At 47.5% G+C, this 140,274-nt stretch overlaps 9 protein-coding genes across 21 annotated transcripts in view; 1 reads left to right on the top strand and 8 right to left on the bottom strand.

Annotated features, from left to right (window-relative positions):
- The window catches only part of LOC136713580 (tumor necrosis factor receptor superfamily member 4), a 7,958-nt gene extending 1,882 nt beyond the window's left edge, over positions 1 to 6,076 (bottom strand). Inside the window, exons 1-6 of the mRNA XM_066690710.1 lie at positions 5,911 to 6,076; positions 3,604 to 3,714; positions 2,872 to 3,006; positions 1,673 to 1,739; positions 1,301 to 1,509; positions 660 to 776 (exon numbers count right to left, since the gene is read on the bottom strand). Of these exons, the coding sequence (XP_066546807.1) occupies positions 660 to 776; positions 1,301 to 1,509; positions 1,673 to 1,739; positions 2,872 to 3,006; positions 3,604 to 3,714; positions 5,911 to 6,010 (739 nt within the window). The 5' untranslated portion in view covers positions 6,011 to 6,076. The remainder of the gene's footprint in view (positions 1 to 659; positions 777 to 1,300; positions 1,510 to 1,672; positions 1,740 to 2,871; positions 3,007 to 3,603; positions 3,715 to 5,910) is intronic.
- Positions 6,077 to 24,309: 18,233 nt separating this feature from the next.
- arhgef19 (Rho guanine nucleotide exchange factor (GEF) 19) lies at positions 24,310 to 46,306 on the bottom strand. 2 transcript variants are annotated; one of them, XM_066690550.1, is made up of 16 exons: positions 45,799 to 46,306; positions 32,915 to 33,535; positions 31,998 to 32,450; positions 31,656 to 31,788; positions 31,330 to 31,418; positions 30,266 to 30,540; positions 29,890 to 30,050; positions 29,411 to 29,563; positions 28,785 to 28,914; positions 28,380 to 28,454; positions 27,778 to 27,867; positions 27,347 to 27,510; positions 26,730 to 26,951; positions 26,464 to 26,543; positions 26,105 to 26,209; positions 24,310 to 25,270 (listed from the first exon to the last, which is right to left on the bottom strand). In XM_066690550.1, exons 2-16 carry the CDS (start codon positions 33,528 to 33,530, stop codon positions 25,113 to 25,115), a joined length of 2,904 nt encoding a protein of 967 aa, XP_066546647.1. In that variant the 5' UTR covers positions 33,531 to 33,535; positions 45,799 to 46,306; the 3' UTR covers positions 24,310 to 25,112. The 2 variants fall into 2 exon arrangements, with proteins under 2 accessions (XP_066546647.1, XP_066546648.1); XM_066690551.1 differs by lacking the exon at positions 45,799 to 46,306 and adding an exon at positions 45,686 to 45,791.
- A 4,278-nt stretch (positions 46,307 to 50,584) lies between these two features.
- Positions 50,585 to 65,937, bottom strand: ano11 (anoctamin 11). Of its 2 annotated transcripts, none has more exons than XM_066690698.1 (23): positions 65,255 to 65,937; positions 64,476 to 64,584; positions 63,816 to 64,024; positions 63,537 to 63,644; positions 63,109 to 63,245; positions 62,939 to 62,996; positions 62,615 to 62,725; positions 62,359 to 62,524; positions 62,086 to 62,176; positions 61,080 to 61,176; positions 60,755 to 60,898; positions 60,416 to 60,553; positions 60,055 to 60,153; positions 59,621 to 59,723; positions 59,297 to 59,408; positions 58,911 to 58,965; positions 58,406 to 58,503; positions 54,539 to 54,675; positions 54,197 to 54,402; positions 53,775 to 53,917; positions 53,447 to 53,537; positions 52,966 to 53,128; positions 50,585 to 51,892 (listed from the first exon to the last, which is right to left on the bottom strand). In XM_066690698.1, exons 1-23 carry the CDS (start codon positions 65,387 to 65,389, stop codon positions 51,852 to 51,854), a joined length of 2,751 nt encoding a protein of 916 aa, XP_066546795.1. In that variant the 5' UTR covers positions 65,390 to 65,937; the 3' UTR covers positions 50,585 to 51,851. The 2 variants fall into 2 exon arrangements, with proteins under 2 accessions (XP_066546795.1, XP_066546796.1); XM_066690699.1 differs by having other exon boundaries at positions 52,994 to 53,128.
- A 726-nt stretch (positions 65,938 to 66,663) lies between these two features.
- On the bottom strand, positions 66,664 to 71,119 carry cplane2 (ciliogenesis and planar polarity effector 2). The gene is made up of 6 exons (XM_066690697.1): positions 71,041 to 71,119; positions 70,149 to 70,353; positions 69,853 to 70,005; positions 69,222 to 69,346; positions 68,823 to 68,959; positions 66,664 to 68,122 (listed from the first exon to the last, which is right to left on the bottom strand). Exons 2-6 carry the CDS (start codon positions 70,246 to 70,248, stop codon positions 67,903 to 67,905), a joined length of 735 nt encoding a protein of 244 aa, XP_066546794.1. The 5' UTR covers positions 70,249 to 70,353; positions 71,041 to 71,119; the 3' UTR covers positions 66,664 to 67,902.
- Positions 71,120 to 71,688: 569 nt separating this feature from the next.
- LOC136713459 (rho guanine nucleotide exchange factor 19) lies at positions 71,689 to 77,943 on the bottom strand. Of its 7 annotated transcripts, none has more exons than XM_066690544.1 (13): positions 77,868 to 77,943; positions 75,500 to 75,734; positions 75,175 to 75,295; positions 74,969 to 75,069; positions 74,549 to 74,838; positions 74,239 to 74,399; positions 73,998 to 74,150; positions 73,765 to 73,894; positions 73,447 to 73,521; positions 73,268 to 73,360; positions 72,981 to 73,141; positions 72,520 to 72,675; positions 71,689 to 71,994 (listed from the first exon to the last, which is right to left on the bottom strand). In XM_066690544.1, the coding sequence occupies exons 2-13, from the start codon at positions 75,726 to 75,728 to the stop codon at positions 71,724 to 71,726; spliced, it is 1,941 nt and encodes a 646-aa protein (XP_066546641.1). In that variant the 5' UTR covers positions 75,729 to 75,734; positions 77,868 to 77,943; the 3' UTR covers positions 71,689 to 71,723. The 7 variants fall into 7 exon arrangements, with proteins under 7 accessions (XP_066546641.1, XP_066546643.1, XP_066546640.1 ...); XM_066690546.1 differs by lacking the exon at positions 77,868 to 77,943 and adding an exon at positions 75,762 to 75,830 and having other exon boundaries at positions 75,500 to 75,681; XM_066690549.1 differs by lacking the exon at positions 77,868 to 77,943 and adding an exon at positions 72,249 to 72,327 and having other exon boundaries at positions 71,839 to 71,972; positions 75,500 to 75,755.
- A 2,610-nt stretch (positions 77,944 to 80,553) lies between these two features.
- plekhm2 (pleckstrin homology domain containing, family M (with RUN domain) member 2) lies at positions 80,554 to 93,863 on the bottom strand. Of its 3 annotated transcripts, none has more exons than XM_066690622.1 (21): positions 93,275 to 93,863; positions 92,628 to 92,948; positions 90,958 to 91,064; positions 90,692 to 90,801; positions 90,162 to 90,261; positions 89,651 to 89,738; positions 89,057 to 89,231; positions 88,209 to 88,268; positions 86,420 to 86,642; positions 85,321 to 86,202; positions 85,147 to 85,216; positions 84,891 to 84,981; positions 84,623 to 84,687; positions 84,266 to 84,354; positions 84,036 to 84,168; positions 83,762 to 83,952; positions 83,438 to 83,503; positions 82,982 to 83,141; positions 82,652 to 82,831; positions 82,433 to 82,549; positions 80,554 to 82,287 (listed from the first exon to the last, which is right to left on the bottom strand). In XM_066690622.1, the coding sequence occupies exons 2-21, from the start codon at positions 92,685 to 92,687 to the stop codon at positions 82,150 to 82,152; spliced, it is 3,105 nt and encodes a 1,034-aa protein (XP_066546719.1). In that variant the 5' UTR covers positions 92,688 to 92,948; positions 93,275 to 93,863; the 3' UTR covers positions 80,554 to 82,149. The 3 variants fall into 3 exon arrangements, with proteins under 3 accessions (XP_066546719.1, XP_066546718.1, XP_066546720.1); XM_066690621.1 differs by having other exon boundaries at positions 93,344 to 93,863; XM_066690623.1 differs by lacking the exon at positions 88,209 to 88,268 and having other exon boundaries at positions 93,344 to 93,863.
- Positions 93,864 to 96,690: 2,827 nt separating this feature from the next.
- On the bottom strand, positions 96,691 to 107,439 carry ddi2 (DNA-damage inducible protein 2). 2 transcript variants are annotated; one of them, XM_066690555.1, is made up of 10 exons: positions 107,003 to 107,435; positions 105,090 to 105,216; positions 104,390 to 104,656; positions 104,121 to 104,247; positions 103,792 to 103,919; positions 103,493 to 103,621; positions 102,482 to 102,585; positions 102,188 to 102,377; positions 101,490 to 101,552; positions 100,442 to 100,568 (listed from the first exon to the last, which is right to left on the bottom strand). In XM_066690555.1, exons 1-9 carry the CDS (start codon positions 107,138 to 107,140, stop codon positions 101,533 to 101,535), a joined length of 1,230 nt encoding a protein of 409 aa, XP_066546652.1. In that variant the 5' UTR covers positions 107,141 to 107,435; the 3' UTR covers positions 100,442 to 100,568; positions 101,490 to 101,532. The 2 variants fall into 2 exon arrangements, with proteins under 2 accessions (XP_066546651.1, XP_066546652.1); XM_066690554.1 differs by lacking the exon at positions 101,490 to 101,552 and having other exon boundaries at positions 96,691 to 100,568; positions 107,003 to 107,439.
- Positions 107,440 to 108,125: 686 nt separating this feature from the next.
- On the bottom strand, positions 108,126 to 112,348 carry ddost (dolichyl-diphosphooligosaccharide--protein glycosyltransferase subunit (non-catalytic)). Its single transcript, XM_066690758.1, has 11 exons — positions 112,130 to 112,348; positions 111,322 to 111,432; positions 111,088 to 111,174; positions 110,878 to 110,981; positions 110,630 to 110,724; positions 110,349 to 110,442; positions 109,977 to 110,125; positions 109,623 to 109,770; positions 109,305 to 109,425; positions 109,035 to 109,141; positions 108,126 to 108,702 (listed from the first exon to the last, which is right to left on the bottom strand). The coding sequence occupies exons 1-11, from the start codon at positions 112,311 to 112,313 to the stop codon at positions 108,553 to 108,555; spliced, it is 1,350 nt and encodes a 449-aa protein (XP_066546855.1). The 5' UTR covers positions 112,314 to 112,348; the 3' UTR covers positions 108,126 to 108,552.
- A 16,702-nt stretch (positions 112,349 to 129,050) lies between these two features.
- Positions 129,051 to 140,274, top strand: part of epha2b (eph receptor A2 b) — a 25,939-nt gene continuing 14,715 nt past the window's right edge. For both annotated transcript variants that reach the window (XM_066690433.1, XM_066690432.1), the window contains exons 1-4: positions 129,051 to 129,235; positions 132,023 to 132,090; positions 135,841 to 136,110; positions 136,602 to 136,977. In XM_066690433.1, coding sequence (XP_066546530.1) covers positions 129,154 to 129,235; positions 132,023 to 132,090; positions 135,841 to 136,110; positions 136,602 to 136,977 — 796 coding nt within the window. In that variant the 5' untranslated portion in view covers positions 129,051 to 129,153. The remainder of the gene's footprint in view (positions 129,236 to 132,022; positions 132,091 to 135,840; positions 136,111 to 136,601; positions 136,978 to 140,274) is intronic.

Raw genomic sequence — 140,274 nt, 5'->3', positions numbered from 1 at the left:
TAGAGATGTTTCACCATAGGATAAAGGTGATCACTCAGAATAACTTTGTAATGATTTGCAGTGACCCTTCATCTAAGGGGACAAGTGGAACAAACCATACCGGGAAAATGCCCCCCACAGCATAACAGAGCCTCCGGACCCCCTCACTGTAGGGGTCCAGCAGTCAGGCCTGTACTGTACTCTTGGTGTCCCACACATGCACTTGCCCACTTGTCCAGAACACAAGCCAGTTGAGTGTCTGTGTGACTGAAGCTCCTGCCATTCGTGCCCCAATAATGACCCCTCTTTCAAAGTCACTTAGATCCTTTCCTCTTGCCATCTCAATCCAAAATCGAGGTCAACTGGGCCTGCTCAGCATTTGTATACATGCCACAGAGCATGATAGGATGTTAATTGCTTAATTGTATAATACAGCACACCTATTTGGAGGCATCTGCATTCGTTATATTCTTCCACTCATTTATTCACGTTTTTCCTTTAATTTGCCACCTATCTGTATATATATATATATATATAATATATCAAAATGTAATTCACTGTTAACTCTCAGATGACCCACACTGACCGATGGATGTGAGTCTTGACTTGCTTATCTGTTTTTTGGTGAAACATGACATTAACTTAAGTTCTCTGAATGTGTGCTGTGGCAGGTGCAGTACCTTTTTTCCCAATGCTCGTCCTCTTCCGCAAGCATGGCCAGATGAAAAGTTTGCAAGAGGAGGCCATCATGATGATCAGCAGGACGATGCAGCCCACGAAGAGGGCGACGGTCATATCTTTGGAAAGCAAAACCGAGATAAAATGAAAACGACAAGGCCCTGTAACTCTGCAGACCTGAACACACCAGAGGAGTTTTGAGGGGGAGCCCATCACAGCAGTGGTTTGCCGCCCTGGTCCTGATGGCCTCCCTGTGTCAGGTGGCTGGTTTTCATTTCAGCACCAGTTGTTGTCATCAGCTATTTACCTAATCGATCTCTACCTGTTAAAGAGCCAAGAAGCACTGACCCAGTTTGGAAAAGGGATGCAAATTAGTTCAATTAAGGGTTCGACAGCATGGTCATTCAGGACCAGGGTTGGGAACTACTGCATTACACAGTGGACCAATGATCCCCTCCTGGGGGTCTTGGCTCTATTACCTCTGAATAAATAAATAAATAAAACAACTAGCATGAGTGTGTGGTAGTGCTGCCCTGCGATGGGCTAGCATCCCATCCACAGTGCGCCTCGTACCCGTTGAGTCAGACTGCAGCTCACTGTGACAGTGGGTATTGAAAACAGATGAATGGTTAAAACAACTTACCTAATTTGTAGGCTGCAGGGGCTTCTGTGCTGTGGGCCCTGGCAGGTGTAGTGCTGGTGGCGCTGGTTGGGCCAGGGGCTGGCATGGAGGTGCTGTTTCTGGGTGGAGAGAGCGAGGCTGTGCTGGACGAGGGCGGCTGTACCCAATCATCATGGCAAATAGCGTCCGCAGTGCCAGACCCCGGCGTCTTCACACCTCTCTCCCCGCAGCTCAAAGGGAAAATGAAGACGGCAGTTAAGTATTTGTTTCCCAGCCTGGGAGAAGCCCCAGCTCTTCGGAGGCATGCAGAAGAGATAAAGTCCCCTCAGGAAGTTGCGTGGACTCTGATGAGTGATTTATGACAGGTATGATTATGTTGGAGAAGGTACATACTTAGTCCATTTTACACACTCTCCAGCCGAGGTGAAATGCCCATCTGGACACCGCTTGCATGTGTTCCCTGAGAGAAAAAACAAACGTTTATCACTGGAACTGCGCTGCTGCCCCTGGGATACATACAAACAGTTACATATACTCACATCTATTCTCCACTGGGATTATACAGTTATACACAGATCAGCCATAACATTATGACCACTGACAGGTGAAGTGAATAACACTGATAATCTCGTTATCATGGCACCTGTCAGTGGGTGGGATATATTAGGCAGCAAGTGAACATTCTGTCCTCAAAGTTGATGTGTTAGAAGCAGGAAAAATGGGCAAGTGTGAGGATCTGAGCGACTTTGACAAGGGCCAAATTGTGATGGCTAGACTGGGTCAAAGCATCTCCAAAACTGCAGCTCTTGTGGGGTGTTCACGGTCTGCAGTGGTCAGTACCTATCAAAAGTGGACCAAGGAAGGAAAAGCGGTGAACCAGCGACAGGGTCATGGGCGGCCAAGGCTCATTGATGCACGTGGGGAGCAAAGGCTGGCCCGTGTGGTCCGATCCAACAGACGAGCTACTGTAGCACAAATTGCTGAAAAAGTGAATGCTGGTTCTAATAGAAAGGTGTCAGGACACACAGTGCATCGCAGTTTGTTGCGTATGGGGCTGCGTAGCCGCAGACCAGTCAGGGTGCCCATGCTGACCCCTGTCCACTGCCGAAAGCGCCTACAATGGGCACGTGAGCATCAGAACTGGACCACGGAGCAATGGAAGAAGGTGGCCTGGTCTGATGAATCACGAGTTCAAGGTTTTGACTTGGCCTCCAAATTCCCCAGATCTCAATCGAGCATCTGTGGGATGTGCTGGACACACAAGTCCGATCCATGGAGGCCCCACCTCGCAACTTACAGGACTTAAAGGATCTGCTGTTAACATCTTGGTGCCAAATACCACAGCACACCTTCAGAGGTCTAGTGGAGTCCATGCCTTGATGGGTCAGGGCTGTTTTGACAGTAAAAGGGGGACCTACACAATATTAGGCAGGTGGTCATAATGTTATGGCTGATCGGTGTATACGATTCAGGGCAAGATAGGTTCAGCAGCAGACTGTGAGATTCTGTACTGGATCAACCAACACTGAAGACTGAGAGTGTGTGTGTGTATGTGTGTGTCTCTTGGTCTGCTCTCCAGTCAGAGGTCTTACCTTCCTTGTTCAGAACATGTCCAGCTTCACACTTGCAGGTTTCCTTCATTGGGTCATCAGAGACGAAGCCCTCATGGCACTCACACTTTGCATCAGCTTTGTCTGTGCATTGTGACACCTCCCTGCTTCCGCTCTCTGTAAAAGAGAAACACGTATTGGACAAGCCTCACTAGGGTGCAGTTGCACCAGTCAGAGAACCATGAACCACAAGTCACTAAACACAAACATAACAGAGTAACTGGAAACAACACAGAGAAGCAGGAAGAGATGCATGCTGGAAATAGCATGAAGAAACAGGATATCAAAGAAATGGATCTGAGGACAAACAAGTGTGTGACATTGAAAAGAGTGAAAATGTTAAATTGCCAATGGGCCGCACCCATTGCAAGAAGAACAGACCAAAGAGGCTGCAGAATGTATTACGAGAGATTAAAAAAGGCATAGAAGAAAACCAGATAAAAGATGGGAAGATGGAATCAGTAGGTTTCCTGGCATGACCTGGAGAAAAGACACTGTACATTGAGATAATTGGAAACTTGGGGAGGCCTTCATCCAGCAGTGGATCGATATAGAATGATGATGATAAATATATATATAGGTTATGTGACAGTCACAAAAATAGATACACAGAGAGACAGACAGTGGACAGATGATGGGACAGTCAGGCACAAACGGAGTGAGACGGACAGTAGAGAAGAGCTCAGGCTACAGAGACAGATAGATTACACTTACTTATGTTGCACACTGAGCATGTGATACAGTTGTAAGATGTAGTGTGATTTGGTTGGTACTGGCCTTTGGGACACTTCTCACAGTTATCTTTCGTGTACACCTTCCTGTAACCTGGAAAGATATATCCTTTATCAATGCCTGCTGGGCCACCTCTCTGAGGTCAAGAGAGGCCCAACCGCCATTCGATAGAAATCAGAAACTATTTCAACAGAATCAAAAGGGAAATTGTCTACATGTCCATGTGTGTTGTAATGGCGTACACTGGCAGAGCGTCTCTTGGGCACAGAAGCACCCCTGTTCATAGTGCAACCCCCTCAAACTCTGCCATTTGTGACTTTTCTCAGCCTCTGACTGGGACCATTCGTATGTGCTGGACTAGTTGAAAGGAATTTGTGAACAGGGGTGTTTGATTGGATGGGTTACAATCTTTAAAGTATTTGAAGAGGCATTTGCAAATGCTTCTGAAACCAAGACTGATCAACCCCCGCCCGCCCCACCTTCCTACAGTAAGTGGACTAGTCTATCATTTTTGGAATATTAGTAAAGTTTCTTGGAAGGTGTGAGAAGCTGCAACTGTGTAACTGAGAGCAGTGAGTGAGCTGCAACATTGTAGTCAGCCTTTGCTGCTGTCCTGAACCAAAATACCTGGGGTTCATCCAAGACTGCTGTCTGCATCCCTCTGAGTACTTTGTAGTGTCTGCATCAGACTTATCATCACTTCTTACACATTTCCCGTTCAAAAATAGAAACACACACTCTCACACACACACACACACACACACACACTCGCACACAATAAGAGCAAGCTTTGAGTGTCATGACAGCCTGACCCACTTTTCATAGTAGTGAATTGAGTCAGGTGGTCGATGACATCATGCACATGGCACCTGGGGCTGCTGTGCTCTGAGCTGTTTGATCTCGGTCATTCCTGAAAGTGCAGCAAACAAAGTGCCTGGGAAATGCTCAGGTTTCACCTAGAGACACTCAGGGGGGCCCTGTGTGCAGTGTGATGATGCCCTGCTGTGACATTAAGGCATTGCCCCAAAATTTGTTCTGTACTGTGGAGTACAACCTATACATCAAAAAACTCCCAAACTCACTGTAATGTGCGCCCCTGTAGCAACAGCTGCTGACGGATTGCAGTGAGTAACCGCATTACAGGAATCATGCACAGCTTATACTTGGACCCCCCCCCCAGCCTCCTCCACTACAAGTGTTCATTGACAGTGACATGCTTTGGTTTGCTTGTTTTTGCCGTAATCACACAAACGTTCCTGTATATATAATATAGGAATAATTATTCTCCAGTTCCTGGAGGGTTCTAATGAGTAAAGTGAAGAGGTCATGTTGATTAAAGCCACTGTAACTCCCTTTCAGCTTATCTCCTCACTCAGAATGGTTACCAGAAGACCACATCAATGATATCATCTTGATCTGAACAAAACAGAAATTGTAATGAAGTCAGAAAGTGCTGGTCTTACTCATGAGTGAATCACGTACCAGCTTTGGAAACCCAGGTCAATGATGAGGCAGAGTGTGATAGGAAAGAGAGACAGAGGGACATTGTAATGGAAGATAAAGACAGGGGGCATGCTTGGCTAATGCACTGCAGCCACAAGCTTGTGCCAGTCCTGGAGCTGCCCAGTGCCTACTTCTGGCCCTTCCAACTGAGCAATCAGGTGCTTAATACAAACTTTAATGCAGTCAATACTCAATCTAAATTTCACAGCTTAAAACATTCATCTTTTCATTAACTGTTTTATGAATGGTGCAACAGGTAAAACAGGTAAAACAAATTATTATTATTATTATTATTATTATTATTATTATTATTATTATTATTATTATTAATAATAATAATAATAATAATAATATTAAGAATAAATATAGTTAATTAGTTATGGTTTGACTAAAAGGCATGGTGCAGTTACTGTGTGATCTCCTGATTTAAATATCAGAATTCAATCCTACCAGTACTGGATAGACACCAGATTGCCATGATTTTCATGAGTTTCCCAGGGACTGTTTCAATTTCAGACGGATCCTATAGCACAGAAGCGGAGGTGCATCACACCTCCCTACCTTCCCTCCAACCATACACACAATCCGTTGACAGTTGACCAGCAGAAGGACCTCAGGCAAACAGCACCCAGAGAATGGAATTGAACCAAGATTAAACAATAATCACAATCACCATGCTGGAACCCAATGTGCAGAAGCGTGGCTAACCTGAACCAGTTCCCTGAAGGAGAGATGCCAACATCGCTTTTAGAGCCACAATGGATATCGTGAAAAAGAAAAGCCTACCAGGAGAGCACGTCCTTGATGCTGTAATCCCGTGAAAGAGGCCAATGAAGAGCAAGCAGCAGACAGGGAGGAGAGCAGGTCTGTGCCTTGAGGTGTGCATGGCTTCTGTCTTCAGGTCTGGTGCTGCTCCTGCTGTGAGTGCAAACTACTTCTGGGTGCTGGTTGCGCTACAGAAAGAAAAAAAAAAACAGAGGAAAAAGGCACGCGTCATTCTGGCTGCTGCTAATCATTTTGATATTTGCTTGTGGTTTGCTTGCTTGATGGTAGCAGCACATCAGTGGGGAGAGGAAGTGCGGTTCCTCCTACATGGAAAGCACTTTGGGATCATATGGGTTTAAAAGTCACTATATAACGACAAAAGTTTTATGTTATATTATTATTATTATTATTATTATTATATACATAAAGGTGGTACTGTATCTGATCCCTTTTTAAGTGGCCAGTTTCTTCTTCTTCTTCTTCTTCTTCTTCTTCTTCTTCTTCTTCTTCTTCTTCTTCTTCTTCTTCTTCTATGTGTTTCTCTTCTTTTCATTGTGTAATCTGCAGAGTTTACACTATGATAGAATCCACATCTCTCAGCAAGTTTTAGTAGCTGATCAGATAATGGGGGGTATTTTGTCACCCCCCAGTAAAAACCAACCATCAAACAAAAAACAATAATGCTATTCAATTTAATCATCTACCAAAGCTTAGATGAGTTAGTGGGTTCCCAGGAAAATCAAGACTGACAATCAGGGCAAAACATTCCTAATCCTTAAAATATCAATTTAAGTGCATACTTTTTAGAAAGGAAAAGGGCTCAAAACTGAATGCGTCCACCACTTTCCATCCATCCATCTTTCTGCTTTGTTTTTAAAGAGACAGACTTTCTAAGGCTTACAAGAATGAAAAACGCTTACTTGCCAGAGGAGGCAGAAAGAGCCACAGACGTTCAGTGCCGCCGTGGCGCTGTCTGCAAAACGTCTCGCTGCTCTGCTGCAGTGCCGCACTCTCCTGCCTTGTCTGCACCCGTGAGGTGATGTTCAATTAGGGAGCAGGAACAGATAGGAGGCACTAATGAAGCATGTCACATCGCAAGAGAAAGGTCAGCAAACTTTGTAGGTTGTGGGCAAAGATCCTATATCTAAACTCCCCCTTCTCGTCCGTTTTTCACACGCGATGCCTTATGTGATCGAAAGGAGTTCCAGCTGCATTTTTCTCCAATCTATATAATGGAAAACCTGACTCATTTCATATTCCAAGTCTTCTCTTTTAAAATCAATTGCATTTGTTAACACAATGCACCTGGGTTGGTTTAGAGACACCCCCACGTTATTATTTCAACAATGTTTTCACATGGCAAGAACGCTTTATCTTCAAAGTGCTGTCTCTAGTTGCCGGCGTCCAGAATACTGAGACTGTTCATAATCCTCATTCGCCTCACCTACTGGGCCATAAGAGACAAGCTAACGAGTGGAAAGAGAGTCCATAAGTCTTCCTCCTCGTAAAGTCTTGAAGATCCTTACAACGCCCCTATTCTTACAAAATCTATTTTAAGATTTATAGGATTTATTCTTCAGTCGCCACCAAGATACAGCAATGCACCCAGTTAAGAAACAAAATGATGAACAGAATGTGCAGACACTTACCTCCGTAACAATGGAGGTGGGGGAAAAAACACATGCACACACTCACGCACACATGCAAAGGGCAGAGAGACCAAACTTTGCTCGATGTACCCTTTTCTAAGTGCTCTCAATGAACCTGAAACCCTCTGAATAAAAACCCCTTTGTTCTCTGTGCGCTGTTATTTTTTCCAGTTTGCATCGAGAAAAGACGTGTCTTCTGCTCTTTAACGCCTCTCTGAACTATAGCTCAGCAAAAGGCCTAGCACATTCCAGCCCCCAATAAAAGAACAATCAGAAATAAAAAATAAATTTAAAAACAGAGTTGGGGCAGCCCGACACAGACTGCACCGCAAACCCACAGCACACAGGACAACACCTAGAAACGTGATGTTATTGTGAAGAAGAAGAAAAGAGCTGAAAGAATAAAAAAAGGAGGAGATGTGAAGAGCTCTGTGGTGTTTCTGAACTGAGCGTTTCCCTTTTTTTAACTCTTGTTTGAAATTGCAGATTTAAGGGGAGTCCTACTTCCAGAGCAAGAGTGGAGGCAGAGACAGGAACAGGGACAGGAGCAGGGGCAGCAGCAGGGACAGGAGCAGGGACAGGAGCAGGGTCATGGGAAAAAGCTCAAACTCAAAGCCAGACACCAACCTTTTCACATATCTCCTGTCTGCACCACAGGGCCTTACTGTTCCATTAGCAACACATATACACATTCACACTGATACACACAAACACACACACACACACACACATACACACACACACACACACACACACACACACACACACACACACACATACACATACACATACACATACACATACACATACACATACACATACACATACACATACACATACACATACACATACACACTCTATGGATCCTATAGTAGCCTGATAAGACCCCTAAGTGTAGTCCTGGATATTGCGTGTGCTGCTCTCACTCTATACACTCACCTAAAGGATTATTAGGAACACCTGTTCAATTTCTCATTAATGCAATTATCTAACCAACCAATCACATGGCAGTTGCTTCAATGCATTTAGGGGTGTGGTCCTGGTCAAGACAATCTCCTGAACTCCAAACTGAATGTCTGAATGGGAAAGAAAGGTGATTTAAGCAATTTTGAGCGTGGCATGGTTGTTGGTGCCAGACGGGCCGGTCTGAGTATTTCACAATCTGCTCAGTTACTGGGATTTTCACGCACAACCATTTCTAGGGTTTACAAAGAATGGTGTGAAAAGGGACAAACATCCAGTATGCGGCAGTCCTGTGGGCGAAAATGCCTTGTTGATGCTAGAGGTCAGAGGAGAATGGGCCGACTGATTCAAGCTGATAGAAGAGCAACTTTGACTGAAATAACCACTCGTTACAACCGAGGTATGCAGCAAAGCATTTGTGAAGCCACAACACGTACAACCTTGAGGCGGATGGGCTACAACAGCAGAAGACCCCACCGGGTACCACTCATCTCCACTACAAATAGGAAAAAGAGGCTACAATTTGCACAAGCTCACCAAAATTGGACAGTTGAAGACTGGAAAAATGTTGCCTGGTCTGATGAGTCTCGATTTCTGTTAACACATTCAGATGGTAGAGTCAGAATTTGGCGTAAACAGAATGAGAACATGGATCCATCATGCCTTGTTACCACTGTGCAGGCTGGTGGTGGTGGTGTAATGGTGTGGGGGATGTTTTCTTGGCACACTTTAGGCCCCTTAGTGCCAACTGGGCATCGTTTAAATGCCACGGCCTACCTGAGCATTGTTTCTGACCATGTCCATCCCTTTATGACCACCATGTACCCATCCTCTGATGGCTACTTCCAGCAGGATAATGCACCATGTCACAAAGGTCGAATCATTTCAAATTGGTTTCTTGAACATGACAATGAGTTCACTGTACTAAACTGGCCCCCACAGTCACCAGATCTCAACCCAATAGAGCATCTTTGGGATGTGGTGGAACGGGAGCTTCGTGCCCTGGATGTGCATCCCACAAATCTCCATCAACTGCAAGATGCTATCCTATCAATATGGGCCAACATTTCTAAAGAATGCTTTCAGCACCTTGTTGAATCAATGCCACGTAGAATTAAGGCAGTTCTGAAGGCGAAAGGGGGTCAAACACAGTATTAGTATGGTGTTCCTAATAATCCTTTAGGTGAGTGTATATGTCTGTATCGAGTGACAAACCACGCTGACCGAACAGCCCAGCTTCAAATTCAAACCCAAACACCCTCTTTGTGTTTGTATTTTTTGATTTTCATTTTCCACTCACAGGAATGTTGTGTTTTTTAAGGGCTTTATGATCACCTGGCTGATACTGTGTGGCTTTCTGCTCCAAATCAGCAAGACACTGGCTCGATGTCCCTCGAACACCCTGGCCAAGGGTGAGGAAACATCAACTCAACTTCTGGTCACATGTTTTAATTGCATGTGTGTTTTTCACAGCAATGCATATTACGTTTTTTCAATCAATGTGCAGTGAGATTGGAGACATGCTTATAGAAATTATGACTAAGACTTATTGTTGAGAAGGACAAGGAGAAGGAGGTGGAGAAGGAGAAAAAGGCTGAGAAGGAGGAGGAGGAGGAAGATGAGAAGGTTGATAAGGATAAGGAGGAGTATAATTGTAATAAAGTGTGAGTGGAGCACGTGCATCCTGTAGGGCAGGTGTGGGCAATAATTTTCATAAGTGGGCCACTTGAATGTCAGTATGGCATTGCTGGCCACATATCTGTTTTGTCATGAATTATTATTATTATTATTATTATTATTATTATTAACATATTTTAGCAACCTTGCCTTTTGATGGTCGCTGTTAAAATAAAAAGCAAAAGAAACAGAAGTCTTCCAAAACAAACTGGTGTTTATTAACCGTTTCAAAGAGATACATCGACTTTCCCCTTTTTCCTTCAGGTTCCAATAAACCGCACTTCACTTTCCCATTAACTAACTCCTACACAACTCCCAGTGCGGCGTGTCACCTTGCCCTTATATATCCCACTATCAGGTGACTCCCACCCGCCCAATCACCGGTCTCTGGCTGTACCACCCGGAGACGGGGGGAGCCACACAAAAACAATTAACCCACGAACATCCCTAACTTAATACTTTCACAATAGAGAGACAAATTGCCTGTGGTTTAATGCTCTTGCTCGAATAAAGTTCACTAGTTGTGTAACTATCTCCACAACATGGCTCAGTTTTTTCTGCTCTGGGTTAGTTTCTGTCACTTAGTCTTGTATCCTTTTTAATAACCCAACATTTTTGCCTGTCAAGTTTGGATCAGTGGTCACACCAGCCAATTTCTGCCAACTCAGTCCAAGTTTTGAGACACACTCATTGACTTTGCCCAATAAATCCTTGTCTGTAGTTGTGTTTCTCATTGACTGCACTGACACAAGTTCTTCAGTCAAAGTAAAATCTGTAGTAATGCCTCGTATGAAAATCAACAGCTGGGCTCTGTCTCTAACGTCGCAGCTCTCGTCAAGGGCCAGAGAAAAATAGGAAAGATGGTTTACCCTACCTTTCAACTGTTGTTCCAAGTTCTCAGAGATTTCTTCAACACGTTGCGTCACAGTACGCCTTGACAGTGAAAGTTTTTCAAAAAGCACTTTCTTGTCAGGGCACAATATTGCAGCAGATTCAACTAAACATTCCTTGATGAATTCTCCCTCTGAGAATGGCTTGCTGTTTTTTGCGATTTTGTGAGCAACCACATATCTTGTTCTGGTAATTCCATCTTGAGCTGAATAAAGTCTCGTGAAAAAGCTTTGCTCCTTTTGCATTTGTGAAACCATGTTGTGTGATTGTCTACCTTTCTCCGAAGACATGTTCTCATATTTGCCTGCATGTATCGTCTCGAAGTGACGTTTCAAGTTGTACTCTTTGAACTCTTTCTTTGCAGACTAAGCACATGGCTTTTCCTGCGACATCAGTAAAGACGTATTTTGATGTCCATTCTTTTTTAAACCGCCCCCTCCCCACAACACAGTTACATAGTTCTTTTTCAAGTTGCCCACGAACGGTCAAGAGTGAGAAACCACAAAATGCAAGAGTGGTTCTGCACCTGGTTCTGCACCTCAATGCACCATCACTGTGAAGTGGTCTGCAACAGGATGAGTCACTGAGGGACAGTCCTACACACTCTGCCACACCAGTCACACACACACACACACACACACACACACAGACTTATGTACAGCAGACACCCTCAGTGAATCACTCCTTTTCGTGTCTTCCCTGCAATGCTATCTTCAATGAATGAGAAAAGATGACACACAGCTTGTCTGCTAATACAGTCACAAGGAAAACATGTGCAGCGATGTCCCTCAACATTGTGTCTCTCCTTGCAAATTAGACTAGTACAAAATGTTCATTTAGCCCATAGTCATTTCTGTTGCCCCCTTGCCAAGGTCATCTTGCCGCCAGGCCTGGCCAGGCTAGACCAGCCCTCGGACCAATCGGGTAATCAAGTAAGGTTGTGAGGATCGCCAGGCAAAAGATCTCGTTTGACAGTTTTTTTCTTTTTTCAAACACTGAAAAATATGCTGATAACTGAGTAGACTAAACGAAATAACTAACTGTAAAATTACAACACTGTATAAAATAACATAATATAATATTTCTCTCACAAGCAGATTATTTGTTAGGCTAAGCATAGTTTTTTCATGGAATTAGACATCTTAATTAAATACGAAACACAGCCTTCAACATGTCTGCATACTGGCGAAAACGTATTCTATTAATCTATCTTTCATGTAATGTAATTGTAATCAACAAATGTTTATTGTATCTGTATTTTGTTTATAGTGATCTTTTAAATACACATAAGCATAGTTATTATCACATCTCTTGGTTACACTTGTTCCGGGTGTGTTTATTGCTGCGAGGGTAGAAAAAACAAACCAAAAAAGCTAATTCTATAGGTCGCCTGAAAACAACTCCCTCTCACTGACTCAAAGAAACTACTAAACTGACTTGATTCTCTAGATCATGACGACGTGAGACCCATTTGACAGAAGTACCAAATGTAACAAAAATTCCCATTTAGTTTCTTTGGTATACTGTGCAACGCTACTGTATAATGTAGCCCGTAGCATCTAATAAGCATATGCAGGCTCTTAGCCCTGGGCTTAACACTTGCTTAGTATTTTGCTGTTTAATCCATGAGGGTAACATGTAAGAAACCTGTTCTATGTCAGGGTGTTGTACACTTTTGCAACCCCACACTGCTCGGTCATGTTTCCTTCCTGGAGATGCTTATCTCATTGAAGATTCGTGATTCGTTTTTTTTCATCACACATACAAGTAAGCAGGCGAAAGCAGGCCTGGGTGTGATCTGTGTACCCAAAGAACAAACAGCGAGACAGAGGCTCTGTAACCGCAGTGCTGAAGATCAGTGAACAGTCTCCCGTTACCGTAACTGGTAAGACAATTACTTCTTGGCAACAGTGTGTGTGTGGTCATGTGTTTCTCAGTGTCACCTTTCAACTTCCAGTCACAAAGGCCCATGGTACGTCTCATACAAATATACAGGAACTGTCACCCCACTCTTGAGATGCACTCCTAGAAAAAAATTGGAGCGGGGGTGGTTTTCAAGAGCTCGGGCTCTGCTGAAAAGATGCATGGGTGACCCTCAACAAAAACTGAATCACATGAATAAATAAATTCATAAAGAAGGAATGTGGCAAGTGATCTGAGTTTCAACAATTTCAACACACACATTTCACAGATGAATAAATCCAGAGAGCACAGGCCACCATCTGAGAAATACCTAAGAACGAAATGAAGTCTAAGAACAAGACACAAAAGAGAACATTTTTAAGAAAGGCAACCAAAATGAACAAGCTATGGCAATGGGTGGCAAGAACGCAACCATGCAGATCTGAGCTCAGAAGAACCCTTCTTTAGCAAAATACAAGGGAAACATTTTTCAAAGTGGGGAGTCCAGCATATGATTCCCCCCCCCTTCCCCACACACTACACACACACACACACATTTTTTAAGGGGTCATGACATTTTGTCAGGGCCCAGTAAAGGTGGGGACGGGCAAATTATCAGGACAAAATATTTTCACCTGTAATATGCACAACCCACCCCGCCCCCACCCTGGTCAACACCACAATGCACAACCACCCCCCCCACCACCCCCTGGAGGCTCTGGAAGCACTGTGGCACAATTACAGTGAAAGTTGTTTAATGGGCTTTCATATACATTGAGTACAAAAAACATTAGGAACACCTTCCTAATATTGAGTTGCACCCCCTTTGCCCTCAGAACAGCCTGCATTTGTCAGGGCATGGATTCTACAAGGTGTTGAATGCGTTCCACAGGGATGCTGACCCATGTTAACTCCAATACTTCCCACAGTTATGTCAAGTTGGTAGTGGATAGTGGATCTGTACTCCAAATAGCTTGTCTCATCTCATCCCACAGATGCTCAAATGGACTGAGATCTGTTTGACTGGGCAGGCCACTGCAGTAAGCTGAATTCACTACCATGTTCGTGGAAGCATTCCTAGTCAATCTTATCCTTATGGCATGGGGCATTATCCAGCTGAAAATGTCCATTAGCAGATGGACAGCAGGAACCAGGATTCATCAAACCAGGCAATGTTTTTCCAATCCTCCAGTGTCCAGAGTTTTTGTTCCTTGGCCCACTGCAACCTCAGTTACTTGTGTTTTGCTGAAAATAGTGGAAATCCGTTAGGTCGTTAAGAGCCATACCCCATTTGTGTCTAGGTGTGACGAGTTCAGCATTTATTTATGTGTCTTTTGGTGCCAATGTTGTACTGGACTGTCAGTTGACTAACTGTAGCCCATCTGTTGCTCTGCACAATTCATGTCAGCCTCCTTTGAACTGTTTCATCACTGAGCCATTGTTGTCCACTTGCCTGCTGTTGGCTGGATGTCCTTTGAGTGGTGGACATTCAATGATACACACAGGAAACTGTTGAGTGTGAAAAACCCAGAAACGTTGTGGCTCTTGATATATCGGCACACCTGGCACCTACTACCATACCCCATCAAAATGCACTTAAATCTTTTGTCTTGTCCAGTTACCCTCTGAATGGCACACATACACAATCGATGTCTCAATTGTGTCAAGGCTTAAAAATCCATTTTTAACTTCTCCTCCCCTTCATCTACACTGATTGAAGTGGATTTAAGAGGATACATTGGTAAGGGATCAGAGCTTTCCTCTGGATTCACCTCGTCAGGTCATTTCATGGAAAGAGCAGGTGCTCCTAATTTTTGGATACTCAGTGTAGAACATAAGAAGATCATAAGAAAGTTTACAAATGAGAGGAGGGAGGCCATTCGACCCATCGTGCTCGTTTGGTGTCCATTAATAACTGAGTGATCCAAGGATCCCATCCAGTCTATTTTTAAATGTTCCCAAACTTTCAGCATCTACCACATCGCTGGGGAGTTTGTTCCAGATCGTGACAACTCTCTGTGTGAAGAAGTGTCTCCTGTTTTCCGTTTTGAATGCCTTGAAGCCCAATTTCCATTTGTGTCCTCGGGTGCGTGTGTCCCTGCTGATCTGGAAAAGCTCCTCTGGTTTGATGTGGTCGATGCCTTTCATGATTTTGAAGACTTGGATCAAGTCCCCACGTAGTCTCCTCTGTTCCAGGGTGAAAAGGTTCAGTTCCTCAGTCTCTCAGTAGGACATTCCCTTCAGACCTGGAATAAGTCTGGTTGCTCTCCTCTGAACTGCCTCTAGAGCAGCGATATCTTTCTTGAAGTGTGGAGCCCAGAACTGTACACAGTATCCAGATGAGCTCTAACTAGTGCATTGTACAGTCTGAACATTACTGCCCTTGTTCTCAATTCTACACATTTGACAATATGCCCTAACACTGTTTGCCTTTTTTATTGCTTCCCCACATTGTTTGGATGGAGAAAGTGAGGAGTCCACATAGACTCCTAGGTCTTTCTCATGCGTTACTTCATCTAGTTCTATTCCTCCAATAGTGTAATTATAGTGGATATTTTTGTTACCTACATGTATTACCTTGCACTTGTCCACATCGAATTTCATCTGCCAGGTGTCAGCCCACAACTGAATATTATCTAAGTCCCTTTGAATAGCCTGTGCTGCCAAGATTGTATCTGCTGAGCCACCTATTTTAGTATCATCTGCAAATTTGACAAGTTTGCTAACTAACCCAGCATCCAGCTCATTAATATAGATTAGAAACAGCAAAGGCCCTAATACTGATCCCTGTGGAACTCCACTAACAACCTCACTCCAGTTAGAAGTGACTCCTCTAATCGACACCCTCTGTTTCCTAGACATCAACCAGTTCATAATCCATCTACTTACATTACACTGAATACCTACAGCTTCCAATCTGAGGATCAGTCTTTGGTGTGGAACCTTATCAAAAGCTTTTTGAAAATCTAAGTATATCATATCATATGCTTTCACGTGATCTACAGCTGCAGTTGCATGTTCAAAAAATTCTAATAAATTAGTAAGACATGATCTGCCTCATCTAAACCCACATTGACTATCACCAAGAATATGGTTTTCATTAAGATGCTCCTCTATTTTCTGTCTAATCATTTTTTCCAACATTTTACAGGTGATGCAGGTGAGACTGATTGGTCTGTAATTTCCTGGCTCAGTTTTGTCCCCTTTCTTGTGGATTGGTTTGACATTTGCTGTCTTCCAGTAAGTTGGCACATCCCCTGTTCTAAGTGTCATTTGGAATATTTGAGTTAGCGGCCTATAAATAATTTCCCTCATTTCTTTAAATACTGCTGGAAATATACCATCTGTCCCAGGTGATTTGTTGGTTTTTAATTCTGCTAGTCCCTTTAGTACCTCATCCTCATTTATCCTGACCTCTCTTAGGGTTTGACTGGACTGATTGTCAACCTGTGGCATGTTATCTGATTTTTCTTTTGTAAAAACCTCTGTGAAATACTCATTTAGAACATTTGCCACATCTTGTCCATTTTCCAAGATACTTCCGTTTTTGCCCTTTATCCGTTTCACTTCCTCCTGTATTGTCCTCTTGCTGTTGTAATATTGAAAAAAGCTCTTAGCATTAGCTTTAGCTCCAAGAGCTTTGTTTCATTATATTTCCCTCTTTGCTTTCCTGATCCCTTTCTTTAGATCTCTTTGCAGTTCAACATATTCTTTGTATTTTGTTTAGTCTCCATCCCTTTTGTATGCGCCATACAACATTTTCTTCCTCTTGATTTTTTTTGCATACCTCTATTAAAACATTTTGGCCAGTGTTTTTTGGTCCTCAATTTGCTAAGTTTTGGTACAAATTGCTCCTGAGCCTCAAGTAGTATATTCTTAAAATATAACCATCCATTTTCAACTGAATCTGTATCCAATGGGCTCCAGTCTAACTCTTCTAAGTGCCGCCTCATACCTTCAAGGTTTGCTTTTCTGAAATTGTAGACCATTGTTTTCGACTTGGTCCTTGTTTTTTTTAAAGAATGCCTCAAAGCTGAACATATTGTGATCACAGTTTGCCATTGCTTCTCTAACTAGTGTCCCTCTGACTCTATCTTGGTCATTTGAAAATATCAAGTCAATACATGGTTGGTTCCCTGACAAATTGAGTTAGAAAGCAGTCATTTACCATCTCAGCCATTTCTACTTCTGCTTCTGTAGTCCCAACCAGACTTTCCCAGTCTATGTTTGGGAAATTGAAATCCCCCATTATTACAGCCACATCCTTGCTACATACAGTCCTGATTACATTGTACAATGCAACATCTTGCTGAATATCTGAGTTGGGTGGTCTGTAACACACTCCTACCACTAATCCTCCACATCTGTTGTTCAATTTGACCCACAATGATTCTGTTCCGTTACTGGGATCTAACTTGAGTTCTTCTGCCTCAATGTCATTTTTCACATATAATGCTACCCCACCCCCTCTTTGATTTTGCCTGTCCCTCCTAAACTGTGTGTATCCTTTCAACTTGTATTCATCCCCATCATTTTCTGTAAGCCATGTTTCTGTCACTCCTACGACATCATAGTCACACGCCAGCACTGTGGCTTCTAGGTCTAACATCTTGTTCCTTATACTCCTGGCATTGAGGTACAAACATTTCAGGACTTTCCTACTAGCAGTTTCCCTTTGTTTTCTTTCCTTATTGGAACATCTCCCATTGTCAGAACTCCCTGCCCCCCTGGTCCCTAGTTTAGTGTATACTGTAGTGTTCAGAGGAGTGGTAATTGTGATAACTTTGCCAAACTAATAATTGTGATGGACAATAATTTGTTTAGCAATTACACAGTGTTATTTCCAGGACACAAACCTAGAACTGAGCTACTAAAATATTTGTTTGAATATTTATTTTTTTGCAATACAGATCCGTATAAATAAAAAATAAGAAAGGCATTGTCTTCTGTCGTGTTTTCATAATGTGTGCAACAGAGGGTTAAATCAATATATACCTATATATATATATACCTTGGGATCTCTGGGACTGCTCTCACCTGGTTCTCCTCCTACCTCAGTGACCGGTCCTACCAAGTGACATGGCGAGGCTCCTCATCCACCCCCCAACCTCTCCTCACAGGCGTTCCCCAAGGCTCCGTCCTGGGCCCACTCCTGTTCTCTCTCTACACTCGCTGATGATGCCCTGTCTTTTCTCATCCAGAACTCTGCGGCTCGTCTGGTGTCTCTCTGCCCCGATTCGCACACGCTACTCCACTGCTCCGCTCCCTCCACTGGCTCCCGATACCGGCACGCATTCAGTTCAAGACTTTGACCCTCACCTACCGCTGTCTCGACCACACTGCACCAAGCTACCTTCAGTCACTCATCTGTCCATACATCCCCTCCAGACCACTGCGTTCCTCTAGTGCCAGAAGACTAACTCTGCCTCCTCTCCACTCTCCTCCTCCAGAGCCGCTCCTTCTCATCCCTGAACCCTAAGTGGTGGAACGACCTGCCCCCCGAAGTCAAAACAGCAGAGTCCTTGACCTCATTCCGGCGCTTACTCAAGACGCATCTCTTCCGACAGCACTTGTAATATTAGTCCTCTATCCCTGCTAGATACCACTTCACAGTTTTATTATGCTCCTCGTGTTCTTGATTGTTTTCCTCCTTGCTCCCTTTCCTGTAGCCCTTGTCTGTGACCCTACATCTTGACAGCACTTAGCTTTCACCGTCCAGGATGTAGGACCTCACCTCACACTGTACTTGTGTAAATTGTAAATTGGAATTTGTAAAATGTATTATTTTGAATTGCTATATTTTAGCTAAATTAAATTTGTAATGATTGATGCCTTGTACTTAACTGTATTTTTGCACTTTGTTTGCACTTATAATGTAAGTCGCCCTGGATAAGGGCGTCTGCCAAGAAATCAAAATAATAATAATAATAATAATATATATATATACTTTCCAAAAACTCTTAAGATGCTCAGACACTCCCACTGAGTGACAACGGATGACGATTGTCCGGAGCTTAGATGGGAAATTAACATTAACGAATCTCCAAAACTTTGCAAAGACGTTTAGTTGCATTGTGTTTTTTTGTTAAGAATCAAGATATCGCCTTCAGGGGAACCCCACATTTGCCTCCACATTGTTTCCGAATCGACCTGGTGTTTCAGCCCTCTATATTCTCTACAATATATTTTGCTGCATGATTGTTATGCAGTCTTTCCAGAGCTGCACAGGACAGGGGCTGACTGTCGTGCTGTAACTCTTACTGTAGAAACAACACCAAACAGGTATGCAGTCACAACATTACCACACATAATTCAAAACTTTTTTTTATAAATAAATAATAATAATTTAAAAAGAGGGAGAAAAGCTTGGGAATCTTAGCTGCAGTTTGATTTCAGCTCTCGTGGGGACAGCTGGTGTTGGCATGTGCTTAGTTCAAGGAGACACACAGACACAGAGAGGAAAATCTCAATCATGTCAAAACAGAGAAAGAAGACAGGACTGTAGTGAATGAGCAGGGAGTAAAAATCCCCTACTCCACGCACAGCACTCAAAAACAAATAACTTTCATTCGTAAAGAATGCTTCCTTCATCAAAACTGGATTCATTCACAAAAACACATTGTTTTCCACTGCTTCACACCAGTTTCAGTGAAACCTGCAGTTACTGAGATGACTAAAAACAACATCGGCGAAAGTATCATGAGTAACCTTGGGGCACATATCTAAATAATTCATTACTGACTTAGCTTAGCAACACCAACACACACATGCTTCTGCATAAGGCTTAGGTAGAGAGTTGCACACCTGATTCCCAAACACATCACAAGTCATCCTTTGAAACACAGCTTTAAAGCTATTACCTACAATGTAGTTTGGCTGCATCTGCATTCACTCTGTTTGTTGTTGTCCCCCAATCTCACGGGTGTCTGTGCTTTTTAAAAAGGAACCAGTGGCAAATAACTTATAACACACCTGAAATGGGCGTAACAGAGAGGTTTCAGATGGTTCAGGTACCAGATAGATCTTTTTCAGATCCCCCCTCCCCCAAAGAAAGGTCAAAGAACAAAATATCTGCTCAAATCAAGCGTCACATCCTGCCTCCTGCTGTACATGATAGTTTACACTTTACACGTTAGTGATTCTTGCACTGTTTCCACTGAAAGCCCAGCTCTGTGTCAGAACAACATTTATTCTGCAGACCTTTGCACTACACCCATTACTGCTGCATTTGGAGTTTGCGGTTTGACAGTTCATGTCTCTGTGCACCACTGTGGGTGGATGGGGTAACCTGATTTACAAAAGGTAAATTCCTGCCTTTTTCAAAGCGGCAGGTTTACCCTTTAGCTTTTTATTCTAGATATATTTATACGCATACCTGCCTGACAGGGCTGAGACACAAAGATGAAGCAAGAAAGAAAAAACTGCATAAGATGTGGTATCTCACTACACCGGATGCTCACAACTGCTTCATGATGTGTGGCTTCCCAGCACTTCCATTCAGGTTACAGAGTTTGTTTAGACCATCTCGTCTTGTCATATTAACACTTCATAACAACTGAACAGATGCAGGAATTCAGATCAAATAGGAAAACTAAATTTGACATTTTTGCATTTTATTTTTTCTGTTGCTGTGGTGTCGGGGAACACTTTTTCAATTTATTTAATGCTTGTAAGTATTTATTTCCCTTCGATATGATTCTTGCTCACAGTTACAACCAGCTGTGTCTGCGCTTTAGCTAAACCTGACCTGTAGCTCCCAGACTGGTGACCAACTATTGTCGCCACTTCCTCAGTGAAAAACATTTGTTTTAAAAGGAAAAGAATGGGCAGCGATGCACTGGTTCAGGTCGTGCCAGCAGCCAACACCTTCACTCTTTGCACTGCTGCAGTCAGTATTAACTTATTTTGTATTCCCTTTTGCACAGACCAGACCACCGTCGTTATCACCCAGACAAGCCTCCAAACCCCAGACATAAACAGCCAATCTAAACTGCAACTTAGCATGACGTCTTTCAGCTTGTGTGTGCTGTGGTGTCCTGGACAGTGGAGGTGTAATGCCTCGGCTCAATAGAACCATGGAGGCTTGTATATTATATGTTATGTCTTATATATAGAACACATCGTTATGTCTGATTAAATTAAGGGCACAATGTTGGAATTCCAGGACAGCAAGAAGAAAAGCCCCACTGGTATCATGTCTATTTATGTGGGGAGGCTATTGATATCGGCATTAATTCATACATTTTTATTTTAGTTAATTATTACAAATTATTTTCAGACCAAAAAAATAAAAAAACGACATGGATTTCTCATGGGTTGCCTCTGAACCACCACAGCTAGTGCAAGTGGAAAGTGCAAGAGCAGCGAGTGCACAGAGCTCCTCCTGTTTCCAGGGCTGAAATGACTCTCTGACTTATTTGGTAAAATTGGTGAAGATTACCCTCACTTGAAATCCCCAATTATTCCTTTAAATGTTCAGACCGCAGAGAAACAAGATGGTATCTGTGGAACAAAGTGGGTTCTGGACATGATGTAATACACTATTAGCACTTTCATATCTATTTTAATTTTAATATATTTGACTTTGAGCATTCTCGTTTCCTAGTATCAACTGAATTATTCAAATCACCATCTTAGTAATTTTTTTTGTGTATGTACCACCACTGGTTTGATACTTTCACAAATTAAATTATTATAACAATTGGTTCAATTGTGTTGTTGTTTGCCTTAGAGGAACAACAGGCTGAAGAGGTGTAGCTTACAGTTTTGTCAGGGGCAGGAGTCTGTCTATGTCAAGGAAGCTGGTGATCAAAGGAGATGACCGTTTTACACAGATTCAGCACAGGCCAATTCTATGAAATTTACCTTGTAAGATTCTTTGTGATTGAATCATTTTTCTTCTTAGAAAAAAAACAACAACAAAAAACGAATATCCTGTCAGCACAGATACTGCCGTGCCATATCCCTGCATAACCCAGATCTCAAAATTTGCAGGTTAATCCCTTCTCGTCCAAACGACCCTACTGTCCTCTCTCCACTGTCCTCTTTTAATTAAACGTGATTTTGTGATCTGAAACATTAAAATGTTGCCGAAAGTCACTAACCTCCAACTCCTTCTCTCTGTCCTGCATGGCTTTTTCATCAGACTGAAGAAATGAAGTTGACTGGCTGAGCTCACTTTTTCTTTTGGGCAGTGAGCCAGGAGTCTGTGTTTCACCACCACCACAGATTTCTCATGCAAGCCCCTTGTGAAAGACAGTCAGGAAGGAAGCTTGTACCAGAGTTGCTAACCACAAAGTAATTAGTAGTAAACAACAGAAACACAATATAGCTTGTCACCCATTCAGCAAGCTCTTCGTTTCAATACACCAATTGGCCAACTGAACCTTTGACAAAATCAGGGAACGCAAAAAAGAAAAACAAAGTGTAAATGACCAGTTTCTCAGAAGTTTCCAAGCCCAACCCTCATTTCTCAAAGCTTTTTAAATCTACTATCAGAAAGCCCCGAAGAGTGACCCACATTATCCCACAAATTAAGGATGCTGTGAAAAATAAACAGTGTATTGTGCAAACAGCAGCAGAAAGCAGTGACAAGAGTCCCACGGCCAGAGATTGAGAGGACTGTTTCTGGGAAATCCTGGGCACCGGCAGCAGACCGTTTGGTAAGAGTATATGTATATCATTCCTGATGATGCCAGTTAAACAGTTGCACATTTGCGGTGATTGTAAACGACAGCAAGACAACTGAGCAAACCATGACATGCCAAGTAAACCATTGGAATGAACAGAGCGTTGATGCATCACTGAGAGACAGGAAGCACATTTGTACTGTGGCTGGAAATGACATTGTCAATACAACCGCTGTTCTCTGAATTAACTTTGATCTTATCTCTTCTGAGATTAGAAAGAAAAGGGAAGGGGAAAAAATTAGAAATGTTTAAATAGATTTACTGATAATATTTTGTCTAGAATTCAGAAAAGAAATACTATTATGCCATACCGTCTAAAGTGTTTCCGACAAAAGATCAATATCCAAAAGACGACAGATCACAATACCCAAGTTGCTGTGTGTGTAATCTGGATTCAGTGAAGTGGCCCTTATAGAGCGTCACACCAGCTTCCTTAAATTAGTTCAATCAGCAGAACGTGGGCTGAATTGGCAGGCAGGGCTATTGATTAGGATGAAGCAATCTTCACCATGTCTCTGAAAAGACTAATCAACAAGCATTTACCAAACTAAATGAATCACTGAATAAGCATGTTTTAAATGGGGGTGAGAAAACACTCTACAGCGCCTGCATGTGTGCGTCTATTTTTGCTGTTGTGGAAACATTCAAGAGTCCCACCACTCTTTAACAGTAAGGAGAACTGTCAGAGGCCCCCACACCCTGTACTTCAAAAACACAGAAACATGACTGCTGTTCGTGGGGGGAGGCCAAATCCCTATTCACCAACAATCACCATGCAGTTAACAGCTTGTAAAAAAATTGCGTCTGTTTTCAACGCAGTTGCCTCCTTCTTTGCGCTGGTGGTTTATTATCCTGCACGTGGTCACAGGAAACATCCATATGAAACAAAACTGTGTTTATTTTCATTTTTATATTCTTTAAAAAAAAAAAGTGCACCGTAATATATAAATAAATAAAGTCGAATTGTTAATTTTTAATAGTTAGACCACGTTCTGATACTTTTCTCACCTAAGGTTACCCATTACCTCATGCACAGCCAGAGAACAATTTCTATGTGGTGCATTTTTGCATGTTTCCTCTCTTATCGGTTCACAGATTATACTTCTTTCCTGCCGGTGACACATGTGGCAGATGTTTAACCCCAGCTGAGCCGACGTCCTGACGTATATCTTTTTTTTGTGAAATCTGATATGTGAAATAAGTACAACAGAAGAAGGAAAAGTACACATTGCGTACATTTTTCTAAATCTGGTTCTGCTTCTATAATAAACATTTGAATGCCGTTTTTGTATGGTGGATGAAGGGGTGCAAGGGGGCATCAATCTAGTTCATTTTTTTGTCAAGTGTCAGTGGAACACCGCGGAGCCTCTGTCATCAAGGTGAAAGTGTTACTTTTGGTAGGTTTTCTGTCTGATAAATCAAACTGAAAGCACGATCTGACTTGACGATACTGCCGTGCTGTTCTGGGGACGTCCACTAGAGGATGCAATCACAGGACACCCCCAGAAATCCAGAGAAGGCAGTGGAAAATGTACCTGAGGTTATTTACAGCAACATCATGCAGACTAGTGTAGGTTGTCAGGGATGTTGTAGGTTAGAGGAAAAGGATTTCAGATTTCAAAGGGTAACAGGTTAGTGTTTTCAGAAGCTAAGGTTGCGAATATTGATTTTATTTGCTTATTTTTAAGTGGTAAAACATTTACTAACTTACAATTTACACTCCGCTAAGAGCTACTTCAATAGCTGCATTCTATTTATATTAGAAATCTGTCTCATGGCGATCTGTCACCATTCCTAAGCTATAATTACAGTCCAGTTGCTTACTGCAGAGGTTTCATAAATAACAATGGGATCAATCTGTACCTCCAAAATCAGCCGATAAAGAGATCAATAGTACCTAATGGCCAGTCCAGCTATATTTCAGGCTCCAGGGAGGGGGGGGGCAGCCTGAACAGCGGCACTGATGCTGCAATATCAACAACAACAATATTTATAACCACAATAATATTACATTTCACAATATTAAAGTTTCTTGTGCCTTTTTGAATTTCAGTTCTTCAGTGTCAGCAATCTGTCCCGTTTTCCATAGAGGACACACAGCAGATCCCCGGGGGGGGCATTGCCACACAGAGCAAAGGGATCCAACCAAATGCCAAGGCATCACATCCAGGTGAAGCGTCTCTAGATCAGGAAAACACTCGGCACACCACTCGCCAACGGGCAGCACAGCCCCAGGCCAGTGCTGTGGAAAGCTGCCAGGATGTGTGGGAGTGTGTGAGACAGTGTGTGTGTGTGTGTGTGTGTGTGTGTGTGTGTGTGTGTGTGTGTGTGTGCGTGCGTGTGTGTGTGTGTGTGTGTGTGTGTGTGTTGGCAGAGTGGCAGGGTTGGTGTCTTTCTGTGCTGTCATGCAGTTGTACAGTCCAGCCACAGGAGGGTGCTGCAGCTCTGTGCACTACAGATACTCCTCCTCCAGCTTCTGTGTGGCACACTTGATGCGGTTGTTCTCACGGAGGTTGCGTAACCGGGCGCTGCGACTCGTGATCTCCTCCACGTAGCTCTGTGGGAACCAGCCCCTCTCGCCGTCAGACAGCCTGATCCCCTCCACCCAGCCTGGACACATAGCACGACACACACACAGACACAACACCCACCACACACAACAAACACCACACAAAGCACAACACAACACAACATAAAGAGTCAATTAAAAAATTGCAAACCAGAGAGATGCATCAGAAGATCTACAGCGACACATAGATAGACAGATGGAAGGAAAGATGGTCAGAAGGACAGATGCCTTGATAGGGAGACATGCTATTATGTTGTTTACAGTTTTGTACGATTGCTTTTACTAATTTTGCAATACAGGGAGGTGCACAACTCTTAACACAAAATGACAAAGTGAGTGTTCAAATGCAACCCTTTACACATTTATCAAAGCTAATATACAACATGCATAACTGTAAATCACTTCTTCCAATCATAAAGTTGCCCTCTCAACCATTAGGATGTATATCAAATGCTCGGTTACTGTAAGTAGATTTTATTAATACTTTACTTTAGCTTTCTATTACAGTACTATATTTTTTTTCCAAGAGCAGTATGCATTAAAATTTACTGTGCGTTTTTTTTAAAGATTACAAATAAAATGTTCATAGAAAATGTCTCATGTTTTGGTCACATAATTTGTTTTTGTCGTCTTGATTGTTGCACTGTTGATTTTTTAGGGCTATGATTTGCCTTTGCATGATGTATTGAGCTCATTTGACACAGCAGTATTTAGTTCACACTCTGCATGGGTTCACACTCTGAACTGTTCATTTTGACCCCAAAATGAACAGTTCATCTAGTGTTAATAGTTATGCACATTGGGTTGCTGTATTGAAAATGAGTCAAAATGGGTCTACGTGTCACGCCATGCGGACAGCCCGGCTCTGAGCTCACCGTCGCTCGTGAGGGTCTTGACCTGGAGGATGTCGGCCTTCTCCAGCGTGAGCTCATCGTGCTCCTGGGCCTTGTAGCTCTTAATGCACTGCACCTGGGAGCGGTCTGTGGAAGAGACACGTGGTGAAACAGAACAGGTTCATGTAAAGGTTGGGGTTAGGCTGAGACTGACCAGCCAACATATGCCTCACCTGAAGGCCAGTGCTGTGCTTTTACACGCACACAGCTGCACATGGGAGGCAGGCTGGAATTTGGGTGCTGGTGGCTCCCCCAGCCTATAATGGAGCTCTAGGGTGTCTTAACCCTCATCCCTGCCCCCGCCCTCGCCCCCCAGGTGGTTGGACGTGTTCTTCACTCACCTTCATTCTCACTGATCTGCTCCCTACTGCCCTCGGGGTCCGGGGGGAGCATGGCTGTAATCCACCGCTGCTTTTCGCTCCTGAAGGACATGCAATTAACCAATTAGCTGACCCATAAAGTGGTCAGGGTCCATCAACGCAGAAGGGGCTACAATGGCAAAGGGAAAGGCCTTGTGTGTGAGGCCTGTATTGTACTGCACTGGACTGGACTGGACTGCTACAGAGTCACCGACTAGACTGGACTGGACTGCTGTGATGTCACTCACTCTGTGTGTGCCTTCAGCAGGATCTGGTGCTTTAGCTGGGGTCCGTCACAGAGCTGCAGGTGGAAGATGTATCCTGAGAAGCCCTGCACCTTCTGGCTCAAATCCTTGACCTTCAGCTGCCCGATCTTGGCGTGCACAAACACCGCAAACTTCCAGGTGCTGCGCAGGGAGCGGGGGCGGGGAGCAGGCAGAAGTGCCGCCTCATGGCCCTGGTACACAGCCCTGCCACATTGGGGAAAATCGGCACACACACACACACACAGACACGGACAGACATGTAAAGACAGTTACAGTTGAAAATGTTCTTCATTTGATCAGATTTTACTTTAGAAGGTTTCCACTGCTCCTTATTCCTGAAGCAGGTCCGAGCTCCTCAAATCACAGCGTTAATCAGCAGATTTCCAGTCAGCTGACTTGGAAACAGTTGGGCTCTGTGCAGCTCTGGCCAATGAAAGGGCTCTTTCCTTATCACACTTTAACTGAAACTAATACAACCACCTTGTTACGTTTATAATCTCATTAGAACCTGAAGCCTGCTTAATCTGCATTGCTACGTCATCAAATAAATTGCCATAACTGCAGCCAAGTTCGCTGGAGTAACCAGAGGTCACACTTACTCTTTCTTCCGTGACAGCAGCAGGCAGTCGTTGAAGAGGTGCAGGTAGACAGGGCGCGTGGGCAGCTTGAACTTTGTCCCGGATATGCTCATGCTCTGCGTGTCCACCTCCAGCAGCTCACCGTGCTTCACTAGCCAGCGGGACTGAGAGATCAGGGGGAAGATCTGCAGCCCAAAAGCAAAGGCAGGACATCAGCTCAGTTCCATTCAATTCAATTAACTCTAATGAGCACCTAATTAAGTGAATCCTGGGAAAAGAACAACCACATTCTGTGTCTCTTTTCTTTAGCCCTTAAATGATCAATATGAAATATTGCACAATATAAAATACAAACACAAAACACAGGAGAGTTACATAGCCAAAACACTGCAGACACTCTACCCCACCCACTCAGTACCCCACAATCTACCCCAGTCTGTATCCCACAGTACCTTGCTCTCAAAATGAATTTTCTTGTTGAGGTGGATGAGCTCCTCGGTCCTCTTCATGGACTGCACGCTGGAGTTACACTCCTTGATCAGCTGAGAGGCCCAAAGCACAGCAGGGGTTAAAACACAGCCGCACATTTCCCCGCATTATCTCTCTCTCTCTCTAATACCCTGTATTTCATCTCTACTGTAGAAACCTGGGCTTCACAACTTGGGTGCAAAAATTGTGTTTGTGATTGTGATTGTGTTTAACTGTGTCCATCAAGCTGTCACCTTCCACTCACAACCTCTGAGTCAACCTGTTCAACACTTCTCCAGCCCCTCTACCTCAGAAGGCCACAGCCCTGAAGCAGCATATTGATTGAAAAGGTGATGAGGGAGGGGCGGTTGATTTATGTTGACTGGGATAAGCTGTAGAGTTGTGACTTTAGAAGTTCTCCCTTAAATATTTCAATTCAATTCAGTTTCATTTTTAGGTAGGATAGCGCCCTTCGCACTGAGAGAGCACTTCACAAAGCAATAGAGAAAAACAATGAAAAAAACAGGTGATGGGGAACACACTCATATGAGGAACGGAAGAGAGTTCCCTGACTCGGGTTCGATACCTTCTTCAGCTCGTTGAAGGCCTTGGTTGCCGTGTCCTCGTCCCGGGAGCCGGGCGCCGTGCGCTTCAGGATGTTCTGAGCAGATGAGAAGCAAAGAACAAAAAGACAGAAAGTCAAAAGTCCAACAGTCAGCGACAATAATAACACCACTGTATGACACACTGCCCCTGACACACATAGCATAACACACACTATCACTAACACACATCTTGTTGCATTCACACACACACACTCACACATGGCCCACTACACACTATCTCTGCAAATAAAACCCTTCAACAGTTTGCTGTAGAGTGTTCAAACTGTTGCATTAACCCAATAAATTACGCTGGATGTACAAGTTGCCCTGGAATAAACAAAAGGAAGCAGCAAAACTGATTAAGCAATTAACTAAGTAGCTGTTACCTCCACCAGCATTTTAAGGCGAGTGATCCTCTGGAAGGGGAGGATGAGGAAGGAGGTGAGGGGCAGGCGTTGACACACTGGGTCCTCCTCCAGTCGTGCCAGGATCCCTGGGAATCGAGGGTTCTCATGCCTGGGGGGAGAGGGGAGCAGGACAGACAGGGGAACAGCAGGGCAGGCAAGGTGGGTGGGTGGGTGGGGGATGAAACGGGGAATAGTCAATCCACTACACTCCTCTAAGGCTCTGACCAGAGATCAATTCTTTCTAGCCCCGAATATCTCTCCAGTATTCAGTTAAAAATGAAATCTCAACTGACATCCATGCATCAAGTATGCCTAATCCATTTCCGATTCTCATGCCTGCTCCTATCCCTAATGCCGATCTCAATCCTAATCTTAAACAGAATTAGTTCCCTGCCATGCATATCAATGGCCAAGAAACTGTCTTTAGTGACTAACGTATCTTATGTCCCTATTTCTGTCCATCTTCCTGCTCTTATTCCTATTCTGCTCCGTGCTGCAGGGCCACACAGAAAATTATCCCTATTATTATTCCCATTTCCTATTCCTGCTCCTCTTCCTATTGGGCCCAGTATGTCAGGGCTATGCAGTGATGGGCCGGGGCTCACAGCAGGCGCTGGTAGGTCTGCTCCTGGTAAGCCTGGTTGGTGACGTAGGGCAGGTAGACACGGCGCAGGGCTGGGCAGTGAGCCAGGACGATGTCACACACGTCAAAGCGGAGGATGTCCTCCTCCAGACGCAGCTCCAGGTCCAACAGGAACCTGCAGGACACACAGACACAGAGAGAGAGAGAGATAGAGAGATAGAGAGAGAGCAGTATTAGATAGCCATGTATTCATCACAATCAGCTGGATTGTGTTCGGGCTCCTGTGGCATCAGGTGATTCATTTTTCTTTAATTTCCTCTATTTCTCTCCCTTCCTTTCATCACCTTTCTGTCTTCTCTACTCTCTCTCTCTCTCTCTTAGCTACTTAAAACCATAACAAACTAACATGAAACTAAACAAAGCACTTTTACTGATATCGATGGAATGTGCTTTTAAAAAAACCTGTCCTGTGTACGCCTCTCCTCCTCCTCCTCTTCCCACCTCTCGCTCACGTCCTTCACTTCGGGCAGTTTGGAAAAGAGCCACTGTCTCTCCTGAGTGCCCAGACAGTCCGACAGCTCCCGGGACAGCATGAAGTGGTCCACTGCAATGGACAGGCTGCGAATGTAGGACGCCTCCGAGGTCACCAGCTCAAATTTGGCCTGTTCAGATCACACACATACACACACAAACAGACAGGCAGACAGGGACACACAGGGACGGACATGGACAGAGATGCAGAATGAACTGAATGTTATATTATCATCCAACATGTTCTTACAGTTCTCAAACCATACTACCTCTCTCTCTTTCTCTCTGTCTTTCCCTCCCTCCCTCCCTCCCTCCTGTCTCTCTCTCTCTCCCTTGCTCTCCTAACCTCCTGCAGTTTCCTCTCGTCGTTGCTGAAGGTGTCCAGGAGGCCACTGGAGCGCACGTCCGGGATGTCCTGCCACAGGGAGAAGGCGGAGCCTCGGGAGGAGCGCTGCGAGCGGAACGAGTTGCTCGGTGACAGGTTGCAGGAGGGCTGGCCTCCCCCTCCGCCCCCGCCCTCTCGCTCTCCCTCTTCCTCCTCCTCGGTCCCAGGCTCGGCTCCCTGCTGCCTTTGGATCTCGCGGTTGATGGCGACATCACTGTACTCCTGGTACAAGATTGCTATGGCAACCGCAGGGAGGGAGAAGAGGAAGGAACAGAGGATGGAAGAGAGAGGGGAAGACAGGGAGAGAGTATGAGAGAGGGAGAGGGAAGAAAGATAGAGAGAGAGCTTCATAGGTAGTCGGCATGTGGGAAGATGCAGAGTTTTGTTCTCTTGTAAAATCTGTATTATTGTAATTACGATTGGACAATATCTGTCGCCTCCCACAGTTCTTACACTAGCCACACCAAACTTCCTACAGTGATGCATTCACCTTAATACCTAGGTTTGCTTTTACAGGATATGCCAAAAAAAAGTACTGATTTATAATCGATCAAAAGCCAAAAAATGCTATTTAAACAGTGGAGCATTCAGAAACCCTTTCCTTGCACTGGGAATTGTGATGTCATCAGGTCCATACCCAATCAGCAGTGAGAATTTACAGGCATTCGACCAAATGCCTGTATTATTAAATATATATATAATGCTTTCATGTCTCCCTTTCTCTATATCCCAATTGTGTCCATGCTATTATGTAGGTTATGTATGTGTACCTCAGGAGCTGTATCTTTAATGTATGTAGCTTAGTAATAGTGCTGTATATGGGCTACACTGAATTAGTGTATCAGTCCTTACTGTATATCAGAAAATACCTGTGATTATACTATCTACTAACCTACTTACAGATACATACTATTACCGTTGCGTACAAACAAACAAAATAAAAATATTGATCTAGAAAATAGAACAGGTGGACAGTTAAAGAAAGAGAGAGTGAGAGAGAGAGGAAGAGAAGCTGCATGTCTTACAGTTGGGCAGGAATCTGGAGAGACGCTTGGTGCAGCTGAAGGAGGCGGGGGTGCACATGCCCCCCTCCTCCACAGAGTCCCTCCTGAAACTGAGCAGCACACAATAAAACTGTGTTAGGAAAAACAACGTCCAGGAGGAAGGGAAAGGTTGTTGCATTGTTCGGCTATGCAGCCTCCTCAATGAAGACGTTATTTTGTTAAAACTCCGCTTTGCAAAATACTCAGAACCTTAAACTGTTCTTATACAATTAATTTAATTAATTATTATGTATCTATTACTGTGTCTTGGGAAACAGAGCACCCTACTCGGACTCGCAGTGTGGTACCTTGGCCTGGAGCTCCGTCGCTGCAGTATTGAGGCGCTGTCACCAGAGGGCAGCGGTGGGCCTGGGCCCATGGGGCTGTGAGGGGCGCTGTCTATGGACCCTGCAGAGCTGCGGTCTCTGGAGCTGTGCTTACCTAGGGCAGAGAGGGAGGGAGAGGGAAGGGGGGTATAAACATTATATATTCTGCAATGTGACACCAACCTCCTAATAGCATCCCACCCCCTCGCTCTGAGCCACCCTCACTGTAGGAGGATCAGAAACCCTAACAATAACCCCACTTACCCCCATCCCAGCTACACTCGCAGGGGACTCTAAACTTAACCCTAACTCACTCTTACTCACTGTCGGGGCTGAGGCTGCGGAGCGGGTGGGGGCGGTCCTTGCTGCCATTGCTGCTGTGGGTCACGCGGGCGGACAGAGACTTGCCCAGCTTCAGAGTGAAGGAGCTCTTCCGCTGGGACAGCTGTAGCCGGCTGATCAGCTCCGAGGCCGAGAAACGCCGCCGCTCCTGCTCCACCACGACCCCAGGGAACCCCCGTGACCCGGGGCCACCCATCTCCTCTGCGCTGTCGAGGCTCTCTAGCCCTGACTCTCTGTCCTCCGGGGCAGGCAGCTCGCTCCCCACACCAGTGCTGCTGTTGTCTCCGGCTCCCTCCAGTGGCAGGGCAGGGCAGGGCGGCGGTCCCAGCTCCTCCTCCAGGAAGGGCCCGGGGAACAGGTACTCGCACTCCAGGCTGGGGCTGCTCAGAGACTCGTCACTCAGGCTCTCCGGGGAGTAAACACGCATCTTGCGCCCTGAAATATGGACGTGACACAGACATAGACACAGACATGGAGTCAGTAACTCCATGCTCTGGTGCCACCCTGCTGGCTGAGTCATGCACAGACATGCAGTTACAGGTACATATTCAAATGCAATTTTGTTGTTGATTTGCTCTGTTTTATCTGCGGGCTCTACTGCACAGTCACTGACTATAGTCTGGGCTAGTGCCTGTCCAGATCCAGTCCTGGAGATCATCAGGACGACCCAGGTTTGACAGGTCCCTGTAAATGAGCACCTGCGTCAGACCTGACGAGAAAGTGTTAGGCTGGTTCAGTTAATTTAATAAGTTGTTAAATATTTATGAGCTCTGGGGGTGGTGTCATAACTGGAAGCACTCTGGCCCCCCAAAGGAACACAACTGTATGTAATTTACACAGGTATGATCAGGCGGGACTTATCCAGTCATGACATCAGTGGAGGCGGGGGGGACACTCACGGGCATTCTTCTCCTTAACCGATCCCTGTGAGGGTCGCCTCTGCGGCCGGCACAGCTCAGGACTGCGCAGACCAGAGCCCAGGGAGGAGGTGGGAGAGGAGGAGGGGTACGAGTCTCTGTCTGTGGGCGGCGGGAGGGGGCTGAGGGGCAGGGAGAGGGACAAGGGGGGCCGGCCGGGGGGGGCAGGGAGGCCCTCGGACTCCATGGAGGCCAGTGAGAGTGACCAGCATGGGTCACCCCCGCTGCCACGGCCTCCGCGCTGCACCTCCATCGGGACCCTGGGGTCGGACCAGCTCGCCGGTGCATTCGGCCATTCCTCGGGGATGTCAAAACAGGGCCCTTGTCTGTCCAGGGAAGGGGAGCGGTGCCCCCCAGTGGGCTCAGGGGGAAGGGCGGGCAGCTCAATGAAGGTGAGTGTCTCTTGCTTGCACACAGCGATATGGTGGTGCCGGGGGAACGACCCGTCCTTCAGGCCCTCGCCCCGGGCCGGGGACTCAGGTGAGCCAGGGATCCACATGTCAACACTCTCTCTTCTGTAGGGGAACGCTTGCAGGTGGGGCTGGAAGTCTGGGAGAGGAGGAAATCCATATCCGGGCAACATGGCTTCCGGACACATGAGAGCTGAGAGAGAGAAAAAGAAGCTGCTTAGCAACTGTGTTACAAAATACTGGTGCAAACACACACACATACACCGACAATATAAAATATAATACAATAAAGCTGCATACATAAAAACAATAGGAAGGGTTCTGCAGTATGTCTGTGCACCCCCCACACCTCCCCCATCACAACCCTGTGCGTAAACCCCTTTGATTACTGTTAGTGTCTTTGTCTGCTCTAATTATTAGCTTCTCAAAATACCTCTACATCCTCTGTACTTATCAGCCCCTTGATCTATAGCTGGTATTTCAAGCTATACATGTATTTACAGCCAGCTGTGGTTAATGGGATAACATTTGAAATTCAATGAACAATCACTAAATTCATACATACATACAGACCGAAATAAATACTTATGCTAGAAAGTTCAAATTGCAGATTTATGAATAATTCATATTGTTGTTTTTTAATCATTGTATCTATTTTAAAGTAAACTACAAACACAGCAACAAACATTTTGTCACTAAAAAGCTTTTTTGTGGTTGTTAAACTCTAATTTGTTCTGTTTAATAAATAAAACATATATTTTCCTGAATTTGTGTTTCCGGTGATAGGCATTGATGTATTTCTTTTTGATTCCACATATGTATTTATTAAACTAGACTACTGTATTTACAAATTCCTTTTTCACAAATTTCTCCTCAAATTCTTTGAACTGCAAAACCAATCACAAATAGCAGGGAGGTGCCAAAAAAACACACAAATCTCACAATGCAAAAAAACAGAAGTAAGTCGCCAACGAAGACACAAAACCTCCGCCCCCTGTTTCCTCCTTGCTGGGGGCCAGTGCTGTAATGACAGGGGCAGGACTGACCTTTGACCTAGGATTTTACAGGTTGTGAAGGTGCCAAATGTCAAGTAGGAGTAAATCCTAGCTCTGACACACACGACAGTACTGATTTGTGTCAGCTGCAGGGGTGCTTCTCCAGCCCGGACGTTGCCGTTACAGGCTCTGCAGCGCTGTGGCTGTGTGGGTCGCACTGCTGAGTGCTGCCTAGTTAAGGCAAACGTGGCAAGTGATTATATCTCTAGCCTACAGTCCAAGTAATTAACTACCCATTTCTTCAAGGAACAGTAGGCCAGGACATTTACAATTTACACCTGTGTGTAGGTGTGTGTGCGAGAGAGTGCGTTGCATGTGTATGTGAGCATGTATTTGTGTGCGTGTGCGCAAGTGTAAACAAAAGTATCCAAGCTGTCCGAGTTCAACTTCTCTCTTTTGTCCGAATTTGAATCAAAAGATGCTGAGAGTGCCACCCACCCAGAACCCCCCCTTACAGCCCAGCCCACCGCCCAGCCCACCGCCCAGCCCACCCCCCCGGCGACAGGTATGCACCACACTAATCCCCCTCTAAGGCTCCAGCTCCCTCATCTGTTCTCCACGCCAGCCTGTAATATTGCTAATCCCCCTGGTACTTCGTTAATCTGTCTGTGCTGCTGCAGGAGAGTGCAGACTCACACAATCACACTCACTCACTCACAATCACACACAGACTCACAAACACACACACATATTCACACACACACTCTCTCACTCACACGGTCAGTCTATGGTGAGGCTGCCTACCTGTTACCTGCCTTCTTCTCCCAGACAATGGCTCTATGTCTCCCTACAGCTGTGCTTGGCTCCAGGACACTGGGGGGCAGGGGGGCGGGGGGGAAGCAGGGAACAGAGGGCCTTCACAGACTCTCTACACACAGATACAAACTCACACTCACAAACTCTATACACACAGACACACATTCACAGACTCTACACACAGACACACACTCACCCTCACAGACTCTTTAGGAGTTTATAACCCAATTTGCTGAATCACACTATATATGTGTTATAACAGTGTTACAACAGTGATATTTTGTAGTAAGTCTTAACAGTAACTGCTGTACTCCTTTTTTACTTTAACAAGCTAATTAAGAGACAGGGAAACCACCTGGACCTTAAGGACCGGACAAGGAGATTTGGCCAACCTAAGATCCCGTACACTATACTTGGGAAAGGAATAGATTACAGGAGGAGATAAAAGGGAAAAAGAAAAGAACAAAAATATAAATTCTTCAGGTGTCTGGCCTCAGTGCCATTGGAAAGCTGCTCGGCCTCTCTTCCGCTGCTCTCCTGGGTTGCCCTGCCCGCCCCACCCTTCCCTTCAGTGCCGAGGTGCAGTGGCTCTGTGACCCAAGCCATCTCACAGCCCATCTGATCTTCAGCACAGCTCACCTGCAGTCTGCAGCATAGCTACCCCCGAAACTACTCATTATCACTGCTACAGCACTCAGACAGAGAGAGGCAGGGGGCAGAGAGAGAGAAACAGAAGAGAAATAGAGAGAGAGCACACAGACAGAGGGGAAAAAGAGTGAGAGAGGGGGAGTCAGAAGCACAGAGAGGGACACAGCACACACACTGCAGTCCGGCCCCGTCGCCACAGGACCACAGCAGCTGTAGGACCCACAGGCAGTGATTTTTTGTTTCTTAAATACACAACGCAGCTGCCTTATATTGCTCCTTCTCATTGCCTGAATGCGTTTGGCACTGAATGTCAGACAGTGCTCTGCTGCTCCTTCCTCGAGTCATCAGTCACTGAGAGCCGCGCCGGGGAGTCGTCAGTCACCAAGAGCCGCGAGCGGCTGGGTGTCTGGCTCTTGGCCTTGCTACACATTCCACTAGTGGGGGTGGTGGTTGGGGAGTGGGGGTGGGTGGTCAGGCTTGGGGAGAGGGGGGTCTGTGATTGACAGTGTGCTCCACGCAGACCCCAGAGATCACAGGGCGAGCGATGTAATTACAGCCCAGCGGGTAGGTGTGTGTGTGTGTGTGTCTGAGAGTGTGTGTGTCTCCCTCAGACTGAGTGGTCATGCCTTTACTGAGAGTTAATTAAGTTTGCAGTTGCAGGCTGTGGGTCAAGGTCGCATATGTACTTTACCTGCTCTACTGTTACCATGGACAGATGAGTACAGGTAGGCTACAAGGAATACATCAGGGTCTCCAGCCCTGGTCCTGGTGAGAGACAGTACAGTACAGCAGGGTCTTCTAGTTTTCATTACAGCCATAACCGTTCCATTTTGTGGTTCAAATAATCCAGATGAACGATCACAAGAACACCTTTGGTTACGAGTCACGGAACACCCCAGGAAAGCTTGAGTCCCGACTGCATTTAAAGATTCATTTTTAAGAAATAAAAACAAACAAGAGTCGAACGGAGCTTCAGCACAGGGAGCACACACTGCAGGGAGGACGGCCCGCTGGCGGCAGCTGTTGCTAAGAAGAGAGCAGTGCAGGAATGTCAGGTATTCCCTGGAGAGGCAGGGGCCTGAGGCCGAGCTGGAGCTGCGGGCCGTGTCAGGGGCCTGGGGCTGAGCTGGAGCTGCAGTCCGGGTCAAGGGCCTGGGGGGGAGCTGAGTTTCCGCAGACATCGGAGCCTCAGGTCAGGACTCAAATGGGTGCAGCTCTGATTTCCGTCTGGACTGCAGAGCACCCCCACGGGGCTCCACACTGGCACAAAATGGTGTTTAATTTAGTTTAGTTTTGGGTTTAAAGAGGAATGTCTGCCTGCGAGCTGTTGAGGGAAACGCTGTCTGACTGCCTGAAACTCTTTACAGAAGCAGCTCAATGTGAAATACCATAAAATACTACCCCGGGTTTGACTGTGCTGTCACAGGCATACTTCACACACCTGATCCACACAGCGCCCAACGAGCAGCTCAACATCTCACCACACTGCGCTGCAATAGACTGCACTTACTACGCCAAGAGACTGCTGCCCTGATGTGTACACAATCATACAGACACCTGCATACATGCACACGCTCGCACATACACACATGCTTATACACAATCACGCTTACACACACACACACACACACACACACACACAAACACTCACACTCATGCACGCACACATATTGGAGAATGCAGATCTGTACATTGTTATCTGAAGTGCTGTATCTGGAGGGACAACCTAAAACGAGCCTTAACGATTTCCGAAATACCCAGGTAAGCAGTATGGATCAGGGAGGCACTTTATCCTGCCCTACTGATCAGGAAATTGGGATCAGCAGCTCCTTAAGTGTGTGAGGCATGAGCTGTGCAGTGCTGACACTGCAGATAGTCCTCCTCTGAAGGGGCATCTTCAGGAGATCAGAGACCTGAGTAATGGCTGCAGCCTCCAGAGGAATTCTAGGAACAGACTCCTGCCTGCCTGAGCTAATGAACCGCAGATTCAGAGCGAAGTGGGAAAGCAAAGTCTGGGAGGGGCAGATTGAAGTGCTGACAAATCACAGCACACATACACACTCTGTGGCACGTCAACCCCTGCGACCGCCATTCAAGATGTTTATTATCCCTCACTACCTGATCAGATCAAGTGTGTAGGCAATGAGTCTCCAGCACAGGGTTTGTCAGCAAGACTCTCTCTCTCCATCTCTCACTTCCTCTCTCTTTCTATTTTAACTTTTATCTCAAGTGGGCAAAAAGGTGAAAACAATTTTTTAAAACGCCGTCAAGCCAGATAAACGAGGAGTTTAGACCCCTCGGAATTGTTTGCAGGGACATCTGCAATCCTGGCAGTGTTCACAGAGTAACCAGTGTCAAGGTACACTGTAATTGTGCGATGTAGTCTCTTCATGGTGTGAGGAGTGCGTAGGAGAGAGGACATATAGGGACAAAGGAATTAACTCTTGCTGATGTCGTTCAAAACAGCTTTCACATAAGGACCAATGCACAGACACAATTCAAAGCATGATTGCTAATAAACATACACCAATACACAATGTATAGGCCGATTCCTTTGTATACTTCATAAGGCTGCTGACCTTTAATTCACCAGGCCCTTGACCTTTCACAACCATAATTTAAAATAAATAAAGATTATCCCTGTGTTCGGCTGGATTATCACTACTAATACTATTTAAAGGTTTTTGTTTTTCTAACTAAATACCAGAGAAAAACCCAATAGCTGTTTCTCATCCACAACCCCACAAGCTCGGTAGATCCTTAATAGAAGATTTTGTCATCTGTTTACCAGCGCAGTCCAGCCTGTTTGCTCTCTATAATTGAATGTGTGGCCCGGTGCCCCAGCCCTACCTCCAAAGGCGGGCAAACACAGACAGGGGCAAACACAGCCCACGCAGCACCTCGCAAGCAAACACCAAGACAGCTGCAGTCTGCTCCATGTGGGCCACCCCCCCACACACACAATGACCGCACACTCCTCCCCAAGGTAGCTGTTCATCTTTATCCACCTATAAACCCTTTGAGCCCAATTACATTTTGTTTCTGTTATGGCAGTTATGCAGTTCTCTTCACCACAGGCGAGGGTGAGGCCGTCAGCCAAATCAATATATAAATGATAATTAACTTGCGGTTGATAGAGCAATCCACCAGAAACAGTTTTTCTTTTTCTCTGTGTTTGTTTGTTGTTTCTCCCCATGGGCAGGCCGTGCTGACTGGGCGAGGTGCCGTACCTGCGTGTCTATAGGCATTCTGGAGTGTCTGATCACAATTCCTGCCTCAGTTACCCTGGCCTGTGTCTCGTATTGCAAGTTGGCCTACTTTTTCCACCTAATTATGCCCAATCATCTGTGTCTCTGTCTCTGTCTCTCTCTGTCTCTCTCTCTCTCTCTCTCTCTCTCTCTCTCTCTCTCTCTCTCTCTCTCTCTCTTGCTCTTTCATCCTCTCATTCTCTCACTCTCTTGCTATCTCTCTCTCCCTCTGAAGAAAGTGCAGGTAACTGCTTGCTCCAAGGCTTATACAAACCCACAAGGGAGATGCAACTTTGAACTTTTCTTTTTGAGATAAATTCTTAAAAAAAGAAGCAGCAGCATAAAAGGGAAACAAGTAAAGACAAGCTGGCCAACCTCGTGCTTGTTTTGAAATTTGATCAGAAAGTGCGAACACACCCAGGGGTGACCCTGGTCGACCCTCCCCCCCTTCTCACTCTGTGGCGGATTCACAGAGAGAGTCTTAGAGCTTGTGAAGAGAAAGACAGGATCAGTACAGGCCGAGACCCAGCTTGCATTCCTGTTTGGATTCAGTTAATGTATATCCCTTAAAGTAGCTACACAACACCTCCAGTCTCTCAGTCCCCCAGTCCGTCAGTCTCTCATTCTCTCAGTCCCTCAAGTCCCTCATTCTCTCAGTCCCCCCCTATGTCCCTCAGTCCCTCTGTCTTCAGACCTCAGCTTAACCCTGAAAGCAGAATGACAGCTGGGGACCTCAATCAGTCACAGTATCAGGTGGGCCAGATTACAGTGTGCTCTTCCAGAGCCTGGACGGAAGGACAAGTTTTACAAGCTGCGAAGCGACACCAGTGAGTGAGGGTATTGCCGTGTTCAGAACTCAGTTCTCTCTTGCACGCCTCACCAGCTGAGTGTTGATTTAAAGTGCCCAGCCCAGCTCAGAGCCATTTTAATGGCAAGGACTATAAACACCAGCCTTGCGCTGGCCTGCCAGCACTGAGTAAACGTACCCTGAGAGATTTCACGGTGGCAGTAAATCGATGGGATGTATTGAGCCCTGTGAAGTGTTTTATGATTGGAATCTGAAAATAAACTAATAAATAAACATATATGACAACCTAATCAAATCTCCCCTGCCTTCTGCGGAGTCAGCCTCCCAATTCTGCCATTGTTCAAGGTGGGATGGCAGCAAGGGAAGAGGGGCTGTATTTGTAAACTCTGGATGCTTTTGCTGGCAGAGGTAAAACGAGACCCAGCGCTAGACTTTACTGGAAAACTGCTTTAACTTTCTCATGTTCTTCTCAACCACCAAACAGACAGGCTGAGAGACATACAGAACAAAAGATGAATGTACTGACCAACAGGCAGACAGAAAGACTGACAAACAGACAGACAGAAAACCTACAGGTGTCCCAGGCTTGCAGAGATGATAATAATAATAATTATAGTTATGATCATTCTTAGCACTTGTCATGCAGAAGAGAAAGGCACAGCCTTGGGGAGGGAACAATATTCCAGCCCCGAGAGGCACCAGCTGACTGGCCTCCTCATTCACACCACATCAGAAGCACGGAGCACAGAGACAGTAGGGATGCACACACGCACACACTCGCACTCACATGTACTTTCCCACACACGCATGTGCACACTCTCACTCTCACACACACACACTGAGTCACTCAATGTAAATCACATGCAGACACAATACAAACAGTAGTAAAAACTGTGGTAAACACAGACGGGGCTGTACTAGACCCTTGACTGTAAAACAGCAGCAGGAGAATATCTGGTGATATTGAAGGTACAGTGTTTGTGTAGTGTGTGAACAGTGTGTGATTGTGTAGGTATGTGTGTGTATATATCTTCAACCCACGTGGTAAGGGTAATTTCTACCATATAGTTTCAGCATATAAAATTAACATGGATTGCAGGGTAAAATACAATTTTAAATACCCAAACAAAAGGGGACAGTTTGGGCACATGAAAAAAAGTGGGTCATACACCATCTACCACCCAATAAAAACAAGTCTGTGCCATAAGGGAGAGGGAGTCTCAGTATGGACTCGGTGCTGGAACGCTAAGCCAGTTGCCTGGGTCCAAAAACAGCAATTTACACAGCAGAGGAGGGCCAGTCAGCCCCCACCTGAGCAGGTGTGCAGCTGGTGCATCCAATTAATGGTTTATTACACACACCTCCAGGGCACCACAGCATTCTCCATCTCTTTCCTTTCGCACAAGGTAAGCACGAGAGAGGGAGGGACGGTGGGGGATAGACAAGTTATTATATACCTTGAGGGTAAACAAAAAATGTAGAGACACCGAGTAGTATAGGATGTACAAGAAGCATCGCCCGTCAGGCTAGCTGGTGTGGATGGAATGCAGCAAAAAAACTGCAAACCCTTCACACCAACTGGGGTCTGAATGCAGGCATGTCTACAGTATCTGGGCTGTCTTTGAGTGTCAGTGATTTGACTCAAACAAAACGCCTACAGCAGGGTCTCCAGCCAGGTCCTGGTGAGACACAGTCCAGTACAGCAGGGGTCTGCAGTCTGGGTTGGGATGGCATCTCCCCCCTGGACTGGGAGCAGCAAGTTCACAGCCACTGCCTCACCCTGAGCACAGCACAGCTCAGCACAGCTCTCCTGGGAGACAGACGTTTTTCGAATTCCCCAAATAGCTGGGCTCAAGCCGTTCAGTCAAATTACTCCTAAAGCTAGTGTCTACCCAGCAGCCAAAGCTCAGTGTCTGCAGACATGATACATACACACATGCACACACCACTATTGCACAACGACACACCGCACTGTATATATTCCACTGGAGACGAACCAAGGAGTGAATTCCCAGTAATAAAGGCAGATCTCAGTCATGGACGCTGTGCATTGTTTAACGATACCCTCATAAACACAAACCCCTGTACAGAGATGTATGGTTTCAATGCTTTAAAGAAGAGATAAAGAGAGAGAGGGATGGAGGGGGGGATTTAATAAATTAATATTACCCTGCAGTCGACAGAAAGCCCCTCTGAGCTGCTGGTATGCGAGAAATGCGTCCAAGCACTCGCTAAGCGATTGGGCAGGTTGCAGTTCAGGTTAGTGCTCAGGAGACAGGGAGCAACCTGAGGGGGTGGGGGGAACAGTTAGACCTCGGCTCGGGATCGATCCACTGTCTCAGACACACCTCCTGGCCCCCAATCTACATAGACTGCTGTGTGTTCAAGGGACATCCAGTCAGCTGATCTAGAGAACCAGGCCATGACTGTCCAGAGGCGGGGACATTCAGCTACCATTTGTGCACCTCCGGCTACAACAATGCTGACATTTCTCATTGACTGACTGATCAATTGACTGGCTAATTGGCTGGTTGGCAGGAGTTGGGTGGGGGCGGGGATGCGCTTAGTGGGAAACAGTAGGGAGGGGTGCGGAGGAGGATGCGGTGGGGTGCGGCGGGGGGGCATGTGGGGAGGGGTGTGGTTCAGGGGCAGGTGTTCCCTCTCCGACACCACACCCCCGTTCCCCACTGCTTCCTCCTCCAGGTGTGGGAGCCTGGTGGCAGCTGGAGCCACAGCTGTGGGAGTGCCAGAAGGGGTCATCACACGGCAGCAAATCCGTCCAAACTTGTTATTAGCTCCTAACCCAGAACAGCGGCTGCTATGGGCTCCTCTCTCACAACACCACCCCCTTCTCCTCCCTCTTCCCTTCCTACACAAGCAGATCTCTCCATTCAATTCAATTCAATTCAATTCAAGGAGCTTTAGCAGTGTGCCATATATAGCATATTGCCAAAGTGTTTACAGAGTAGATACTGTATATAAAATTATGAAATGATACATTTTTACGAATGATGAAGACAAATTATAATAATGTTTATATAATATAGTCAGTAAGTCGTCCTTTTACATTTTAAGGCATTTCTTCTGTCTTCCCTGCATGTCTGTCTTCCCTGCATTCACCCCCACTTTGCTTTCTGAACCTGCAAACTGCTATCAGCAGCACAGCGCCCCTCCTTAGCCACACACACACTCACATATGCAAATAAACAACCACACACACACACATGCTTCCTGCTAAGGAAGTTAAAATCTTTTCTTGGTGAGTTCCTGGCACTGCTGCTCTCGTACTGAGCAGCATGGCTGTAATATAGTCCTTGCCCTTTTTATTGCAGCTTCTACAGACAGACAGAGAGACAGACAGGCAGGCAGACAGGTCCAACCTGCAGCTGAAGAGTTGGGGATCTCCCTGGGAAACAACAACAAAGAAAGTATTTCCCGTCCATGCAATGATAGGTGAATAAATGGCAGATGACACAAAAACTGCAAGAGGAGGAACATCTGGCCTACAGCTGAGGCACCCCCGAGTCGTGCAGTGCAGGAACTGTGAGACTCAGGGCCGACCGCTGCTAATGATTCTATTCTACAGACCGACAAGCTGTGAATCCAGTGGGGTCACTGCCTTTCTGCAGATACAAGATCTCTAAAACAGCCACAACACAACAACACAAATAAAACTCACACATCGCACACACAAACCCACATGCCAAGCAAACAAACACACTGTAATGTGGTGCTCTACCTAGTTTCCACCTTGCAAACCACAGCCGCAAATTCTCACAAACAGCTACGACCCTGGGTGATGTCACAGTTTTGCTCCTGTAAAAAACACTGCAAGACTGCGCCAACATCCCTGTCCCTCACACTGGGCACAAACCCTCCCCTGCTTCAATTCAGCACCACAGACATACACGGCAAGTCCCACATTACCTGGTACAGGACTGCACGTGGGGATCAATAAAGCAATCAGCTGCGAACAAAACAGGACTGTTCAGACTGACCTTCAGCACTGTTTACAACTCCTATAAACCCATCCTGTTATTCTTCCCACTGGAAACAAGTTGACTTGAAAGAAAAAGATGTGACTCCCACTGACACTGTGACTGCAACTGCCACTGCCACTGCCACTGCTTAATTAGCCTTCCCTGGTGTGTCTTACTCAGAATTGTCCGACATAGAGAAACAGTTAAAATACAATTAACGTTTTACTTACAAAGGATGCGTCTCACTTTTCTTCAGGAAGTGCTTAATACTAACAACAAAAACTGTAATACACATCAACCTTAGCGTTAGAACTATCGCTACAGAAACCCACATAGTACATACATACTGCTCAGCTGCTTTTGCTATGCTATTTATTTTTGTTTGTTTTTCTGGCAAAAACGCAACATTATTAGTCCAGGACCCTAACCCTAAAGGGAAAAGCAATGCCCTAAAACACACTACAGCACCAGAGGGGAAGAACCCCCTATGAAAATAGTGCCGCGGGAGCAGCAAACGCAGCCACTGGACATGCGATGGTTCACAGGCCCAAATGACGAAAGAGGAAATAAAACATTGTGCAAGACATCTTATCTCCCCTATGCTTGAAGATCAGGCCTTCCGCAAGGTCACAAGGGCTGATTTACGAGGTGTGTGACAAAACAGCCACACAATCAACAATCATTAAAACAAAACTGAAAAATCCACAGCCTGGTGTGTGTTTGTTTCCCTGTCCGCATGTAAAAAAGCATTACAGGTGTAATTGAATGTCTGTGTGGAAGACAGAAGTTAAATGTGTGTATGTGTGTGTTTTTTCTTCATGCTTTAGGGAATTTGGCTACAGATCAATAAAGTGCTGCAAATTTGATATTTTTACTGTGTGAGGTGCCCATCCCACAATGAAGCCACAGGCCTGTGTGTTCTGGTTAAAACAACAAGAGAAAACTAAAGAAAATTCAAAAGCTTAGTACATTATTTGAGCTTGGTCAAGAAGATGAAGATGAATGAATTCTTATAAAACAGAATAAAAAAAGATATAAAGCAAACACAAGCAAATGCCAATGACTGGGGCAACATTTGCTCTGAAAGCAACCCTCTAACTCATTCCTCCCCAGCCCTAGGAAGACTAGCAGGCCCCAGATATTCAGAGCAGCTCCCAGCCTCTCACAGGCACACGGCAACACAACACACATCACAGACACAGGTGGCTCTCTCTGCAGGGGCCGAGCGAGAGCGACAGAAACTGACACCCAGACACACATCTGGTCTCCTTTTAGGAAGCCATCGCCACTTCATTCGACACATCCATTCACAACCAATCACAGCCCGCAGACCAGTCCTCCAGTCCTGATTCTTTATTTTGCCACTGTGTCTGCGTTAGGGAGACATACTTCTGTTTCACCATTTGTTTTACCATGAAACCAAAACTTCAAACAAAGAAAAGGGATGTAGGCACCTACGGCAGAAACAAAACACCAGAAGAACAGAAGAGGAATTTGATAAATGCCAGTAGAAATCGGAAACTATACATAAACCAGTGATTCCGACATTATTATTATTTCTATGGAATTAACTAAATAAAAACACAAAAGCCACAGTTCAGCTTAAGGGGCAGCAGTGAAATGCACAGTGCACAGACAGTTGCACTGCAGTTCTCCTTACAAGACATACTGTTATATACAAGGTAATTAAAATAAATCTAAATAAATAAATAACTTAGTCAGGGGAAACACAATCTGAGAAAAACAAAAGCCCAACAGTAAGAGAAGTGGATGAAAAAACTAAATAAAATAAAAGCACTGTGCATAACATCAACAGCAACAACAGTAAAAGCCGCAACAGCAACCCACCACACTGTTCCTGCTGGCTGAGCTGACTCTCCAAATCTCCCAAGGATTGGGTTACTGGGGGGAGGGCGGTGTGGCTGTGCAGCCGGGCAGGTAGCAAAGGGAGTTGCGTTTACCTCACTGAGAGTGGCAGCTCCTTCCCAGGGCTGAGGGCAAGCAGGCAGGCGGGCCGGGGGGGTCCTGGGCTGGAGGGGCAAAGGAAACCATGGCAGCCCTGAGCAGCTCCTATTCCAATGTCTTCTCTCCACTCCACAACTGTGTGCTGAGGTAAAGGCTGACCGACTGGCTGACTGTCACCAAAAGGGTCTCGACACAAAACAAGAGAAAGAGAAAGACAAAGAAAGTTTCCAACCCTTGTAGTCTTGCAGTTTGTTGTTGTTTTGATTGGTTTTGCTGATTGGTTTGTTGCTTCCCTTTTCTGCTCCAGTCTCTCATGAACTCAGGACCCCCCAAAAAAAGGCAAACACCACTGCAGTTCCTTCAGCTGATCTCTCTCCCTCCTTCTCTCTCTCTCTTTCCCTGCCTCTATTTCATGTTTATCTGGCTCTCCAGCTCTCCCCCTCTCTCAGTCTGTGTGTGTGTGTCTCTCGCTATGTGTCTCTCTCTCTCTCTCTCTCTCTCTCTCTCTCTCTCTCTCTCACTGTGTGCGTGTCTTTCTCCCTCCTTCCCTGAAAGAGTTATTTATTGTTTTACCTATAACACCTGCTGGCTGGGTAGAGTACGGCCAGCTTGCAAGGGAAAGCTTGTGTGTGTGTGTGTGTGTGTGTGTGTGTGTCTGTCTGTATACACACACAGATTTGGACTCCTGGAAGCTGTAGGTGAAGTGCAGCAGCCAAACAGACTGCATGCAGATAAAGGGAGAGAGACAATGCGTCTGTGTGTGTGTGTGTGTGTGTGTGTGTGTGTGTGACTGCGTGTGTTTGTACACACACTGAGATTTGGAACCCTGTGTGTTAATAGGTAGACTGCTGCAGCCAGCCAGACTGCATGCAGGTAGAGGGAGAGAGTCTGTGTGTGTGTGTGTGTGTGTGTGTGTGTGTATAAAAGTGTGTCTGTTTGTAGAAGGCACAGAGCTGCTAGGACATGCCCAAGCTCTCTCTTTCTCTCTCACACACACACACTTTTTACTCTGCCATGTTTTTGAACAAAAAGAGAGAGAAAGAGAGAGAGAGAGAGAGAAAGACCAGCAGAGTGGGCTGGACTCTGCGCTCTGTGCCCTGAACTCCACTGCTCGATCTACAGACACAAAAGAATGAATTCTATCGCTATTAGTTTATTCATTGAGCCCAGCTATCAGATCTCTGAAGAATGACTACAGTGATTCCAGCCCCGCAGTTAAAGCCACTGCTTTCAGAGCACTGGCTCTCATTCCAGTAGGAAATGCGATCCGCTCAGGACTGTGTAACACCTGCCACAGACACAAGGCACAATATCTGGAACTCGAACACTTACCACCACTGTATAGCATCAGCCATTTCTTTTGTCTTACAAGTAAACAAATTGGTTATATTTTTATTTTTACTAATTCATAATAATAACATAATAATAATAACAATATATATATAAGAGATTAACAAATGTTAAAAGATGCAAAGACAACCGGTGTAAACATCTCTCAGCTCCAGGACTTCTACACACAAGACTGAGAAGAATCTCCAAGGAGCTGCTAAGCGCGGCCTGCGAACAGCCCATCCACGGCCTGACTGCTGCTGCTGTCTCAGTTAGTAGAACTGATGCCCACTCAGCAGCACAAACTGACAGTGACTCTCAATCCACCAGCAACAATTTCCCTTGAGGACAAGATGCAGTGCAACACAAAAATTCCCAATACAGCTTGACCTTTAGAGAAGGCTGTGTGTTCTGCGTTGTGTTCGGGACCCCTGCGTTTGCCCCAGGCTCTCTGCTCAGGCACTGCAAGCCTTGCGAGGACAAGCCCAACCCGGCTGCAGTAAATATGCATAAGCACAATAATAATAATAAAAATAATAATAGGATACTAATTAAGTTACAAATATTACTAAGCTATTACTACTAATAATAATAATAATGCATGTATTCATACTACTGTGACTATAACCACTAATAATGGCCGACTAACTACCAGGGACCAGAAATATTACATGCAAGTCTGATCAGGTGTGAAAAGTTACAAAGTAAATTGACTCTCTATCTCTATCTCTCTCTCTCTCAGGGCTCTTGCTGTTACCTGTGGTACAGGCTGCAGGCTGGAGTGGATCTCCCTTGACAGGAGCAGTGTCAGGAAGGCAGGCCCCCACCCCCCACCCTCCCCCCAGGATGGCTCGCACGCTTCTGTGCATCTGGCAGGTGAGAACTGCATCTCCCCCAGGCAGACTGGAGCTAAACCCTGCGCTACAATAATTATTGCAGAAGAAAAATAAAAAATAAAGAAGGAAGGAGGGAGAGAAGAAACGCAGCGCCTTGGGGAACAAAAGGTTAAGAAAAAAGATGAGAGAGAGAGAGTGCGCAAGAGAGAGAATGCATTAAAAATGTAACACCTGCCCTTTTACAGACTCCTAATAAATCAAAGTATTATGTAAAGGAACTCTTTTTTGCCAAGTGCGCTGAAGGAGGACTGGCAGTGCAGGCCGCTGCAGGAACAGGAACAGAGGAGCGGAGGAGGAAAACAGTCACCAAGCCCAAAGACATGTCACACCCTGCACTGCGTTTGGGTAACAGAACACACACTATCGCTTCACTGCTGACAATATTGGGACAGCAGACAAAATACAATAGGATAGCTGTTCTCAATGTACACTACAGGTTGTTGGGTCCCAGTTTGGGTGTGTGTATAGAGCCCCATACATACAACCATACATACCATACAACTCCATCAGCACTGGGCATTTTTCCTAGATTAATTTAGTTTAATACCTATCGTTCATTAAACCACAGTGTAGCCAATGATTTACTAATGCTGTCTTTTTAGGTTCACTGCACTAAAGCCGATTCCAGCACATAGAGAAAGCTGCCTACTGTAGATGCCAGCTGAGTGAACTGAGGTGACAGATGGGGGACACCGACTCCACTCCACTCGGAGCTCAATAAACAGTATCCATTAAACTAGCAGAATTGCAGAACCACGTGGTTTCAAACAAAAATTGTGAAGACTTTTAAAACCACATGTGCGTGTTTATCAAGGAAAGCCATGTGGCCCTGGCCTTGATTGACTCCCTCAAGAGCGAAACATGTCAGGACGTATAAAACAGCCATCATCTGCGTCTATTGGGAGAATAATCAAATACATGGAGTTAATAACTCCAGATGCACATTCCTTATCTGCACAACTGCACACAGCTGGAATGCAGTAGCTGGCAGCAGGAAGGCTGAAAAGCATAGAGTAGCGCAGTGGCCATTATAGTATAGTGCAGTACTACACATAGTATACTACAGTGCAGTGCAGCATAATACTGTATAGTGCAGTGCAGTGCTGTGACTGGGAGTCACTATGGCACGCAGCCACAGCAAGAACCGGAGCTGTATTATAATAAGCATCAACAGCTGCAAATTTGTGTTTTCCTGCCTTTTTGGCGTGACGCTGAAATGGAAAGAAGAAGAAGGAGAGCCGAGTCTTCTAATTCACTAAATCTCCCATCAGGGCTAACTCATCCCCCGCGCGTTTCAGAGAGCTGCTAAATTACAGAGCAGCGCCGCACAGCTACAATTACAGCAATCGGGCATTGCCCCCCCTCCCCGGACATGTTCCGGCTGTGTTCGCAGAGATTCCAGAACCACAGCAAGATTCTGAGAAAAAGGTATACAAGGAAACAATCTGCCCAGTTTGAATTTGATTTCTTTCCTTCTCTCTCTTTTTCCTTTTGTACGTGGGCAGCTGATTTCATTTCCACGTTCAACAGAGCAGCAGTCCTCTTAACAAAAGGAGCTTAAAAAAGAAAAATGCAAGGGGTAGTCCTGGGTCTTAACCTGTATTAATCCTAGCAATCAGAGGTGTTCAGGGGGATGCAACGACTCCCGCCCCCTCCTTCTCCGTGTACTAAAATCACATAGCACAACAAAAATTATGATCAAACAATCGAACAATAAAACAGTCAACAGAACAGAGAAGGCTTCGCACATTCGTCCTCTGACTGACTGCGTAAAAACAAAACTGATTGGGACGATAGACACAGTGCCAGATCTGCAATTTGAAACTGCTTCAGAGACGCATGAGGAACAAAAAAAATATATTTTTTAAGTAAAGTGCTGTTCTGAACTGACACCCCCTCCCTCCCTGGTGCAGACGCTGCCAATCCCACGAGGAGCCAGGCAGCACATCGGGCCTCCTACAGCAAGACGGCCGCACTGGCACCGACACTGAACCAGGCACTGTGCACAGCCCCACCCCCACACTCTCTCGCTGCTCTATGCAATAATAACAGACCCGCCATGTAAACGCCATCCTTGCCATGGTTACCGAGACATTGCATTTTACAGCAACTAAGTCTGATTAAACGTGGTGCTGCCCCCCTGACCCTCTCGCTCGTTCCCACATCACACCTGCCCAACCGCCAGAGAGCCCCACAGCACCATCAGTGAGAGCTGTGTCCGTCCACCACCAGACTCCTTAGTCCTGCTGTTTGCATGTGCCTGCTGTCCGTGTGTGTGTGTGCTTGTGATAAAGTAAAAAGTGAAAAAATAAACAGCAGTCCATAATATGTCCTAATAATTGAGTCGTTTAGAATCCCTACTGTGAACTGGTGAACCTTAGGGGTGTGGGTTAGGGACCGGTTGTTTTGACTTTATTGGACAGAAATGAGTGACCAGAATCAGGGCAGCAGTCTTCTACCGACACATCACTATAAATTCTGATAATAATAAGTGGACGAGTGACTGTCCTGTGCATGGACAGTCAGAAAAGCAGAAATCACACAGAGCCCACAGCGATACATTCCTCAGACAGATTTATTCCCAAAGGCAACAACAACATCAAAGCAGCCTACACTGACACGCGCCCCATAATAATTTATACACGCGTGTTTCACAGTAGCAGTTGTTATAGTAGTACATAGCGTTACACAACTAGTGAGACGGCTGCCATTGCTGATTGCTCCTGCATTCCCATTTTCCTTAAATACAAATATAGAGCCGGACTATGGACACACGGGACATTTCCCAGGTACAGTATAAAGTTACGCACAGAAGATATTTCAAGAAAGAAACAGGAGTTTGTCTGCATGCTCGTACATTTAGGTCCACAGTTTGTTATAAACTGAACAAATTAATTAACTAGAGACATTACATTCTGAAACATCTCCAGAGTGCGTGTATGTGTGTGATAGCGTATGTGTGTGCTTGTGTGCATGTACGTGAGTGTGTGTGTTTACTTTATTAGTAATATATAAATCTAGTGCTGCGTCACCTTTTACAGCTCTTCTTATAACACGTCTGACAAACAAAACAAACAAATGAACCAATCACGAGCCTCCGAACAGATAATACAGATTAATTAATACCTAGAAGCTGGTGCGGTCGCTGCCTGGCAGGTCCAACTGTGATGGACATACAGACAGATAATTAGACTGACAGCCTGGAACCTGCGCAGTCTCAGTCTCGTCTCAGTGTTGGGCTGCCCTGGGTCTCAGCCCTGCAGTGCTGGGAACACACTGGACACCAGGCTCACTTTAGCAGAAGTAGTAGTTCAGGTAAGATGGGACAGGAAGCTGAATATAACACACTGGGGCTCTTATAGGACCACATAGTGACGTAGGTTGCGTTTCAGAAGTGGGGGGGAACATGTTCCACCTGTAAATTATGCCTATGAGCAAATTATTTACGCTCTCTCAATATTGAGAGGCGTCCCCTATGCCTATGGAGTTTGCCATATATTATTGACGGGGACAATTTAACATTCTTCAACATTGGAGGGACTCCCACCACCCATCAGACCAGGACTGGCCTTTACTGCCTGAGATAAACAAAGAGACAGTGGCAGACAGAAAGAGAGAAAGAGAAAAAGAGAGAAAGAGAGACAGACAGACACTCCAGTCGAAGAAAGTCTTTAACAGAGTATCCTGAGGTTCCAGCAGCAACAACAGTCAACTTCCTGCATCCCCAGCCAGTCACACATGCTGCGCTCTCGCTCTCTCTTCTTTCTATCCCTCTGGTTCTCTCTCCCCCTCGCTCTGCGGGCTGGACATCTCTGTCCATCTCCTCACAGGCGCTCGCTCATGTTGCATGGAGAACCATCGCTTGCTTCAGGAGAGGGAAGGAGAGAGGGAGAGAGGAATAGAACATTTAAAAAAATCGAAGTAATGAAAACCAAGAAATGGATGCGCCATGCCCAGGAAAAGGTGAACAGAGAGGGGCTCACTTACCCCCCAGTCCTGGGCGCACACTGTCTGGGGGGGGGAGGGATGGGGATGTGGGGGTACAACTAAACAAGACAAAACAGAAAGCACAGATAAGCACAGCATAAACACACCTCCAGACACAGTACAGTAGAGTACACCACAGCACAGCACAGCACAGCACAGCACACCACTGTACACACAGCAGCCCCCGGCACCCCAGCAGCCCCAGCACACCCTACCCAGACAAGGGCCTGCGCTCCCTTACCTTTGCCTAGTTTACTATCGGCCTTTTTGAAGTGCTAACATGTTTGTAATGCAGTGTACGATTTCAGCGGTGGTTCCCTGTGCGTCAACGTGCTACAATTGCCACAAATGCTACTGATGCATTTGATCCGGATCTGTACCATCTCCCTGAGAGGCACATCCAATACACGGGACACCGCAGACACTGTGGCAAAACAGCAGGGAGACCATTATCCGTTTAAACTCCCTATGACTATGACGCCTTTACCTAGAGAAACTCGCACAGAGAGAGTAGCTACGGAACTGCACTACAGGGTGTTGCTCTACACACAGAGGGCGAAAGGAGCAGACGAGGAGAGAAAAGGCTGTCAAGTTGAGAAACATTCTGAAAGCTTTTCACTTCTCCTTTATCTATTTTTTTTCACTCATCGAGTCAGGGTGAGAGAGTGTGTGTCAGAGAGGCAGCATACCAATAAAGCAAATTGAACTGAACTGAACTGAGAGAGACCCTCACTCTCCCACACTTCCACTCTCCTTCTTCCTGTTTCCGCCTCCCCTTCTCCCTCCATCCATGCCTCACTCCCTCCCACTCCCTCTCAGTCTGGCCAGAGCTGTACCTGGAAGGAGCTGCTGCGGTGGTAACTGGGGGAGAGGGGTAGGTACTGGGGTCACCGGGGTACAGAGGCACAGAGGGATACGAGGGAGGGCGGTCGCCACAGTGGCTGAACTGACCTGGGCTGGATGCTGAACCTCGACTCACCAGCAACAGGGCATCCTGGTTGTCGGCCAGCGCCTGCTTGGCCAGGTAGCGCTCTCTCTTCACCTTGAGCTCCAGAGACTCTGGCACGTCCGGCACCAGCCAGTCTATCACCCTCAGCAGGAAGAACACCACATGCTGCAGGGCGGGGGGGGAGGAGAGGAGAGGAGAGATGAGAGAGGAGGGGAGTGAGAGAGAGGGGTAGAGAGGGAGAGGGAGGAAAAGAGGCAGAGGCATAGAGAGGAGAGGGTGAAGGAGAGGAGAGGAAGTGGACAGGAGAGAGTGTGATAAGAGAAGGAAGAAGAAGCAAAGTTGAGGAGATATTACCAGTGATTACATGCAACAGCATTTGCACTGGCATCCTGCTCATTACTACCAAACCCCGAGGCAAGGACAGTGTGTGTGAGAGAGAGAGTGCGCACACTGTCTGAGAAAGGGAGGAGCTAAACCCCCTACCTCAAAGACGATAATGAAGCCCAGTCTGACGGCCAGCAGCTCCCAGTAAAACAGAGTGTAGTTTCCATCACTGTCTCGAAACGCTTTGTACCTGAGAGAAAGAGAAAGAGAGAGAGAGAGAGAGAGAGATGGAGAGAGTGAAAGGAAGACATCTCTGTGGCTGTGTGAATTGAAGTGTCAGTGCGTCCTCTGCTGGAGAGGTGTGAAAAACACAGGCAACATAAATAAATTCATAACGTAGGGCAGTGTGCTGAGCTGTTCTGTACTGTGCAGTAAAGTGTGCTGCACTGTACTCCACTGTGTTGTGTGTACTGTGCTGCGCAGTTACCTGCAGTACATGTATTCGGGGTGTTGGTAGCTGGGGGGGGCGTGGGCCAGGGTGAAGTTAACATAGCCATGCAGGCTGCTGTTGAACTTGTACTGATACAGCAGCCGGGGCAGGAAGTCTGAGGTGAAGGCAATGAGGAACGCCTGTGAGGGAGAGAGAGAAAGGGAGGGAGATGTGAAAATACATTACACAGCATTACTGTCTTTGAATTGAATTGGTAACATAAAAGGGACAAGGACAGACCGAGAGAGTGGGGGTAGAGGGAGTGCACAAAGACAGACACACAGACACACGTAGAGTGACAGAGAAAGGCAGAGAGAGACACAGAGACACATGGACACTCACAGAGATACACACCCACACACAGACGCAGTGACACTCAGAGAGACACACAACCACACACAGACAGGCACGTCTCTCACGTTGACGATGACGGACAGGTGAGACAGCGCCTCCAGGATGTTGAACCAGACACCAATATTTTGTGCGCGCTCGGCCACGGGTCGCCGGTACTCGCACACAAACTTCTGCGCGTCCAGGCGGATCTCCACCCAGTTGTTGAGCAGGGCAAACAGAGGGGCCAGGGGGAACGCGGCCACGAAGATAGTTATGAAACCAAACTGCAGCACTGGGACACAGAGAGAGAGAGAGAGAGAGAACTGTGTTGTGTTTTGTGTTGTTCATTAAGCCTATTTTTAACAGTTGTTAACTGTCCAGCTGTCTGTCTGTGTGTCAGTGCCTGTCTGTCTGTGCCGCTCTCTCACCCATCTCCAGGTACTCCTCGAACAGCCCCTCACATCGCAGCAGCTGGCAGTCCTCCTCCCAGCGCCGCAGCTCCTGGCCCAACCGGCTGCCCCGGCCCACCGCCAACTCCCTCTTCTGCTGCCACGCCTTCACCTTCCTGCAGGGTTCGCAGCGCAGAGTGTGGGAGTCACTGGCATAGCCTGGAGCCCACTGGCCAGACACATGCTGTAGTTGCTATTGCAGTTTACTTATCATCACCATTGCTACTTGACAATAACACAAACAAGATTCACTATAAACCCTTATTCATTACAGAATGATGATTTGATTCCAATAATAATAACAATAATACTTAAATAAACTTACTATCATAAACATTCTAAGAACATGAACCAACCTGCTATTATAATAGCTGCTACTAAGCTACTTACTTTCACACACTGTTCCTGATGCACATGACTTCTAACCTAAATTCTACTGCTACTACTTCCAATTACAAACTCTCACTGATATTAATTTAAAAAATACATATCCAGTAATAGTGCATGCAAAACGTACTGTCCCATGAAGACAAAGTATATTCAGATACTTTAAATTCGAATTATTATTTATTATCATTATTTGGGGCTTTAGGACTGTTTAGTAGTAGTCTTATGACAGATTATTATTACATTTTATTTGATCCGTTTAGTCCTTTGTGAAGTGCTTTGTGATACTTATTGATGAAAGGCGCTATATAAAATAAAGATTATTATCATTATATTAATTTAATTAGAGACATCAATTCTCCTGCTGACAGTGTGCTGACAGTGCCTAATGGTCCAGTTGCCTCTGCAGTATGAGCTCATCTCTCTGGGGGGGGGGGGGGGTGACTCCTGCATCTCTCCATTGCATTGCTTCTCCTCGCAAACCTGCAGATACGGCCAGGGTCTGCAGGTCCCAGACTCCAGTGGGGGAGAGGGGGCTGTGGTTTAACTGACTGAGAGACGCTAATTAGCCCTGTTTGTTTACTTATTCATAAAGGTCTTTTCTGGGGACCCCTCATGTCTGTCCTCTATTGCCCTGGTACAGTTGTGGGGATGCTGCCAAACATGGGATTTTACTGTCTGTTTATTCAGGGTGAAACAAATACATACATACATTCATACATACAAACATACATACAGTGAGGGAAAAAAGTATTTGATCCCCTGCTGATTTTGTACGTTTGCCCACTGACAAAGAAATGATCAGACTATAATTTTAATGGTAGGTGTATTTTAACAGTGAGAGACAGAATAACAACAAAAAAAACCAGAAAAAGACATTTCAAAAAAGTTATAAATTGATTTGCATGTTAATGAGGGAAATAAGTATTTGATCCCCTATCAATCAGCAAGATTTCTGGCTCCCAGGTGTCTTTTATACAGGTAACGAGCTGAGATTAGGAGCACTCTCTTAAAGGGACTGCTCCTAATCTCAGCTCGTTACCTGTATAAAAGACACCTGTCCACAGAAGCAATCAATCAATCAGATTCCAAACTCTCCACCATGGCCGAGACCAAAGAGCTGTCCAAGGATGTCAGGGACAAGATTGTAGACCTACACCTAGACCTAAGGCTGGAATGGGCTACAAGACCATCGCCATCAGCTTGGTGAGAAGGTGACAACAGTTGGGGCGATTATTCGCAAATGGAAGAAACACAAAATAACTGTCAGTCTCCCTCGGTCTGGGGCTCCATGCAAGATCTCACCTCGTGGAGTTTCAATGATCATGAGAACGGTGAGGAATCAGCCCAGAACTACACGGGAGGATCTTGTTAATGATTTCAAGGCAGCTGGGACCATAGTCACCAAGAAAACAATTGGTAACACTACGCCGTGAAGGACTGAAATCCTGCAGCGCCCGCAAGGTCCCTCTGCTCAAGAAAGCACATGTACAGGCCTTCTGAAGTTTGCCAACATCTGAATTATTCAGAGGAGAACTGGGTGAAAGTGTTGTGGTCAGATGAGACCAAAATCGAGCTCTTTGGCATCAACTCAACTCGCCGTGTTTGGAGGAGGAGGAATGACCCCAAGAACACCATCCCCACCGTCAAACATGGAGGTGGAAACATTATGCTTTGGGGGTGTTTTTCTGCTAAGGGGACAGGACAACTGCACCGCATCAAAGGGACGATGGACGGGGCCATGTACCGTCAAATCTTGGGTGAGAACCTCCTTCCCTCAGCCAGGGCATTGAAAATGGGTCGTGGATGGGTATTCCAGCATGACAATGACCCAAAACACACAGCCAAGGCAACAAAGGAGTGGCTCAAGAAGAAGCACATTAAGGTCCTGGAGTGGCCTAGCCAGTCTCCAGACCTTAATCCCATAGAAAATCTGTGGAGGGAGCTGAAGGTTCGAGTTGCCAAACGTCAGCCTCGAAACCTTAATGACTTGGAGAGGATCTGCAAAGAGGAGTGGGACAAAATCCCTCCTGAGATGTGTGCAAACCTGGTGGCCAACTACAAGAAACGTCTGACCTCTGTGATTGCCAACAAGGGTTTTGCCACCAAGTACTAAGTCGAAGGGGTCAAATACTTATTTCCCTCATTAACATGCAAATCAATTTATAACGTTTTTGAAATGCGTTTTTCTGGATTGTTTTGTTGTTATTCTGTCTCACTGTTAAAATACACCTACCATTAAAATTATAGACTGGTCATTTCTTTGTCAGTGGGCAAACGTACAAAATCAGCAGGGGATCAAATACTTTTTTCCCTCACTGTACATACATACATACATACATACATACATACATACATACATACTGTGTCTCGTTGCGTTGGTACCGTGGGCACCGTGCTCTATCTGTATGTTCCCCTCACACAGCTCTTTTCATTTTGGCCTGTGTGAACTGCTCAGACAATGAAATATTAATGTGGTGCTGCAGAGAGTGACATTCTGCATCCCCACACCCATACACACACACAGTCAGAGCTGTCCCACATGGCAACAGATTCTGACACTTATGGGGGAGCCTGCACTCCCCCAGCCCCCGTACAGAGCACGTAACTCTCGGCAGCCACCGCAGCCCTGTTTCACATGTCAGACACTGTGGAAGCAGGAGCTGAGCGATGCGCCTAATGAGCCTTTCTGTCCCTTACATTCCCATACTCAGGACTCAAGAGACAGGTACATGATGGTGGTATCATCATAATTATTTATTCATTGGGTTTATCCCACTGCGCACTGGCAGAGCCCTCAGAGCTCTCCTGCCTGGGCTCAGACTCTCTCCTAAACTGGCTCCGTAGCAGAAAGCCTTCTCAAGTTGATGTATTATTCAAAATTCAACAGCCCAGACAGCCCCTCCAGGCAGGGAAAGAGCTGCTGCCCCCTGCCCCCCCACCCACACCACTGCCAAGGGCTCTCTACTTTATTGGCTTATAATTAGCAATAAGCACAGGCAGCTGCTCAGCAGGTTATAGACAGGGCGCATCTCAGCAGCAGACAACTGCGCTTTGCCAAGAGTCAGTCTCAGAGCGGCTCGGCTGTGCAGTGCACTCGTTACGGCTCGTAAATATAACAGGCATGTAACAGAAATTATTTGACATTGTGCCGTCTTTCTGATTCACAGCTAAGAGGGGCACTGGCTGCCCTATGGGGCCTGTGCTTTCACACTCACGCAAAGAACTATTGGAATTAAATATAGAACAGTCAGTGACTCTGCAGCAGTCCAGTGCAGTCCAGTCGTCAGTCACTCTACAGCATCGGGTATAGAGTCTGTAATGTCAGGGTGCCAAACAAGTTCTCTGCTCGGTCTGGTTCTCACATCACACATCAATCCCTGGGGGTCTGTGTCACTCCCAGGAAATACACACCGTGCTGTGTGTTGGGCTGTGTGTTGAGCAGTGGGCTGTACTCACGGGATGACAAACTCCTGGATGTTGCTGATGATCTGTTTTCCCACCATGATGATGAATAACTGCTCAGCCAGCTCGATCAGGCAGCCCCCCGGACCACACTGTGCACACACATACACAAACACACACACACATACACGGATACAAGGACACATGCATATGGATACACGCACACACACAGACATGCACAAATACACAGAAAAAAGAGAATAAATTGTGTATCTTTATTTGCTGATTTCTCGATCCAGGTGCACTTTTGCCAAAAAAAGCTGCAATAAATGTGTTTTTTAGAAATAAGGATTATATTGGTTTTGATCATTCTCTGCAATTTAAGGTAACAATTATAATAAATGTATTATTTCATACATACAGAAATATTAAAAAGCTGTCACACATTCACACTCACTCACATATGGATGGACAGATGCTCACACAAACAGCTTACTAACACTACAGCACTAACTGAACAGTAATTAATTAACCAATGAATTAATTATTTTGTACTCACATCTTCGTTCCTCATGCCAAACAGGGTACCATAGTGCCCAGGGTAGCCCACAAACCTGTAGCATGAGCACAACAGCCTTTCAGAGATAATAATAATAATGATAATAATAATAATGAATCAGCAGCAGCAGTGGTAATAACAGATAGTAGCAGTACACAGTCTTATCTGTTTAACTATCTTAGCTCTCTAGTGCTGTAAAAATACAGGATGCACCTCCATCGCTATTCAATAATCATGCTCACAATGATGAACTATTGTTAGTAACTCTACACCGTCCTCTTCTGGCTAACTGATCTGGCACTGCAAAGGGGGGGACGCCAGGAGCAGAGCTGAGAAACACCCCCACGTGGAGGAGAGAGGCGGGGCAGCCGCGCAACGGCACTCACCGGCCTTTGAAGAACGCCACGTAGAAAGGGGACGAGTAGAAGTTGACGAACTGGAAGACGAAGACCTTGAAGGTAAAGGCGTCCTCGTACTGCGTCTGCGTGCGGTGCATCTCTGCAAGACACACAGAGTTAACACACACACAGGTAACACATGCACACGCAGTTAACACACGCACACACTGAGACGCACACACACCAGCTCGTACTCAGTCATACACACACACACACACACACACACACACACACACACAGATACAGAGACAGAAAGAGACAGACACACAGAGACGCACACACCCACCCACACACACACGCAAACAGTCATACCCCACTTGGTGAGCTGCTGGGCCAGCGCTGTGTACACCTGTCCCATCAGCAGGATCAGGGCCAGGTTCACCATGCTGCTCGAGATGTTCGCGATATTCCCAGCCTGGGGAGAGCCAGCACAAAGACATGACAGACGGGGAGACGAGGAGGGGACAGGGGGATGGACAGACAGGGTGAAATGGGGACAGAGAAAACTTTCATAAGAGAAGAATGATAAAAGGAATTCACACGCACATGCAACCAATAAGTAGGTGCAGGGTAAAAAAAACATTGTGTGCAGTGTGTGGTGTGTCCAGAGTATAGTGTGTGCAGTGTATAGAGTGTGCAGTGTGTTGTGTGTGCAGTGTATAGAGTGTGCAGTGTATAGAGTGTGAAGTGCATGTGATGTGCAGTGTATAGAGTGTGAAGTGTGTGGCTGGCTGGCGGTACAGTACCTGTGCGTGCAGGACTGGGCTCTCAGTGTGGTACATCATCATGCTCACGATGCCGCGGTACATTATCACCGTCACCAGGAAGATCATCACAACACACAGCTGAAACACAGACACACACACACACACACACACAGACAGCTGGCTGGCTAATCTGGATTTTATGTGTTTTACTGTCGCAGTCACCAGTCTACCCATTTTCAGTCCCATTCTGTCCCACTCCCACAGTCTGTGATTCCTAGTCTCTCCCAGTCTACTTGTTCTCTCACTCCCATTCTCTAAAAATCTATCCCAGTCCCCCAGTCAGTCCCTCCCTCACTCCCAGTGTGTCCCAGTGTGTCTCAGTCCCCCCAGACTCTCTCACCATGATGATGATGACCATGGAGCCGGTGAGGATGCGGGAGAGCCGGTCCTTTTCAGAGAAGTAGGGCTCCTTCACACCCGTAACTGGGTTCTGCTCCATCGCCGGTGCCATGGCTGCGAACTCTGGCCGTGGCCGCTCCTGACAGACAGAAAGACAGAACCTTAGTGTGTTAATGGACAGACGCACAGAAAGACACAGCGCCTTACACACGCAGACAGATACTGACAGACAGTGTTAATGGCCAGACACACACACAGAAACACAGACAAAGACAACTACCACTACTAACTACACCAATAACAACAACAACAATTCTTGGAGGGGTTCCGGGCAGCCGACCTCATCCTCGTGGAAGCCCATGCAGTCCCAGTGGTGCGCCAGCGTGGCGTTCTTGCGCTTCCAGTACTCAAGGAAGGTCACGGCCCAGAAGGACATGAACACACTAAAGAACACTGTGCCAGGGTGGTCAAACAGATACCCCATCTGTACAGAGAGAGGGGTAGAGCAGGAGAGAGGGAGGCAGAGATTACAGATTATTACAGAAGGTTGTCTGTTCTTATGTTTCACCTCAGCTCTGAAGTACAGAACTCTTTTCGGGACAACACAGAAAGGTATCCGAAAAGCCTGAACCAGAGAAGCGAGTATCCCACAATGCCCTGCTCACCTTGGCCATGGAACAGATCTCAGAGATATTCCAGCCGCTGCAGGTCTCGCACAGAGGGCACATCTGATAGCGCCCCCCACTGGAGCAGATCTCCTCACTGGAACACAGGCAGACACAGAGAAACACACACAATCAGACAATGACATAGTCACACAGACACAGAGACACACACAGACACAGACACACACAGAGACACACATACAGTCAGACAGAGACACACTAGTCTGAATTATACGTTCTCTGCATCTCATTACACCTGGGTGTCTGCAATGCCATTCAACAATGCAGTTCATCCTGCAGCAAATATCTCCATGCCGAAGGAGCTGTCAGTGCTGTTGCCTGGGCAGCACTTGCATGATTGTATTTAGGTATCCATTTATCTGGTGGGGGGGGGCAACAGGAACCCTTACTAAAGATAGAGGCGAAAATATTCCAGTGAGTCTTGTGAGGGCAAAGGCAGGAATTCCCAAGACACTGTGGTTATGTAGAGGAATCTCCCTCCCTACCCACCTCCCCCCTGTCTCTCAGTTTTCAGAAGGTGTGGGGAGGTGCTGTAACTGCAGAACAATACCCCCCCACGCAGCCACACTGCCACACACACGCTACTGGAGCTCAGCATCCGCCTTCGTTCAAAAATCAATACGTCTGATCTGTACAGCTAACTGGGGAGGCTTAATAAACATCACAATACACAATACATCTCTCTCTGTGTCTCCCTCCCCATCCCTCTCTTCCCACTCTCTCCTTCTCTCCCCCAATAATGAGGGCCACCCGCCCTACCAACACTACAAAGCCCCCAGAGAACATTTGTTCAGGTTGCCATGGAAACTGAGGTTCTCAAATGCCAGCACTGTCACGGGGTTGGTCAGAGGGGGGGGGCGTTGAGGGCCTGTCGAATCACTTGTTCTGTGTCCTGTTGCTCTGAAATCTCATGTAGGGTTAAGCCCAGGGAGCTCCGACAAAACAAGACAGACAGACAGACAGAGACACAGACAGAGTGACTTACGCAGGAGTGTTCGATCCCATGGAGACAATTCCAGAAACAAAGACGAAACTTCCAACCACAGCAGCAGGGAGAAGCCAGGCAGTATAGAAGCCTGGAGACAGACAGACAGACAGACAGACAGACAGACAGACAGACAGACATAATTTTATAATTTCTATCACTGCTGGCACATTTCAACTTTTGATAAGAAACCAGCAAATAGGCTTACTACAGCAGACTGGGTTTGTTTGAGGGAAGAGGGAAGGAGAGGCAGACAGAGAGAGGTACGCTCACCCAGCCAGGCAAAGTAGATGGCGATCTTCTCCCCAAAGTACTCTCGGATGTGGTCCAGTGGCTGGTACTTGTACCATTTGGACCAGCGGGCCCAGTACTGGTACAGAACCTGCCGCTGGTTCAGGGCCTCTGGGGGAACCTCACACTCTGGCAGCTCGAAGGATCCCTGGGCCAGAGAACAGAACTGAGTCAAACCCAGGGACACACACACCTGAGGGAGATAGAGGGAGGGGAGGCGGTGATAATCAGGCCTGACCTCGTGCAGGGGGAAGGCGGCACAGAAGGCTCCCTCATTCAGCAGCCTCTCCACGCCCACCTCGGCTCGCTTCCTCTTCCCGTACAGCGCGCACGACAGGATCTCGTACACCTGCCACGGCACACAGAGACACAGCGTCAACATCTCAGCATCTCAGAGACACAGCGTCCAGAGACACGGACCCTCTCTTACACGCTCTGACTCTGTCACTCATCCCTCTCACTGTTGCTACTCTCTCTCAGGCACAAACACACACTGTCATTTACTATAATGTTGCTGTGCCATGCTGTGCTGTCTTGTGCGCGATGGTAGGACAGTACTCACGATCCTGTGTCTCTGTGTGTTGGTGAAGTAGCTGTCCTGGTCCTCACAGCCCAGGAACCTGCGGAGACAAAGACCTCAAACCAGCAGGAAAGGTGGAGTGTGGGCCCCTCCTCGTACTCTTCCTCCTCTGTCATCCCCACTGTACCCTCCCCCCAACCCCCAGCACTCACCTGTCTGTCTTGGATTTGCGGAAGGCACAGGTGTAGTAGTCAAGTGGCTTGTTGGGCACCGTCTCAGCCAGGGGGTTGGGGATGCAGAGGTTCTCCAGCACACGGGCTGAAGTGTTGAGGTCAGGGTTGGGCTGGGCCTGAACACACCAGGGAAACAGGGACACACAGATGTAGAGACAAAGATATAGAAACACAGAGACACACAGATAAAGAGAAACAGGGACACACATATATAGAGACACGGGGACACACAGATATAGACACACAGGGACAGAGACACGGGGACACACAGATATAGAGAAACAGGGACACACAGATAGAGACATGGGGCACAGAGAAAGAGTTAATCAGCATTGCCTTGCACTGCCATATACCATAGCATACCTAGAGAAATAGCACTATTAATCAACACCGGTACCAGCACTGACCTGTAGAGGAGCTCTCAGACACAGCTCTTCTGCATAGTACACCAGCACGTCCCAGGGCGCGCTCAGCTTCAGGTAGTGAAGAGTCTTCTTCTTGCTCACCGTCTCCTCCTAGTGGTAGAGGAATGGAACAGTGCCGGGGATTAAAACTTACAGCAGTTGCCCCAGTCACTGCATTGCTCCATAACACACTGATCTCACACTGTGTACCAGTCTGGGTCACCCATTAAGCTAATTAGTATCAATTAAGCATCTACGACAATCAACCAATTAACTAACTACCTTCTCCAGCAGCAGTCCTGCGTTCTGAAGGTTTCGGATGTACTTCTCTCTCCAGCGCTGGTGCTGCGAGCGGCGGCTGTCCGCTCGCCGTTCCTCCCCCTCCTCCTCCCCCACCTCAGCACTGCCCGGCCTTGCCAGGTCCTGGTGGCGCCCTTTCGACCTCTTCTTCCTCCGAGACTGCGTGCGCACCTCCCACACCAGCACGAAGTCTGCACAAACACATACCCACATAATTAATACAATTCTTATTATTATTAATATGATTTAACATAGGTAAATGTCACATGTCTGGTTGAGCTGCCCTACCCTTTAGGTAAATTGGGACAATATATCTTCATCAGACCCTTTCCATGGTGGCGACAGAAATGTCACACTGTCCAAACAAGATGCATGAAAAACCAAAGGAAGCCATGCCCTTGTGCCACTCAGTATATTTAGTTTTTTTCTTAAAATATTGGCAAGGTTCATTTCTACCATATATTTTTAGCATAAAAAAGAATTGTATGGACTACAGACTAAATATCTATTATAAATATATTCCTTGTATTTTAAACATAAACAGGGCTCAATTTCAGTAAATGAAAAACATCAGGATCATTAATCATTCACTCATCATTCAAACATAAACGATCAACGCAGTGCCCCCCCAGCAGCACTCACCGATCTTGGTCCTGCCGTCTCTGAAGTAGTTCCCGCTGGGCTGGGGGGGGCGGCGTCCCCCACTCTCACACTGGACATAGATCGGGTCATCGTCGTCCTCGTCCTCCAGCTGCAGAAAACACACAGCAGCGGCAAATTGACACACACGGCGGCACACTGACACAGAGCAGCACCACACCACTGTGCCACTACAGTCACTCAGCTGAACGACAACAAAACCCAGCGCGCCCACCCAAACCGGGCAGCAGACCCAGGCCCTAACCCCACGGCCCAAAACTCTGTGCCATTAACCTGCAACACAGGGCTCCCAGGGGTTAACAAAGCAAGAGACCTGTGTTGGAATAAGTAATATTAAAATGAGTTTATTGCCTGTTGGCTGACTGCACAGCCCTTGAGTGATGTTTTTCTCCACAGTTCTCTTTACTGGTCCCTGTCCTGACAGCAGAGGCATTTGAAATGTAAAGTCCTGTTGCACTCAGCTTCACAGCCCCTAGCCACAGCATACAACACCTGTCAGATGCCCACACTAAGGAGTGCACAACCCGCTGGCATCACAGGGGAAGACATGCCCATAGGCACCGCCACGAGAACCACCGCTTCAACCCCAACCCAACCTAACCCTAACACTGACCTCCAGTCACCCGCAGGTCCAGATCGCCTCCTCCCAATCTCCCTCTCTTGCATACAAGTAAACCAGAAATAAAATAATAAAATAAAATTAGACAGACTGGGTGCCCTGGCTCTCTGCAGTGACCACCAGGGCAGGGGCTCTGGCTTACGTATCGGGCCGGGACGTAGCCTCCGTTCTGCAGGCTGCCGTAGCCCTCGGATCCCCGGGTCTCGCCAGTGGGCCCCAGGTCCAGCAGGACGTCCCTGTCATCAGCCTGCGCCTCTGAGCTCTTCTTCCGCATCATGGTCTTCCTCAGGGAGCAGGGAAACTCAGCTCAGGCCATCAGGAGAGGAGCTGCCGCCCGCCACACACACACTTACACGCACACACACGCTAGCTCACAAACACTCACACACACACACATACACAATGGCCACAGCACCAAATGGCCAAATAAAACTGAAATAAATAATCAAATTAACTAATGAATGACTGAATGAATAAATTGGGGGGGGGGCTCACAATCCCTTGCTATTTCATCACCCCCAAGATCAAGCTGGAATCAGGAGGAAAAAAAAAATGAAAATGAAAAAAGCCAGCTTCCCTCTTGGAGGAGAGGGAGGCAAAGAAAGAAACAAGAAAACAGCAAGAGGGAGGCAGAGAAAGAAAGAGGGAGAGAAAAGGAGGAGAGCGCATATATCTGCAGCAGCGCGGTCTGCCTTCACTCTGCTTCTGTTCGTCTGTGCTGCAGCTCCTCTCCTCTGGGAGACACAGGCAGCTACCATAATCCTCCTAGTATAGGAGGCAAAAGATTGAGTTCTGCGATAAAGTGAAGATTCCTCTAGGGAAGCGGTCAGCAGCCCTGGTCCTGGAGAGAGACAGTACAGCATAGCCGGGTCTCCAGCCCTGGTCCTGCTGAGCTACAGTAAAGTACAATACAGCAGGGTCTGCAGCCCTGAACCTGTAGATACACAGTACTGTTCGTTTTATAGTTCTACCCCAAAATCTATTTAATTTTGTGAGGCGGGGAGGCACCCTTCCAAGCGTGGGAGAGCGCAGTTGTGCTTTTACCTGGCAACGGTCTCAACAAGCTCACTCTTAATTAACCACTAGCACTTATTAGAGCAACGCAGCAGCACCTATCTCAGCTCGCTCCCTGAGGCCTCAAATCCCGGTGAAGCTGGGCTGCGCTGGAGCATGTCTGATCCAATGACTGCCTGATCCACCGTCTGAACCGGCTGATCCACTGATTGACTGATCCACTGACTGAAAGGGATGATGCACTGATTGAACAGGCTGATCGAATGACTGGACATGCATTGTCGTCTTAGGTCGTACCTTATAGTTTCTTAAGCAAAAGAACAGGATGCAAGACAATACCTTTTAAAAACAAAACAATACAAAACTTAAATAAAATTAAAAAAAAAAGAGTGGGTTGTTCCACATTCTCTCACACAGTGGGATTATAGCAGTTTTGTACACTGTGATCAACCACACATACGCTTTAAACATCTTGAATAAACAGAACCACAGCAGATGGAACAGCAGACACAGCACACAGGAGCAGCGGGAGAGAGATTAGTTTTGCTTTTTAATTCCTGTTCAGCCAATTACAGTACATAATCCACCTATTAACTCGACACCCCCTCTCCTCCCACCTCCACTCTTCGCTGCAGCGTCTCCTGCAATCGCTCGGCACTGTGGGCTGCAGCACGGAGCCCTGATAGGCACGCCGAACCACGCCAACCTTCCCCCAAAGTGATACTCCTGGCCAGGGCAACCTTACGCCAGCGCTTCCTGTCCCAGAGGGGGGAGGGTGGTGGGGTTGCACAGTGCCAGAACTGGGAGCATTAATCTTTATTTTGAATCCCACAGTACAGTACAAAGAGCACAGCAGAGTACAGTGCAGCACAGAATACAGTTACAATATTGGATTTTCAATAATCTCTCCTCTCTCTCTCTGAGTCTACTCTCCCCCTCCCCTGCCCTCCCCTCCCCCTCTCTCTCTATTGCTGCACTCACATAAGGAAACATGAAATATTTATGGTGGGAAAAAAATGCAACACAGCAAATCTCTCTGCAGGGAGGGGGAGGTAGGAGGTGGGTTGGAGGGAGAGGACAGGGTGTATTTTTTCTCATTAGTCAGAACTGCACAGGCTATGAAATTCAGAACAGAACAATACCATCATCATCATCATCATCATCATCATGGCAGGAATGAAAACCTTGTGTTCAACTGCTTTGATACGTTTTCTGTACATTTCCTGACTGGAACAGAACCACTGTTATTGCAAACAGCAAACATAAACAAATACAAAAGTAACGGAACAGCCACGCTTGAACAGGAGGGAACGATCACTGCCAGGTGGGACACACGAAAAGGAGAAACCTGAAATGACATGCTGGCTTCCACACGGCCCGGCACCGCAACAGTGACAATGCATCTGTAAGTGACAATGCATTTATTATGATTATTACAATCATTATTGCAATTATCATAATAAACGCATTGTCAGTAGTTTTAGGAGGATGTTATGCCAAGGTAAGATGCTAGAAGGTTTTAACTCAATGCTTCAGATTCTTTTCAATGTTTAATATGCAGTACATTAAGACAGATTTTTCCTAGCACACATATCAATATTAAGGACCGTCTTGTCTCCCTGGATCTGCAGTGTGTCCCCAAGAGGAACTGAACTCCTCCAGGTCTAGGTGTGAATGTAGTTTTGTTTTTTCCTTGCACATCGTCGCCCCAGGCTCTCAACGGAGCTCAGCCCCCTCCTTCGCCTGCTCTCTCCTCGAACCCGAGCCGCAGTCCGGTCAGCTGTGTGTGGGCTCCGGCTGCGGTGGGGCGCACAGCCCGGCCGCCTGCATGTCCCTGTGCCACAGCCGCTCCGCCAGGGTGGTGAGGAGTGGCGCGATGTCCTCCAGCCCCACCGTGGCCCCACCGCTCTGGACCCGGAACACAGGCACCCCCCACACCTGCTGGAAATCGCGCACCTCGCGCTCCGTCACATCGCTGTGCATGAATAGGTCAAACCTGCAGCCGCAAGGTCAAGGAAAGGGCAATCGAGGATAATGACAAGCCTGCCCTCCATACCTGAACACAGGGGTTCAGGCACTGAGCAGATTATTTTTATATTTATTATATTTTTAATGTGGACAAGTCCAAGGTATTACATGCAGATAATAGAAATGTCCACTATAATTATACTATGGGTGGAATAGAACTAGAAGAAGATGACAAAGAACTAGGAGTCTATGTGGACTTATCACTTTCCCCATCCAAACAATGTGGGGAAGCAATGAAAAAGGCAAACAAAATGTTTGGGTATATTGTCAAAAGTGTAGAATTTAAAACAAGGGCAGTAATGTTCAGACTCTACGATGCACTACGGAAACAGGAGACACTTCTTCAGACAGAGAGTCGTCACAATCTGGAACAAACTCCCAAGCGATGTGGTTGAAGCTGAAAATTTGGGAACATTCAAGAATAGACTGGATAGGATCCTTGGATCACTTAGTTATTAATGGACACCAAACGAGTACGATGGGTCGAATGGCCTCCTCTTGATTGTAAACTTTCTTATGTTCTATTTAATTAATTGCGTCAACTATATACAATTAATTAATTAAATGATATATTGCTTATACATAATTCATTATATTGTACTGTATAAGATTTATACATATCTAATCTTTAATGACTGCAGTCAGCCCAGAGTTGGCACTAAGGATACTTGGTGCCCACCACCAGCTGTACGGCACTGTCCGAGGGGTCCGAGCCCCGGGCAATCTGATTGGACAGGTCATCAAAGGAGGTGCGGTCTGTGAAGGAGAACAGGAAGAGCACCGCGTCTGCCTGGTCCTTACAGGCCTGCGGAGAGGGGGAGGAGACAGGAGGAAATTAGGGGATGAACCAGAATTGAATGCATACATATCTATATATTTAAATTGAAATAAAAATAGAAAAAGAAGGAAGCCCAGGTAACCAGACAAACAATTAGTAAAATCCAGGAGTATTTTATTTAAAATGCAATTTTCATTAACTTATTAACTAACTAGTATTATCCCAATCAGAGAGTTGAAGAGGGAAAGGCAGGGGAGGAGAGAGCTGGGTGGGGCTCTGTGCGTCGTACTGGGAGCAGATGGTCGAACCGGCGCAGGGCGTTCTCCCCGCAGTCCCACAGCTGCAGCCGGAACAGCAGCACCCGGCCGCTCGCCCTCAGCATCGCCGGCCACAACACCACACTGGTCTGGATCCCTGGGGGCCGACACACACACACGCACAAACACACACACAAATTGAGAGAGACACACAGACAGACAGAGCAGAACAATTCAGAATCAGAACCAGAACAGCAGGCCTCAGAATCAAAACAGTGAGAGTGTCTTACTGTGCCCCCAGGGCTATGACATCACCACCTGACTACAGCTGTCTTCTGTCTGTCGAATAAATGCTGCTAAAAAGGCATTACTGCACACAAACGTGAAGTATCACTAGACCCTTTATAACGGAACATCTCACTTCCTCTCTAAGCTGTCGATCTGTCTGCCTGACTGTTTCTGATGCAGCACAGAAACCCATGCAAATAAGAATGACCGCTTCTAAAATCCTTTGCCAATAACTTGGCACAGGAACCCCCATGTCCACACACACGTATACACAATAAATCGATCAAGAAAGCTATCGATATGGCACAGTAATCATTTATCTCCATCTCTCTCTCTCTCTGCACCCCTGAGCCCTACCCCTCTGCTCTGGCTCACCCGTGGTCTCGTGGTGCAGGCTGGGCACCTCCTGGCCAGCCAAGTGAGCTGCTAGTGCCGTCTTGCCGACCCCGCTCTTCCCACAGAGAAACACCTTGTAGCCGACGGTGTCCACGGCCAGCTGCGGGGGCAGCACCGGAGCATCCAACAGACCTGAGGAAGAGAAGCAGACACACACCTTACACACGAGCAGCAGGATGTTGTAATGGTGTAGTGTAGTGTACTGTAGTGTAGTGTTCTGCTTTGCCACGAATCTGTATTTCTCAGTGGTGTGTTGAACGCAGCACGTGCCTTACCAAACCGCTTCCTGTGGCTCCTGCGGAAATACTCCTCGCTGTCGGGGCTGAGGTGCCAGTCTGGTACCAGCAGGGACCCGGGCACAGGCAGCCGAGCCATAACTCCACCTCCTGCCCTCTCACTGTGCCCTGCCTCCTCTCTGCCTGCCCATCACCTCCCACAGGCAAAGGCGACAAAGCTGGGCACCACTACACTGGGTCACGGCTGCAGAGAGAGAGAGAGAGAGAGAGAGAGAGAGAGAGAGAGAGAGAGAGAGAGAGAGAGAGAGAGAGAGAGAGAGAGAGAGAGAGAGAGAGAGAGAGAGAGAGAGAGAGAGAGAGAGAGAGAGAGAGAGAGAGAGAGAGAGAGAGAGAGAGAGAGAGAGAGAGAGAGAGACAACACTTATTTTCGGTGTGGTTTCTTTTTTTTTTTATAGCATTGCTGTTGAACCCCCTTGTAAATGTTGCGTTTGTGTAGGAGGCCTATATCCTGTGGAAGCGGTGATTGTTAAAATCGTGTTAAAGTTGACTTACATGCAGGATAGAGTGAAAACTAGATAAACCATAAAATAACATCACATCATGTGAACCTAGTGCCCTCTCTAGTCTTCGGTGTGAGCTGGAGAGGCGTGCCGCAGGTACACACACGCTTGATAGGAGCACAATCTCCGGCTCTAGACCTGGGAAAACCGCAGCCATCACACTGCATGGCAACAGGTATAGATAATCAGTTTTGTAGTTTTGCTCCTCGACCTCAGGGCTGCGGAACGTCAAAGAACCACACAGAACAGTTTGTGAAACCCGAAAAACAACCGCTTAACAATGTTTTAAAGTATCGGTAACTTTGCAACCACAACATTATACATTACATTCGTCGATTGTGAAGTGAAAAAACACCATGTTATCCACTTACAATCAAAACCCTCGCTCTCTCAGCAGAAGCGGCAGCTGGCCTCTCCGGTGACGTCATCAATACGCGCAGCTCTCGGCGGTACCTGTTGCCACGGGACTAACCGGCCGCTGTGTGCAGTGATGGTCGCGGACTGTAGCGCAGGTTTGCGCAGTTGTGCGCAGAGCTGCAGAATTCCGCCGCTCCCATTGGTGGAGCAGCGCAGATCTGCGGCCGATGTAGTATGCAACACCGAATGTAACGTGCGAATGCGAAGTCTACACATGCTTTTATGCAGTTTTATTCAACGTAGCAATGCTAATCTTGTTAAAAAAGAAAGAAAAAAAAGTGCCAGTGCAATATTGCAAAACAACACTAGCCACATTTGAACTTGAAGAAGGAATGTCTTTTTCCACAGATTTTACTCAAATTTGTATTTCCCTAAATTAAATACATAGAACTGAAATAAACAAATCCTTATTAAACTGTGCTCCCTTGTGCACCTACTTGCCTGGAATTAAAATGCATTAAAATATTTTTGGCATATCAACACTTCCTACCCCCCCCCCCCCCAGTAAATAAAAAAAAAAAAATAGAAACATGGTTTCTTCGGGAAAGGCAACTGGTGTGTGTGTAGACTGGTTATTGTGTATATGAAAAAAGAGAACTGCATTTAAATAAAAACAGCATAGATTTATTATTAAAATTCACAACACATGAGATGCTAGAAGAGCAGTGCATAGTAACTTGGGGGTGGCAGGACTCTGGGGCAGCTCACACAGAGCCCTCAGATACAGAATAAGTGGGTACAGTAGTAAAGAAGTGCAGTACAGTGCAGTACAGAAGTGTAGAACAGTGCAACAGTGCAGTAGAATAACGCTGGGCTCCCAGAAGGCCACCCCAGTCCAGGTCTCTCTGTAAGGCAGCAATCCCTCTCTGGCCCTCCACTCCTGGAACTGCCACAGCAGGGAGACAGCACTGTAACACCACCACAGGTGTTTTTTTTGTTACAAGACTTGCATTGATATTTTGCATATATTTCACACACACACACACACACACAGCGTATATATACAGTATTTCTATGAATTGCCTATATTGCAGGTGTTGTCCTGTGAGCAGTCGCCAATAAACCCCTTCTCACCAGATGTTTCTATACAGGTGATTCCCACCACACACACCAGGCTTCAGTGCCCTGCTATTGGATGTACCAGTGCCAGTGCAGGACTCACCTCCGCTACCTGTCAAGCCTGCCCCCCCTCTATGCCACTCTGTGGTGAAATGGCTCTGATCCAGTGGTGCAGTTCTGTGCTGTGAGGGCAGCGAGAGCTCAGTGTTAACGGTAGCAGTCCACCTCCCCCCCCTCCCCCTTTAGAGATAAGGAGAGATCAGTGCCCTCCCACAGCCAAACCTGTTGTTTTATTCTCTTTACAGGTTCATAACAGAAAAAGATATACAGGCCTGCCCTGCCCCACCCCCACTCCTCATGCCCTCCTGGTGTACCTGTTCGATGTGTGCAGGATGATGGCAGTGGGGTGGGTGGTATGGCTCATGTGCAGCAGGAAGCTCTCGCTGGGCAGACCCAGGGGCTTGGCTGCCAGATGCTCCGCCCTGACATTACTGGGACCAGCATAGTCCTCCACGACAAACCTGCCCTCCCTGAGAGAGACGGAGAGTGTCCATGGCTACGATTAATTTTTGAATTATTATTAATAGTTACTATTTATTTCTTAACACAGGGCAAACATAATACAGCAAGATCTGGAAGATGTCCTGAAAATACAAGTTACTTTAAAAGGTATCATTGCATCTGTGTGTGTGTGGACGTATTCTTGTGTGTGCAAACTGCGTTTCTGTGTTCCGTATGTAGTGTACTGCAAAAGGAACCCTATGTGTGTGAGTGTGTGTGTGTGTGTGTGTGATGCAGTGCACACATGTTGGCCTCAGTAGAAGTACACTCTTACTCCCTGTGTGACAGCAGCAGCAGGTCGTTGAAGAGGTGCAGGTGGATGGCCCTCAGAGAGACCCTGCTCCGGTGCGCCCCCCCGGGCCACTCCTCCACCATCACCTGTTGCAGTGTCCCTTCCCGCACCAGCCAGCGCCCCCTACTGATCAGTGGCAGCAACTGCAGGAGAGAAAGGCAATTACACTCAATATGTTGATACAGGTAAATATTTTGAAGAAAAACTCAAGTCGCACTTAGAGACACTGAATTGATGCTGTAGTGTAGTGCAGTGCAGTGAGGAGGCACCTTGACTCTGCTGAAGTCCATCAGCTTCTCCAGCAGCACCAGCTCCTCAGTCTGCCTCATCCTGGACACGCTGCTGTTGCACTCCTCCACAATCTGCACCAACAGCACAGGACACTCAGAACAGCACTGCACTGTACCACACCACACTGCAATGCAGAGTGCAGGCCAGGCCACCGTACCTCATGCACAGCGGCGATGGCTCTCTGCAGACCCTCCACGATCTCAGAGTCATGAGGGGTGAAATTCAGGATATTCTGAAACACAGGAGAGGAGGAGGAGGAGATGACAACAAGAGGAAGGAGGGTGGAGAGAAGGATGGCAGTCAGCTAAAGTTATGTCCCAATACTTAAGGAGTTACATGTCTGCATACCTTTTACATCTCCGTATCAGTACAGTATCAATACACTGATCTTCCCTGTGGAGTCCCCTCGAAATCAGCCCACAAAAAACTGCCCCCTACCTTCCCAATGTCACATTCCCGGGGCCGCCGGACTCACCTCTAGGATGATGCGGAGCCGCGTGATCCTCTGGAAGGGCAGCACCAGGAAGGACTTCAGGTTCTGTCTCTGACACAGCGGGGCGCTCTCCAGCCTGCGCACCACGGCCAGGAATGGCTCATTCGACTTCCTGGAAATGCACAGGGAGGGAAGGCAAGAGAGGGAGAGAGAGCAGTATAGACAGACCATGTGAACAGGCCGACACAGACGCACAGGGACAGAGTAGAGCTCACAGCAGGCGCTGGGCGAGGGCCTCCTGGTACATCTGGTTGGTGACGTAGGGCACATACACACTCCTGAGGGCGTCACGGTGATGCAGCACGATGTCACTGAGGTCAGAGATCAACAGACTCTCCTCCAGACGGCTCTCCAGAGACAAGAAGAACCTGCAGAGAGAGAGAGACGTACAAAAACAAAGGCAGGAGGGAGAGTCAAAACAGAGAGGCAGACCAGTTGGCAGAGTGAGGGGCTCACCTTTGGCTGACCTCCCGGACACGTGGCAGGTTGGAGAAGAGGGTGTGCAGCTCCAGCGGCTGCAGGGCCTGACGCAGCTCTGACGACCCCAGGAAGTGATTCACCACCACCGTCAGGCTCTTCAGGTACGAGGCCTCAGACACGATGAGTTCAAACATGGCCTGAGAGAGCGGGTGAGCAGGAGGGGAAGGAGGAAAAGGAAAAGACAGGAAAGAGGGAAGAGAGATTGAGGCAGAGAACAGGGAGAGAGGGAGAGTGACAGACGGGCAGAGGGAGAATTCAGAGGATCAGGGTCCAAGTTCGGCCTCACCTCCTGCTGCCTTTTCTGCCTCAAGGTCATCGAGTCCAGCAGGCCACTTTCTCGAACCTCAGGCAGCTCCTGCCAGAAGCAGCAGGGGTCGTCTCCCAGGGAGCGTGAGTGTGAGGGGGGCTGGGGCAGGGAGCTGGTGGCGGTGGGTGTGGTCAGCGAGGTCAAGGAGCAGGACAGCAGACTGGGGATGGCCAAGGTGGCGGCCAGCTGAGGGAGAGAGTGGTGCCGCTGCCTCCTCCTCTGCATCTCCTGCTGCAAACACTGCAGCCAGTACTCCTGATACAGGGGCACTGAGAAATTGAACAGGGAGGGAGAGAGCAAGGGAATAGAATACAAAAATAAATTGAAGCAATCACTCATAAAACACTCCCCACAACCGCCTCGCATCCCTCCACGTCACCCCCCCACACATATACTCACAGGCACGGAGAAACTTGGATTCCAGGGTGAGCTGTTCACTGGGGAAGTCTCCGTCACTCTCGGACTGTGTCTCGGTCTCTGTGGCTGCCCCAGTCTCTCTCCTGGAGTGGAAAATATAGCAGAATGGAACGACGAACAATTTACACAACACAACGAACGACCTTATACAGTGGAGAACAGGACAGCACGGTGCTGCAGAGACGCACCATCCTTCTCCAAAGCTCAGATCAAATGCTGCATCGCTGAGCTCCTGTTCAGCCACCCCTTGTGCCCCAGGACCCACTTGGTCCTCCATCAGTGACAGCGGGAGGGCAGGGACAGCAGGCACTGTTGTAGATAGCAAAAAAAAAGAGGGAGCGAGACAAAGATTGAGGAGGGAGGAGTGTACACAATTGTTTTTTTCCCCCATTCGTTTGTCAAACAAAATCAGGATCTCTGAGGACATCCCTCCCAATCACAATCATTACTATAGCACCTCACATTACCAGACACACCCAGACACCTCCCCAGCACCCAAGTCTAGTGTCTCACCATCCCCCTCCTGGCAAGCGGTGCCCAACACCTCTTCCAGGGAGAAGGACTTCCTGCGCTCTAGATTAGGCCTCCTCCTGACCCGGAAGAAGTTAGCCAGGTCGCGCTGTGCCCCCTTGCCCAGACCACACCGCATCGATCCCCTGCTGGGGCAGGAGGTGTGGCGCTTCACTGCCCCCTGTCTGCGGGGGGAGCTGGAGGGTGAGTGCAGCTTGGAGAACAAATCCATCAGCACCTGGAAAAGCATTGCATCATCACTCACCTGCCTGCTGCCCAGTCCCTGCACCTTTCAGCACCTCACCCCCTAACCCTGGAAAATACAGCACTTTTTATTTACAGATTTTATTCTCGCACCCTTAACAGCTCCCCATCTTGATGCTCACTGGTATTTCAGTACTCATTCCCACACCTGAAATTGCTTTCATTGTAATGGTTTCTATACTATGAGAAGGGTGCCAGCTCCGATCCCACTGCACACAAGTCACTGTCACCACCTTCCTGCTTTTAAAACCATTGTATACATCTGGAAAATGAATGTACATTTTTGTAAGCCACCCTGGATGAAGGAATCTGCTATAATTATAAATATTAACCTATTAGTATTAGTCGTTTTTATTATGTAGAGTGGTACAACAAGACATAGAACACTAAATCCATATTATACACAGATTAATTAATAATAAAAAAATATATAAAAGGCTCTCGACCAATGGAAGTCCAGTTATAGCGGTGACATCACTCAGAATGTGGTGCATTATGGCACGTATGCATTTATGAGTAATTTATAATAATAATAATAATAATAATCTGTTTTTCTAAGTTGACTGTGTTATGAATCCAAAGTCTCCTTAATATTAGGAAAGGAAGTTGATCCATATAGCCTATAATTGATTAATCTCCCTTCTCCACACCCATCGGAGTTTATACCTTATTAAACTCTATAATCGGCGATCGGTTGGGAGATTTGTTTTAACCCGGAGGTGGGTCCAGTTCAAGACAGGACATAAAGCACACGCACACACAAACACAAAATGTACTCAATGTTTAAATACACACAGTAGATATTTTTAGAACAGTACAATTACAATTTTTACAAATCCAAGCAAGGCCCTTACTTGCTTTTTCATACTATATGCAGTGAAGAGCATTTGTTCAGTACAAAGGAAAAGAGTGGGTGAGCACCAGCACCAGTATATTCAGTGTTTAATGAACAATCTCTCATCTCACTGTGCTAACTTGGATGGAAACATGGTTTGTGTTTCCCCATTGCATATTAACTTTTGGAAATAAAATCAAGCCTCCTTGTACATTAGTTAACTGTTTTGAATCATTTTTGTTACGTTAGGTATGCCTACACAATGGTTTTAGAACAAGCTATTTAACACTAGCAGAATTGCAGACATTGGCTACTTTATTAAACAGCTGAACAACAAGAAGTTGGATAAAACTTAATAGTTTTACATATGGACATTTCACATAAAAGTTTCAGTGCAGAAAGGCTGCATCCATCCATTTTCGAAACAGCTTATCCTGGTGAGGGTAGAAAGGCTGCATTTACATTGAAAATTTAAGTTTTCTTCTTATTTGTTTTTTTCCAAACGAGCGCACATCAACATGAAAAATACTAAAATAAACTTTACGCTGGTGTAAACTGGTGTAGACCTCGGTATGCACATTTCTAAGCAGACTTATACCATTATAAAACAAATAACCAGTTGCATAAAACTAAAATAACATCTTATGCAACAGAAAGCGCTTTGAAATGGCTCCGTGTATTACAGCTGCATAGTAGTGCAGAAAACGAGCTGTTCAACACTGCAGTGCCTTACACTAATACCACATAATTAGCATTTATGATCAAACGGGTGACTAATCAGGGCACTGATCCAGATTGAATTCCACAGCAGTCAGAAACAGGACAGACAGACGAGAGCTATATCAGCTGCAGATCTGCTAATAATGATCATAATGAATATATGATGTATAGACGCGTTTCACCATTATAAATACTTCACAATCAATCGTTTGCCTAGTACATATTGTTAGTAGGCTAGTGTTGATGATTCAGTTGGGTTTTCCCAAAATACTGACATTTATTTGCACTTTTCAGGGTATAATATAGCACTATAATTGCATTGTATTGCGCAATGGAGTGGAGAGAGAGAGACTAATTAATCTGCAATTAAAAGCGTGTTTGGACTATTTCAAAAACGTTAGCCAGTGCCGGCGTTTGCAACATCGTGGTGCAAGAAACCAGTCCAGACACATGACTGCGGACTCGTTAGCTGCTTTATGCATACATACGGTCAATAAATCCTGTTCGCTAATCACTTGTTTTGGGAGATCGCTATTCCGTGTTTGTCCTTACCTGCTGTGTGCACTGGAGAGAGACACACTGGGATCAGCCAGGATGCGGAAGTAATGTCGCTTCTGCCGCCGTGACGTCACCTCGCAATTAAAGTCGTTTTAGCAGAACCAAAAAATCGGCCAAAAGAGAGCAATTTGATTGGACGCGTATTCAACTTACGGATACCACTTCTACTATTATTATAACAAACAATGCATAGACACACTGGAGAATGACTGGTCTCCGCGGATGCTCGCATATATATAGCTCATAAGATTTCATAACGTCAATGTGTGAGATGTTTCACGTAAAAAAAATAACGAATGACTTTCCCCACTTTCTTACACTTTTTGCTCAATGTGGATGTCACAATAGTAATAATACAAAATAACAATACACTCCATCAATTAATTCACAAAAAAGCCTCATAAATACTTCCTGGACTAACGGGGCCCATTAAGCCTGTTTAAAGGTTTCATAAGTGTCTTGATTGGGTTGGTAAAACTAATATTCTTCTTGACTAATGAATACTCCAGTTGGTTATGTGTTCAATGGTAAATAACCTGTGACTTTTAACCAACTCCTCCCATATACATATCTAGTCCAGTTAGGAGCTGGAAACGCCTGCCAAAACCCATTTCAATAACTCCATGGCCTGCGTTTTTCTAAAGGAGTTGGGTAACCTGAGCCTGACACAATATACTGTGAGAATATGGCCTAGTTGTCTCCAGGTATTATCATCCTTAAGAAGATCAGACAGAACTCAAAAGCAGGTAAAGGTAAGGAAGGATTTTTAGGTCCTTCGTTAACTCCCCTTACTCTGGCACCTTACATACTGAACTCCCAACTCCGTGCTCAACTATCTGCAGATTTCACATGAGAAAGTCATAAAGCCAATCATTCCCTCTAGGTCTCAGCCTTCCCTGCCTTTCTGGATCACTGCAGGAAATGTCCTGGTTGTGCTCGGTGGTATTCACAGCCTGTAGCATATGTGGCAGGATAACTGACCCTGGAGCACTGCTATACAGCATTTTACTGGTAAATAAAAAACAAAAGAAAGTGAGACTTATCAATACAAAAAAAAAAAGGCAGGGCCTTATACTATATTGTCGCCCATTAAAAATAAACTGTACAATGTTCTCCCATTGCTCTGTTTCCTCTTCTTGTGTCTGCAGGTCACTCTTTCTTACACAGATGGATGTACATCACTCCACTGGCCAGCGGCAGAGGGACACAAACCCAGGCCAGGACAAAGCACTAGCCAAAATGTCCACTGAGGAGCTCCTTCTTGTGTGGTGTATGGAATCGATAATGGCTGTGGACACCTGACGGAGAAAGAGAGGGGGGTGATCACTGATCGCGATTCACAACACAGCAGCTTTCACTGGGAAGGTGTCCGAGGCCATTTCAACTCTCAGTAACCATAACGTTACAAACTAAAGCACCAGAAGGATTTCCAGGAAGAAAAGATACAGATCTGCAGCAATGTGTTGCTGTGTGAACCCCACATGTCTTGCAATTATATTGTCTTCAGTTAAAGCAAACACTCAGTGCATTTGTGACTTGCAAACTAAGGTTGAATAAGTGATGTGTCTAATTATAGTGAGTTACTCTGCAGCAGTCTAGTGCAATTTTTTTTCCCCAAATCACTCTGTATTTGAGAGTCTGAACTCATCCAAACAAGCTGCTTAACAATATAGGACACTTTGACAATGCACAATAGACCTAGGTATTGTGTTATTAGTACTAATTAAAAGCTGAAGTTGTGTGGCACCTTGTGAGCAAGATAAAAAGTCTGGAAGTTTTGTTCGCCGAATTTGGATGCTAAAGGTCAACTTTGTTTTAACTGAACCATTCAACTCAACCCCGAGAACTGCAAGTTAATCATTCAGGTTTATTAATGTATTTATTCATTTATTTACAATAACCCATCATATATATTTATTTATTTATATATATATATATATATATATTATACACACACACATAAAGCATTATAACAATATCAGTGATATATATCTATATATAGAGATGTATATTAATAAAAAAAGAAACTTTGAAACATGCAGATATTACGGATGTGTAACTTGAGGTTAACACTATTATACATTCACTACTGAAGATTCTGTACCAACCCCTCCAGGAGAGAACACAGAGCAGGTTTAGGTCCATGCATGGGATAGAGCTAGACCAATCCAGGGCAGCCCACAGTTTAGCCTCTGACCTGCTTGTACTGTGTTTATTCAGAGCCTTAAACCCGAACAATGTGCAACACCCATAATATATATATGATCGTTCTTTGATGATAATTGTATTATTTTAGTTTTGACCTGCTCAATACCCGCTGTCAGCTGCCCCCACCCACACACCATATACATGAGCCACTCTCACCTCACGGTTTCTTTCCTTTCTTACTTAAAGGAATTGTATGCCTACCCTGGCTAGTTTGCAGCCCCCCCTCTCTTTCTACCACCCCCAGTTTTATTGTATTACTTTCTATGTCCACTTCTTCCCTATCAATCCCATCTCTCCACTCTCTGCCCTGTTGCCCCAGCTGTAAACATCTGGACACCCCAGTTTACTGAACACCACTAGCCACAGCTGTCTGGCACTGGCACTCCTGCCCACACTCACTCACACACACACACTCTCAGACATACTCACACAACGTATGGAGGTGACAAAGAGTTAAACTATGGTAGTAGTATTATTTTTCTTTTTTCTTTATCATTTTTATTTATTTCATAGAAACCTAAACCTTCAGATCCTGACAGGTCTGCGTTGGGGGAATAAAAAGAGACGTGAATGCGAACAGTTCAAATATACTGTATTACGAGTCAGGAAACCGCAACATCTGGCATTTTAGACAAATGTAACCCTGCAACCCACTGAGCACAACTCTCCCGCTGCCAGGGCTGCTCTCCTCCTGCGCCTCAGAGCGGCCTTCACTGGGCTCTCACAGCTCGTACTATAACAGATGGTCAGTACCATTGATCTAGACCCCCCCACTCCCTGATTCCCACCCTGATGTAAGACTGCGGAGCCTCTTAGTGCAGCAGACACAGTGCCTGTCACCTGTAGTGTATATATGGTCATAGCATGACAGAAGGGGGAGGAGAGAGAGGGACAAGAAGCGACAGAGACAACAGGAGGGCGCAGGAGCCAGAAGGAAACGTAGCAAGCAGAGAGGACTCGGGGAGACAGTGTGACCAGTCCGTCTCCTCCTTCACAGGCACTTGTGATGTGTGCAATCAAAGAAAAAAACTGCACCGACATCAAACACACAAATTCAGACTCCTTGGGGGAAAAGTGCAAATAGAGCAGTATCTACAGAACAGTATATTTAAATAGTAACCCTAAGATCCAGCTTTCAAACACCTCATCTCTGTTTATGAGAATAATATCATTATTATACACTTCTGCCATTACTTTAAAGAATCATTTTTAGTGCTTAAAGGTCATATTGAAAAAGCTTTTACTATGACTAAGTTAGCACCTCACCGTGAGTTGTCTTTGCAAAGAAACTGTAACCATGCCCAGCAAATAATAATAATACAACCTACATTACTCTTTTGTTTTTGTGTGAACTGAAACTTACCACCAATTTGCCAACAAGGAAATAAAATTAAAAAAAACATATAAAATGACAAAAGTAAATCAGTAGATAGGTGAGGTGGCAGGGAGGGCTCAGAGCCTGGGCTGCCATGTGCTCATAACAATACGAACCCCAAGGCCAATGCAGCAGGTACAAACGATAAATGGTGTGCAGTCCGTCTGCTGACTGACGACAAACTCCCGTCTTCAGTCTACCACTCGTTTTAGTCTTTTCATATCGAATAAGTCTCCATGAGCAGTTAGACTCTTCGTCTCCCTCTGTCTCTCTCTCTCCTACAGTGGAATAATCTTCTGCAGATCTCCCCGCCACCCCAGTCTTAACAATACAGGCAGAAGGAACAAATTATTATTATAATCACAAAAATAAAAAACAAACTAGACAAAGGACAGTACAGAGCTATAGAGAGGTGTAGTCTCCCCACCCCCACTCCCCAGATTCATTGCTAATGTCAGTGGTGTTGCTGTTTTTGTTGGAGACGCTGTGATCGCCTCTGTTTTGAACCGTTAAAGTAGTCTTTGTGCGTTTTTCTTCCTTCTTTAAACTACAAAACTTCTGTCCTCCTCTCTTTTTTCTCCTCCTTCTGATATTCTGCTCCCTCTTTCCCTACTCTCTCTCCTCTCCTTCATTCCACCGCTCCATCTCAGGGGCTACTAGGGTTCCCTCTGTGTGCCGCTCCCTCGCGCTATCTCAGCACCAGGGCTCCCTCTGAGCACGGCCGCGGTGGAGACTGTCGCTGCGCTGCCAGACGCTCTTCAGAAGGGACAGCGCGTCGCCACACTTCTTCTGCACCGAGGTGTCCTGCAGAGGCAGCCGGGGCAGAGACACCTGAGAGACAGATAGAGAGATATCAGTAGGTTCATATGTTCATATCAAATGCCCCTTCCCCTTCTCTCCCTCTCACCTTCCCCCTCTCTTTCACACTCCCCCTCCCACTCTCCATCTATTTCATCCTCCACCTCTCTCTCATCACCTGGTAGATGTGTCTCCACGCCTCCTCCAGAGCCTGCAGCAGCCGGTCCCTTTCCCCACAGCAGCTGAAGTACAGCACCCAGGGTGGGAGGAACTGCCTGCGGTCCTCCACAAACTCCTGAGAGAGGGAGAGAGGAACAGCCATGGTGAGGGTTCAGAAACAAGCACCTGCAACCGCAGTCTCGCCATCATGCAGTATCCAGCCCCCCCCAACACTCACGATGATGCAGTACTCCCGCTGCCCCTCCAGCCGCACCCCCCTGATGTGGGCGAGCTCCGCACCCCCCAGTTCGCGGAAGAAGCTGGTTTGGCAGTCCTGGTGGCAGGTGAACAGCCATTTGTCCGTCAGCACCAGGCAGCACGCCAAGCACGGGGCCGGGGCCACACCTGGGGGCACCACCTGGCAGAGAGGGGGAGAGAGAGAGAGAGAGAGTGGGGGGGGAAATGTTGAATTAAAGATGCCACTAATCATAGGAAGAGGGATGTTTGTGCGTCTGTCTTACTGTGTGTGCGTGTCTCAGTGTGTGTATGTCTGTCTCTGAGCTCTCACCCCTTTGGACACAGACTGGCACAGGTACTGCATCCAGTCAGCCATGTCCTGCTCACTGTTGGCACTGAGCTCCAGCGGGGGGCGCTCTGACAGAATCACCTGGAAGGAGTGGGGCCGCTCTATGGTGTTCGCACGGCGACACCCCCCACACTGCTCCCCCCTGCACAGAGAGAGAGAGAGAGAGAGATGGGGAGGGGGCGTTACTCAAGCACTGCCAAGACCACATATTATACCAAATATCAAAAAGAGAGGCAGAGGGAGGGACAGAGAGAGGGGACGTGTGAGAGGGAGGGAGCGGGAGAGAGAGAGGGAGAAAGAGTGAGAGAGAGAGGGAGGGGGCGGGAAAAAGATTAATCACAAAAGACTGAAACCAAACACACACACTGACACACCACAGATCGAGGACACACACACACTCTGCAGTCTCATACACAGGCAGCACAGAGAAGCCCTTACCCCATGTTGATGGACAGCAGTGGGATGACGTCTGTCCTCTCAGGGTACTGGTACAGAATGCCATTGCTGCAGCAGAGAGGACACACACACACCCAGTCTTCATCACCACCATGCTACTGTAGCTGTTTTTGCTTCTATAATTCTATAATCCTTTTATTATTATTATTATTATTATTATTATTGAACGTAGTATTAGTAGCAGTGGAAGGAGTACATAGGCTGAGACTGATGTCTTTGTCTAAAGAGACTCCCTGAACAGAAAGGGGACAGTGGCTACCTGAGCCCTAGGTGAAGGGGGCTGTGAGGGAGATGCATAGCAGTTACCTGAGCACCAGGTAGCAGCTCTTCCACAGCTCCTTGCCCAGGTAGGAGGTGCCAACACGGTACATCAGGGGTCCCTCCTTGGTGACAGAGGTGTCGGGGGAGCCGTACAGCCCAGCCTGGGGGCCCAGCGACACGTCCATTGGGTCCTCCCAGTGCACCAGAGAGTACAGCTGGATACATACCTCTGACACCTGCAGCACACACACAGGTGAATATACACACACACACACACACACACACACACACACACACACACACACAGCTCCCTGCCCACCTCACAGTGCGACTCCTGTGCCACAAATTTGGTGAGCGCCAGTCTCTCCATGGTGGCGTCCGTAAGCACAGACGGGTACGGCGGCTCCCTGCACCCCTTTACCATCGCAGACTGCAGAGCGCACAAGAACCACCTGACAGAGGGAGAGAAAGACCAAACATTAAACAATACACGCATTGCAGCGAAGTACAGCACAGCACAGCACACACAGCACAGCACAGCACACTCACTCTGTCAGGGAGTGGTCTGCTGTGTCCAGGAGGAACTGTCTGCGCCTGTTAGTGCAAACCAGCATGACAGTCTGTTGGTCCATTCCCACCTGAGAGAAAGAGGGAGAGGGACAGAGGGACAGAGACAGGGAGAGAGAAAGGGAGACAGACATCATTTACAACAATCACAGCAGGGTAGATATAATCATGAAGACACAGACCTTTTAACCCACTGACACTCCCACACAATGCACTAGACATCCTGACGCTCTCACACACTACTCTACCCTGACACATGCTGGTATGGTCACACACTGCACTGCCCTGACGCTCCTCCCACACTCCCCACTCCAGTGGCCAGCCACGGCCTGCACTCACAGAGATGTAGTCCAGCTCGTTGTAGGACACTGCCTCCTCCACAGTGTAGGGCTTCTCTGCAGCACCTGCACAAACACACACTGCTCAGCTGCACAGCACCAGTTCCCAACACTGCAGCATCAAGACAGCAGCGAGTACTGTGGTGCAGGGGGTGTGTAGTCTAGCCTAGCCTACTTACAGTGCAGTACAGAGTAGTGTGGTGCAGTATAGTATTATATGGTGCGGTATAGTGTATTGTAATGCAGTGTACAGGCTGAGGGAAGCTCACCTTTCCTCAGCAGGTAGATGTAGCAGTCTGTCAGCAGCAGGTACAGTGGCTGCAGGTTCCCCTCCATGTGCCCTGTGCTCATCTTGACCATCTACAGACAGTAAACAGACACCCCCGTACGGCACTGTCAGAGACACCCCCACACTGCGCACTGTCATCCAGACACCACATGCTTCTATACACACAGACATCAACAACTGGACTGCACAGCTGCAGAGTCACCAGACTGGTGTGTGTGTTGGGGGGTACTCTGTACCTTGAAAAGCTGTTCCTCGTTCTCTCTGAACACATGGATCATCAGTAGCAGGAGATGGTTGTTGTCCACCCTGCAACACAACAGCACAACACTGTCAACACACACTTTGCAGTATTGTCCTGTACTGTAGTGTCTGTGCTGCAATGCCCAGCACAGCTCAGTCTCAGGGCTCACCTGAATTCTGACTGGTGGCTGGTCTCCGAGGGGCTGGTGGGGGGCAGCCTCTCCTCATCTTCTTCTTCCTCTTCCTCTGGAGACATGCCTGGGGGCAGGGCTGAGCCGTTCTGCACCGGCGTCTTCTGTCCTTCCTCCTCCTCCTCCTCTTCCTCCCCTTGTCCCCGGGTGTCTAGGGGTTGGGGGGTGGTTCCCGGTGCCGCCTCTCTCTCTCCCTCACCCTCATAGCCACTGCAAACATGCGCCGGCTGGCCAGGCCCTGCAGGGTCATAGTGGCCACCACCTGGGGTAACAGGGCCTGCACTCTCTGCGGTAAAGCGGTAGAAGTCTGAGGGCGGGGGGGCATGCAGGTAGTGGGAGTCCTGGGCCAGAGAGCAGGAGAGGGGTGAGGGGGCGGGGTCAGGCGGCTTTCCCCCGGCCTCATTCCGAAAGGGCTGCTGCTGGGGTGGGGGTGGCTGGGGGGGCTCAGAGGTTCTGGGCTGCCCCGATGCCGCCGACCCCCTCCCTCGCCCTCTCCCCGCCCCGGCCCCCCAGCCCTGGCAGTCCAGCTGATCGATGACATCCCGCAGTGGCTGCCCCACACTGTCCATCGAGGTGTCCGTCATCTTGGGGAGACGTAGCAGGCCCTCGCCGCACTCCCCCCCTTCCTCCTCCTCCTCCTCCTCCTGCTCCTCCTCCTCGTCATTCTCCACCCCCTGCCCCTCCAGCCTCCTCTCCCCGCCTCCCGCCATGCGCCTCTCGCTGTCCATGACGTCCATCTTCAAAGGGGGCCCCTCTGTGCCCTCCGCCACCTCCCTCTCCGGGGCGCTGGGTCGGTCGGAGCTGCTAACAGAGCCTCCCTTCCCTCGCTTCTTCTTCCCCACCTTCCGGCGCCGGGCCAGCCTGTGGGGAGAACAGCAGTACACTGGGTTGACCCTGGGGGGTTACCAACACTGATAGCAGCCTGACCCTGCTCGCTGTGCTGGGGGTAGGAGCCTCCACTGAGACGGGGGCAGATATATATAATATTTTATCGTGTGAAGCCTTTTACTCACACACCACGACGGGCGCTGTAGTAGGCAGGAAGTACCAGCTGGCTGCTATAACACAGGGTGAATACCTGATGACCTCGAGCTCTGTGCCGGTGCTCTCGGTGTCGTCGCCCTCCCCCTGGCTGCGGCGGGGGGGGCAGTGCACGGGCGTGGCGTCTGTGGAGGGGTTGGTGTCCGAGTCCTCATTAAATGGGTTCACCCGCAGCGTGGGGCTCCGCGGCGCCGCCCTGTTGGAGGGAGGATCGCAGGACACAGAGTGCGGGGCACTGATCGACTCGGTCAGGTCACCCTCTACGGGGAGGAGAGGAGAGGAGAAGAGAGGATATGAGGTCAGGCTCAGGCAGGCTAAGAGGAGACATAGCTGCATATTTTACTGGAAGCTAGACACTCACACACACAAACACTCACTCTTACACACTCGCATACTTTCACTAATACTTGTACTGTCACACACACACATCAATAACACACACTAACTCCCTCCCTGTATCACGACAGTCTCACGCTCTCGGGTCTTTCACACCCCCTTTAATAAACCCCAATCTGTGGCACCTCAGTCAGACCTCCAGCTTCTCTCCCAGCCACTCAGGACGATGTCAGTTTACAGAAAGTGGGTTAGTGAACAGGAGTAGAGGCCCATGCATTTGATGTAGCAGTTTTCTTGTTTTGTTATTTTTGTTATAATGAATTAAACTGAATTCCATTCCATTAGACACACATGAAGATACAACATTTTGATTGGCTGCAGAAAACTCCAGGAAGAAAGTCTGAGAGCCCTGTCCCACAGGTACAGCACAAGGGCAATCCCGAAACTGCCAGTGAGACACAGGAAAGAGAGCAGGCACAAAGGAGCAGCCCGGTCCGCCAACAAAACCCCGCCCAACCCCACACCCACACACACAGACAGATCAGAATCAAAACACACAAAATGCTGGAACATCCCTTGGGTGGAGGAATGTGAACACAATTATGAAAAAAAACTAAAAACTGTAAAGATTGGATGCATCAAGGAGAATAAACAAAATACAAACACAGAAAGCACAGACTGCAGGATAAAGGATGAGGGCCCCGTTTGGAAGGTACACATTGCCTACTGGGGAGTTGAGGAGTGGAGGAGCAGGGAACTGTCCTGATTGTTCAGCCAAGACCTGTGTTAGTCTCCCCTCAACCATTACTGAAGGCCCCAGACAGGACCATCAACATTCAGAAGTAAGGGTGGGGGGCAGATTATCAGCAGGAAAGTCTCTGGACAGGGGGCAATGACTGAAACTACATTTCACACTGGAGATTATATTTTCCCAAATGGATAACATACTTTTGGAATCATGGGTGGCAGCCCCCTGCATTCCCCCTCTACTCCAAGTGGCATCACTGGCCCCGGGTCTGTGGTCCTTCCACCAAAACACTGTTCCCCATTGCCCTGAAATCCCCAGAGACTTTGCAAGCCACCTCCTACATCAGGAGCACTGAGAGGGGGGACAGCTCCCTCTACAGCAAGCGAGCAGAACTGCACTGTGCACCCACAGCAGCGGGCAGACTGGCTGAACTGGTATGACTGGGCATGGCTGGGGGGGTGCAGCTCATTACTACATGCGGGACGCAGCATGCACACTGAGCACTGCTGGTGGGACGTGCATGCAGCATTGGGCTGGGGTGGGAGTCTGCAGGCAGGGAGGGGGTATGGACTGGTGCGTGTTATATGTAAGTGTGTGTGACTGAGTGCATGTGACTGTGTGTGCTCTTGTAGACGAATGAGGGAGCGTGTGTGTGTGTGTGTGTGTGTGTCAGTGTGTGTGCTGTAGAATCGGAAGGGAGCTGGGATGCATGTTTAGGATGTAAAAGAGCTTGTTGCCCCACCTTCCCAGTCTGCACTGGGCATGGACTGCAGGACAGGGAACACATCACCAAAATCATAATCTAGAGAAAGGAGGGATAAAACTCAACATTAGCATCCGGGGACAGAGAGCGAGGGGGACAGAGGGACGAAAATATGAAGAAAGAAAGAAAACAACAGAATAAGGCATGGAAGACGATGACAAGCTGCAGATAAACCAGTGAGGTTGTAAATGCAATGGATATGTGAACGATGGCAATAACTCATATTTCACAGCTGGGGTGGTGGGGGGCCTCATTTCTGCAGTTCCTTCTTGCAGTCCGACAACATGCAATTAATATCCCATATCACTCTCTCTCTCTCTCTCTCTCTCTCTCTCTCAAATAACCTCTTTCTCTAACTCTTCCCCTCTCTTTCCATCTCTATCTCACATACCTCTCTCTCTCACTCTTCCCCTCTTTCCATCTCAATCTCATATACCTCTCTCTCTCTCTCTCTCTCTCTCTCTCTCTCAACCTCCTCTCCCTCACACTCCTCACTTCTCCCCTCAGACTTCTCCTTACTCCCTCCATCCCTTCCTCTCTTTCTCTCTCACTTCCTCTTGGTCTTTTTGTGTTCTCCTCTGATGAATACAGAAACATGGCTGTGAAGGCCAGGGAGTGTCGCTTTGTTCATCTGCCCATTCAAAACGTCTCCTGCCTGTTAGCTCAACATACAGAAATAAATAAATACATACATACATATATACAACACACAAAATAATACAAAATACAAAAAATAATAAACTTAAACACCCCCAGCCCCTACCCCTTCACCCGTCCTCCTCCCTTACAACTCTACCACTCTGCAACCCCCCACCCCACCAGCTCACCCTCACTGGAGGGGGCGATGGCGCTGTCGTCCCACTCCAGGTTGGTGGAGGTGAGGGAGGTGAAGGAGTGCAGGGACAGGCTGTCAGAGCTGGGCAGCCGCTCCTCAAAGTCCAGCAAGTTCTGGGGCTTGTAGTAATCCGGCATGTATGGCGCCACATCCAGGTATGGGGCGTCCTGTACACAGAGAGGGGCGGGAGATTGGTGGTGGTGTTATAATTATAATTTCTTTCTTTGAAAAGACTCTCCCAGACCCAGGGCAATTCACAGCTGTCACAAATTGAATGCTTTTCACAAAATGTGTTACAACCAGTGTTTAAAACAAACACAAGGCACGACACTAGTGGTGGGCAACTAACACCAAGCAGAGGGCAGAGCAGGCTTCTGGAAAAGTGGCCATAGTGACATCATCACTGTGCGCCACGTGGTCAGAGGAGCCGTAGTCATCAATAGCAGAGAGAAAAAATTATGAGTGAAACACCTCCTTTGGAGCTTCTCAGACTCAGCGTGCTCAGGTGTAGTAAACTAACTGCTACATCTGCTTTCTTCTCTTGGCTTTTTTATTCCATTGAAGTTTTGGCATCTCTCTGACCTACCAGCTCTAGGTCAAAGCGGATGAACTCCAGGCCAGAGACCAGCGTGAGGAAGAGTGCAAGGTGGTCATCACTGCAGACCAGCGCGTTCCTGAGGAGCACAGAGCACAAAGGAGCCCACTCAGAGGGTGCACTGAGAAACGAGTGAGTGAATGAATGAATAAATGAGTGAATGAGTTGAAGATGACAGACAGTAGGAAGCTGAGCTGGAGAAGAGTGCAAAGAGATAGGTGGGGAGTAGAGAGGATGAGAGAAGGTGGAGAGAGGAGGAGAGAAGGAGCGAGGAGCTGCAGGGCCACATAAGAAAGCTCAACCATGTAAGTTACTCTATGTATACTACAACTAATAAAATAATAATCATAATACTGTGCAAAGTGCTATTCTGTTTCTATTTCTCCAATGTGGTTCCTGCTTTGCACTAGTAAGCCAGTGTGTTCAAATGAAACGGTGATTAACTCATTTTCACTTTCACTGCACCAACCGTTTAAAACCCAAAGCTTTATTTTTTACTCACTTGAAGTAGTACTTGTGCAGCAGGCCCTGGTTCTCCTGGAACAGCCGCAGGTAGCTCTCCAGAGAGCTCTCGCTCAGAGCCAGGTACAGCCAGGCCCGACCTGCGCCGCACAGCAACATCAACACTGTCACTCACAGGGCACCTTGCAATGCCACCCATCTAAGTGTGTCCGGCCAGACCCCTCCCCAGATTCGAACCGCCATCTCAGGTGCACCTCCCAGCACCCGTCTGACCCGCACAGCGACCACCCCGCTACCCTGCACTGCGCCAACAGACCAGGGCCCTGACACAAAAGGGGGGAGGGGGGTGAAACGCTCCACCCAGCTCAGCTCAGAGAGAGATGATGTCACTGTGACGAGCGCACACACTGTGAGCCCCGATACAGAAGCGCAGAGTGAACAATACAGACCCCAAATGCCTTTTAATGACTGCAAACAGGCGAGCCCAGTTCCTGCACTGATTAACTAATTAACTGGCAAGCAGGCGGGCGGGTGAGTGAGTGTGGCAGTGCGTGCGCCGAGGGGACTCACTGCGGCCCAGGTTGGTGGCGATGTGCTGCAGCTCCTCGATCTGTCTGACTGCCTCGCGCCGCGTAAAGTGCAGCACCAGCACCCAGTACCCCGAGGAGATGTCCTGCAGCCTGGCATGGGGACACAGGGACACATGGAGACGCACAGGGACACAGAGGAACAGAGAGAAAAATAAACTGCCTGAGCCCACACAATTCCTGTACAGCCTCCTTCTACTCACACATCAGCTGACCCCCTCCCTTATCCTCACACCCATACACACGTACCCATATAGCAGGGCGTGGTCCAGGTGCTCACAGAGGCGCTGCAGGACCCGGTCATGGTTGCGGATGGCGGGCGTCTCATCCTCGCAGGCGGCGAAGTAACTCTGGAGCTGACAGACAGAGACACAGCGGGGTCAAGGAGGACACCAGGCCCCATGCTGCATAAACACTGTCTCTGGACAGCAGAGATACAACATTTAGAGTCCCCTGTACTGCAGTCCCAGATGGTCACACTCACACCCACTCTCACTGTGTCTTTGATTGTCAGAGGTCAATCTTTCTGCTGCTTATGAATAAAAATGAGACTGGGTACAAGCTGGCCGTTTAAGATTGGGGGGGTCCAAGATGTGATGGGGTCCAAAACTGCAGTGGGCTTGGACTGCTGCAGCAGCTTCCCTGGGATCCTTAGACAATGACATACACAGACAGACAGGGCTACACACATACAGAGAAACGCTTACACAGAGACACAGACACACAACCACTTGATCTTCCAGCATTGCAGAGAACACTGCTTGTGTGTTACAGAGGTTGTGAAACTTTTTTGTTTTTGTCTTATTTTAGTGCTAGACACATTTAACCAGTCCCCCTCCCCCACCACACAGTCTCTCCAAGTCACATGATCTGGGATGAAGTTGCCCTGTGTGGGTGACCTAATCTTTATTCCGAGCGCCTGACACATCATGTGACCTGATGGCGGGCTCTGGAAACACCAAATACATAAAAGTGGAAGCAGATGTTGGGACAGAGGAGAGAGAGAAAGAAAGAGAGAGAGAGAGAGATGGAGAAAGGGAGAGGGGAGGGAGAGCAGGAGAGGGATGGGCACAATGAATCACACACTTTGAGACTGCCAGAAACAGGGAGAGAAACATAAAAGAGGGAGAGAGCGAGAAAGATGCCCCCTGTTCCGTGAGCCACACTGTGACAGTGACCCCGACAGAACAGGCCAGGCAGGGACTGTCTGAGCTGAGCCCAGTCGGGATGCCACTAAGTGTAATACCAAACCCCGCGTCTCTGCATGGCAGAGTCCTGAGCCCTCGTTTGCATATTACATAGCTAATCAAAAGTTAAAAAAAAGCTCCATCACAGTAATTATTTATAGCGCCTCAGCCCTTGCTATTGTTCAGGCTACTGCTGCAGCACCTGCCTCCTCCTGTCTATGTGACAGTATCAGAGAGTACGCCTTGAGCAACAACCAGGGTAAAGGTTGCAGAAATATAGGGCACAGCAATAATACCTGCGTTTGCGTTTGCAGTACAGGTACACACTGCACTGCCGGCGAGAATTGCTGTGTGCAGCGTTCATTTCTAAAGGCAAACTTACAGGGGTTGTTCACAGCGATGCCCTTGTGCGAATTTTCGAAATCGTGTCTCGTCTTTAACAGATCATGAAAATGCATTACTAAATGTATAAACTAAAAACCCTTCTGCCCGAACGATAGCTCGCTGCACTAGACAGACCAAATAGTCCCATTTATTTCATGCCAGGTCTCTAAGAAACTTCTAAGGCCCACAATATGTTTCTCACTCTTACAGTACTTTGTTAACCCCCGACGCTCGCACACGGAGTCCAGCTGCAGGCCGGCGAGCGATCCGCGGTCTTGACTAGTTACCGCCACCGGGCTCGGAGCGTTCGAAGGCCGGGTCCAACCCCCACACACATACCCGACTTACCTTTTTGACCGAGAGAGAGATGTTCTCCAGGATGCGGTCTTTGACTTTCAGTTGATCCATGTCTGGAGGTCTCCTGGCCCGCCTACGGTGAGATCGATGGGGCTGCCGCAGACTGTCCACTGTCCCGACGGCGAGGCAGACGCAGTCAGAGACGAGGGGGGAGAGGGAGGCAGTCCACGCCGCTTTTCCTTTCCGTTTATCCGGCTCTCTTCTCTATCTGTCTCTGGTGTTGACTCTTTGCGAGGTCACGCCGTCTTGGGACTCCTTCATCTGCGCCCCCGGTCTCCGGCCGAGCAGCACAGAAAGCATGCGATACAATACCTACAATAATAAAAACCCTAATACAGTATTTACAGAAGAAAGCCACACAAATAAACCCCCTGCTAGGATGTGTGGGAAAGACCGCTCAATACGAAACTGAATAAATTGCTGAAACAATCATTTAAAGCACGGATGCAATAACACTGACGTAAACGAACAGCTACTACGGCATCTCCAGTGTTTGAATAATATAGCTTATATATACGAGAAAGTTTGTATTATTAGCCGATTATAATTCAGATCTTTTATGTTTATTTTTAAATATGGCAGTTAAATCCCCAAGCTGCTATATTATTGTTATATATTTATTAACTATGACAGCTTACGCTTGTTGTTGTCGCTGCTGCTGCTCGGGTCAAGTGCTGTCAAAACGAGCCGTGGAATCTGTCACTCACCCGGGCGAATTCCAGAATGTGTGGTTCTATTTCTTGCGTTCTTTTCGGAGCTTTCCTGCCTGCTTTTTTAGGGGGGTTGCTATGTTACTGTTCTCGCCGCCCGTCTTCGGTTCTGCGGTAGTCCTTTAACAGGCTGCACACGATGGGGATGAAATAAAAACTCAGATGCACAGACTGCCCGGCCTCTAGGTCCATTTTCATATCTACCGCTGTGTTATAATAATACTGACGGTATTAATGTTGACCTAACATCGAAAGTCAAAGCTTTTTTTTTTTTTAGCTGGGCATTCAAGATGAGCATAACGCGTTTCAAAACCATTTATTTCCTGCGAGCTTGGAGCTGCTGTTGACCGAGCGCAGAAAATAAATGCCAGTGCTTTTAATGTCCCACGCATAGTCCCGTAACATAACCGAAGATGCATTTAAATAAAGATAATAGTTTAAAAATAATACTGCAGACTGGGTTGGTGTGTACCCAGTGTCTCTGAGAGCCGCTCACACACTTTGACAGACAGTACCCGTGACAGGAAATGACATCACCCAAACAAGGAACTGACTTCATGTGAAAGCAGCTTGTGCATTCCTAGGTGAAAATCTTGATTTTCTTGGACTTTATATACACTGTACATATAGCCTACATATATTTTAGCTACGTGGTTGCATGCACTGTACGACTGTGGATGTTCAGTTTTATAGTTGGACATACTCCCTGTTCACAACATAACCACTTAAGTCTACATCCCAAAGTGTTTCCCAAACTCTTCAAACTTGAAGCATGCAATTTCTTTGGCACACCATGGAAGTGGGTGAAAGTGTACCGTCAGTATAATAGCAGGTAGGTTAGTATCTGACAGGAGCACAAAATGCCATCCAAAAGTAAAAAGTGTCAAACACAAGCCAACATATAATGTGTGCGCAAATAGTATTATACATGACAACAAAATGTCAAATGCGATCAAGAAAATGTAATACTGGAGCAAAGAAATGCCAAACCTGAAAAAATATGTGTAAATATACACACAAGCAAAAATAGGCACCAGGCAGGCAAAATAATGTCATGCATGAGCACAAAATGTAATACATGACCACAAAGTGTCATGTGTGACCAAGAAATTACATATGGGACCACAGAGTGTCAGAGGGGGAAGTGGGACAACCTGCATGCACCCATAGAATTGCATATCTGTTGCACATTTTAGCACAGATCCTGCTGTACATCATTATTGACTAAAAATGTAGTCATTGTTTTCATACACACACCTAAAGGATTATTAGGAACACCATACTAATACTGTGTTTGACCCCCTTTCGCCTTCAGAACTGCCTTAATTCTACGTGGCACTGATTCAACAAGGTGCTGAAAGCATTCTTTAGAAATGTTGGCCCATATTGATAGGATAGCATCTTGCAGTTGATGGAGATTTGTGGGATGCACATCCAGGGCACGAAGCTCCCGTTCCACCACATCCCAAAGATGCTCTATTGGGTTGAGATCTGGTGACTGTGGGGGCCAGTTTAGTACAGTGAACTCATTGTCATGTTCAAGAAACCAATTTGAAATGATTCGACCTTTGTGACATGGTGCATTATCCTGCTGGAAGTAGCCATCAGAGGATGGGTACATGGTGGTCATAAAGGGATGGACATGGTCAGAAACAATGCTCAGGTAGGCCGTGGCATTTAAACGATGCCCAATTGGCACTAAGGGGCCTAAAGTGTGCCAAGAAAACATCCCCCACACCATTACACCACCACCACCAGCCTGCACAGTGGTAACAAGGCATGATGGATCCATGTTCTCATTCTGTTTACGCCAAATTCTGACTCTACCATCTGAATGTCTCAACAGAAATCGAGACTCATCAGACCAGGCAACATTTTTCCAGTCTTCAACTGTCCAATTTTGGTGAGCTTGTGCAAATTGTAGCCTCTTTTTCCTATTTGTAGTGGAGATGAGTGGTACCCGGTGGGGTCTTCTGCTGTTGTAGCCCATCCGCCTCAAGGTTGTACGTGTTGTGGCTTCACAAATGCTTTGCTGCATACCTCGGTTGTAACGAGTGGTTATTTCAGTCAAAGTTGCTCTTCTATCAGCTTGAATCAGTCGGCCCATTCTCCTCTGACCTCTAGCATCAACAAGGCATTTTCGCCCACAGGACTGCCGCATACTGGATGTTTTTCCCTTTTCACACCATTCTTTGTAAACCCTAGAAATGGTTGTGCGTGAAAATCCCAGTAACTGAGCAGATTGTGAAATACTCAGACCGCCCCGTCTGGCACCAACAACCATGCCACGCTCAAAATTGCTTAAATCACCTTTCTTTCCCATTCAGTTTGGAGTTCAGGAGATTGTCTTGACCAGGACCACACCCCTAAATGCATTGAAGCAACTGCCATGTGATTGGTTGGTTAGATAATTGCATTAATGAGAAATTGAACAGGTGTTCCTAATAATCCTTTAGGTGAGTGTATTTTGAGGCCCTTATAACATGCGAGCTGTAGCTTAGTTTATGTCTAAATCTGGCACTGAGAGCAATACAGGTGGTTATAATGTCAGGCGTCTCCTCTCTGGGCTGCAATATTTAGGACTTATGCAAATTCATTCTTTTAACACAAGGTTTACTTTTCACACAAGCACCAACGCCTGGTGTCTGAAGTGCACTCAGCTCATCCTCCACCGAAGATGATTCAGTCCTTGCATGGGCAATACGATTTAAAAAAAAAAAATGACGGGTGGTTTCCCAGAAAGACCCCTCCCCCCGCTTTGATTTATTACCTAATGCTTACCAAACACTCTCTCATGCAGAGCTGCAGAGTGCTTTCACAACAGACCTCATTAGGATTCCCCCCCTCTGTGTCTCTCTCGTTGACTGCTCCCCCAGGGATTCCCTTCCTCTCTGTGCAGAAGTGCAGCACTCTACACAGTTTCACAGGTTGTGGGAATGCATTTATGCACATTATCTAAAACCTAGATGATCCACCCCATGCCTGTCTGGGAGTGGGAGGAGTGTTATGCTGTGCTGCACAACTGAATGGACTGCGGTGGAGCGGTCTCAGGCCACGCATCGCGCTGGAGACACACGCCCACAACTGACTGCATCTGATGCGTGTCGACAGAGGCACCACCAGCACCACTGAAAAAACCACAAGACATCAGAGGAACACTGTGGGCAGCAAGTCCGCTGGAGATTCAGACACAAACTCAGACTGTGTTATGTTTCAGTTACTGACTCACCCTTCCCTTCTCCCAGGAGATTTGGGCACCAGTTTTAAATCTTTCATCAGTCAGTAGGCACCTCAGCCCCATCTCACCCTCCTACTGAACCCCAACAAAGCACAGTACCAGGAGATAAAATATAAAGAACCAATTTTATTTATTTCATTATTTTTTATTTTTTTTAATCCTGTATACAAGATCAGACTGAGGATTTAAAATGGCCTGAATGAAGTTGGTACAGAACCAATTTGTTTAAAAAGAAGAAAAAAAAACATTTTGGAAAAAACAAAGAAACCAAAAAACAACTGATGACTAAAAACAGATGACTGATACATGAGTGGAAATGAAGACGCTGGACAGCAGGTAAAATGTAGTAATTGAACAGTTAAAGGTTGGGGAGGGGATGGGGGGAACTTTAAAACTGCGACAGATACTGAAGAAAAAAAATGAATTTGAGGTATTATCCTGGCTGAACTGAACATGATTTACCTACAGCCTGCTGGGGAGAGAGCGAGCCCTCTTGTCCCCCCCAGTGCGACCTGCTCCCACCCAAAGAGCCCCTCAGCACCTGGCCTTGTCACTTCTCTGGTTCTCTGCCCCTTGTCCTCTTCTTGAGTCTATCCTGCAAAAACCAGGTGCAGCTGCTCCTTGTATCCTGTGCAGCACAGAAATAATTAACCCAATCCGGCCCCCGTTTTTCTTGACTAGTATGTATACACTTTTTTGTGTTTGTGTTTTTTTTTGGTGGGGGGGCCAGATTAGATGGTTGATATGAGTCTCTGCTGACCAATTGGCTAAATTATCTGAAGCACGTTCTTGTTGTAAATCAGTAACCTGTTAAAAACAAATAAACATCCGTGCCAGAGAACCCTGTGGGCTGCTCAGCACTGGCGCTCTTCCAGTGGAGCCAGAGGAGCCAAAGCACACTTTCACAGCACTCGGCTGCTTGGCACAGGGTCACAGCCTGTGCAGGACTGGCTGGCCGAATCTCAGGCTTGTATTAAGGGGACAGGGAGGCTGAAAGTTTGCGTTTCACTTTCCTTCAAGTCTTCTGACTGGACTGCCTGCCTGCACACTGCCCTCGCAGAAACACCATTGCAGTTTGGCTTTTCAAAATTATAGGCCTCAAATGGTTTACCTGGGCATGGGGGGAGGGGTTGATGGGTGGGGGGCTTAGGTAGTCAGGCAGTGTTGGTGCGGTGGAGTCTGGGGTCTTGCTGGAGCACTCAATATCTCCATAAGCAGCACAGCTCCCCTTCAGGCGACAGTAAGTGAGACAGGACCTCCCGCAGACTTGCTGACCGTACCCAGACATACAGCGCTGCGGCCCGGGGGGAGAGGGTGTCTAGCTAATCCAGTTAATTGTGTCACCGAGCATGGGGGGTGATCCAAATTGGGATGGGGGGTGCTGTCTGTCAGCTATTTTGGAGGACAGCGATTGTTAAATAAATTGGGAAATTATTTGCCGCTGATCTTGAAATTTGGGCACTCCAGCAGTAAAGACTAAAAATAAAAATAAAAGATTAATAAACATATTAATTATGATAATTAACCAGAAGAGTATGGGTGCTCTCCTATAGGGAGAGTGTGGAGAGCTCAGGGGAGCGCTGCACTGGTGTCAGCGCACCCAGGTTAATGTGGCACTTTGCTGTTAGGGGTGGTGGGGGGATTAACCCTTGCCAGCCCAGAGGGACATCTACATAACATACAGAGGGCTGGGTACACTGGGAGCTCAAAAGGCAATTCTTTAAAATTATTTTTTTTTACTCACAAGACCATTTCAGCTCCTCGCTCAACAACAGCAATCATTGCACAGCTCACTCCGTATGGACCGGCAGCCCCGGCATGCCTGGGACACGTGCACGGTGCGTCACCCTGTCTGCGAAGTGACGTGACGCCCAGTCCCACAGCGACCCTCTGCAGCTGCAGCTGGCACTGTGGAGACCGAATACCCCTCCGAAGTGCTGGTGGTGTGGACAAGAGGGGAGCGCAGCGCCCTGAGGAGCAACCTGGCGCTGATTTCTAGTCTTGCTTCAGAGAGGCTGTAGGGCTGTTACAGAAATAATCACGAGCAAACTGAAATGATCTGATGAATAAAACCACACATGATTTAAAGAATCGCCCTGTATAGATCTTGTTCTGTTTTGGCGACAGAGATGAACACACTGGGGTCAAACTGAAGGGCCAGGGTGGGCTAGGAGGGGACAGTGATTTTCCTGGCCAGCAGGACCAGCAGAGCCAGCTCAGCGTTGCCGTGAAAACGCTCCAGAGCCTCGGCAGCCTCGGCCAGGGAGAAGCCGGCTCTAGTGATGTGGAGCAGGCTGTCGGGGAGACGGACCTCATTGGGGACGACAGGAGGGGGAAAAGGGCGGGGGTGGCACACAGGGAGGGCTTCTGTGTCAGAGACCGTGGTTGGGCTGTGCAGGGGAATAGACGGGGCTGGTGGCGGGGCAGCGGTGTCTCCCGAGGGGGCCCCAAGATCCTTGTGCTCTGAGGTCAGGGGTGGAACTCTGGGTGGCTCCTGGGATTCCATCTCCCTCTCTCTTTCCATCTCCTCTACTCTCCTACTCTCTCCTTCTCTCTCCCTCTCTGTTTCTGTCACTTGTTCCCTTTCCATCTCCATCTCTCCTTCCCTGTCCACCTCCATCTCTCCTTCCCTCTCTCCTCCACTCTCCATCTCCATTTCTCCTTCCCTGTCCACCTCCCTCTCCATCTCTCTTTCTCTCTCCATCTCCGTGTTGTCCAGTCCCTGCAGAGAGACAGAGGGAAGGAGAGGTGGAGAAATGAAGACAGTGTCCCCTCCCTCTCCTCCTAGGCTTGGCATTTGAGAGCTGGGCATCCCCCATGGCTCATCCTCTCCCCTGGGGGGGGGTGTTGGTGGAGGGGGCGGGGAGGGGGAGGGCACTGCAGAACGGTGGCTACTGGCCACCAGGAGCTCATGCAGCTCCAGCAGTGCAGCAGCAAGGGAAGGGGTGGTGTCCATCAGCTCCTCTGGGGGCAGGGTCTCAATGGCATAGTCTGAGGCGGGGGGGAGCCCAGCAGAGGCAGAAGAAGAGGAGGGGGAGGAAGAGGGGGGTGTCTCTCTCCCCATTCCCATCTTGCCCCCTGTACACTCAAAGCAGCTGGCTAGGGAGGCACTCTCTTCCAGGGACTGAGGGGCTATTCTCCCCACCCCCTCTGTGCCCAGGTCAAAGTCAAGGTCACTGTCAAGGTGGAGGTGCTGCTCAAGGTCAGGGTCATGCTGCCGAGGGTCAGGGTCATGCTGGGTGGTGCCAGGACCCTCCACGTCTCCCTCCCTCTCCCGTGAACCTGGCACCTTCTCAGCGCCTGCAGCCTCCTCTGCGCCCCCGGCCTCGCCTGGAGGACAGGGATGCTGCTCGGACTCTCCCTCTCCCTCTGCCTCCTCCCCTGCTCTGGTGTCCACCTGCATGCTGGACAGCGTGTTGTTGTCGGCGAGCTGAACGTCTTCTGGGAGACGGGCGCCCATGGCGGATAGAGGGTGGGGCGCATCTCGTGGGAAACCGGAGGGGGGGGGGGGCGACCAGACTGCCCCCCCCGCAGCTGGACTGAGTTCAGGGCCAAACCCTGAGGTGTCTGGAGAGGAAGGCCGGGGCAACACACTGGGGGAGGAGGAGGAAGAGGGAGAGGCCACCTCCGCTCCCAGAGCCGAGGTCAGCTGGGGAGCCGATGGCTTCTGATCAGATTCTGGATTGGGATCCTGGGAAACTAATAGCCCTGGGCCCGGGGGGCTCTCCGGTCCCCACCCCCGGCCTGATGGAGAGAGAGGCTCAGAACCCCCCTCAGACAGGTCCTGGCTCACCTGGGCTGGGCGGGCAGAGTCAGGAGGCAGGGAGGCCAGGGTCGGGGTCGAGCAGTCCAGGGTTTGACTGAGGGGGGGGGCAGCAGGGGGGAGTGACCTGCTGCTGCTGCTGCTGCTGCTGCTGTTGGGGAGGGCGACTGGCTGGGGGAATGGAGGGGATGTTGGTGAGGTAGTTTGTCCATCTTCAATATCTGCAAAACAAAAAAATTAACTATTAATAAACAAAAATAAATTAAATATCAGAAGAACTCAATTAAGGCCACTTCATGCCAAGGAACCAACTCTCTTGCTTGCTTGTGACAGCTGTGAGTGTAAGGGCATCTGTGAAGTCATCATCATCATTAGGACTTTTAACAGTAAGGAGTTGGAGATCTGTATTCATTTATTTTCTCTGATGGTTTCTCACACACAGGACTGTGCCGTCTCCACCATCAGACTGGGATTCACTTCTTCAGACAGCAAAAACACACTCCAGTTTACCAGTGTTCTGCACTGCTTCTCTGTACTCCACCTACACTGACAACCCAACGCAATCTCTTCAGCACAACAGCCCAGGTTCTGACCCACTCTTCAGCAACCTGACTTCCAACTGTTGTCAGAGAGTGAGAGCAGCTCACCCGGGGAGGAAGTGGGTCGACCTGGGTCAACACCCACCTCAGCAGGGTGGGTCAGTCAGCCAGCAAAGACCTGGGTAGACCGCACTGTGCACATCCTGCGGAGCGAGAGGGTCTACTCTCTGGGACCCTAGGCAGGGAGGACCTGGGGAGAAGGTGCCTGACTGGTGGTGGGCACCCTAGTCAACCTAGTGGTTTTTATTGTTTGTTAAAGATAAATAAAAAAATAAATAAATCACCAATCACCAAGGAGGCTCCAGTCTCAAACTCTTGACAGACTCCTGACACCCAGGGACAATGTACTGTGTTTCACCACCAAGGGAAACAAACGCCAACAAAAAACAGATTCTTTAAACCAGGGCAGAATAGGCCCCAAATCCACGTCTTCATCAGGGGCTTCACTGCCCTCTCCCCTTCCCCCAGGGCCACTTGGCCCTCCTGTTAAAGAACACCTTTATACTAAGCCCGGGTAGGGCAGACAACAGAGCCGTGGGGTACCTGCTGGCCGGGCCCCTCTCCAGCGTTCAGCTGGGCGCATGCATCACTGCTTCTGGTCCCCTTCTGCGGTTAGGAGACAAGACAAGAGCACACAGCACAGCACACGGTTAGCACTCGACACATGCAGCCGCCGCTCCTCCCTATACTGGGGGCGGTGTGGGGGAGAGTTTCAGTTTGCAAACAAGTTGAGAGATTTAGATTTAAAAAAAAAAAAAAAAAACACATCCATGCATCCATCCATCGAAATGTCCAAACAAACAGCAGTTATCATTATGAAGACCCAGCGCTGGGACACACAGGGCAAGTAATTATGGCATCAGAACACACTCCTCTCAACACACTCACACCACTTCAGAGAACCCCCCCCTCTGGGTTTGGATGGGAACCCACATCCCCCCCTGAGCTCAGCTCGTGGTCCTGTGCTCACAACACAGCAGGGCTTTGAGTGAGTGAGTGAGTGTCCACACCATGCCCATTACACAAATGTTACATGCACAGCAACCCTGGATCCTCCTCCCTCCTTCTCTTCTCCCACCCTTCATTCTATCTACCTCCCCCTCCTCTGTTTTCCTCCCTCTCTCCTGCAGTACCTGTGTCCCATACAGATAATTGCAGCACTGCTCCTCCACCTCTCTTCTTTTGTCCCCCCATCACCTTCCCTCTATCTTCTCCTCCCTCACCCCTCTCTCCCACAGTACCTGTCTCTTGTACAGATCTCTGCAGGGCTTCTGCCAGCTCACGGTCAGCAATCTCATCAGGCTGGGTGTCCTCACGGCCTGGCCCGTAGGCCAGCCTGGCACACTCTGGCAACTCCGCCTCTGGCAGAAAGCGGGTCTCTGAGCCTGTGGTGCCAATCAGCAGAACGTTCTTCTTCAGGTCGATGGAGCACTGCGGGGGGAGGACAGAGAGGGCATGAGCGGACAGAGAGAGAGAGACGAAGACAGAGAGAGACAGAGGGAAAGAGAGAGAGAGGCACACACACAGATGCACACCTGGTGTCGTTTGAGCATGTCCAGTCCCAGCAGCATGTCCATTGGCTGGTCCTCCAGGATGGAGAAGGAGCAGGGCAGGAAGTCACCCTCGATCTGAACCTGAGCTGAACCGACACAACAACGTCACATTGCCTGACCCCTGACCTGCCTCTCACCCCTGACCCTGACCCTGACCAAATTAACACAGCGACTGCAGGATGCCAGTGCCACCCTGTATCCAAACACATTAACTGCACCAAACTGAACTGGAAGACCATAACCTCAACTGGCCCAACTGAAGGAGGGAGAGAGGGTAAGAGAGGGAGAGGGCGCTTAAGAGTTCAGAGCATTCTTTATTCTTCGGTGCCTCCACACACACATTGGCTGCTCTAGGGAGATTAGGTGTTGTGGTGTGTCTGGAGGAGTATTTCAGGTGTGTTGGTGCAGTTGCTGTAGGTGTTGTATTGCAGGCCTTTGTGTCTTTAATGCAAGTCTGATAGTTTGTGGTTTTGGGATATTATATGCTTAACGGTTAGAGGGGTGGGGGCAGTGGCGTGGGCCTGGGCTTCTGGGGCTTAAGCCCCAGGTCTCTTAGTAATAGCCCCTGGTCTTCTGATCCAATTCCGATTATTTACCATAATGGCATTTCTGCACGATTATTTTATACAGACGTGCGAAAACATAATACGAAAAAAACGTCAGCCCCCCCCGGTCTTACCAGAGAAACAGAGAAAACACCATCAGCTCCCCTCCCCCCCACTTCTACCGGAGTAATCACCGTCAGTACCTCCCCCGCTCTTACCGGAGAGATCACTGTCAGCCCCGGGTGATCGGGTTGAAGCCCCCCTAAAACCTGAAGTCTAGCAACGCCCCTGGGTGGGGGGCGAGTAATGATAGGGATGTGGTGATGTTTTCTCTGAAGAACGCTTCATGCATTTATTTTTATCATCATTTGTGCTTTTTATTTTGTCTTCGTTCAATCAAGGTCATTAAAAAGTAAAGAGAGAGAGAGAGAGAGAGGTGGAGCCCTACCCAGGTGCACACGCCCAATGATTTTCTGTGTGCCCACGCCCTTGGCGATGCCGGCCCAGCGCCGGTCCACCAGCCGCATGATGTTGCAGCGCTCAGCACAGGCCTGGCTCATGATGGTCATCTGGGCACCTACACAACACACAGTCACACACATTAACACAACATACACAGTTACACAAATCAACAAAACTCACAATGCACAACAGACAGATGACAGACAAACCTACAACAGAAACATAACAAGCAAACAGACCATATACACAGACAAGACAGACACAGACCCCGACCGCCAGACAGACCTGAGTCCACGAAGGCCTTGACCGGGTGCCCGTTGACCTTGCAGTTGATGTAGAGCATCACCACCTGGCCGAAGCTCTCAGGCGCCTCCTCCATCGCGATCGTCATGTTTTCCTCGATGTTGTGCTGCCTGTGGCACAGAGAAATACAACTCAGCACACACACTCACACATGCACACACAACAGCAACACATACAAACTACACACTCAACACACAACAAACACACAGTTCTCCCTATTACTATATACACGGCTACACGCACATACACAGAGCCAAAGAACTCACCAGCTCAAAACCTACATATGCATCAACCCCCCCAGTGGTAAGTACCTGATGTCCTCCTCAATCTTGGCCTGGGCCTCAAGGTCGAAGGGGTCAGCGGTCAGCAGCCGAATCCGCTCCTGCTCGCGGCGCGCACGCTCCTGCTGCTGCTCCAGCAGCACCTTGGTGAACCGCTCTGAGACAGAGGGACAGAGAGACGGACAGAGAGGAACAGAGAGACAGAGGCAGGTGGTTAGAAGGATTGAGATAGACCTGAAGAGGGAGAGTCACACATGCAGACAGTCAGACAGACTATACAGGCAGTGCTGTGCTCTCACCCAGGTCCCCACTCAGCAGTGCCTCTGCCAGAGGGGGGTTCCTCTCCTTCAGCAGGGATAGCTCGTGTGGATTGGCCAGCAGCATATCCCTCAGCAGGGCTGGATCGTCCAATCCCTGGGGAGAGGAGGCGGAGCTGGAGCCAGGCTGCAGGGTAGGGGGTGGGGGCGGGGGGGGGGAGCGCTGCTGCTGCATGGCTGCTGGGGTGGGGCGGCGCCCGGTGGAGGTCCCAGGAACAGCGATGGAGCTGAAGTCAATCCGTGGCAGACCTATCAGAGATGGGGACGGAGAAAGGGGGGGGGGGGGGGGGGGGGAAGATGCAGATAACGAGTGAGGGAGTGAGAGAGGGATGGTGGGGGTAGAAGCTAAAAAGACTTCAAAACCTACACGCTGGGTTTTCTTTATAAAGAGCTTAAATGTGTACCTGCAGACTTGAATCAAAAGCGGAACAAAACTCCAAGTAATCACTCCTTACATAATACACACACTCACACTAACAACACAATCCCCCACACTCACAACACACACACACAAACACACACAGTGACAGAGCCACGTCCAAAGCTCCTCCCCCTGCACTGAGGTACTCCACTTTTTTTCATCACTAGAGTGTCAACGTTTACAGCAACTTTAACAAAATAAAAACCAAGTCACAGAACGCCTCTGTGTCCAGCAGGGGGGGGGCGCCCAGAGTCCTCATACCTGGGAAGGCGGGCTGCACGGATGGGGGTCTATCTGCCTGCCGGAGCACCACCACATCGCCATCCTTCAGGCCATAGGTGGCGAGCGCGCGAGCAGTGTCGCCCAGGGGCTGCTCTGCATATGTGATCTGAGGAAGAGGGAAAGGAGACTATTCAAAAGCATATTTCTCACATTTATGCAATTCAGTAATCATATTGGCCAACACATAAATAGACAAATACATGTAGCCATCACTTATCTATAGACTGGAGATTACCAGTTTATCTGTGGTTCCTAGGAGGAGGAGAGAACAGTAAGCATGTCAACAGAGTGGGTCTACTGGAGAGAATCACTGGTTCGAAAATTTGTTTGCATCATTTGTTTCGCTGGAACTTTCAATAATTCAATAACATCTCAGCAACTGTTGATTAATATTATGAAGTGGTTAGCAGACGCCTTTATGCAAGCCGACTTCTGTTGCTCTGCAGAGCACGGTTACGCAACCTTGGACATCAATCAGCCAGATGACTGCTCTGGCTGACCAGAGCACCATCAGACACCAGCTGACGCCTCAACGATCAAACCGAGCAATGAAGCGACACTGAGGTAACCCCCCACCCCCAGCTGCTGTGGGTCACAACACACAAATACTAACACACCACAAGTCTGCAACACGATAGCCTGTCGGCATATCACGTTCAACACATCACCCCAGATAAATGCTCAAAAGAGTTTGTGTTGGGCTTGGGACAGCGTAATACTAGTCAGGCTCTCCATTATTATTAATAATAGTAATAAAGCAGGGTCCCCTTGAATAACAATTTTGGCCAGCCCAGGATATACCCCAAACTGCAGACATGTGCGTCTCAGATTAGCATCCAGGCTTGCCTTATCTCAGTTAAACACATACACATGCATGCTTTCACACATGCACAAAGGTCTGGTGCAACGATAGTCTGTCCAAGAGCTCTGCAGCTACAACACACTGCACTGGATCAAGCGGTTAGGCAACACTGGGCTCTATTGGTCGCTACCCCCCAACACGATACTATATTTAGCAGCTACAGCCACAGTAAGTAAGTGAGACACGCAATCCCGTGTTCTCCAAATCACAGTCAGAAGATCAGTGACAACGGAAAACCCAGGCCGACCTAAGGGCACACACAGTCCCACTCACTGTTGAAGAGAAACGCACTATAGCTCAGATCTAGATGCTCGCTTCCTTTAAGAGCGATCGATGCAGTCAGAGTCCGCACCCCCTCCCTAGAAACACATTGCAAATCAGATTTCTACTAGCAATGCCTAGCAGCATTCAATCCCCACATTATTGGAAAACTGCCTCTTTGCTTGAACAGCCAGCCCAAGACGACTTGCACCCCCTTACACTCAGCCCACCCCACGGACTAATCTGCGTTACTTTCAAAAGGGAATTTAAACTCCCAAACAGATGTCACAAAGCGTGCTTTCAAAAGAAGACAAAACACACACACACAAACCCACACACCACACGGGGTGTAACTTCACAACAACGCCCTTGCAAGCTCCGAGATCACGAAGACAGACCTGAACCTGATCATGTACCGTTAAATAAAACACAACGAGTTGGAAACTGATGCACAACAATGATAGGTGCCCGGCCACCATTGCTGGACATGGACTGTGTTATAACGGGCAGTCAAGCGCCACTGTCAACAAAAGACAACAGGGGCTAAATGAGCCGCTCGCCACAAGATTAATATTTCAGTACTGCACTGTGGTGTTGTGAAGTGTATCAGTGTATTGTAATCTGCTGTAGTGCAGTGTACTCTGCTAGTGTATGGTATGGTGTGCTGTACTTGCTATACTGTAGTGTAGTGTAGTATGGTGTGGTATACTGTACTCTGTGTAGCTGAGTGTAGTGTAGTGTGCTGTGCTGTACTGTGGTGTCATTTCACCTGTATTTCTGCGGCGGGGATTCCCGACTCAAGCTCGCAAAGGGCTATGAAATCCCGTAGCTCCAGCTCTGGGGAAACCTCCATGGAGAAAGTGACTTCGGAGCGGTCTCTCCGGACGCAGAACACCGTGAGAAGCATCGCACCTCGGGGTCGGGCTGGTCGCTCACTCCCGGCCGGGTCTCTCTCTCCTTTCCTTTCTCTTTCGGCGCTGGAACTCACGAATGAAGTCCCGCAGCACTAAGTACCGTCTACACCGAGGAGGAGGTGGTGGGACTCTCGTTTCACACGGTTGTGAACTGAAACAACTCTCCTATCCGTGACTCGATATCGGTAACTCACACCCTCGGAACTGAAGTGCAGCACACAGTCACACATACACACACACAAGACACAGGAGCAGCGGCGAGAGGGGGAGAAAACTCATTTACGGCAGCCGGAAGGGAAAACAGAACAAATCCCCAAAGCCCCCCTCCCGAAACCGGTCAGTGCCACACTGCCGTAAACCGCGTCACTGCTGTAAAGTATGGGAGGCAGCGGTATTCACGACTGCTGTATTATACTGTATTTATGCGCCACTAAAACCATACGATTTTGAATTCGGTTTGTATTGTGTTGTGTATATCCTCACATCCGTATTGAGATATATTAAATGCACAAGTGTGTCATTGTCGTCTCCCTTTGTTATACAATGAATTACTTATTTTATCTAAATGACTCCTGGGTGGGCTCTCGACTCAAACCTTTCAATGCTGGACACACACGCTCGGCGTAGGAAGACGAAAGCGTGCGTTTCTTCCCGGTTCTGGGCGCTGCAAGACGATTTTAATCGGTCTTTTCAAAAGGGAACAAAACAAATAATTGCAAGTAGGGTCATGTGGCCATTCGGCTCCATTTCCCTTTCATTTCCCCCAATCAGCATTCCCAAAGCGTACAGTCAGCATTGCATAGACTCATTTTGAAAGGCTACAGCATGACATTTAATTAAAAAGACACATTTTAGATTAAACTTTTTAAATCAGCTTCTACACAGAATTTGACTACTCGACATCTACACACTGCAGACACAGTTCGCTTTGAAGGACCTTTACTGAAGCACAGGAGTAGAAAAAGACCATGAAAGCAGTTTCGGGAGGGTGGAATGTCACATTTATTTGTTCTGATTTATGGAGACAAAGAAACAATTTGTGGGTCTCTTAGAAAACAATCTTTTTTTTTTATACAAATGTTTTAGTTCAATCCCAGATGATCACCAAGGTAAACTCAGAAAATTAAAAAACAAAATACAACCAACCAGCAGTACTCTTACGATCTCCTTTTACATCAACCTGGAGAAAAATAGCACAGAGTTCCTGATCAGCCTCCACCCCAATCCCCCATACTCCCCCTCCCCCCAGTGTCCTCCCAGTCTGATAGACGGGTTTCTTGCTGCTGCAGTTGTGATGGCTGACAGTGGCTTCATGTTGGATTGGGGTACAACAGCCACCAGACTCAACTTCCCTGTGGCTTCTCCTGCCTCTCTCCCCTACTGCCTCCCTCTCCTCTCCTCTCCTCTACTCCGACTTCTCCTTCTCCTTCATGTGCAGGAAGACAATGCTGAACAGGAAGAGCCCACCCATCATGGAGAAGACGCTGGCGTAGTAGGGGAAGGCAGAGGGGATGAAACGCTCGTACTGAGTGTGCTGCAGAGGGCGCACTGACACCTGGGGGAGAGAACGCAAGATAGAGACATTAACACCTGTACACTCCCAGCATGCACCTGAACACAACACTGCAACACAAGAGCTAGCTTGAATTCCCACGCACCAAACCAAACACTTTCGGCGATGCAAGCTGCCACTTGCCACAACCTCCACTCTCATGCACACTCAATCAAGTATGCAATTAAATTTAGCAGCTGTTAGCGCAGAATGTGCCATTTACATACTTAGATTTATAGCTGTAATTGATTGCAACAAATCAGTGGCTGAACAATCCAGTGACACCCCCCACCCCCTGTGTACTGCGTCTGTTTGGTCATCTCTGGGGCTCTTACCTGTGTGGAGGAGTACAGGTGAGTGTATCCCAGTCTGTTGTAGTCTACTTTAAACTGGAACACCCCATACACGTCAGGGAGTTTGAGCTGCACACTGTATTTCCCACCTGGAGAGAGAGAGAGAGACAATTAAATCAGAGTGTTTTCTGAAGTTTTGTGCACTAGTTTACACAGCGAGCCTGGACTAGCCGGCAGAGGCACAGAGAGAGACCGGACTGGTACACGGAATGCACGAGACGCCCCCCACGTTACTGCTGTGTATGTCCATACCTTTCTTCCGCAGGTAGGTCCTGACAAAAGGGTCGATCCTCACGAACTCCAGCTGGATGTCATCGCCGTCGAAGGGAACCCACTTCCCCTCGGACAGCTTCTCAATCACGATGGTGTACTCCTGCAGGGACAGACAGACCCACCACAGGTTACTTAACGGTTTAACCGCTCAGTTGAGCAATGTGATCTGGAACAAACTCAGTACACTTCATAGAGTCAGACTGACACACACACCTATGCACACAGAGAGAGAGGCACATACCAATGGAGCAAGGGAGAAGGAAACATGGACAAACATGGATAATGAGAGACACTCACCACAAGGTCAGTGATGGTGTAGGCACTGGGGGGGCTGATCTCCCCGACGGGGTGGTGTGACACGGCACCCACGCGCAGTACCCCCTCCTCCTTAAACACCCAGCGAGACAGAGCCACTGCCAGCTCCTGGTTCCCAGTCTGAGCGTACCTGGCACACAAATACAGAGATACACAGGGAGAGGTGTTACGTCACTGTCAGCCATTTGCTTTACTAATGACATGCAGTACAGTAGGATGTCTGAGAGGACTGAAGTGGTGACGACATTAAGGTGCAGGGCTAATTTATGTCTACTGCATTAGAGTTCAGCCTTACTAAATAGTGGTTGAGTAGGGTTAGAGGGCTTGCTAGGTTACCTCTGGGAGCCGGGTGTAGCCTTCTGCACAGGCGCGTTGAAGAAAGCATCGCTGAAGAACTCCAGGGAGCCGCTAAACACGACACGGGCGTTATTCCGAGCCTGCAGCCCCGCCACCAGCAGCGTGTTCTTGCCCACTGCGTGAGGGTACTGGGAGTGGAGGGTGAGATCGAGAGACCATTATAAAAATCAGTTTTTTCTCAGCACCAGACAACTAGAAAATCAGACAAAGCCTTGGCGGTTATCAGGCTCTGCTTCTCTTTACTTAAACGACAAAGCAAGCAAAATTAACAAGCAAACTTCTGCGTTTTCTGGTTTGAGTAACGCAGTCACCGACACCCACATCAGACTGGACACACTTCCCCCAGTTTACCTGAGTGATGGGTCGGTCTGGGAAGAAGGAGTAGGATGTGGAGGAGCCGGTCAGGATGTCCAGCACCAGGGGGTTGTCAGGGTCGGCCACCATCCTAAATGAACACACCCACACAGGGACACACGTTAACTCACTAGACACACACACACCGCACTCTGCAGTCCTGGAGAGAAACAGTACAGTACAGCAGGGTCTGCAGTCCTGGCCCTGGAGAGACAGTCCAGTCCTAGTATTATAATTATTCCTCATACTGTATATGACATGATTAAGAGCTCACCCACCCTACTCCCTTGAACAGCACCGGTTTCCCGCTGGCTTTGCCCACGATGGTCGGGGCCTTCAGGAGGTTCTCTGGGTCAGCCACTATCAGGGTGTGCTGAGGGGGGGGGTAGAGAGCACAATGATCTTAAGCTGTGGTTTACATGCAATACATTTTAAAATATTTTAAAGAACAAACTGACACGTCTATATATTTTTACATAATGTTTGTCTAGAATGAAGGGCATCTGTGCAGGGGGCGGAGCCTCACCTCCCCAGGGTCCAACACATCGTAGTTGTGATGGTCGATCACAGCAGTCTTCTCCTCGTCAAACTCGATCCCGCACTCACTGCCCAGCTCACGCAGAGGGTCGCCTGGAGAGAGAGAGGGCGCAGAAGGAGTTTGGGAGTTTAGTGAGGACAGATGGACGAGAGAGAGAGAGACAGACAGACATGCAGACTGCTCGGTATTCAGGCTCACCGATGTCAGAGTTGGCAGCAACCAGGACATTGCCCCCCCCATCGATGAAGGCAGTGATGGTTTCCACATTGATGTTGCCTCCGAAATCTGAGAACAAACACAACATCAGGAGCTGAGAGTGTGTTATTGTGTCAGTGCTGTAGTGCATTATGGTGTACTGTGCAACAATGCACTGTTCTGTGTCGTATACTTTACTATTGTGCACCAAGTGTGCTGTGCTGTGAAAGACTGTACCTTCCACTGAGGGGGAGAAGATGATGAGATGGTCATACAGGAACTGCCCGTACTTGATGAGCGAGAGGCTGGGATCGTCTGCGGTCTTGAAGGTCAGCTCGAACCCACGGTCTGAAACGCAGAGGTCAAAGGTCAGACACCAAGACAGAGAGTCCCTGTGCACAACACTCCCTACACAGCCAAAATGCTCATTTTAGAAGAAAGACTCATTGCCAGGACAAGATTCACAACTATTCTTCCTACAGAGCAACACAGTGCAGCGACAGTATAAATCCACACAGCTTAGATCCATTTGGAGGCAGGAGTCTGAAATGCAGCCGCCAGCAGTGTGTTGTTCAAACCTCAGGTGACTGACTGGTTGGCTGTCTGACACGTTTGCATGTCGTGGGAAGCAGGGTGTTGCGCCGAGGTGGACACGATCAGAGTTGATAGTTTATGCAAAAAAAAAAAAAAAGGGAGGTGGGGAAAGGACTGGAATACAGGAAGTCAACTGCACTTCAGAAGGAAACGCAGACTTGCCATGATATTACCCAACACCTTGCAGAAGTAAAAAGTAAAATCCCGGTTTTGGGGGCTTAACAGTATTTTTGGAGTTACTTATTTTTGATCACTGAAACCGACAAAAATATAAATATTTGATATGACACTTAGAAACTGATTTGCAATAATGATCAGAACAATATAAAAATGCATCTCACCAGGAGACATTAAATGCGCATTTGTGACCTCAAAATGCACACAACTTCAGCAGACAAGTTTGCATCGCACCCCAGAAGCACAGAGCTGCCCGGATCCCTCACCGACTCACCGGTCAGACTCCGGAAGAATATCGAGTGCGTGTCTTTGATGTTGACGTTGTCCAACAAAACCAGGGTCCGCCCGTCGGCCACGGCTCTGTGCAAAGTCACCAACAGGACGCACAGGCAGAGGAGCGCCCCGCTGAACCCAGACACCACAGCCCGAGCCCGAACACACATCCCCGCAGCGGCCATTTTCCCGAACAGAGCGACGTCAGCGTAAGAACGGGGATACCTTTGACCTCGCCGGGCTCAGCCAATCACAGTGCGGGAGAGCGACAGGGGGCGGTGCTTGTCGCAGCAGCAACCCACCCGGAAGTCTTGCGTCTGCCGTAAATTGCGTTCAAAAAGTGGTGATTTTCTTACATTATATTTATTTGTGAATTATCAATTAAACATATAACATACACATAAACAATACATTAGCAGTAGTGCAGCTCTACTGACTTTGCAGTCAGACATAGCGTAGCCGGTCTATTCGCATTTGTCTTTTTATAATTCGGATAAAATTAAGGTGTGATTCTCTGACCAATCACAGCTCGACAGCTCCACTCTACGTATACGTCCTCTGCCAACGTATGTATAGTAAACAGCGCGTTGTTTTATCCACCGGTGAGCCTCAGTGATCCCCGAATTGTAGTAATGTAATTGAAAAATGTAATTCAGTGATAGTTTGTAGGTTAGTGTAAGCAGTTGTAGTACAGTTAGGAGAAGTATATATAAACTATGTCAGGCAGTAATATAAAACGTAGTGTTCTTGGCAGTATGTAATTAAGTAATTATGTTTGTAAGAAGCAATAATCCATAAGTAATTTAATATGCAAATGAGATCCCACTAAGGAAAGACTAAGGGTGGTACAGAAGCACAACCCAAATGTGTAGGACTAGCCTAGCCAGAAATGCCATGCAAAATCAAAACTGTAATACCCCTCCAAAATAAAGCCTTGCTCAGTCAAATAATGTAATCCAGGAGTTTTAAAAAATCAGTGTCAAAGGGGACAAATAGTGTCCTTAGCAACAATCAAAATACATCCTTATTTTTGCATAGTTGTTGCAAGTTTTAAGGAAATATTATTTACATATAGTCATTTTTTACTGCCTCGTCTGTTGACCTAGAGAAGCTTATTGGCTTTGCCCTAGTATACTGTCATGGGTAATACATTGTATTGTAGTGTAATACACTATACTGTATTGTATTATGATACAGTAATATAAAAAATTCTTATATTGCAATTCTTAAGTCCACCAGGAGATGTCGTAATAGCCACAGAAATAGCTTTGATCCTATCACGTTTCTGCTGTACTACTGGACTACACTGTTACTGCAGCACAGCCCTCTATTGTTACAGCACCATGCTACTGCACTGTCACTACAGCCCTCTGTCTTGTCATGAGTGAACACTCATCTGTACTGCAAGAAGACAAGGGCAGTGCTGGTCCAGGTTGAAGTCTGACACACTGAGGACCGATGGTGACTGTGGACTGGGCCTTGTCCAAATGTTTGCGGAGGGCTGAGTGCAGATGCCACCTGTGTCCCAACGTTAGCCCCACTGCGGGCAGGCAGGGCAGCTGGGGGACAGCTGGCAAGGAGCAGCAGTTCGGTCTTCTCCTCAGAGCCCTGCAAGCGATCCTGCAGTTTCTCAACAGGGTGTGGCTCACAGCACCTCATCTCACTGAAGGCAATACAGCACAGCACAGCACAGTACAGAACAATACAATACAATGCAATACAATACAGTATAGTGCAGTAGAGGACAATACATTATAGTACAACAGTGTAGTACAGTACAGTACACTCACCTAAAGGATTATTAGGAACACCATACTAATACTGTGTTTGACCCCCTTTCGCCTTCAGAACTGCCTTAATTCTACGTGGCATTGATTCAACAAGGTGCTGAAAGCATTCTTTAGAAATGTTGGCCCATATTGATAGGATAGCATCTTGCAGTTGATGGAGATTTGTGGGATGCACATCCAGGGCACGAAGCTCCCGTTCCACCACATCCCAAAGATGCTCTATTGGGTTGAGATCTGGTGACTGTGGGGGGCAGTTTAGTACAGTGAACTCATTGTCATGTTCAAGAAACCAATTTGAAATGATTCGACCTTTGTGACATGGTGCATTATCCTGCTGGAAGTAGCCATCAGAGGATGGGTACATGGTGGTCATAAAGGGATGGACATGGTCAGAAACAATGCTCAGGTAGGCCGTGGCATTTAAACGATGCCCAATTGGCACTAAGGGGCCTAAAGTGTGCCAAGAAAACATCCCCCACACCATTACACCACCACCACCACCCTGCACAGTGGTAACAAGGCATGATGGATCCATGTTCTCATTCTGTTTACGCCAAATTCTGACTCTACCATCTGAATGTCTCAACAGAAATCGAGACTCATCAGACCAGGCAACATTTTTCCAGTCTTCAACTGTCCAATTTTGGTGAGCTTGTGCAAATTGTAGCCTCTTTTTCCTATTTGTAGTGGAGATGAGTGGTACCCGGTGGGGTCTTCTGCTGTTGTAGCCCATCCGCCTCAAGGTTGTACGTGTTGTGGCTTCACAAATGCTTTGCTGCATACCTCGGTTGTAACGAGTGGTTATTTCAGTCAAAGTTGCTCTTCTATCAGCTTGAATCAGTCGGCCCATTCTCCTCTGACCTCTAGCATCAACAAGGCATTTTCGCCCACAGGACTGCCGCATACTGGATGTTTTTCCCTTTTCACACCATTCTTTGTAAACCCTAGAAATGGTTGTGCGTGAAAATCCCAGTAACTGAGCAGATTGTGAAATACTCAGACCGGCCCGTCTGGCACCAACAACCATGCCACGCTCAAAATTGCTTAAATCACCTTTCTTTCCCATTCAGACATTCAGTTTGGAGTTCAGGAGATTGTCTTGACCAGGACCACACCCCTAAATGCATTGAAGCAACTGCCATGTGATTGGTTGGTTAGATAATTGCATTAATGAGAAATTGAACAGGTGTTCCTAATAATCCTTTAGGTGAGTGTATAATACAATACAATACAGAACATTAGAATACAGTACAGTATAGTAAAGTAGAGTACAAAGCAGTATAGTGCAATGAGCTCGTTAATGGAAAAAGCTGCTAGGATGAGAGGAGAGATCGGAGACCCTGTGTGCCTAGAGGATAGGGGGCTGGGGAGGCGAAGAGTGAAGGCACTGCAGGGTCAGACCGAGAGCTGCACTCCGTGGCTGAGGCCACAGCCCTGTCACACCATACCACATCGACCTGGAATGATAATTGGTGCTCCACACCCAATGGCTAGAAGGAAGGAGAGAAAGAGAGAAGGAAACAATCACAAGGATCCAGGCAGATGCTGTGTGTTCTCTGTGCCGCTGGGGCACCCAGGAATCACAACCCCTCTCTCTCTCTCCCTCTCTCCCTCTCTCTCCATCTCTCTCTTCCTCTCTCTCTCAGGCCCAGACGGCTGATTACAGGGCTCTTGCACAGGATCCTACAGCAGCAGCAGGAGGAGGGGATGTGGGGGAGAGTGGAGAGCAGGAGAGCACAGCACTGTCACACATAGCATTCATGAGCCAGCGATGCACACATACACACACACATTTCCTCTCTGACAACAGGGCGCTCTCTCTGTACAGTGATATAATGTGGCCCATGGCCTTGTGTGAACTGCAGTGCGGTGCTGAGCGGTGCTGACACAGGGAGGAAGTGCCATTCTGTATGAAGAGCCACACTAATCCCTAGGATCCCTTACAGGGCATTGTGCTACTAGGCTGTGATATGAGGAACTCAATACTGAATACTGTAATAACCTGATACACACACTGACAAACACACACAAACACCGCACACCACACACATAGTGACACACATAGGGATATCTGAACTGTTTTGTAGAGATGTTCTGTTTTGTTTTGCCTTTCTTTAAGGATTGCTGATCTTGTATTACTGCATACCTGAGAAATTCAGTGAAATGGAGAGAGAGAGAAATGGGCTGTGTGTGTGGGGGGGGGGCAGAGAGAGTTTCAGAGCAGTCATTGGTAAGATGAGCTACTAAAAAAATAAGTTATTTTTGGGTTATTTCTTGGATAAATTAATTAAATTGACATTAAGGACATTGGTGGTCAAAATAGGGAATTAAATTCAGGAACAGGAATCAGTCAAATAACGACAAACAAGAAAAACTATCAAGATCCTCCCAGGACACCGAGACACACAGGAGAGAGGAACAGAGACAGAGGAACAGAAAAGAGAAAGAGAAGAAAGAAAGGACTGAAAATAATGAAAGGAAAAGTAGACAGTAAGAAGAAAGAGGAAACAAAATGTTTCAATGCGAAACTATCAGTGTAAAACTGAAACTGAGTGTAGTCGCCATGGAGAAACGATACCCTGCAGAGCTCAGCAGTGCAAAGTCCAGGAAGCCATACAGTACTGACACTGCAGCTGCACTGGGGACAGGAGGGTCAGCAGCCCCATCTCCCACACGCCACGCAGGCAGGCCTGGCACACTGCTCTCTGCAACAAGAACCACAGCATCCACAAGAGAGGCATCGGCTCAGGCAGGCAGAGCGAGCCTGGAGGAAATGGACGCCGACAGCACAACCATTCACCAGCGAAGGAGCAGGCAGAGAAAGAGAGAACACACCAGGCGGACACTGACTCTGAAGGCTTGGACCGTGAAGACATCACCACTGATGACAATGCCCCCACTGCAGTGAACAACATGCATGACAACAGCCCCCCCCTGCTGACCTCTCACCACTGCCCTACATTCAGCCCCTCTGCGAGAGCCAGGCCCTGCTTGTGCTGGAGTTTGCTGAGCTCCAGGAGTTGCAGGACGAGGTGAGCCAGCTGAAGAGGGAGAGCAGGGGGATCATCAATGAGCTGCTATCTGAGGTCAGAGACAACCAGGCCCTGAGGACACAGCTGACTGGGCTGAATGAAGAGGCCCAGTCCAGGGAGAGGAGCCTCACAAAGGAACTGTAAAACTGTAAAGTTCTGTAAAAACATCCTACAGAAACACCCCCACCCTCACATTCAGGGTTGAATTAATTTGCTATCCACTGTCATTACCCATTCAGAAGAGAACATTAAATTCTGGATGCATCTTCAGACATATCCCCCAGAGTCATTGGGCCCTAAACAGAGCCCTAAACCCTGAGAGTATCTCTTCACTGTCTGAGATACACAGCAGAGAGGGATCCGAATCAAGCACAGCATGACACAGGCAGACCTGGCTGCCCAGAGAGGACAGGCGCTGCACAGGGACAGCGATGCACTTTCTTCTAAACTGCGGAAAATATGCATAGTGTATAGTGCAGTGTGTATAATACAGTACAAAATCCTACAGCCCATCCCAGCCCAGCCCATCTCTCCCCCTCTCTCTTCCTCCCTCTCTCTCTGTGGAAGTAGGGCAGCATCCCATTTCAAAACTACCTCAAGTCTTTAACAGATTAAAGTGGTCAGATTTCTCAGAGTGACAAGATCATGACATCATCTCTCTGTCTCCCTGTCTGTCTCTCATTCTTTCTCTGTCTCTGTCCATCTGCCTAAGAATTTCAATTTCAAAAAGTGCTTTATTGGCATGACTTACAAATTCGTAGTGTTGCCAAAGCAATTATACATTACATATAGATATGGAAATACGGTATAATATTTCACAATGTTTAATACAATAAAATATATATATATTTCTCACAATCTGTCTCCTTCTCTCTCTCTCTCTCCCCCGCAGGGCTGCTAGTTTAATGGCAGCTGAAACACTGAAATGTGAGTATGTCGTTTGTGCTGCCCTGTGTGTGTGAGTGATATGCAATGCCAATACGTCCTGTTATGAAAAGTTAAATAAATGACATGCGTGTAGAAAAGGAGAGACACCACACAGGAGAGGAGGCAGCTCCTGGTCATTGGTCCCTGTTCCCTGTTCCCTTTAGGGAGCACTGGAATGCAGCAGACACACCTAAACCCGCTGCCATGCTTTGCTCATGCGAGGTTCACACAGCAGGCAGACACAGCGTGACCAACACCGCCTCTGGCGCTCGCACCGCACTGGGGGGGAGGGAGAGCTGGAAAAAGAGAGGACATCAAAATCCCCAAATTAACTCACCTTGCCCAGGTAATCCCCACCACCCCCCCATGCGCCACCGCCACTCCAGACGTACACAAACATTGGGATTATGGCAAAGGGTGGCTCATCCCCGACACAAAACATCAAAACAGTCTCCAAGGAAACTGAACCATCCAGCCCGGCTTCTAAAGAAGGAATATTTTGTGTTTAGAGATCAAGAAAATGGAACACAGCGGTTCTGGACAATAAACAGCAATTGAGGTGCTGCACCCCCTCCTTTCCTCTCACACACAAGCAACCGCCCCTCCCTGGCAGAGTGGCAGCAGGTTGCAGTCTGCAGGAGTGGGGGGGGGGGGGACAGTGATGCAGGAGAGGCTCAGAAGAGTAGATTCCTCTGGGCTGAGGTCACCTGCTTGGAGAGAATGGGGTGGGCAGGACGGGAATTTGGAGCTGGATTTCTCAGGAAGGGTGTTTTTTGTTAGTGGGGGTGGTAAGAACACTGTCTCTTGCTCTCGTATGAGAATAGGATTTGTCTCGGCGGTTTCTGATTGTAGTAAGAAGCCGCGTCGTCTTCCTTTTATTGCAGCGTCATGTTGCTTTCGTGTTAGATGTATCCTCAGGAGAGGAGGGGGGTTCGGGATTTCAGTCCACGTGCCTCGTTAATGACTTAATTAACTGATAATTACTTAATTGGCCCTGTGGCTGAGGGAGTCAGGCCGAGCCGAGGCGCCAATGTACAATGCGATGAAAGAGGAGGCAAGATGGCGGTGGTTTCATCTGTTCAAGTCATTTTTCTAATTTTTTACTTCTTTTCACCTTTGGTCCCCACCACCCCTTTCCTCTTTTCTATGTTTTCTTCCCTCCCTTCCCTCTTCATCATTGTAAAATTGCTCTCTCCCCTCACTATTTCTCAAAGACAGTAACCACAACCTCTCCCTCCCCAACACCCTGTCAGTACTCGCCCCCGACCTCCACCCCTCTCTCCACCACTCCCTCTCTCCCAACCTCTTGGGAACTCTATAATACCCCCCTCCCCCTCCTCTCCGTTTTAACCTGCCCTTCACTCTTAATTGCTGAGAATTATTCTCAGTTTCAGCCACATTAAAGCTGCAGATAATTACCACTGCAGTGTTCCATGGGCTCTGAGTGAAGACAGCCGGGATCTTAACACAGGGAGCCTTTCAAAGCTTGTTGTATTATATTTTATGAGATATTCTCTTTCTGCGGCGTCGGGTTGCGCTCGAAGAGTGACGTGCCCAGGGGCGACACAGGACGGCAGCGCTGAAGTGACATCACCGCTGACATTTCTCTTTCCTCCACTTCCATCAGCGTCGCCTTGGAAACTCAGCTGGAGTTCATCTGGAGGATAAAGACTTTCTTCTGCTCTGTTTTATTTTTATTATTCTGCATTCGAGGACATGCAGTCTTGTTCTCTCTGAAAATACGATGGTAGAACATTAAGATTACCTCTACTCCAAGGGTGACTTGGAACGTCATATGGTCGATATCCAATCAGCAGTCAATCATATATTTATCAGTTTTTAATTTACATCCATTTTATATTCCATTTATGTTTCCTGAAACGATACTCAATGTTTTCAAAACTATAAACACAAAACAAAAAAAACACACTGTACTGGCTGAAACTCCAAAGTCTCAGACAAAATGAAGACACTGTTCAAAAACACATTAAGCCTTCATATGGCACTCAAAAGCCATCAAATAAATATATCCTAGTGACTACCCATTACACACAGGTGAGATCAATGAAAAACACTAATAAAATATGTTTTTTCAGTATTACCAGTATAAATATTACACTTTGCAACAGCATTCTACCGTAATCTGTGTACATTTTGTTAGAGAGTATGCTCAAGTGTAGAAACAATACACAAATCCAGAATTTCCCAAATGTATTTTCAGAACTTCAGCTGAATTTGCTAGCAGTCAAGGAAAGTTGGAAATCAAAAGTAGCCCAAATAGACGTACTATAAACTCATTGTAGGAAAATAAAGAAAAAGGATAAATGTAATTGGCCTCAGAATCCTGTCTCTGGGCTGTAGTAAGAAAACATGATAAACTCTTGTGTTGTGTAGTGTATTGTGGTAGCCAAATGACACAGTAACGTGTCGAATTCTCTACCTCTGCTTAAGATGAAGTAGTGACCACTGTCAGCTGTGATAACATCAAACTGCCAACGATACAAATCATTATCGCAAATCATTTAAAAATGATGATATAACGGTGATATGATATACATCGTTAGGATATAGAGAAAGGGAGACATGAAAGAGACAGAAAGAGTTATGGAGACAGAGACATGAAAGGAATAGACAGCTGTGCGGCAGTTGAAAGCTCTGGATCTCTGCCTTCTAACCAGCAACGTGTGATTTAAAATGAATGGATGAAGCAGGTTTAGATCCAGCTCAGCCGCCTGGGCTCAAACTTTTTTTTTTAATGGGGGATTTTGTAGGGGAGTGCAATCTTTGCCCCATGTGGTCTGTGTGTATGTATCAGTGTGTATATTATACTTTATGTTTTTACCATGTTTTTACTTTTTTACTATTATTTTACCACCTTTGTACCATGTTTGAATATGATCTTACCATGAATACTCTATGATTTTACTGCATTTTTACATTTTTTAATGCCATTGCCAGACTCTAAATTGTGATGTCATGTGGTTGCTAGCCAATCAGCAGCAAGGATTTACAGTGGGACTGTGTGGTTTCAAAGAGTCATTCTCCCTATACAATACAAAATGATACTGTTTAATTCAGAGCAACACCATACAATGCAACACAAAACCACACAACAGGAGAAGACAGTAAAGTACAGTACAATGCAATGTAACAGTATAATACAATACAATGAAAATACAATACCAGAGAATATAACACAATACAGTACAATAATAAAATACAATGCAGTACAATTATAGCACAATACACTACAATACAAGTGCAATTACAGTACAATGCAGTACAATGTGCTTGAATGGACAGCATGCAGTTCAGCAGTAGGAGTCACTCACGGGGGGCCCTGCGGTCTTCCCGGGAGGTCAGTTTGCTGCCCTGCCCCTAACACTTCACAGGAAAACAAGCAGAGCAGAACTCCCCCCCCCGTCACGGCTGTCACCGGATGCACTCCCACAGAACACAAACACTGCCTGCACATCCTGGCACTTGTCAGGGCTCAAGCTATCACCTTACCTACCTGTACATATATATGTCTCTCTCTCTATGTATCTTTCTGTCTATCTCTAACCACCCTTAACAACAATGCCCAGCAGCAAAACTGGCTTGACTGTTAAAAGAACAAAGCCGCACATTGTGAATAATGGAATACTGCAGAATCACCTCCTGTGTGTGTTTGTCTGTGTGTCTGTGTCTCTGTACAGTGAGCAGTGCTCTTTATGCAAGTATACTCAGGTATATATAGTGAGAGTGCCCTCATTGTGGACCTACACTGGACCGTGAGACACGCAGCCCTAGCTCACAGTACTAATCTCCATGCTGTGGACAGAACACCTCTGGGATGATCTGAAATCAGGGTGAGCACTATCTTTCAGAAACTCTGCTGAACTGTACTGTAAAGTACTGTATTGTTTTGTACTGTACTATAGTGTAATATACTCTACTATGCTGTACATTTGTATAGTCATACAGTATAGTAGGGCAAGGGTTGGGCTGCACTGTGCTAAAGTATACAATATTATACAGGTCCACTCTCATTTATCTGCCACTTAAATCTGCCGAATTTGCAATTCCAGCAAAAACTGGCAAAAACGAATTCATTCACATTATAAAACGATTCATTAATCGCACAATTCACAAACTGCTATCTGTCAGAGAGGTTTGAATCTGAGAAAATGAGAAATCATCCAACGTGAATTGAAAATGTTGACTCTTGCATATGATTAAATAACTCCAAAATAAACTGTTTATTAAAAACCAAACAGCAACACATACAATCAAAATTACACACACAAAAAAGCGATAGAAATCAACTTTCAAAAACCAGTCAACAAGTAAAATAATAACCTTAAACTAAAAAGAAATAAACTGTAACCTGTAACCCCGAATTGGCAGTTAACATACACCCCCTCTGTGTTCTGATATATGCTGTATGCAAACAGCAATAGTAGTCCACTTGATTAAAATAACCCCTTATTTCTAACAACCCACCTCATTAAGATAAGTTAGATAGAATTAAACTGTAGTTTCCATGCATTATTATTTGAGGGAGAAATGTCACAACTGCTAAAGAGAGAGGGATTTGTTTGTCTTGATTTGTTCTGCAGAACATACACATCAGCTACAATCAGGGAAGAAAACCGCTAGTTTGGTTCAGTACTGCCCACACTCCTAAACTGCAAGCGTCCAGCTTTAATTTTCTCCCGCCACAGTGTCTCAGTACAATGTATACATCCCATTAGTTTCCTAATAGTGGACCTGTTCTGTACTATACTATACTATACTATACTAGTATGTCCTATTAATACACTGTGAGAGGCTGTGTGTATCTGTCTGTGCCGTCCTGGACACAGAGCAGCTGGGTTAGCAGGGCAGGCAGAGAAAGGGTTAACAGTCCCCTCCACACCACCCCCCACAGCCACAGATGAACAGCTACATTGTCTCAAAGGGCATATGGGGGGCTGTGATTTGTGTTTCATGTGTCTCACAACTGGTGTTCCGGAACACACCTCTGTGGACGGGAGACACACTGAACACTAGTGGGGAGTGGGAGGGGAGCGGGAGTGGGGGCGGGGAGGGTCAGTGGGGGGATGGGGGGGCAGGTTAGGTTTGGTGTGGTGGGGAGGGATCTTTTGATGTTCTGCAGGAAGTGTGGAAGGAGAGAAGAAGAGAGGTGGTGTGTGTGTGAGGTGGGGGGAGGCAATAAAAAACAAGTGTCTCTCTTTACAGAAGGCAAGTAAAGTAAATAATCCCACACTGCAATGGAGGGAGAGGGACGGGCGCCTGCTTTTGTGTTTAGATGTTTAGACACATGTAGACTGTGACCCCCCCCCCCCCCCCCTTCCAGAGGAACTGGAGGATTATGCCTCAGCCTGACCCCCCCACACTGCTTCCTCCCTGCTGTAATTAAAGGAATTAAAATTATAAAACAAAAACACAAAGACAGGAAGACAGGGGAGCACTGCTGTGCACCAGATGCTGGCAGGAGGTGTACAGGTGGAGAGACTGGAGGGATAGAGTGACTCACACACACATTCATACACACACACTCACACACACACACACAGAGACTCACACACATTTTGTGGTTCTTTCTCTTTCTTGTTTCTCTTGCGTTCATCCTTTCTTATTTTTTGTCGTTCTCTCATTCTGCCCACTGGTGAAAAAATAAAGAGGATAAAACAAAGGAAAGGAGCAGAGAGTTCAGCTGTCATTTTGGTCTAATCGGCTCCAGATTTGCTCAACAGGACAGAAAAACGTTAAAGAATAAATAAATAAACAAAAAACAAAAAACAAAGACCAAACTTAAATCTTCTGCTATATCTGCTTCTACTACTTTATACTCAGTAAAGTGCAGGAGGGGGCATGGGGGTGCGCTGATGGAGGGATCAAACTTCCTGCTGGAGTTGGGGGTTGGGCACAGAGGGACGGCTGGGTGGAGTGGGGTGTTGTGTTGTTGTTTTGTCGCAGGTTTGTCACCTCAATCTCAGGTCTAGTCTGCCAGTTCGCAGTGTGGTGAGATGCAGCAGGGCTGACTTCCCCTGACTCCCTGGGGTCTGGGCATCCTCCCCTCACTCCTCACACTGGGAGAGAGAGAGGGGAGAGAGAGGAGAGAGAGGAGAGAAGAGAGACAGTGCACCCTACCCGTCAGTGCGCTCCACCAGCACGCAGTCACGGCCCGCCCCTCACACCTGGTGCACGGATGTTCCGGCTGTGAAGCTGCAAAAATGCAAAAAATGCCAACCTGGCACAGCTCACCAGCCCCCATCACCCACCCCCCCGGGGGAATGGAGAGTGTGCCCAGTGCAAGGAGGAGGGCAGAGAGTTTTGCATGAGAAACAATTGGAGATACGGCGTCGGAAATCCTTCCACTGGCACCTGTGCTGTGAACACCTGACTCACTCCCTTCACATCCTGTAGCCCTGTGATTGTGAGAGAGTGTGTGTGTATTTTAGCATTTTTCATTCAATGGGATGTAATTATACATTAGTGACCAGTTCAGTGGGTTACAATGTCAGTCATGGCCCAGAGTTGAGTCACACGCTTACACAACTCACTCACACACACATATGCACACAAACCCTCTCACACAGTCACACACGCACTCAAAGGGAGGGTGCTAAGTAATCGTTCAGTTTTCTCAGGTGTGAACTGAAAAAGGAAGAGGAAAATGTGTATGCAATAGCAAGCAGCAGTGCAGTCCAGTCCAGTCAGTGACTACACAGCAGTAGTACAGTACAGAACAATTGCTGATTAACTTCATTCTCAATTCTTTTGTATTAAAGTGTCTTATTAAAATAAATTAATATAATCATGCTAATTGTTGATTATGAGTTGGTTTTCACTTCACTTTCCTTTAAGTATATGTGAGTGTGTTGTGTGTGTGACCAAGTGTGTGGGTGTGTGTGAGTGCGTGTGTGGGTGAGTGTGTATGTGAACATGAGTGTGTGGGGTGTGTGATCATGTGTGTGTGTGTGTTTGTGTGTGTGTGCCATTCAAGTTCCCACAGGTCTCTTTTAATTGCTCTTGTCAAACCAGTTACTTTCAGAGAAGCCATGAGATAATTGTATGTGTGCTGGCAAAGGGATGAGAGGGATGAATGGGTGATGACAGGAGCTGGCCAGGCTCGGGGGGGCTCGGGTGGGTAGGAGCACTGCGGGCACCGGGACTCACCCCACATTCCTCCGTTTTGTTTCTTTAACATTCACCTCTCTGTCAAAACGATTACAGGATACGGTCTGCCATTTTGTTTGTCAGTTCTGAAATCATTGTTTCTGCTCAATAAATGTAAAATGTATATAAAAAAACAGTGTTGTGCTGTACTGTGTCTCTACAGGACTGCAGACCCTGCTGTGCTGTACTAAAGAAAGAAAGAAAACTAAAGACTCTTTGATGTGTCAGGGATGCATGGCAAGGCCTGTCAGCACCGACCAGCTCCACTTCCCCTTGTGCTTCTTTATTGTGTGTGTGTGTGTGTGTGTGTGTGTATTTCTGTGAGTGTGTGAGTAAACTACAGAGCAGAGCAATGCAGTACAGCACAGTGGCAGGTGTGTGTCTCAGTGACACACTGGGACACTATGCAGCTGTGAGGGTCCGCAGACACATGCCCCCCCCCCCCACAGCCCTCCACTCACTCACACACAGTAAAGACACACTCAACCAAACACACTCACACACACACACCCTGTGCCAACTCTACAGCTCCCCCAGTCCCTGGAAGCTGTCCCTTTCAGAGCTCTTCCTCCACTCTGATTCATGGTTTAACTGCTGGCCTCACCCGGTCTCCGCCCTCAGTCACACAGCAGCCCTGAGCAACAGCCAGCAGCCCGGCACTGTCAGTCACCGTGCAGGACCACAATTACTGGAAGTGGAAGGAGTCACGGCAGGGGTAGTGGAGCTCAGAGCAGTAATGATAGTCCTGGAGCAGGAGTACTAGTATACTTCCTATAGGAGTTTTTCATTTCCCTCTGCTCTGCTTCTAATGGGTCTCTTCTCTTTGATATCCTCTGCTCTTTGTACAACTATCATGAGTTTTTGTCTCAACTTTATTCCTGTTATTAATCTTTATATCTGCCTTTTGTCGGCATGAGGCGCCCTGTGGCAACTGGGCGAGCAGGGAGAGAGACTAAGGATTGGCAGATTGTAGTAGGGGTGGCAGGAGTGGTTGTATTGCTAGTATTAGTTGTACATACAAATACACACACTGCTAAAAGCACACACTCACACACATGTTCACACACTCATACAGATCGTTTAAAACACACTGACACTCGCACATGGTCATAAACGCACCCCCACACATATATACACGCTTACACAATCCAAATACACACGCTCACAGAGCCTTACAAACATGTGCACATTCAGAGACACAAACGCACAGAACAGACACATGCACAGTTAAAACACACACCCTCGCTCGGTCATTCCAGACCCCCTGCCCATTCCTTCCTCCCTCCCCCCAGCAGGAGGGGGTCCCTCACATTCCCCTGCCACCCCCCCCACAGTGATACTCCACATGGTTTACGCGCCCTGTAATCACTTGCTCCTTTTTGCTATGCTGATGGGCTGCCTGCTGGGAACAATGGGCTAGTGTGTGAGCCCAGGCTGCTACTGCTGCTGCTGTACACCTGTGCCTACACCCCCCCCGCCCCCACTTTGCATAAGCGTGAAGTGAAGGGGGCTATTCTGTGTGATGCAGGGGGTAGGAAGAGGGGGGGGAGCTAGTTAAGGTTATATTGCTGGGCACTGATCCACGAAAGAGCTGCCCCACTCCCCCGTGAACTCTGATCTGACCTCTCAAACAAAAACCTCTGACCGTTCACACTGACACAATCATTCTCACACTCTCACACACTCACACACTCACTCTCACACTTACTCTCACACACTCACTCTCACACAATCACTCTCACTCTCTATACATGTAGGGTGTAGTCCACATTTTTTGAAGGCAACTGTAAGGTCCCGGCCTGTGTCACTCTGCCCCCAGGAACAGGGGCCCCCGTATGATCACCCGAACGCACTGCCGCCTGCACCCCTGTCATGCATTGCAGTTCAAGGAATATTCATTCTGTATGGGATCCATGGGGGAGAGGGAGAGGGAGAGAGGGGGCGAGAGAGAGAGAGAGCACAGAGCCTGGGCTGGGATGAGCAGTATTTAAAATCAGGAGAGATGAATTCAGGGCAGCTGGCTCTCTGTGCTCTGGACCTGCACCCCTGCTGGCTCTGTAAACAGCACGCATTGACACACACGTCCCCACTCTACCAGCTCCCCTGTCCCCTTTTCTCTCTCTTTCTCTTCTCTTCTGTTTCCCCATTGTTATGTATGCATTGATTTGTCCCTCTCCACAGAGGTCAGGCTTAAGTGGAAGATGAAGACGAGGAAAGGGGAGTGTGTGGGGTTGCGGGGGACGGAGGGAGGGGGGGTTAAGAGGGTGTTGGACAATGGCACTCAACTCTTGAAAGTTTTGGAATTCCTTGGAACAGCCGTCGCTCGCTGGATTATTTTGCGTGTCTGAGTGTGTCTGCTCATGTGTGTGAGCGTGTGTGCATGTGTGTGCATGTGAGTGTGTGTGAGTGTGTGTGAGCGTGTGCGTGCGTGCGTGCGTGTGTGTGTGTGTGTGTGCGTGTGCGAGAGTGTGTTTTAATAGAGACACCCAGGGCCCCCCTTTTCAATGGCACTCATCAATAGTCATAGGACATGTCTCCCCTCAGCTCTCCCTGCCTGCGGGAGTCAGGACCAGAGACTCTGAACAATAGCTTGGGGCAGCCCTGCTCTGCCCTGCAGGAGAGCCCAGCACAAAGCCCAAGACTTCACAGCATTTGAATGTGGAGAGAGCAGGAGATTAAATGATGTACTTAACCACCAACAATAAATAAAATCAAATACAAATATAAATCAATATCAAATCAAATCAATAGAATCACAGCAACTTGTTAAGTCACAGCTGATTGTGAATTCTAAGTCTTTGCTTGCTTCTGTGAGTGTGTGTGTGATAGAGCGTATGTGTTTGTGTGTGAGTGTGTCAGCTGTTGTTGTCTGGAAGCTCTGGACTTCTCTGGGCAGCACAGCCACACCAACAGACAGACAGACAGACAGACAGACAGACAGACTGCAGTGTTATTACTGTAGGTAAGGGTGCCTGCTCTGAACCCACTGCACACAGCGATGATGTCACTGTCACCTTCCTGCTCTTCCTAGAACTGCCCCCTATACACCCATATAGAAAGCTCCTGTATGTACAATGTATATATTATATGTTTTCATTCACTCAACCATCATCCAGTACAGGGTAATGATGAGCTGGAGACTAACCCAACAGGCACAGGGTGCAAGGCAGGGGACATCCTTCAGGGCAAATTAGAATAGCCAGTTACCCCAAGCAGTCCATCTTTGGGCTGTGGGAGGAAAAGAGCCAGTGGGGGAAACCTGCACACAGCCACGGGGAGGAAAGGCAGCCTCCACACAGCCTGGAATCAAACCCATGTCCAGGGAGCACCACCTTACCAGCTATGTTTTCATATATTTGTAATATAGTTAGAGTACAGCAAAAATATAGAAACATATATCATAAATGTGGCAGTTTTTCATATGCATAGGTAGAGCTCCACCCCTTGTTTGCTCTGATTCTTAACTGATTGAACTTCAGTTTGGAGTGCACTGTGTGTGTGTGTGTGTGTGTGTGTGTGTGTGTGTGTGTGTGAGAGAGAGAGAGAGAGAGAGAGAGAGAGAGAGAGAGAGAGAGACTTTGACTCCTGCATTCCTGAATTATTAGATGGTGGTAATTTGGCTTCAGTGCTCCTCTGCTCTGCGTGTTAAAACACAGTCGTATTATTCCACTCGAAGATCTCTCCTTTCTTCATCTGGAAATGACACTTGCAAAGGAACCAACAATCTTTTTTAATGATTTAATATCCAATAAAACTAAACCTATTTACCTCTGTGGGTGTCACTTTACCTGTGTGATATTTAATACGCTCTGCAATGCTGTGCAGTGCGTCCCGTATTGAATGTCTATAATAGCTACTCTTTTCAAGTCAACTGTCTAGCGCCCCCCCCACCCCCATGCCCGAATCAGTCGAACTCCACATTCCAAGGGGCGGAGCCTGCAACGTCACCGATTCCTGAATGGGTCTCCAGCCCGAGCTACCCTGCCGTAGTAGTTACATTCGCAGGAACCTCAGGGAAGAGACTGAACAACGAGTGCTTAAAACAGATATATATATATATATTTTTTTTTATTAAAAAAGTCAAATTTGCAAAGCCTCAAAAAACTATAATGGATTCCCGTGGGATTAAAGCAACGTTCTTTGTCGCTGTATTTATTTGCAATGTATTTCTTAGCCTACAAACGAAAGAAGGTGAGTGGATTTGTTTTAAAATATACTTTTAAAGTGTGATTATTATTGGTATTATTACTTGAATGTTATAAGAATGCCCTGTCCATGCGTGTTGCTGGTGTACATGGGTGAACCGCTGGACTGGACACATGGCATGAGAAAGTAGCGAAAGTTGAGTTTAGATCCTTTAAAGTTTTATATCTTGTTATATCTGTTTTGTTCGTTTCTAAATTAAATTGCCTTTAATTATTATTATTATTATTATTATTATTATTATTATTATTATTATTATTATTATTATGTAATGGGTTGCTTTCATTATTATTACTGAAGTTAATTTAATTCCACTAAAACGTTATTTTATCTTGGGAAACAAAAAATAAAAAAGTATTTATTTACCAGCACTTTAATTTGTATCTGTAATTTAGACGCGTGGGATTTATAGACATTGCTTTAGAGTTACAGTTAACCACTGCCAAGTGTCTAAATGTTACAAAAGGAAAATAAAAAAAGTAACGATTACATTTTTCCTGTTTTCCTCCAATGCGACAGAAGTAAAGGAATTCGTGCAGGTTTGTCACTTGTGTGCCGAGTGTGGATCGGACATTGTGTGTCTGTAACTGTTTTTTGTTCTTCATATCATATCATTTGTTTTTCCTATTTGTTTCATTACTTTAAAAAGTATATCTAGAAAAAAGAGCAATTAAACAAAAAGCGTTTGATCTCGCTGGGAACTGACCCAGTATCGGCCGGGAGCCGCTTGGGCAATAAGTGGAACCGTGGGAATGGTGAAGGTCCAGGTTTTTATGCATCAGCGCTAATAACGCAAATAATGAAGATAATGGCAGAGAGGTTCCGTGATTTTAATCGTTGGAGGAAGGTGCATATTAAGGTGTGGGTCGGAATTGCACAAGCCTCGCAGATACAGAAAATGACTCACTTCCACTGCAACCACTCGGGCTCCTGTCCGCCCCGTGTGCGCAGGACGGCTCCCCGGGCGAGAGAGAGCAGAGGGGCCGGAGTGGTTTTGCGTGGGGCTCGTCACGCCGGGCAGGGGGTCGATCGGGGCCGTTTTCCAGGACACTAAGCCCTCCGTGTGCCCCGATGTGAAACGCACTGTCCCGCTGCCTCGGCATTGTGGTCGTAGCGGCCATAGACGACGTGTAACCAGGCATTGTAGTTAAATTAAATCGTATAGCGTTTCGCAACCGTGGGTGTTTCTCATGAAATGTGTTAGCTCTCGGGAAAAAATAGTTTGGGACTTGTATTTGATCTTATTGTATGAAATGCACCCTCATAATACCTCTTACTCTCAGTAAAGTAGGCTATAACCGTTTTAAGCGTATAGACATGTTAATAATTGGATAATACTAGTAGTATTACCAATTGTCGGTTAAAAACTATAAAACTATAATGATAACAATTAGGTGGTCAAAGATAACTGTCTTTGTCATCTTTGAAATCATAGTGTAGGTCAGTGGGCTCTAGCAATGACCTTAACACACTGGTGGAAATACAAACTGGAAATAGCACACTACGCCTGCACACTTCTCAATTAGAGCGACATCATTAGGATAATAATACTATTTATTCATTATGAAAGGATTGTCGGAGGAATTGCCTTACTATGCACCTTGCTTGCGAGGATTAATAAAGATAATTGCAGCTGGTGAAAGTAAAGCGTGATTTATTTGTCCCGATTTCCCTCGTGCCAGGCTGCAGCGCGCGCCAAGGTGGGCAGTTTATTTAATACGGATGATAACGGTGACGTGAGCGTGGGTGGGTGGGAATGCATCCACTGCCACAAACATAATGCAATGATAACGCTATTAATAACCTTATCATTAGCCAAATGACTTGCAATGGAAATAATTCCAACAAACCAGCATTAAACCGCCCTATCTGCGCCTCTCGGGGCACACACACTAAGTTATTCAGTTACGCACAGAAGCCGTGTCTCCTGTGTGAAGTGTGTTTGCATTTGGGCTCAGCAAGGCTAATCCCAGAGCAACACAGAGCTTGACACGGTTGTGGCCCCCCATACTTTCTTCCTTTCTGTTGCAAAGTAGCGTCTCCGCTTGCAGCTGCATGGGGGTGGGGGGGGGGAGATCCGACCCGGCGAGAGGATGTTATAGATGTGGTAATGTCTCTCCGGGCCGGATCGCACCATCCTGTGTCGACAGCAACCAACCTCCGCCGGAAAATCGGCCCTGGGTTCTAGAGGTGCCATCCCCAGTGCGCCCGGTGCAGCTGCTGCTCTAGTCTCGCTTCTTACACTGTTAGCTTCTTATCATAAGAAGACTGGTCAGGTGGATCGATAGAGTGATCGATCAGATTGTAATTGGCACTGAGTACCGTGTGAAAGCGCTTCGCAGAGACTCGCTACAGCAGGGTGTGTGTGTGTGTGTGTGTGGAGGGGGGGGGGGGGGTCTGTAGCAACGATTTGAAGTGACCGTTGAGAATCCGCCCTGAGGGGTGGACACTAGACAGGGCTGGGATAATGCGCAATTTGGCAAAGCACCTGGCCACCCAACACCTACAGAGAACGTCTACAGTGCACAGGTTGTTAGAAAAGTATCAAGAGCAGAAGGTTAGATCCCTTACTAGGGGTGCAGTTGTGTTAGTCCACTCTGTGACTTGCAGAGCGTGTTAGTGTGCGTGTCTTGAGTGTCAGCGAATGTGTGAGTTATTGTTAGTGTTAGTGGATGTGTGGGTGTGTTTCTCAGAGTGTGTGTGTTCGTGTTAGTGGGTTAGAATGAGCCAGTGGTTTGTGCTGTAGTAACCTGTCTCTCTCTCCTTGTGCCGCAGAGGTGCTGCTGGACATGACATCGTCCGGTGGGGAGCTGGGCTGGCTGACCCGGCCCTACGAGCAAGGGGTGAGTGTCCATCGGGGGGTCAGAACTGGGCGGGTCTGAGGGGACTGCTGTCTGCTGGAGTCCTGTCTCTTCCCGGGCAGTGCACTGTGTTCTGTTCCATTGCCTTATTCTGAATTCCATTCCACACCAGTGCACGCCATTCTGTATTCTGTTTCCTCACATTGTGTGCATGTGTACATTTGTGTGTGTGTGTGTGTGTGTGTGTGTGTGTGTGTGTGTGTGTGTGTCGGCATTCCCTGTCTTGAAAGGGGGATATTACACAGCACACCTGGTGGTTCTTAAAGGTGTAGTGGCAGTGCTGGGTGGGGCAGCCTGTCTGGGCAGCCTGGTGTGACTCTGTGAGCATAGCTGTGGTTTGCGGTGGGTTTAGAGTAATACCAATGAACTGCATGAGTGACTGAGTAATTAAAGGGTATAATTAACATAAGTGCACATAAAGGACAAAAAAGCGTATTTTTTTAAAGTAATGTTTGTTTTATATCTGCTCCTGTCGTGTCTCTGATGCTTCACCAAACTGAGTGATGTAATCAAACCAAACAAACCCGAGTGAAAAATTCACCTCATCTCTGCGTACTCACATGTCCTGTGTCTCACCTCTCCTGTCGTTCCCCTGGGCTTACCTGGCCCATGTCCTTCCTGTCCCGTGTCTCTGCCGGCTGCACTGCGGGTGACGCAGCAGCTGTGGGGTCAGAGGTAATTGGTGCATTTCTGAATTGCTGAGTGTTTTACAGCCTGATGGATGAGCTGTGGTGGTGGGGGGGAAGGTGTGGAGTCCGGTTGTGGGACAAAGGTGCTTTCTGATGTCCTGGGACAAGTCTGGGCTTGTTGGGAGTTGAAAGAGGGGGAGAGAGAGAGAGAGAGAGGGAGAGGGAGAGGGAGAGGGAGAGGGGGGACAGAGAGCACTCCCTTGTGTGTTTGAAGGAGGGATGGGGGTGAGGTAGAGGAATTGAGAAGGATTTTTTTGGGCCCTATTTTTTATGGCCTGACATTTTTTACAACGTGACCGGAGTTGAGACTGCTTGTGTCCTTTGACCTCTGCATCTTGTTCTGTTTTAAAGCTGCCTATTTTAAGCTGGTCACTGGCCGATTTGGTTCAGCCTCGCTTACACCACAACACACAAACGAGCAAACACAAAAGGAATAAAAGCCAGCAGGGGCAGGGCAGTTGTGTGGAAGAGTGCTGACAGCTGACTGGCGTTTCCAGTTCGTGGTTCTCTGGCTCAGAGCAGCCGCCTCCCCCTGCCCTCTGAACCCGTACCTGCTCCACCTCTCGCATTCCTGCACAGCGACCGAGGGACACAGAGCGAGCAGTGCGGTGTGTGTGTGTGCATTCCTGTGTGTGTGAGGCTGTGTGAGCATGTGTATGTGAGGGTTTGAATGTTTGACTGTGTAATTGTGTGGGTGCGCATTCCTGTGTGTGTGTGAGTGAGTTTGTGAGTGTGAATGTGTGTGTGTTTGAGTGTGTGTGTGCGTGCGGTTGTGCTGTGTGTTTACCAGTTCCTGCCACTGTGTCCCTTCCACTCTGCATCCCACAAATCCCTCTCACCTCCACCTTTAGTGTGCAAACCCCCTCAAATCCAGCCTGGCTGCGTCACGAAAGGAAAAGGCCATTCGTTTAATTTCATTAGTTTTTTTTATTTGTATTATCTTCACTGCCATTGTTGTTTTCTGAATGGTTGTTTTTTTTAAGTTCTTCATTCCTGCGTGTCTTTTCACTCCATGCATCTGAGTTGCGATCCTGAGATTGGGCTTCTCCACAATATTGAGCTGATACCATCAGCAAGGCTGCACCTCACTTGCTTTATCTCTCTTTCTCTCTTTCGTGCTCTCTGTGCGTGTTTTGAGAGAGGCCATGTGGGGGTGGCCAGGGGCAGGGAAATCACAGATAAGATTCCAAATCAAGCAATCGAAATAAAGAAAATAAAAAAATAAAGAGGAGGGAATGGCTTTGTTACGGAGTTTTAGGTTTTGGTTGTTTTTTGTTGCTATTGTTCTTGTTGAGTTACAGTAGCCACAAAAAGACAAGATAGCTCGTCACTACAACATGGCACACTGTATAGAGTGCAATCCAGTGCAAACCCAATGAGCCCCTGTCCTGTGTAAGAGCCCCTAAAACACTTTGAAAAAAAGTGCGAACAGGTAGAATACGCCCAGGAGTCAATTCAAATCAGAACAAAAGCGGCGCATGGGTGGGGGGAGGCACTATAATCCAGCAGGAGTTGGCGCCAGGGTGCACTGATAGGGGGTGGTTTACAAAGTTCCTAGGTGCTTTTGAGAGTGGGGGGGCACTTACAAAGATAGCTCTGAAATCCCTTGTGTTGTTGTGAGAAGCCCAGAGCGTGAGTCTCTGCTGTGAGGGATTATGGGACATTAGTGCAGGAAGACTGTGTGTGGCTCTGGAAACTCCCCAGACTGCTGCTCTCAGAACAGCACACTACACTCCCTCTCTCCAACCCCTTCTCTCTACCTCTCTCTCTCCCCCTCTTGTATCCTCTTTCTCTTTCTTCTTTTCTCTTTCTTTCATTACTCTTATGTACAACAAAGAGCAAACAAACAGTGAACACTCCCCCCAACTCCTTCCTCCCTCTCTCTCCTTCCTTCCTTCCCTTCTCATTCGATAAGGGGATTTCTAGTTTCACCTTGAGTGTCTGTCATTGTTACTACAGCACAAGCCCCCCTATGGGCTCTGTTCTACTACACTGTTATTACAGCCTCCTGCATTAACTCTAGAGTACTTACACTACTCAGTACCTAGAGTTTGATGTCACTGCAAAATAATTATTCTCTGACAATCTGAGGTTTGACTCCAGAGCGCCAATGAAGCGAGGGCAGGGCGTTGTGGAAGTTTTTCAGGAAGTCCCTGGAAATTGGACAAGGAAAAATTATTTTTGGCGCTCTTTGAGAAAAGAAAAAGAAAAAAACATGATTTTTTATTGAAAGCACGGCGACATTTGACAGAAATAAGCAGCGGGGTGGGGAGGGTGGCCTCCTTGATCTGCCTTGGGAAGTTTTCAGGATATTCTGTTATACCCCCTTCTCCCCTACTCTCCGCTCCTGCCCCTGCCCCCTCCCGTCCCCCTCGTTCTCTCTCTGTCCCGATTCCTGCTTGTCATCCGGAGCCCAGATCACAAGTTCAAGAACTGTGCTCTCTCAGCTTTTCACAAAAAAGTGTTGTTCTTTTCTTTCCCAGAACAAATGTTTTTTTTAATCTGTTTGTTTTGTACTGTTTGGCCCCGTGCCTGACTGCGCATTCCCAGTCCTGCACTTTGCCTTGAAAAATGGGGAAAACAAAAGGAAAGAGAAGGCTGGACTGGCGCAGGCGAGGCGGCGGGGCGCTGGGCTTCCTGGCGTGTGCGTAACCCCTGCGCCCGCCGTCCCTCAGGAAACGCAGTGCTGTGCGCAGGTGCTGCCCGCCTGTTGCTGTGGCTGCTTGACCCTTCTGAGCGCACTGTTACTGGGGCCTGTCTGAGGCTCTGCGTCTCAGTACTCTTTACCAAAACAATTACTAAACTGAACTCTTCCATTTGTTAAATTCAAGCAGTTAATTGTGTTCTTCTCCCCCTTCTCCTTCTCCTTCCCTGTCCTCCACCCACCCCTTCCCACCCCTACCCTTTCCATCTTCTCCCTCCTGTCCTCTTTCTCCTCTCCTCCTCCCCCAATCCCTCTCTGCCTTCTCTGTCTCTCATCCCCTGTCCCACTCCCCTGCACTTCTCCCTCGCTCTCTCTCTTTCCCACCTCCCTCTCTCTCAGTGGGAGCTGCTGCAGACCGTAGTGAATGGTTCCATGTTGTACACATACTCTGTGTGCAACGTGGCAGAGGGCGAGCAGGACAACTGGCTGCGCACCAACTTCGTGCAGCGTCGTGAGGCGTCCCGCATCGTGGTGGAACTGCAATTCGTGGTGCGTGACTGCAACAGCTTCGACGGCGCCTCGCAGGCCTGCAAGGAGACCTTCAACCTGCACTTCGCCGAGTCCGACACCGACTACGGAACCAACTTCCAGAAGTGGCAGTTCCGCAAGGTGAGCAGCAGCAGTGAGCAGAGCCAGCGGGCGCATAAAAGTTGAAATAAACCCCAGGCTGCGAAGAGTCAGATGACAACTGTAATGGAGAGGTGTGGGGGGAACTGCAGGGCCTTCTGCTTTCAGTTTTATCCAGATCGTTAAACTGCCTAACTGAGCCAGCTGCTGGGCTCCATCAGTCTTGGCCCCCATGTGCTCTGGGTGTGAGTGGCGAGATGGAGAGAGCAGTAAGAGCTGCAGGGTGTGGCTCTCCTGGGTCAGAGTGGGCCATCCCTGAACTGTCATAGTGCCCCATGAAAAAGATGAAAATGTGCAATGAAAGCAAGTGCCGTGCAATCAAGGGCCATAGGAGTGTATTATGGGGCAATGCGCAGTGTGGCTGGCTGTGTGCACTTACACACGCAGTGCCGGGTTTTGGAGGTGGATAGGCCACTCTGAGGTGGTCAGGCCACCAGCAGGTCTTCAACCTCCTATTGATTTCCTCCCGCAAGGTGGCCACCATCGCGCCCGACGAGATCACGATCAAGGGGGACCTGCGTGTAAACGTGGAGAGCCGCTTGATTGGGCCGCTGTCCAAGAAGGGCTTCTACCTCGCCTTCCAGGACATCGGTGGCTGTGTGGCCCTCTTGTCCCTGCGTGTCTACTACAAGGCCTGCCCTGCCACCGTCAGTGGCCTGGCGCACTTCCCAGAGACCGTGTCCAGCCCTGAGTCGCAGCCCCTCACAGAGGTCACGGGCGTCTGTGTGGACCACGCCCAGAGCGACGACACTCCCAGGATGCACTGCACTGTGGATGGCGAGTGGCTGGTGCCTATCGGACAGTGCCAGTGCCAGGCGGGCTACGAGGAAGTCAACAGAACCTGCCAAGGTAGGAGTGCAAGCGAGACGTCAAAGCGTTTCTGTCGTGTCTGGTTTTGTTGGCCGTATTGCTGCTGTTGCTCTTGTAGTCTTCAGGGATGTTGCGGTCTGTCTGTGTTGTGATTTTAATGTTGGGTCCATTTCATTCTGCTGTGTGGTTGTTGTCAGTGTGAACGCTGTGTTGTCCTGCGGCAGTTGTGACACGAGGTCGCTGGCAGCTCAAGTCGGGGTGAGGGTTGACTCACAGTCCCACACTCACCTTCATCTGTTTACTTACTTAATTAATTTAATAAACATCAGGTAATTGGAGCACATCCTTTTTAATCCTTTTCTCTTTCTCTTTTTCCCTCTGTCTCGCTTTCTGTTCTCCAGTTGTTCAACTTCTGACAGAAAACAACCTGTACTCTTCCTTTTGTAATATAAAATATAAATATATACATATATTCTTACCCACAAATCTGTGCTTCCAATTTGACCTTAAGAACACCTAGCACAGAGACCAGGCATGTCTTTCACATGTCTCAGTCACCCTTTTCTTCTCTCCCTCCTTCCCTCCTTCCCTCCCTCCTCCCTCTCTCTCGTTCCCATACCCCGTGGATGAGCTCATGGCAAGTGCTGGTATGCTGCTGCTCATTCCTGCCAGGTGTGCGCAGAGCTGGCTTGTTGAGACCTGCTGACTTTATGCAGCTCAATAAAAGCCCCATCCTCCCCTCCCTTTGCACCACACACCTGTTTGTGAGAGAGAGAGACGATCGCTAGAGATATGGCAACTGCACACACACACACACACACACACACACACATTCATGCACACAGGCTGAGTACTGCTGTGTAGGTGTGGAGTAGTTTGTGTGGGTTTTGGGGTTTCGTGTAGCTGTTGATTAGGTACTGAGCAGTGTTGTGTAGGTGCTGGTGAGGTATTGTGCAGATGTTGGGTTGGTGTCAATACCATCAACACAAACAACACTATCAATACCATCAACCTTATCAACAATATAAATTGATAGCATCAGTACTGTCAATCAATACTATCAGCCCCGTGAGACTCTGATTCTCTGCGGGGCTCTGATCCTGTGTATGTGTGTGTGTGTATGTGTGTGTTTGTGTGTCTGGAGGGTGGGGCCACCGGGGGGACAATGGGTCGCAGTGTTGAGGTAGAGGGCTCACCCACCCTCCCCACTCCCTGATTCCCGCTCATCTCCTCTCCTCTCCTCCTTCACATTCCTGGGAGATTTACACAGGGCACTCCCAGATTACCAGTGGTCTGAGGAATCCAGCCAGGCTACAGGGCTAACAGAGAGCGAAAGAGAGAGCAGGAGGGAGGGAGGAAGAAAGAGGGAGAGAGGTAGGGTTTATAGATAGACAGCGACAGAGGGACGGGAAAGGAGAGTGGGAGCGAGGAAGAAGGAGCGAGAGAGGGAGAGAAGGGGGAGACGGACAGAGACAGAGAGAGGAACAGGGAGATGAGGGAGAGCCAGAGAATGAAACTAAAGGGAGAGAGAGAGAGATGGGTGATGGCTGCCATGGCAATCTCTTTGGTTACTTTATTTCCCCCATAAAAATAGTTGACCGATACAGTGTAGCAAGAGACTGTCTGTGGGCGTATAATGATGAGTCTTATTGAAGTTGCTTTAGGTAAATATCCTATGTAATAAATGTCACACACTGTACACACTGACACAAACTGCACACACTGACTTCCCCCTATTTTAATCAAGAATTCCCCGGAGTGATTAGTCTTTCCGCTTCCGACATACATACCACCCACCTCCTCCCACTGCGCCCCACCCTGTCAGACCTAGTCCTTGATAATTCCTGACCTTACACACACACACACACACACACACACACACAGGATCGCAATTTTCCACTCTCCTAACGCAGAATGAAGAGGGAAGGAGGGAGCAGGGTGTAGGTGGCAGTGGTGGTGGGTGAGTGTGGGGAGGGGGTTATTTAAGGGATTCCCTCTGAGATCATCTGTGGCATTTCCGAAATATTTTTTAACAACGAAAGTGGGAGAGGGAGCTGGAGCGTGTGAAGAGGAGGAGGAAGAGAGAGAGGGGGTGAGCTGGGAAAAGAGCAGGAAATGCGCGAGGGGGGGGGGGGGCGAGATGAAGAATGAGGGAGGTTTTTGTTTGTTGTGTTCGGGGAATGGCGGATTATGTCTGTAATGGGATACAGGGAGCGTTGAGGGAGCCCTGCTGACGGCCCTCATCACTCGGCCAGGAGATATGGGATGACGCTGGCGGGACAATCTACTGTTGCCTGTCTGTGCTAACTGCCCTCCTGCCCAGATACTCCCCCTCACCCACACACACACAAGGCGTACATTGTTGTCTGTTCTACCCTGGCTGAAATCCCTGCATTGCATTTGGGTGAAAATAAAATAAAATGTCAATATGAAGGCAGAGTCATTTTATTTTACACTTTTGACAGTGGCCTTCAGAGGCCGAAGTCAGGAGCCTGCTCTTTTACTGTGTGGGAGGGCTTGAGCTGGCACACACCCACCAGACGAGCCCTTTCTGCAGTCGGGATTAGTGTCTGTCAGCCGGACTGCTCGCCGTGGCACCCTCCCTGACCCGCCGATCCCCTCTACCACTCGAGCTCCAATTAATTAACGTCTGCACGGCTTGTTTGTTGCTTTATTCTGCTCTGAGCTGAATTCTTCCCTGGTGAAATATGAGCCAGTGCTCTCTGTATGTGTGTGTGTGTGTGTCTGTCTGTCTGTCTGTGTGTCTGTGTGTGTTAGAGTGTGTGTGTCTTTGTGTGTCTGTATGTGCAAGTGTGTGCATGTGTGTCTGTGTGTGTTTTATTCTTGAAGCTCTTGGCCACGGTCCAGGGAAGGGCGAGGCAGAGGGAAGGCAGTGTGTCAGATTAGAAAACTGTTTCTCCTGGTTAATTACAAGCTTGCGCTATGCAGGGTAATTAGAAGAGCTTTAGTGGTTGAGAGCCAGGATCCTGTCTGCTGGGAGTTGTCTGTGGCACAGAGTACTACACTCCTGTCCTGGGGATAGAGTGTTGCAGTATAGTGTATGGGTCCAGCTGTGTTATCTGGTGCTCCCAGTTCCAGTGTATGAGAGCAGCTCTGAGGCAGTCAGACCTGTAAGGCAGTCTTTAAGCAGGGTTATATACTATTCATTAGATGCAGGGTTTTATTTTTTGGTTGTTCATTTCCTCCTGCTAATTGTGAATGATTCTGGGTAAATACAGGAAATTGGAATACCTATCAACATCAGTAGTAACAGTAATAGAATTGGTTAGAAGTGGGTCCCCATGACTAAGGCTGGGAAACTTCTCTTTCTATCTA

Source organism: Amia ocellicauda, chromosome 18, assembly GCF_036373705.1.
Source record: "Amia ocellicauda isolate fAmiCal2 chromosome 18, fAmiCal2.hap1, whole genome shotgun sequence".
Classification (NCBI taxonomy): domain Eukaryota; kingdom Metazoa; phylum Chordata; class Actinopteri; order Amiiformes; family Amiidae; genus Amia; species Amia ocellicauda.
Note: the sequence above shows the minus strand (reverse complement) of the source record. Positions and strands in the feature narration are given on the sequence as shown.

Coding starts and splice junctions, on each gene's coding strand:
- arhgef19 (XM_066690550.1), bottom strand. CDS start 33,530: ATGTGTCCGGAAGCCATGTTGCCCGGATATGGATTTCCTCCTCTCCCA. Junction 28,455..28,784: donor GCCTTAAAATGCTGGTGGAG/GTAACAGCTACT, acceptor TCATCTGCTCAG/AACATCCTGAAGCGCACGGC. Junction 25,271..26,104: donor CAAGACCCTCACGAGCGACG/GTGAGCTCAGAG, acceptor CTATGTGTCCAG/GCTGGGTGGAGGGGATCAGG.
- ano11 (XM_066690698.1), bottom strand. CDS start 65,389: ATGATGCGGAAGAAGAGCTCAGAGGCGCAGGCTGATGACAGGGACGTC. Junction 63,246..63,536: donor GTCTGAGAGCTCCTCTACAG/GTCAGTGCTGGT, acceptor TGGTGTGTTCAG/GCCCAGCCCAACCCTGACCT. Junction 61,177..62,085: donor ATGGGATCGAACACTCCTGC/GTAAGTCACTCT, acceptor CCTGTGTTCCAG/TGAGGAGATCTGCTCCAGTG.
- cplane2 (XM_066690697.1), bottom strand. CDS start 70,248: ATGGCTCGGCTGCCTGTGCCCGGGTCCCTGCTGGTACCAGACTGGCAC. Junction 68,960..69,221: donor GGTTCGACCATCTGCTCCCA/GTACGACGCACA, acceptor CCCTCTCCGCAG/GCCTGTAAGGACCAGGCAGA. Junction 68,123..68,822: donor CAGCTGGTGGTGGGCACCAA/GTATCCTTAGTG, acceptor TTGCGGCTGCAG/GTTTGACCTATTCATGCACA.
- LOC136713459 (XM_066690543.1), bottom strand. CDS start 75,746: ATGCTTTTCCAGGTGCTGATGGATTTGTTCTCCAAGCTGCACTCACCC. Junction 75,070..75,174: donor CTGAGCTTTGGAGAAGGATG/GTGCGTCTCTGC, acceptor TTTCCACTCCAG/GAGAGAGACTGGGGCAGCCA. Junction 73,895..73,997: donor GCCCTCGCCCAGCGCCTGCT/GTGAGCTCTACT, acceptor GTGCATTTCCAG/GAAGTCGAATGAGCCATTCC.
- plekhm2 (XM_066690622.1), bottom strand. CDS start 92,687: ATGGATCAACTGAAAGTCAAAGACCGCATCCTGGAGAACATCTCTCTC. Junction 83,504..83,761: donor AGCTGCTACCTGGTGCTCAG/GTAACTGCTATG, acceptor TCTCTGCTGCAG/CAATGGCATTCTGTACCAGT. Junction 83,142..83,437: donor CTGCTGTCCATCAACATGGG/GTAAGGGCTTCT, acceptor CTCTCTGTGCAG/GGGGGAGCAGTGTGGGGGGT.
- ddi2 (XM_066690554.1), bottom strand. CDS start 107,140: ATGCTTCTCACGGTGTTCTGCGTCCGGAGAGACCGCTCCGAAGTCACT. Junction 104,248..104,389: donor ACTGCTGAGTGGGGACCTGG/GTGAGAGCACAG, acceptor CCTCTGTCTCAG/AGCGGTTCACCAAGGTGCTG. Junction 102,586..103,492: donor CATTGGGCGTGTGCACCTGG/GTAGGGCTCCAC, acceptor GTGTCGGTTCAG/CTCAGGTTCAGATCGAGGGT.
- ddost (XM_066690758.1), bottom strand. CDS start 112,313: ATGGCCGCTGCGGGGATGTGTGTTCGGGCTCGGGCTGTGGTGTCTGGG. Junction 111,175..111,321: donor CTTCTCCCCCTCAGTGGAAG/GTACAGTCTTTC, acceptor GTTTGTTCTCAG/ATTTCGGAGGCAACATCAAT. Junction 110,725..110,877: donor ATGTGTTGGACCCTGGGGAG/GTGAGGCTCCGC, acceptor CCCCCCCCTCAG/CACACCCTGATAGTGGCTGA.